This window comes from Microtus oregoni, unplaced genomic scaffold (assembly GCF_018167655.1).
Source record: "Microtus oregoni isolate MIOR12 unplaced genomic scaffold, Mior012 000009F_ref0000495, whole genome shotgun sequence".
NCBI lineage: Eukaryota > Metazoa > Chordata > Mammalia > Rodentia > Cricetidae > Microtus > Microtus oregoni.
The window spans coordinates 27,296,067-27,417,962 of NW_024543068.1; the positions used below are offsets into that span (position 1 = coordinate 27,296,067).

Genomic DNA, 121,896 nt, shown 5'->3' on the forward strand with positions numbered 1-121,896 from the left:
TGAAATATTATCAGTGAACTATAACACTGGCCAAAATAGGCCAGACAGTGGTGGTACAGGCCTTTAATCCCAGCACCCAGGAGGCAGAGGCAGGCGGATCTCTGTGAGTTTGAGATCAGCCTGGTCTACAAAGAGAGTTCCAGAACAGCCAAGGCTGTTACACAGAGAAACCCTGTCTCGAAAAACAAAACCAAACACTGGCCAGAACATGGCAAAGAGAGCACATACATAAAACAAGAAAGCTGTGGGCCAGACCGCTAATGACTGTCAAGACCAACAAGCTGGGTTTTTTCGAAGAATGCAAGTTTAGATGTAATTTTAGAAACCTATTCATGGGTATAGTGGAGTTATAACATCCACCTATGATGGCACCGGTAAGGACAGTCTCCCCGGTCATCTGAATATGGCTTGGACACCCTACACTCCCAAAGTGTAGATCCCCACTCCTCCTCAGCCCATAGGAAGCAAGAGGGGGAGAAGCTGAGCCAGTATCTGCACACCAGGCATCTCTGACTTGTCTCTTGTCTGCTGAACTCTACTCAAGTTTAATCTGTCCTTCGACCGGATAATGAGGCGCTAAAGCCAATCTCGGGTATGCCTCTGTCTACCAGAAACAGTGGAGCACGTAAGTCACTGGGCTGTCAACATTTTCCAAACAGGTTCCACATGCTGTCTGCTGAGACATCCGGGCAGAACGCGTGTGAAGGGTTACGACTCATTATGCCCCTAACTGTGCAGGCTGTGGGCCACTCACCCTGAGCAACCCCCACCCCTTCCCAGACTGACTTCCCAGGCTGAGGATGATTAGAAAGGGGTCCCTTAGAAAGGACATAGACTCCAGGAGTAGCCACGGCCTTTGTTCAGAACCTGATGTACCCAGTATCTTGCCGGTATCCACTTCCAGCTGAAATCTCAATGATGTTCCACACCAGTATCCCCAAAGTGCCTCACAGGGCCTTCCACCATACTTTCATTAAAACATAAAACATTAGCCATGCTTTGGTAGCACACACTTTTAATCCTAGCACTTGGGAGGCAGAGGCAGGCGGATCTCTGCATTCAGAGCTAGCCTGGTCTACAGAGCCAGTTCCAGACAGCCAGGGCTACACAGAGAAACCCTGTATTGAAAACAACAACAAAAACAAAAACTATTGGTGCCATGCCTGTCCTCCATTGAATGTGAGCTATGCTTCCCTATCTGAATCAAATGTCGGACCCAAGAAATCCTTATAACCTTGCAATGCCCCAGGCTGGGCCCCAGGCTTTGCTAACTTGAGAATCTCAAGGCTCACCTGTGAAGCAGTCAGATTGCCAGGAAGGCCCTCTCTTGTGTGGGCAGCCCACACCCTACTATGCAATGCACAAAAACTCCAGACCTCCAAGTGGGCTTCCAGGAGCAGATGCCCAGTTTTCAGGCCTTCCCCCAGTACCACAAGTATGGAAAAGCTTATACTAAGGATTCTTACCACGTACGTCACCAACACAAACACATAAGTGAGAAGAGAAGCCCCACAAATGCTGCCGGGAAGATTACACATCATCTTTCCTCTGTCCTAACAAGCTTAGATGACGTAGGCAGATCCACACCAGATATCAACCACGTAGATCTATGAGATCCACTTCAGACAACACCAAAGGGCTCAGCAGCAGATGCCAGGGTCTGCACAACCACAGGCCAACAGTAAACAGATAGATAATCCCCTTGCTCTTTGCCAAGAGCTTCAAGTGTCTTCCTCACCTTTGGATTCCCCAACCCAGGAGCCTGCTCCCTGTGGCTGGGTCATCTCTAAGGTAAGTAAAGTTTTAAATGAAGGCAGGAAAATAGAAAATGGTGGTAAAGCTCTGAACCCCGTCATAGATTCCTCAAACCCCTAAAAAATGTCTCTACTTTTCTCTTTTGGAGACCACAAACTTCTGCCAATTAGCCACAGGAGAAAATGAAATATGGAGACAGAGGGTTTAGAAATCTCTTGTTCCAGGTCACTCCCATCTATAAACCCTTCAGTGGCTCTTGTCTGCCTGCTCCACAAAACCCATGCCCTCTACTTGTATCTTCCACAGTTTTCAGAGATAGACTGGGTTCAAATCCTGAAGTCACTGCTCCCTGGCAAATGGCCTTGAGACAGGTCTTTGAATATCAGTTTTACCTTCTGGAGAATAAGAACGATTTCAGTGAGATGTGTCACCTGGACCACACTAGATTCTCTCCAGCACTGACTGTCCACGTGACCAGGGTTTCGGCCTCTTCTCACCAGACTTGGATGGAATGTCACACCACAGACATGGCATCAGGCATTATATTGAAGCCACAGAAACCAAGATGAGGGAGCTAATCATCACTGAGGCAACAGTGAGTAGTGGGCAATGGAAGACAGGAGAAAGCCAGGCAGAGACATTGTGCCTTCTCTCCTTCTCATGAATTGCTGAATGGCACTGTTTCCTGCCCATAGCATGGTCTGTGGGGAAACCTCCCAAGTGGCCCATGATCATGGCTTACCTCTTCAGGATTGGCTAAGAAGCGGTGCCCAGCATGGAAACAGGTGGCCTGGCACCGATTCCCATTCTTCTCAACCCAGATTACATTTCCCACTCTCGTACCTTGGCTTTGAACCTCCCCAATAAAACATCAGTATTAGAAAAAAAAAGAAAGAAAATAAATTTATTCATGCTTATTATCTATAGAGAAAGGTCATCTGCATGATCATCTCTAGATTTGCTATGAAAGCATTTGCTATTTGGTATCACTTTTCCATTGAATTTATTTATTTGTGTGTGTCCGTGCATGCAAGCACCCCGGCACACACGTGGAAGTCAGAGGACGACCTGTAAGGGTCAGCTCTCTCCTTCCACCACACAGGCTCCTGAGACCGAACTCAGATCATCAGGGTTGGCCACAAATGTCTATTCCCGCTGAGCCACTTACCGGACCCCGTATCACTTCTTGGAGGAAATCTCTCACTAAAATGTTAAGAAATAGATACTTCCTTAATACGATGTAAATGACCTCTTTCCCAACCCTGAGTACAGAATCTGAGAAAAGAGGGCACGCCGTTTCTGCACTACCTCATAGAGATTTCATGTCTCATGACCTCATTTAGCATTTCCTGTCAGCTGTCTCCAGGCCTGCCTTCTCCATGATCTGGGCTCAGTGTATGACTTCTCCTCAGACAGCTGATGCAAACAGTAAACTCCTCCAAATCCACTTCCTTCTCCTTACCACCTGTTTAGACTGTAAACTTTAGAGGCGGAGAAGCCACCTTCCCAGTTCCTGTTTTGCAAAAGAAGGGTAATAGGACAAAGGGAGAGAGAGACAGAGACAGAGAGAACTAAACCACAGCATAGGCTCGTAGTGAACAATACAAATGCTTATTTGTAACACAAAACAAACAAAAACAAAAATTTTAAAAAGCAAAATACTGATTTGCCTTATTTAAATTTCAAATCAAATGAAGCGTCATCTACAACTTTAACGCCTCCATCATTCCAGGGTCTTTGGTTGTCTGTTGCTTGCTTTGAAGCATGTGATTTCTGTAGCTGCTTTTCTTCTTGGAAGTAGTCGTAAAGGTAGCTTAGGTTTGATCTAGGGAAAAGTGTAGTCAGACTTTCCTTTCCTCCACCAGCCCCAAGTAACAACACGGTGACTTATTATTAACTATAAAAACTTGACCTCAGCTTGGGCTTGACTCAACTGCTCTTATAACTTAAATTAACCCATTTATATTCACCTACGTTCTGTCATGCGGGGTTACCTCTTTCATCTTAGACTTCCTGTTTCCTCTCCATGTCTCCCGCGCCTTCTCTTCCTGTCTCTCCCTCCTGCCTAGCTCTTGGCCATTCAGCTTTTTAATTAGGCCAATCACAGCAAATATATCCTCACACAGTGTACAAATATCCCACAACAGAAAAGTCTCTCTTGCCGTAGGATCAGCTTCCCTTCCCCACCCTCCACTTCCTTCTAGACCCAGGCAATAGGCACCTCAGCAGTCTCACTGGTGATGTTTACTGTTTGCCAGTGTTGCCATGAGAGGGTTTATGTATCACGTCAACACAAAGCCTTGGATAGGGAAATAACTAGTCCGGTCCTGGTGTAACACGGCTTGTCTGGGAGGGGGAATGTTTCTCCCACACTCTTGCTCTACTAGGCTGCTGAATCTCAAACTAGATAAGTGAAAAGAGGGCAAATATGATAGCAAAATATTCCGTGTTATTGATGTACAGTCTGCCGTCCCACTAACATATCTAGAACTATCCTCAATGTTTCTGAAAGCTTGCTAAGACATGCTCTCTATCTCTAGATCACGAGAGAGACAGAGGAGCCTGAGATCATGCATAGGCCCCACATCTTGTCCCTTGGCTAATACTTTTGAGACTGTTCCTCTACGGACATGCCATTAAAGCAAAAACATACCAAAATGCACCAATATTAAACCACCCCCTTTTTTAAATCTTCAGTGTTAGGACTCATCCAGGGTCTAGTCTTTGCTCCTGTGATGGTTTGAATGAGATTTCCACTGAGTCTTTTGAATATTTTGAATTTGAATATTTGGTCTCTGTTTGGTGGCTATTTGAGAAAGAGATGTGGCCTTGCTGGAGTAAGTGTGTCACTGGGGGTGTAGCATGGTAGAGTGCTTGCCCAGCCTGTGTGAGACCTCGGATTTTATCCCTAGCAAACAAACAAACACCTGTATAGTGAATACCTTTGTTGGTGTAGGAGGTCCTTATGTCTATGTGTTGCTTTCGTTGGTTAATAAAGAAACTGCTTTAGGCCTGTTGATAGGTAGGTGGGGGAAATTAAACAGAATGCTGGGAGGAAGAAGGCAGAGTGAGAGAGACGCCATGGATCCACTACCAGAGATAGACATGCTGGACCTCTGCTGGTAGGCCACGTCTTCGTGGTGATACACAGATTAATGGAGATGGGTTAAATTAATATATAAGAGTTAGCCAATAAGAAGTTAGAGCTAATGGGCCAAGCAGTGTTTTAATTAATACAGTTTCTATGTGATTATTTCGGTTGTGGGAGGCTAGGACAAACAAGTAGCTCCTTTCTCCTCCAACACTTTGTGGCCATGCTCTAGAGCCAACTGTGACCCTTTCCTGAAGCCTGTTGTGTTACACTAACCATTCTTCTACCCTCATGTCTCCCTCAGAGTTTTGTACACTTATGGGAAAACCACAGGCATCATGCCCTTGTCCCTAAACAAGTCAGTGTTAATCTATGAAACAGACGTTTATCTTCTGTGGTGCTAGATGAGCAGTATATGAACGAGCATTTAATGATTGCTTATAGCCTTACAGGAATTTTATACTCCATGATACACATAACTTAAGCATTTTTAACAAATGTACCCATGTAAGGCAAATCCCTATCAAAATACAGAACATAATCATTCCCTCCAAACGTTCCCTCTGCTCGTTTCTAGTTAATCCACACATTAATACCCTCTGACATTTCACCACAAATTAGCTTTCCTTATCTGAGATTTCATATAAATGTAAACATAAAATATGTACTCTTGTGTAAAACTTTCTTTGTTAAATTGAACTTGAAATTATCCATGTTGTTTTACATGACAGGGATTTGTTATTTTTCATTGATGATGTGATCTGTTGAAAAAAACAAAACAAAACAAAAACCAACAACAACAACAAAAAAAAAAACAGAACATAGTGTATTTATTGATTCTTTACTGGTGGATACATAGGTTGTTTTCAGATTGGGGCTTAGAAGTAAAGTTTCTGTGAGCATTTTGTAGAAGTGTTTTTGTTAGCATTTCTGCGTCACATGTTGTAATATGAGTGCTGGTCAACTGTTGTGTGCTGTTTGAGCTTGTTGAAAGGAAACTGTAGGAGTGAGGGGGCCCTCCTGCCCCATACTCCAACCTGTTTATACCAAGTGTTCTCTCCAAAATGTTCTCCAAAGCACCTTTTCCTAGGGCGGGCTGTTGCTCCTAACTGCCACAGGGAGCAAAGAGAAGAGCAAAACAACCCAAGAGTGAAAACATTGTGTCCTTGAGAACAGCTAGTCAGGAAACTGTTTCTCACAGACGTTACTACCGTTTGTCCCGTAATATAAATATGCCTGTGGTGGGATGGAGAAGCCTAGGAACCCGTCTTCGGAAGGATGAAGAAGAGAAGACCTTCTGCCTGGAACTCCCAATAAATAACTTTAGCTGAGGACAGGAGAGGTGGCTCAGAAGTAAAGAGCACTGGCCGCTCTTCCAGAGGACCCAGGTTCAAGTCCCAGCACCCACATGGCAACTCAAATCATCTGCAACTCCAATTTTAAGAGATCTGATACCCTCTTCTGGCCTCCACAGGCACCAGGCATGCATACAGTGCACAAACAGATGTGTAGGCAAAACACCAATATACATAAAATAAAAATAAATAAATCTTTTTAAATTTTTATTTTAAAAAAAAATCTTGAGCTGAGTGTGTCAGCTTTTCCAGTCAGTCTCTGCTGCATGTTTGTGGGTCGCCAAGTTGATGAGGTTAAGAAACATTTTCATGTTGTCTCGACTGGACCGTTCCAGTTGTCTGATGGACGCTTTGGGCCCCGATTTGCTGATGTTTTGTTATCTATCTGCAGCTTTTAGCTCCTACTCACTATTCTTTTACTTTCCCTTGTTATATAACATGCCCGCTAAACCAGAACCAAGAATGTGGCCACCGTTATCATTTTCTAGACTTATGAAAGAGTATGCTTCATTTGTGAGAAACTATCAAACTTTTCCCCACAAGTCAGAGGAATTTACATCCCTACCCTTCATATTTGTAGGTTCTGTTGCTCTGTTGTGTCCTTCACTGTTTGTGACTGTAATTTTTTTTGTTTTAGTTTTGGTTATTTTGGTGAGCATGTGAGCAGCTTTATTTTTTTTAATTAAAATATTCTTCATTCTAAAAAATGTCAACGAAAGACAATACATCTACCAAACATGAAAAGCAATCACAAAAGTAAGTACAGAAAGAACAGGGTGCCCGTTTATACAGAAAGCAGAATTCATAGCAGGGCATGGTGGTACGAGCCTATGACCCTTGTGCTTGGGAGGTCAGGCAAGAGGACCATAAGGCCAAGGCCAGCCTGAGCTAGGTAACAAGAGTCTATCTCGAAAACAAAAATAGAACGTATGGCTATTTTTTTAAGTGATAAAAACCACTAAAACAAGTGTAAAACACCATATGTGTATTCCACCAGGTCCTAAATATAATACCCTCAGCAAACACCACTGTTTTGCATATTCAGTTATGTTTTTGGTCCTTCAACATGGCCCTTCATTATCTGTCTTTTAATAACACTTCAAACTTCCTCATTTGCTTGCAAGAATGTATGATATGGGGGGCTGGAGGGATGGCTCAGCGGTTGGGGGCATTGCCTGCTCTTCCAAGGGTCCTGAGTTCGGTTCCCGGCGGCCACATGGTGGCTCACAACCATCTGTAAGAAGGTCTGGTGCCCTCTTCTGACCTGCAGGCATGCACACAGATAGAATATTGTATACATAACAAATAAATAAATATTTGGAAAAAAAAAGAATGTATGATATGCAATGGACACCCATTCAGTATCCAATGCTGTAGGATGACCTCCTCACGAGGATGGCAAGAGCTCACTGGAGCACATACTGAGTGCCAACTGGCAAGCCTACCTTGCCAAGACCATTCCCGTCCCCGGCCTCTACTGAAGAAGGCGTCAGAGTAAGTGTCTTGATTCTCTAGATGCTTTGACGGCTCTCAGAGGTCATACAGCAGGTGCTTTGTTGACTGATGGGGTGCAGTGAATATATACTAGTACTTCTTCCTGCTTTTCTCCACCTTCCAGCTTATCCCTGGAATACACAACAGTCGCATATCCTAGGGCCATATTGCACACACAGAACAAAGGCTTTCAGTGTGTGCGGTGGTTTGAATAGGAATGACCCCTATAGGTTCATATATTTAAATGCTTGGTCATTAGGGAGTGGCCCTACTTGACAAGGATTAGGAGGTGTGGCCTTGTTGGAGTAGGTGTGGCCTCATTGGAGGAAGTGTGTCACTGGGGGTGAGCTTTGGGGTTTTAGAAGCCTAAGCCAGTCCAGTGCCTGTCTCTTTCTCTTTCTGCTGCCTGTGGATCTGGATGTAGACCTCTAAAGCTACTTCTTCAACACCATGTCTGCCTGCACGCCGCCATGCTTTCTGCCAATGGCGACCACAGACTAAACCTCTGGATGGTAAATAAGCCCCAATAAAATGCTTTCAAGAGTTGCCATGGTCATGGTGTCTTCTCACAGCAATAGAACAGTGGCTACCACCATAGGGATGGCAGGATGAAGAGGCTTAAGAGAGAGTCTAGGTTCAGAATGACTTAGACCTGAGTCTCCCCACCATAGAGCATTGTAACCAGCATCTGTGAGGGTCCACAGGGACATAAGCTGTTGCTGCTCACATCTTTATTATCTCCAGCGGTGAATCAGGCCCGACCTGTGTGATAATGGAACGGCACTGAGGTAAATGTGGGTCTTTCTGGTTCTATGAGTCGGGTTCTCATATACCCCAGGCTGCCCTTTAACTTACAGCAATTCTCCTGCCTCAGCCTCCTGAGTTGTGGCATTACAGGGCAGAGCCACCCTACCCTGATGCTGGCTTCAGCTTCTGCTTGGTTTGTCCGACCTGGGGAAAGCAAGCTGCTGTCCTGGGAGGACAGTCAAGCAGCCACGTGAAGAGGCCCCTGTGGAGAGAAACTGAGGCTGCCTGTCAAAAGCAACGTCCACTTGCCAAGCATGAATCTGAGTCACCACGGCAGCGTGTCCTTCAGCCCTGCAAGCCCTCAGATGGCCATAGCTCCAGCGGCAGCCAGCAAACCCGCCAGAAATCCTGGCGTGGACTTGCCTAGCCAAGCTGCCTTGAATTATAGAGCCACAAAGAACATGGAAGGTAAGAAACTATCATTGTTCCATTCATGAAGTTTTGGGGATTAGTTATTATGGAACATTATATAAGAAATATCTTGGATGCAAATTGAGTTCACACAAGTGTTAATTGAGTAGGTTTTGTTTTGTTTTGTTTTGTTTTTACTTGCAGTTAAATATCCTAACTGATAAACTGTCCCTGGAAACTGAAGAGGAAAAGAAAGTCAACTATACAAATTTCCCAGTCTGGCAATGTATCCTGGAAACCTGTATTTGATGAGCTCAACGGCAGAGCGTATGCTTAAGTGCAGGGTCCTGAATTCAGTCCCCCACACCATAAATACGGCACACAAGACTCTATCCAGTTCCATGACTTGTTAAGAAACACAATAGGGAAATAAATCTAAACCCAGCCCAACCCCGTCACTGTTGTAACAATAGGAAGACAGCTCAGAAAAGATCTTGATTTCTCTCCCATGTGATGATGAGGGGACCAGAGTAGACATATTCTATATTGTTCTTTAATGCTTAAGGTCTGATGCTATGCAGCGAAGGAGTTCGCGGGGGGTGTTTCAAGAACTCTGTTAACTAAGGAAAGAAAAACGGCAGTGGTATTTAATCAGCCTTCATGTCTGTCCCAGAGTTCAAGGCCAGCCTGGGCTATGAGGTGAGACCTTGACTCAAAACTTGGGGGAGGAAATAGCCCAATACTAGGACCTGGGTTCAATTCCCAGTACCCATGGGGCAGCTCACAACTGCCTGTGACTCCAGTTCCAGTGGATCTGGCACTGTCACAAAGGCATCAATTCATAAATAAATAAATAAGAGAGAAAGAGAGAGATGGCTCAGAAGTTAAGAGCACTGGCTGCTCTTCCAGAGGACGCCAGTTCAATTCCCAGCACCCACATGTCAGTTTATAATCTGGTGTAATTTTAGATCCAAAGGACTCGGCACCTTCTTCTGACCTCCATAGACACTGTCCACATGTGGTGAACAGGCATACATGAAGGCACAATAAAACACATAATAAAACTCAAAAAAAAATTAACTGGAATTGGGAATATCGTTAGCAGTGATAGAATACTTCCATACTCATGTCAGCACATGGTGCTTACACACACACACACACACACACACACACACACACACACCATACACTCATACACATAATTGGGGGGGGGCGTTGGTTTTTCAAGACAGGATTTCTCTATGTAACAGTCCTGGCTGGCCTGGAACTCACTTTGTAGACCAGGCTGGCCTCGAACTCACTAAGATCCGCCTGCCTCTGCCTCCTAAGTGTTGGAATTAAAGCACACAAGGCAAGGAAAAGGATGAAAACTGTCTCTTAGATACTGAATTAGAATCATCCACTGTATCAAGCCTGAAATCCCAGCTCTTGAGAAGCTAAGGCACAAAAATTGAAAATTCAAGGCTATTCTGGGCTACAAGCCAGACTCCCTTCTCAAGGGGAAAAAAAAGAAGGCCACTGAGCTAAGCAAAGGGTGGATGCCTGTTGAGTACAGTATATGAAGTATAGGGTTTACGAATGAATACGGTGTCTAATGCCATCACCAGAGGCAGCTTTACTGCTGCAAAGAAATAAGATTGCCCAGGGAGCATAAAATGAAAGGTATGTAATTTTGTCTAGAAATTCATATTTTTCTCCAAAATTCAACCCTCAAAACACAATGTTTTCTAGCACCATCTACATACCAGGATATTCTACTGAACGTCATACTGCTGTCTCAAATGTGACTGACTCTAATCGTATTGTAGGTCACACCAGTTGATGTTGGCATGAGCTGTGCCTTAGCCACGTTCATTGGTATTTCACAGCTGTTCATGGTTTCCTCGCCTGCCTGTACATCTGTCTCCGTGTAACCCGGATTGCTAAACAGTAGTTCTCACACCCTTCTTCGTACCTCATTTCCCTTCTCCAAACCCTTCCTCACCGCCCTGTCGTTACAACCAGTCTAACCCCACCCTCCTTTCCGACACTTGACATTGTTCTCCACCTAAAAGGGTTGGGTTCTTTCGTGGCAGCTCTCCTCTCACAGCTAATCTGTGTAGGATAGCCAACAGTTAAGCATTTAACTTCTATGAAAGGAAGTTTCTAGGTGGATATGGAGGCACATACCTGTAATGCCAGCATTAGGGAGGCTAATCCAAGGAAATTGCCAAGAATCCAAGGCTGGCCTAGCTACATAGTATCAGGCAAGCCAAATACTTAACAAAACAAAGCAACATCAAAAAAAGTTTAAAAATCCAAAAAGCAGCCGGGCGGTGGTGGCGCACGCCTTTAATCCCAGCACTCGGGAGGCAGAGACAGGTGGATCTTTGTGAGTTCGAGGCCAGCCTGGACTACAAGAGCTAGTTCCAGGACAAGCTCCAAAGCTACAGAGAAACCCTGTCTCGAAAAACAAAAACAAACAAACAAAAAAAAATCCAAAAAGCACAAAAAAGGTTCTAATTCTTCAACAGCAATATGCTTCGATTGTTATAAGCCTTTTATTTTCCTTTGCTAAAACTAGAAAGGGGGCAGCGCTAAATTCCACATTTTTAGTTGGTTTACCTTGTGTTCTCCCTCTAAAAACAGGTGAGCAACTTAGGAGAACGGAGCACAGTAGAACCGTGTCCTGGTCTAGGCAGACAACCCTCTCCTGCAAGGTAAGCTTCCTCTAAAGCCCAGTGGTCCATCTCGTGATAGCTATGTCCTGCCAAATCCCATCGCAGCCAGTGGGTGGACTTAATTTCCAGATCATATTGGAACTCTGTGATACCACTCCAAGGAACTGCCAGACTTTTTTCCTAGACTGGCTACAACATTTTACAATCCAGATTAGCTACTCCTTATGTGTGGAACGATAACACAAATTATTTAGCCTGAGTTTCCCATCATTTTTCAAATGAGAGGGTTCCTAAAACAAAGATTAGCATTTATTGAGCACTTCCAAACGCCAGCATTGTTCGAGATACTTTGCATGATTTTGTTGATTGGATTCCCTGTGGTAAGCTCTAAGACAACAGAAAACTGCTAAATGTCAATTTCAGATATTTTTTAAGTTAATATAGTAACGTCCCATGCAACTGTTGCCCACTCTCTTGGTATCAGGTGCTGCCATGTTCCAGGACTGAACTGAGGCCCTAGAGCTGCCGCTAATTTCAAGTACTTCAAGCAGTTCTTGCAATAATAAAGAAAAAACACATTGGACTTGATGATGCACACCTTTTCTCCTAGCCGTCAGGAAGAAAAGGCAAGTGGATCCCTGTGAGTTCAAAGCCAGCCTGCTCTACACGGTGAGCTGCAGGGCAACGTGGTGAGAATAGTCGATGGGCCCTGTCTCAAAACAAAGAAACAAAAAACTCAGGAGGACGTAGTACCCACGGGAGTGGTTAATAATAAATTCTCCCCCTCTTCAAGGTCACACCCCTCCTTGGCTTCGGCTTTCTCTCCTCACTCCCAGGGCCATCACCATTAGAACAGAACCATCCATCGCCTGTGATGCTCAGGGTGCTCTATTCATACGCGTCCTGATGTTCTGAGCTCCTAGTTAGGGCAATGGTTGTCCTTGCTGAGTGGCCACAATTCCTGAATCGGAGCTTTAATAAAAGTTTATCTTTAATGAAAGGCTATTTGGACATTTATCTACTGTATCAGAATCTTTAGAGACAGTTTCAGGAAATAGACAATCCCTTTCTAAAGACAGGCCAGGGAATCAGAAGCCCCATCCTCTCTGACTGGACATGTGTTTTCTGATTTTGCTCTTTAAAAACAAACCTTGTGGCTGAAGGGAAGAGTCGGTGGTTAGGAGCACCCGCTGCTGTAGAAGAGGTGTTGCTTCAGTTCCCAGCAGTCATGTGGTGGCTCACTGCTCCCTGAAACTCCAGTTCCAGAGGAGCAGATGCCCTCTCCGGCCTCCACAGGCACCAGGCATGCATGTGGTACACATCCATACATGCAAGCAAAGCATGCAGACACATAAAAATAAAACTAAATAAATTTGATTTTTGCTTTGTTTCGTGTTTTTGAGCTAGAGTTTCACTATGTAGGCTGGCTCCAAACTTAAAAGTGCAGGGAGTAAGGCACATGTCACCACATCTGGCTAAATCTTTTGCCATTATTATTAATAATAAATAAATCCTCAGCCAGACTTTAGTTCCAGTGCTTAGGATATAGAGGCAGGTGGATATCCTTGAGTTCCAGGCCAGCAAAGGCCACACAATGAGACCCTGTCTCAGAAAGAAAAGTATAACTAAATTAAATCTTTTAAGAGTTCTGGATGTAGCTGGGAGAGTAGAATGCAGGTCTAGCCCTGCATAAATTGGGTGCGTATAGCAAAGATTTGTGCAGCACTCAAAGACAGAGCCCGAGAACCAGAAAATCAATGTCGTCCTTAGATATTAGTGAATTTCGGGTCAGCTTGGGCTACAGGAGGCCTTGTCTTTACATAAATAAATAAGTAAATGTAGCTGGGCAGCAATGGTGGCGCACGCCTTTAATCCCAGCACTTGGGAGGCAAAGATCAGACTAGTCTACAAAGTGAGTTCCAGAACAGGCAGGGCTACACAGAGAGACATATATATTAAGTGTGTGTGTACACATTGTTTTTAAAAAGCTGAGTGTGGTGCTACAAAACTGTAGTCCCAGCACAGAAGGAAGCAGCTCAAGACTCGCTTGTCTCAACAACAACAACAAACAAACAAAATATTCCAGGCCAGCTTATACATAGCAAGACTCTGCCTCAAAAAAAAAAAAAAAAAAAAAAGAATGGATAGATTTAATGATCAAGAATATCCACTATGTTATGACTGTCAATTATTAAATGCAACAATGGTAATCCTCTCTTCCAAAAAATTTCTCAAATACATTAGAATGCACTTAAGAGCTGCAGGTATTTTTTAAAAAGATCTTACTGATCCGGGCGGTGGTGGCGCACACCTTTAATCCCAGCACTTGGGAGGCAGAGGCAGGCGGATCTCTGTGAGTTCGAGGCCAGCCTGGTCTACAGAGCTAGTTCCAGGACAGGCTCCAAAGCCACAGAGAAACCCTGTCTCGAAAAACCAAAAAAAAAAAAAAAGAAAAGATCTTACTGACCATAATGGTACTTGTTGACAGTTTGACAGTTTCCAGTTCTAGGGAAGCTAAGGCAAGAAGATCACTTGATTTTATTCAAGGCCTGTAAAAGTTTTCTCTTCTGCCTGCCAGTTCCAGAATAAGCACTCAGATACTATTACTTACAAATGTTTGGCCAATGACTCAGACTTATTACTAACTAGCTCTCACATTTAAATTAACCCATTTCTATTAACCTGTGTGTTGCCACATGACCGTGGTGTTACCTCATTTTTCACATTTCTTGTTTTCTTGGAGGCTGACTGGCATCTCCCAAACTCTGTTCTTCTTCTCCTGTATCTCTGCTTGGATTTTCTGCCTGGCTCTATCCTGCCTTGCAAAAGGTCAAAGCAGCTTTATTTATCAGCCAATGAGAGCAACACATATTCACAGCATACAGAGAGACATCCCACGGCAAAGACCATCCTAAGAAATATTGAGCACCTGCAGCTGGGAAGGCCCTAGATCTAGTGGGGGAAGCTATAGCTGGTATTTGCTAAATGGACTGAATGTGCCCATCAAATCTTCATCTAAATAGTTGTGTTTATGCCCGTAGGTTAGTGCTACCATCAACTTTGGTCAAAGAAGCTCCTTTTGGCAGGGGCAGCAGTCATCTTATAAGGCTCATATTTAATTGAAAACTCAGCCATAAGTGGAAAATCTCCTTCACGCTCCAAGGCTCGGGGAACATGGAACACAGAAGATGGGGTGGCAAGAATGTGAGAGCCGGAGAAAGAAGTGGAGCAAAATGGAAAGATGCCCTCCGCACGCGATGCCCTCCGCACGCGATGCCCTCCGCACGCGATGCCCTCCTCACACGATGCCCTCCTCACGCGATGCCCTCCGCAAGCGATGCCCTGTGCACGTGATGCCCTCCGCAAGCGATGCCTTCCGCACGCGATGCCCTCCTCACGCGATGCCCTCCTCACGTGATGCCCTCCGCACGTGATGCCCTCCGCACGCGATGCCCTCCTCACGCGATGCCCTCCGCACGCGATGCCCTCCTCACGCGATGCCCTCCTCACGTGATGCCCTCCGCACGTGATGCCCTCCGCACGTGATGCCCTCCGCATGTGGCATCTCCATTGCACTCTTGACCTGTGCAAGACTAGGCCTATCAACATGCTGGCACCCAGGACCTACAGCTAGATAAAGGTAGCTGGGGTCATGGCTCATAAGGTACCACCTTTACCTGCACGTCTATAGGCAAAAGAGGGGAGTTGTTTTCTTCAGTGGTGGAGCTCTGGTAAGGAACCTATGCTCCTGTAAATAATCCCTCACCCAGGAGCCAGGAAGCAACCCAAAGGAAACTCACAATAAACAAAGACTTGGAAGTGGAAGAGGACTAGAGAGGGTAGTGGAGGTGAATGTCATAAAAGAGCTTTATATAAACTATGACATTCATAATGCCATGCAATAAAGAAATTTATGAAACGCCATATACTACTGAAATTCATTATTATGTATAATCAACATATACTAATAAAAATTAAAGTTTAAAAAGCAGGTCTTTCACTTCCTACAGTAAGCAATGTGACTTTAAATAATCGCTAAAATGCAGGGAAGTAATCTATGTTTTCTTCTGCACCTCAGTGTTGCATGGGACAGCTACGAGATGACTCAGGGGGTGATTGCTATGCAACCTGAGACCCTGAGTTCAGTCCCCACGTTCACCCACACTTCACACACACAATTAAAAGCATTAGAGGAGCTGGAGAGACTGCTCAGCGGTTAATATCCCGCAGAGGACCCACATTCAGCACCCGTGTGGTGGCTCACAACCGTCTGTAATGCAGTTCCCAGGCATCAGGAGCCCTCTCCTGACTTCCCATAGGCACACACGTGCTGCACAGACTTATACACAGGCAAAGCGCTACGCTCATTAAGACATTTTTTTAAGTTAGACTAGCTGCAGTCTCCCAACCTGCACCCCTGGAAGATCTGCGTGCTTATGACTGAGTGGCCCGTAGAGATTATCCAGCTATTTGTAACCTGGTATATGTTCATTCTTGGAAGGTTGTAAGATCCAGAAGGAGGACCATTCACTTCTTTTTATATCTCCTGAGATAACAGAGAAAAGAGTTCACATATAAAGCTGGCTGTCATGTCAGAGCTCGTTTGGGCCCTGTTTCTTGACCCGACTGCTCTTTCTCCACGTTAAATGACGTTAGCTTGAGCTGTGCAGTGACTCAACTGGCCAAACCAAAGCGCGTAAACCTCTCCCAGGGTTTTCAGGCTCCCCCTTGACACCCCTTTCTTTTAGTCAAAGAACTAGAGGTTACACATTTTGTGTGGTTTGAAGAAGAAACACGACCACACAATACTTCTTTTTCTTTGGGGTGAGGGGTGTGAACACCTAAAGCAGGGGGACTGCCTTGAGTTCAAGGTTACCCTGTGTGTGTGCCTATGGAAGGACTGGGCTACATAGTTCTTACCATACCAACTAGGGCTACATGGCAAGACTCTGTCAAGAAGAAAAGGGAAATGTCACAGTTGGCCCCAAGAGCCTGAGACTTTCTCGCGTAACTGCACCCGTGTTTAGCTTCAGAGGCACAGCTACACGCTCACCTCGACTCACAGGCCTGGTTATCTGCTGGATTTCAGGTTTTTAAAATGCTAGGCATGTACTCAGTGGTAAAGGGCTTGCCTAGTGAGCCGGAGGCCCTGGGTTCAATTCCTGGGTACACACAAGTACATCAAGTTTCAAAATTAAGCCATTATCAGTGTGTTCATTTCAGTTGTGATCTTAGAGTGCCTAAGAAATAATTTACAGCTCAGGGGGAGAAAATACCAGCAGTGTACCAAACAGAAATACGATGTATTAGTAGCTACCAGTGTTCCAGTTTTAACCTGTTAAATGAGTCATCGGTTACTAACCTCAAAAAAAAAAAAAAAAAAAAACTTGCTTGTAAAGCAGCTTAAGAATCACTCTGGGTTACCTACAGCTGGATATACACACAGTCACCCCGGGTTACCTACAGCTGGATATATACACAGTCACTCCGGGTTACCTACAGCTGGATATATACACAGTCACTCCGGGTTACCTACAGCTGGATATACACAGTCACCCCGGGTTACCTACAGCGGGATATACACACAGTCACCCCGGGTTACCTACAGCTGGATATATACACAGTCACCCCGGGTTACCTACAGCGGGATATACACAGTCACTCCGGGTTACCTACAGCTGGATATATACACAGTCACTCCGGGTTACCTACAGCTGGATATATACACAGTCACCCCGGGTTACTTACAGCTGGATATATACACAGAGACACCGATTTATCACTCATTCTGTTAATTACACTTTTTTCAACAGGAAACGTATATTTACTACTTTTAATATTACTGTATCTTTACTAAAAATTTCTTAGGAGAATAAATGAATCCTGGCCTTGGAAGATTTCTAAAACAAAAATGAATTCTGAATCCACTGATAACAGGCAGGTTGTCAGCCGGTTCACAGCTGCTTACTCACTTCCTCAGATGAGTCAACCTGCGGCTGACTGTCATCCCCTCCTCCCAACTGTAACTCGGAAGAGGGGGGTAGACCCGATACCCTCAGGGTTGTTTCTCTGCGTTACCATCTGGTTACCTTGTAAATAAACTAAGTCTTTCTACAAGCCTTTATACAGTTTTGAAACTGAAGTCCTGTTATATAATTCCGCTAAGAATGGGTCAAATTTAGAACACGTTACACAGATTTTTCTAAGAGATATTTTACATTTTTAGGAATTTTTTCAATTCTTAAAAATAACCATTTTTTTTCTTGACACAAAAATGATTTTATTAAAAAGTGTGGTTTTCTTCTAACCTACACAAACCTTTAAAAGTTAAATCTGAACTTTATCTTATTTTTCCCCGTGTATTCTTTACATATTACACACCGTGAATGTTGAGTTCCTTATGAACATGTTCATGAGTATACTTAATGCAAAATCTGATGAAAGAAGAAAGAATGAGCAGATTGGGACGTGACTCGACATGCCCGTGACGGCTGGCCAAACGCACAGCAGAGAAAGGGTACACCTGGCTGCTCTCCAAGCACAGGCAAGACAAAGCCATAAAGGGTTCTGATATCAGGGTGTCAATGCTGCTGTGGAGAACGAGCAACTTCTGGACCCAGAGAGATGGCTCAAGGGATAAAATCGATACTGGCCCAAGGAAGCTAAGAAAAGGCCTTCAGTCCCTGGAACCCATGCAAAAACTAGATGCAGTCGCAAGCCTCTGTAAGGAGAACACTCTTACAGGGAGATGGGCGGCAGAGGTAAGGGAATCTTCTGGGATCTAAAGGGCCAGCCCTCCTGCAGCAGGCAGTGCACAGCAGCAGAAGCAAGGAGCCTGCCTCAGTAAGAGGGAAGGCCAGAACTGCTTTCTGACCTTCACACATGCAACATGACACACATGAACTCCTCATTTATATACACAAATATGCATAAATAAATATTTTTTAAAATGGTATTTTAAACCTGATCAAAAGCCTATTGCTGGGCCCAGGAAGAGGAAACTACCGTGGCTGCTTTGTTGAATGAATGGGCATATCAAACTGTCTTCTGAATGTTTCTGTTCAGACACATAGACCAGTGCTGCTCTCAGACTCGGTTAGGGGAGCCTATTTTCTGTGGGCGGCAGTTAATGCAGACTCATAAGTGGTTAGAATCCTAGAAATAAGTGACTGTTGGGTGCCTGTCTGTAAGTGGGACATTTATATCACATACTCCCTTCAAGGCTCAGGGAAAACTGTAGAAGAGGAACACAGAGAAGACAAGGGCCAGAGAATGGCGAGGGGTGCTGTGAAATGCTGTCTTGTGGCCATGGCATGGCCATGGCAGTCATGAACTCACAGGGGCTATGGTGACTTCCACCAGACCCACGCGAGGTTCAGATAGCTGACATTCCAGCATGAACAAGGGGGTTCGTGAGACTCCACCCTCACCTGCAGAACTATTCACAACTGATGGCTGCTGGGGAGGGGTCATTTTTCTTTGGGGGTGGGACCACCAGTAGATTGCCCCATGCTTCATTTCACGGCCCTACATCCATGAATAAGCAGGTTTCTCTGATTCAGCGGTTATTTAAAAGTTATTTAAAAGAAGAAAAGGACATGAAATTAAGTGGAGGAAATCTTAGGGGAATCTAGGTGGAATGGGAGGGGAGATGATGTGGGAGGTCCTTCTGTCTATGTGTTGCTTTTATTGGCTAATGAATAAAGAAGCTGTTTTGGCCAGTGGCTTAACAGAACAGAGCTAGGTGGGGGAGCTGGGAGAAAGAAGGTGGAGTCAGGAGAAGCCATGTAGCCCCACTGGACATAGATGCCAGAACATAAACCACAGCCATGTGGCAATACACAGATTAATAAAAATGGGCTAAATTAAGATGTAAGAGTTAGCCAATAGAGCTAATGGGCCAAGCAGAGATTTAATTAATACATTTTCTGTGTGGTTATTTCGGGCTGAGCAGCCAGGAACAAGCAAATGGCCTCCTCCTTACAACAGAGAGATTTGGATTTGATGTGATCAAGATACTTTGTACACACATATAAAACTAAAGAATAGAAAAAAAATTAATAAAAGAGAATCTAGTCATGCAAACAAGTCCCTTGATCAATGCTACAGAGAACAGAGCCACTTGCTTTGTTCTCTTGCTCCTCACCATTCCCTACCCTCGACCCTTTTCTCCTCAGCCAGGCTCACAGACACGTGGCTCACAGACACGTGGCTCACAGACACGTGGCTCACTGACATGTGGCTCACTGACACGTGGCTCACAGACACGTGGCTCACAGACACGTGGCTCACAGACACGTGGCTCACAGACACGTGGCTCACAGACACGTGGCTCACTGACACGTGGCTCACAGACACGTGGCTCACAGACACGTGGCTCACTGACACGTGGCTCGCCGACACATAAACAGCAACGTCCGGTAGTAACATCCCCAACTCATGCTTCCCTCACGTACTTCACCTATGTCCCGCCTCTCCACAGCGTCTTCAGGAGCGCACACACATCTGACCATGTGAACTGACAGATCTGATGCACCGCAGCCACGGTATCTTACTAGATTTGCTATTTAAAATCATGCACATACCTGCAGTCTCTGAGACGGCCCCCATTCTAAAGGCTACTGCTTTGGAGCCAACAAGACTCAGGCTGAGTAGACTCTGTCACTTAAGCTGTGTTATCAGGGACAAACAGCTTAAATTTTTGTGCAGTAAGTCCCTCATCTATACAATGGGAGATAACATCTCCTCCTCTGGTCTGTCCGGAAGGTTATATTTAAAGTCCACAGCATACTGGCAAGCACACAGCAATTACTCAACAGCTGCTATTATTTAACTATATGCTCCATTTTTCTGATCCTGTAGATGGGGATGAAATGTTCTCCAATTCAGAACTGAAGTCAACAAAGGGTTAAATCTCAGTTTGCAAATCTTAAGAGAAGCTTCACCAAGGGGCTGGAGAGATGGTGGCTCAGCCGCTCAGCAGCTCAGAGCACTCGTGTGCTGATATTCTTGCAAAGGAGCTGGGTTCAATTCTCAGCACCCACATGGTGGGCTCACAACAACCTGTGACTGCAGTTCTAAGTCCTCAGAAACTCTCTTCTGACTTTCTGTACACCAGACACACGTGCGGTACACATGTATATACGAAGGCAAGACATTCATATGCATAAAATAACTGCAAGATATTTTTTTTTCTAAAAAAAGAGAGGCTTCATATAAAATGTGAAAGAAAGAGGGGTGAATGCAGTAGCACACAACTTTAACTCTATGGTTCTGTTTGGAAGGCAGAGGCAGGAGAGTCTGTGAGTTCCAGCCAACCTAATCTACATACCTAATTCCAGGCAAGCCAGGGCTTCCAAGTGAAACCCTGTCTCAACAAGCAAACATACGTACATGCGTGTGAGCATGCATGTACACACACACACACGATGTTAATTTTTTAATGTAATAACAAATTTACAGAAGGATATAATAAACTTAACTTTGGGCTGAGATGGCTCAGCAGGTACAAGCCCTCCTGATCTGAGTTCAATCCCCAGAATCCAGAGTAGAAGAACCAACTTCTACACATTGCACTGATCTCCATATGTGTTCTGCCATACACACACACACACACACACACACACACTCCATATACATGCAAGGAGAACAGTGTTTTGTTGTTGTTTTTTTGAGACAGGGTTTCTTTGTAGCCTTGGCAGTCCTGGAACTCACTCTGTATACCAGGCTGGCCTCAAACTCACAGGCATGCAAACACCACCTCCCAGCTAGCAGAACATTTTTTTAATTAGTAATTTTATATTAGTTAAGAGATTAAGTTAAACCAGGAGGTGGTAGGGCACACCTCTAATCCCAGCACTCAGGAGGCAGAGTTTGAGGCTAGCCTGGTCTACAGAGCAAGTTTCAGGACAGCCAGGACTACACAGAGAAACCCTGTCTTAGAGAGAGAGACAGACAGAGAGAGAGAGAGAGAGAGAGAGAGAGAGAGAGAGAGTTAATTTGCACACCATGACTGCTTGAATGATAAACATACAGAAAACTGGAGTCCAGTGTTAACAAGTAGCCAGTGCTACGATTTGCTGCGCTAGTCTCAAGCTACCAGCCTGCAACTTATTTTATACAGTTTTGAGAGGAGATATCAGGCTTACATGTATAATTATGGGGCTAGAATTACTTAGGTTTAGGTATGGCCACCATAAACAACTCCAGGAGACCTAAACAATGCAAAAGCAAAAAATAAAAATAAAATAAAATAAAAAACAAGGAATAAAGGCAACATTTTCAAATGGTTTCTTCTCATTTTCCCATACCTCAAGGGAACTGGTTGTGACGAACTCATGTTCCTCATCTCCCGCTCCACCCCAGCTGCCAATCCCTGCAATGCTTGTAAGGAAAGAATTAAAGCCCCTGGTGCACTAGCGTGTCTAACTTTCACCCACATGTCCTCTAACTACCACTTCCTAGCATCTCCAACTTTTTGGAATATTTCTGTTACCCCCCCCCCGTGTTCTCTTTCATTGCAAACTAGTTTCCAGCTGTGTCCCGGAAAGTCCTGCTGACTCTAGTGTCATTTCTGAATGGTTCCCTTGGGACTGGCGAGATCACTCAGCAGGTAAAAGTGCTTGCTGCCAAGTATGATGAACTAACCAAGTTTGACTCCTGGAACCCACATGGTGGAAGGAGAGAACTGACTTCCAGAGGTTGTTCTTTGGCCATGCATGTGCTCTGAACACATACACAAAATAAAATGTAACACAAAATTTTAAAGGAGCCACATATAATGTAGGAATGAACGCCTGCAGGTACATTCTGATAAATTCTTACTTACAAAAGCAAGCAGTGGACATATTTTGCCTCACAGGCCATAATCTGTGGTCTTGAAAATTCATCACACCTTATAAAGGTTTACGAATGGAATTGGAAGCCGGGAGGTGGTGGCACATGCCTTTGATCCCAGCACTCTGTGAGTGTGAGGCCAGCTTGGGGTACAGAGTGAGTTCTAGAACAGCCAGTGCTACAATTACCTTTCTTTCAAAAAGATTATTTAAAACTTTAGTATGTATGTGTGATTCTTCTGAATGTACAGGCATCTGAGTGCAGATGCCCATGGAGCCCAGAAGTGTGGAGTCTCCTGGAGCTGACCTATGGGCAGTTGTAGCCACACAAGATGGCTGCTGGGAACCAAACCCAGGTCCTCTGGAAGAGTATGCTCCTTAACCACTGGGCCATCTCTTAAGTCCAATAAATAATCATCTTATGGAAAGAGCTGTCCTGTATGTCAGCCACTAGCTACCTGAAACTTCTGTGCCAGGGGAATGTGGCTAGTTCATATTGAGACATGCTTTAAATGCAAAATACTACATCTAAATCATGAAGATTTTGTATGAAATACTGTTAATATTTTTTTCTTTGTTATTTATTCATTTATTTCATGGTGCCAGGAATGGAACCCAGGGCCTTATGAATGCTAGGTTAAGAATTCTTCCTCTGAGCTGTCTTGATCCATTTTTTCCTTTACACAAAATTTTCAGGACCCAGATGAGACTCCCTTCCCTAACCACATGGCTTGGTAGCAAGCACTTTTCCCCACTGAGCTATCCACCAGCACTTTTAAATTTTGCTGTTTTTTCCAGCAGACTCTGTGTAGCCCTAACTGTCCTAGAACTAGCTCTGTAGACCAGGCTAGCCTTTAACCCAGAGATCTGCCTATCTCTGCCTCCTGAGCACTGGGATTAAAGGTCTGAGTCATGACAAAGGCTTACCAGCACTTTTATTTATTTCATGAAACAGAGTTGAAACACGATTAGTAAAAACTCAGGGATAGAAATTGGGGTTTAACCTCAAGATCTGAAAAGCAAAGCAGCCAGCCACTAGCTTCTACCTCAACTTAGTCAAAAGTGGAGATCCTGCCTGCAGGAATCTCAGAATGATACTGTGTCTGAAAGCTGTCTCCTTCCCATTTTATAATCCTCTCTAGGGCTGGGATTAAAGGCGTGTACCACTACCGTCTGGTTTCTATGGCAAACCAATGTGTCTACTGGGATTAAAGGTGTGTTTTATTGTTACCTGGTCTATAAGGCTGGCCAGTGTGGCTTTTCTGATCCTCAGGCAAATTTTATTTATTAAAACACAATGGAAATGCCACTACACAGAGTCTTTAGCCTAGGTTGGATTGGAATTTGCAGCAACCCTGGCTTAGACTCTAAAATTTTAGGATTGCAATATATAAGCCACTACATGGGCCTCAGCATTTGATTTTTACAGAAGTCTCGACCAATTAGAAAATTATGGGAAATTATTGAAAGCATTTTTAAACAAAATACTAAAAATAGTAAAATTAATAATCACTGTCATCTAGCCACATTCATAGTAAGGGACAGGCTACCTGAATCTAAATCTCAGCCCTGATATTAACATGACCCTCTCTGTGCCCCAGTTTCTTCAACTATAAAATTGGAGCTTTGTGCCCAAGGCTATTGGGAGGCTATTCAGAATCTATACATATTACATGCTCAGAACAATGCCCAACATGTGCCAGACATTCAGCAAATGCTGATTATTAGAATGCTTACTAATTTCGATCCCTTTAAGTCCAACTGCAACCTAGAATTATTCATAAAACTTTTTCTTAATGGTGGGGATCAAACTCAGGGCCTTGCCCATGCTAGGCAAGTACTCCACTAGGGTGCTGCAGCCCCGGTTGGCTTACCACATTCTAATGAGCTTCAAAGATCCAAATGCCCACTTCTATAACCAAAATATGTCATCTTCTTCCTTAGTCTATTTAGCTCTAATAGAAAACTTTTTGCTCATCAATGAGTTTCACATAGCCTATAAACTACAAGTTTTTCCCTTTTTAAAAGTTCACTTGTGGGACCAGCAAAATATTCATCTAGAAAAGGTCATTACCACTGATGCTGAGGACCTGAGTCTTATCCTTGGGTCCCACACGGTAGGAGAGAACTAATTCGTACAAGCTTTCCCGACGTAGTCCTGGGCACTCATGCACCACACACGTACAGATAATAAATGTGATTTAGAATGCTAAATGCTCGTTTGTAAATGTCCTTCTTGGAACTTCTAGCTGGGTGTGGCAGTATATACCTATAACCCTGCCCTCGGATGGCTGAAGCAGGATTACTGTGGTCAAGGTCAGACCCTCTTTGAAAAACAAAACTAAAACCACCTTACTTCCATAATTCCTCTTAACTATATGATTCAGTTCCCACATCCTGTTATATAGAACAACTTTCCAGGCAAGAGAAAGCCACATGTGGAATCAATTATTTTCCCTGGTTTATACGGAACAGGGTAATACTGGAGGAAACAAAATGTATCAGTTGCCATGTCAATAAAATTTTTCCTCTTGCAAAGTTTCATAATATAAAAAATTGGATTCAGAACTGATTACAGTAATATCACAAAATAAAGGCCACAATTGAATGTTATCTGAACCTATTCCAAATTAATCTAGGTTATCAAAAGGGAAATGCACTTTTAATAGAGAAACACTTTTAAATTCAAATATTAAGCCACCATGAAAGTAAACATCTTAAATAATTCACAAATTTTTCAAGAAATGAAACTGAAAACCTCTGGTTTCACATATTTACACGCAGAAACAAAAAGTCAATAAAGCAAGTCGTGTTGGTGTACACTTGTAATCTCAGCACTTGGGAGGCTGAGAGGACCACTACAAACCTGAGGTCTATCTGGGGTATACAGTAAGAGCCTACATCAAAAAAATCAACCAACCAACCAACCGAACCACAGAAATTCTATGTTAGCCTGTTATCCCAGAAGTCACAAAAAGCCTCTAGGGCTCATTAAAAATATAAATGTGGAAAATTATATAAAAGCCATTGTTTCTCAAACTTTTGATTCAACTAGTCTTAACAATAGTCTTCTCTGAAGACTTCCTATGTGCTTACAGTATTTGAAAACGTTGGCTTTAGATGTGGACTCAGCATTTCCCATAAAGGGCCAGACGGCAGTACCATGAGTTTTCAGGCCATACCCTGTCCGTGTCAGTTTCTTACATTTTCCTCCAAGTGACGTGGATCAAACCCAGAGCTTCGCATATGCTAGGCAAGTGCTCTACCACTGAGCTACACACTTCCCAACCCTACTTTTCTTATAATCTTTAAAACTCCTTTGAAAATATAAAAACTATTCTTAGCATAATCTCTGTAAAAACAGGCTACAACTAGACTTGCCCTTGATCCCGTTTCCCAGTTCTGCTTCTACATTGTATCTTTTTGTTCCAGTACCAACTACACTACTTTCTTCCCTCAAACGTTAGTTCAACATAACCTTGGTGAAGACTTCTCAACATGTCCTTACCTGTCCCCTCTATGTAACATACTGTGCTAGTGTATCACCAATACTCATACTTAACCGTCCAATCTCTGTTCTCTCCCCATCCACCCATGCATGTCCATGAAGGCAGACATTGGTTGCTTTGCACTGCACGGCAACAGTTCCAGGAACATTAGACTCTAAATACATCAATCTACCCTCAAACTCATACAACAGATACCGAAGTGTGTACTTCATGTAATCCAACAGGTTAAAAAAAATGCTCAAAGACAAAACTGACAAGTAATTTAAAGCTGTTCAAGTAGTCATAAGAAAGTTTAAATAAAGGGTGTTAAAAGCTAAAGCATTTTTGCTAGATATGTCTGAAACAGGACTACAAAATCAAAACTAATCTAGACTATATAGTAAAACTCTATCAAAATAAAAAATTTAAGTTCTTTTTACCATCCCACGAAATAAGTTTGGTTCCTAGTCTAATTTTCTTGAAGCATACTATTACTTTAGCTAGTATAATAAACAAATTTCAATTATAATTCCTAAGTGCCTCTACAGATCTACTTTCTTTGATCTTATCCGCAAATGTTCCCTGCCAGTTCAACTAGTTTGGCAGCTTTAAAGTTTGGCAAAGCAAGATGTTACTTTTTTTTCTTAAACCAGCTCCTTCTCACATTATTTCAATATAAACTTCTGAATACTATCACTTCTACCATCCACCATTTGATTAAACAAGCAAAATACTAGACTCCACTGACAGGTAGGCTGCAACTATGTTATGCTCAGTGATTAGTCTGATATGAAAAATATTTAAAATTGCTACATGCTGTCTTGCAAATATAATTATCACATCTAAGAGACAAGACTTATCTGACTACAAGCTGTACACACACACACACACACACACACACAGAGAGAGAGAGAGAGAGAGAGAGAGAGAGAGAGAGAGAGAATGAGTAACCAGAATGTGATAAAGTATCTCTATTCAGACTATAATGTCTCAATTTCTGTCTAAAACATTATAAACCATTGGAAAATATTTTCTACTGTTACCACTGAAAAACTGACCTTGGACATCTCAGTAAGCCACAGTAGTAGATATACTAGAAGTATCATTATGAGCCTTATTGGCTAGTTAGTTACAACAGGGTCTTATATAGACCAGGCTGACCTCAAACTGGTCCTCCTGCCTCCATCTCTCAAGTGCTGGGATTAAAGGCAGGCTAACCTAGCCTTAATGTATAATCTAAATTATACTATGTCTCATCCAGACATTATAGAATCAAACCTACAAAAAAAATTGACATAGTATAGGGAATGCTTACAAGAATATTTAAATGATTCCAAGCTATCCATACACAATTTTACCTTTCACATGGCTATAATTCTGCCCTTATTATCAAACAAGCAACTTTGAACTCTAAAAAGAATTTTTAAATCCAACTATTAAAGATTAAGACAACTAAAAAAAGGAAGCCAATTCCTTACCAACACAATTTTGTACTTTCAAAATGCTAAGACTGTAATTTGAAAAACGAAGAATAGATTCCTGAGGTAGAGATGGTAGCACAGGCTTGTAACCCAACTATTTAGGAGGATGAAGCAAGGATCACAAGTTCAAAGTCCACCTAAGCAACTAAGCAAGTCCCTATCTCAAAATAAAAACTAAGGCAAAAAGGGTCAAGGATGCGCCAGCATGTGATGGAGCACTTGCCTAGTCTCTACAAGGCAGAGGAGAAACCTCAGATCTTCAACTGTTACTCCCCGAAGTTGTCACAAAACACTGGTGAAATTAAAACAGGAAATACCATAAACAGCCACTATTGGGGAGGGGAATCTTTATCATTTATAAAGTCAGGTGAGTCTCAAATTCACATTTTACCATATATCCTTGGAGAGTAACATGGCCCAATATACCAGTACATCCCACTTATCTATTCCAAGTAACATAACGTGAGAAACTGCACTGTGTAATTCCTTTATTTTCTGCATGTTAGTGCTTCAGCAACACTACAACCATAAAGAACAATTCCAAGTACTGCACTTTTTAGCTGGGGGAGGGGGATCACAGTCTACAGACTCATTTACTTATATCAGACAAGATTAACCTCATTCAGAACTTACTGCAAGTTTATAAATTCACACAAATACAAAAATTGATGCAATTAAACAAAATCTTTAGGACCTTATTGTTTTAATTCTTCCATTATAACTTTTTCTGCAGGCTCAATTTCCTGCTTCTTAATCACCAATGGTTATGGTTCAATTTAACTACATCAATTATAAACCTTTTATAGATACTCTTAAAGAAATGTAAGTGAAAATTACAGTTTCTTTCCAAAAGGTTTAAGGTTTTCAAATTTCAAATGTTTCCCCCCTCCCACCTTTTCAGACATGTCAAATAAACTAAAAACAACCCATCTCACCTGCAACATTCAGTAATAGCAATCACTTGTATAAAATTTTAACTATGCCCCCAGTTATTTTAAGACACACAAAAAAATGGCTGTCTACCAATCTGTCTGTCACAAGTTAGAATACTACATTGAAGAATCAACATGAGGGTTTCAAGTTTCCTCCAGTTTAGGCATTTATACCTTTGTGCTTATTTTGTTTCAGGATGTTACTATAGCATTGATATTTGTATAACCGTATTTATGTACCTTAAAATGTAATCATTTAAAACACTAAGAATTACATTTACGGTGGAGCTTTGGGAATTTTAAAAAGCAACTATATGTTCTTAAATATGTGAATCAGCCTCATTTCTAGAGATATTTTTATTAATGTGAAACTGATAACTTTAGGCTTTAGTTGCATCTTGAATTCAAAAATCCCTCTGCACCAATAGGAGCCTACAACATAGCACCTTTTCTCATCTGCTTTAAGTTAGTTTTTCTTACAGCTTGTTTTTGTATAGCCTTCTGTTTCTCATACATCTTTGGTAAAAGCTCCATTATACAATATGGCCAAAACATGAAGGACCAATACTGTGCAACTATACCATGATATCCGGCTTGATTTTAATTTTCAGACACCCTCATGAACAAAACCATTCCAACCTTTTCCTGTATACTGCCCTTGCAGGCTACACTTCTGAAATTCCCTAAGTTTAACTCCTTGATGATCACTACATTAATCCTTAAGGCTACATAAGAACCAGATGCTGCTTCACAATTTTGAATCAACACTAACATTTGGTTCAGAATATTACCATAGTGGTCTCAATCTAGCAACTGGTCCTAACCAGCTCATCTTGTTAAGATCTGGGTTATCACCAGTGAGCACAATGCTTACCCTTAAAGAAAAATAGGTTTACATTCATTGTCATCTGTAGGTTCTTTCTCTCCTTCCTACTTCTCCTTTGTCACCCCTCCAGTCTACACCACTCACTCAGCACATTTCCTTAAGGAGAAACTGTATGACTGAACCAACAGGATATCTATTTGCATGAGTTAATCCTACAATCAAGCAAAACTAAACACCTCTTTTTTTTAAATAAAACATCTTTTCCAGTGTTTTAATTAATGGAGATGTAGATCACTCATTTATAAAGAAAGTCATATATCTTCAGTTTAAACAGTTGCTGTAATGTGACAACAGGAATGTGTCTTTTCCCAGCTAGGTAAAAGGTGCATGTAATTTGACTTTTTCAACGTTTTATTAGTGAACAAAGCAAATGTTTAGTAATTTTAAAGCTACTGGTCTTAAAACATTTGAAACAAGGTAACATACTCTGATTTTGCCCGAAAGTCACTTAAAATATCTACAAATATTTCATCTGTGTGTGGCGTACACCATTATTGCTCCATTTTCTGGAAAGAGTCTATTTTTAAAGGTAAGGAGAGGGAACCAACAAAGTTAACAACTTTGCCGTGAAAAAGATCTGCACCCTCTTACAGGGGAGCTGTTTCAGGCAGCGAAAGTTAGCTACGGTAGGGGAGCTTGAGTTTACCCTACTCATGCACGCTAAGAGCTGACACTTCAAGGGACTTCTCCCATTGCCTGTTTAACACACTCGTGTGCAACTGGAACATTACACTGGTATTACTCATTAGCTTGCCACTGTGGGCTAAATTCACCATACTGGTCTTGGATAGAAAAGGTCACATTTGAAATTGCTAAAGTTAGCGCTAACAAGGAAGGGGGACAAGGCCTTAAATATAAAAGACAAACGGCAGTTTGATTAAGCAATAATTTTCAGTTTACTAGATGAAACAGACTTGCAACATAGTCTGCATGAATGCAAAATAAGCCATCTACAGCAAGTGATAAGAAACGGGGCAAAAAGGAAAAAAGCATACATTGGGGGGGGAAAAGATCCTCTCGAAATAAAAAAATCAAACCATTATTATAAAGGACTTTACCAAGAGCTGCTATTACCCCACCCGGTTTGCTGGAAGTCACAAGAGCATCTAGCACTGTATTCGTGTCAAATATCAGATCAGATCAGATCAGCGCACCCTAACGCAAAGCCAAAAAAAAAAAAAAGAAAAAAGAAAAAGAAAAGGGAACAAAGAAAACCCCAACCCCACTAAACCGTAGAACAGTAACTCCAGAGTTCAGATTCAAAAAAGAAAGTGGCAATTGAAAGAGGTTGATGATGGTGGCGATAATCCTATGAATGGGTTTTTGATTTCTCTCTTTCCGGGGGATGGGTGGAGGATGCTCATTACGATTTGTAGTTAGAGGTTAACCATGTGAGCCCCTCATAGAGTCCGTCCCCGGTGGTGGCACAGGAGGGCTGCACATACCAGTTCCTGTCCCGAATCCGGGTCAGGCCCAGTTTCTCCTGGATCTCATGGGGTTTCATGGCATCGGGCAGGTCCTGCTTGTTGGCGAAGATGAGGATTATGGCGTCCCTCATCTCCCGGTCATTGATAATGCGGTGCAGCTCCTGGCGGGCCTCGTCGATGCGGTCGCGGTCGGCGCAGTCCACCACGAAGATCAGACCCTGGGTCCCGGTGTAGTAATGCCGCCAGAGCGGCCGGATCTTGTCCTGGCCGCCCACGTCCCACACGTTGAACTTGACGTTTTTGTAAGTCACCGTCTCCACGTTGAAGCCCACCGTGGGAATGGTGGTCACCGACTGGCCCAGCTTCAACTTGTACAGGATCGTGGTCTTGCCGGCCGCGTCCAGGCCCAGCATGAGGATCCGCATTTCCTTGTTCCCGAAGATCTTGGATAGCACCTTCCCCATCGTGTCGGAGGAGCCGGGGCCGGGGGCATTCAGGTGTCCCGGGTCCCCTCTGCCTACACCACCGCCGCCGCCGCGAGATCGAAACGGAGCCGCCCCGCCGCGAGGACGCCCAGCGGCCCTGCTTCGAAGCTGCCTGCTAGGGGCAGGGGCCCGGCCTGCGCTCACTCGGGCATCGCCCGCCGCCGGGGCCCTGCGTCTGCGCCGGGAGAGAGAGCCGACGCCCTGCTGAGGCGAGGCGAGGCGAGGCGCGGCCGGCCCGGAACTGCCCTTCCCCCCCGCGGGCGCCGCGCGAGCGCCGCCGACAGCTCCTGCTCCGCCGCGGCTGCCGCCTCGACACGCGGCCGACTCAACCGCGACCCTCCCGCCGGCCCGCGAGCACCGGGCTTCGGTCCCGACCCGGGTCACCCGACGAGGAGCGCGGCTCGGCGCCCCGTCAGGTCATGGATCCTCGCGGGAACTCGCTGCCGCCTGCAGGGACACAGAGAGGGAGAAGGGGAGTTACTGCCGGGACTCCGTGGGTGCGGAGGCCGACGCGGCCCGCCTCCCGGGGATCGGCCCGTGAGGTTACCTCCAGCCGCCGCCCCAAGCGCGGGTTTCCCTCCGGCCTCCACCTCCTCCTCCCAGCTCTGCCGCCGCCGCCGCTGCCGGAAAAGGCGCCGAGGAAACCGCCTCACTTCCCCTCCCGACTGCGCCTGCGCGACTCGGGCCGACCGTTCGGAAGAGCGCGACCTCTGGAAGGAGAGTGGCCCGCGCGCCTGACGTCACGGGCGCCACGCGCCGGGGGGCGGGGCTACGGCGGCTCACAGGGCTCGGGGAGGCGCCTGGCGGAAGCTGCCGGCGCGCGGCTGGCCGCGCGCCCACCTGTCGCTCTCTGAGCGTCTCCCCGGTTTTTCTCCTCCGCTACCCGGAGACCGGGGAGCAAAACCACTTGGGCGTGGGCTTCATCGTCCCTCGAGGCCGACGCCCCCTCCCACGCAGCCGAGGCTTGTTCCCAGACTCCCCGTGCGAGGTCCCTCCGCTCGCCCCAAGCCTTCCTGCGCCCGGGTCTCCTTTTTACCCCGTCGCCTCCCGACTTCCTCCAGTTTTCTGGAAGACACGTGGGATGTCGGCGTTGCACAGAATCCGTCAGTCCAAGTAGCGCGCACTTTTTCTAGTCTCGGGTTTGCTCCTAGACCCTGTTTTTGAACGTTTAAACTCGCTCTCTTTGTAAACCTCGTCAGAACCACCCACATTTCTTAGGAAAAGAGGATCAGGGTCGACGAGATGGCTCTGGTGCCAGGCACCGCGAGTGAGGACCCGCGCTCCATCCCCAGAACCATTATGGTTAAAAGAGAAAAACAACTCCCTTAAATTGCCCTCTGGACTCCACGGATAATAAGAAAATCTAGTTGAGTTTTGGTTTTAAAAACTCTTTCATTTAGTGTGTGCGTGTGCGCAAGAGGTCAGAGGACAACTTGACAGGGTCAATCCTCTTCCACCATGCTGGTCCTAGGTATTAAACTCAAATTAGCAAGCATCACCATCTTGCTAGTCCTGGAAACCTTTTTGTATTAAATGGATAGTGTTAAGGTTAGAATAGGGTGAAACTTTAAATATCAAATAAGGGCAAAAATAAACGCAAGGGGAGAAAAACAGGGAAGTTAAAAGAAGTTGTTACAACAGCGGATGATAATGTACTGCTTCTATTTTATAAGTTAAAAAAAAAATTGGAAGCCACTGGCGAGTCATGGTGGCTCACATCTATCCCAGAACTGATGACGGTGAGGAGGCCAAAAAGTTGCCACAAATTCTAGGTCCGCCTAGGCCTAAGCCTGGTTGACAAGTAATACATCCAATGTTTATTTCAGGCTGGATTCCCAGGCCGGCCCTCATTCACTGTGTAGCTCAGGATGATCTTGAAATTATTCTCCAGCCTCCACCTCCCAGGATACAGGGTAAGGTTACCAGTGTGACCCAATTTATGGAACCCAGGCTTTCCGCGTGGGTGCTGACTGAAGATTCGAGCTCTGGTACTTAACGCTTACAGGTGAAGTGCTTTTTATCCACTGAGCCATCTCCCCAGCCCCAATAATAAAATATTAAAGAATAATTATAATACAAAACCATTAACAATAGCCAGAACATAGTCACTGAGACAGAATCTTAAACTTTGTATACCATGCCACTTTTTAAAAATAGGTCAGTTTGGAGTCTGGCTGAGATGGTTCCGTGGTTAAAGCTTGCCACCACCCCTGACTTGAATTCAATCCTTGAGATCCACATGGTGGAAGGAGACCTAACTCCTACAGGTTGTTCTCTGAACTCCACTAGCACACAGTGGCGCACACACACACACACACACACACACACACCAAATAAAGCATAGTTTTAAAAAATAGAAGGTTTTGCCAGGTGGTGCTAGCACACACCTGTAATCCCAGCACTCAGGAGGCAGAGGCAGGCAGATGTCTGCGAGTTTGACGCCAGCTGGTCCACAAATTAAGTTCCAGTTCAGCCAGAGCTGTAACACAGAGAAACCCTGTCTTGAAAAGCCAATAAATGATAGATAAATAGATTAAAAAATGTAAGATGGTATATTCCTTTGACCCCAGCACTTAGGAGGCATAGGCTGTTGTATATCTGAGGCCAGCCTGGTCTACATATCAAGCTTCAGGGCAGCTAAGGTTACATAGTGGAGTCTTGTTTTGTTGTTGTTTTTTTAAAAGTAATGAATTTTAATATAATCAAAAGACTTCTAAGTGGTAACAATTTAGGCAACTACTAAACCATACCACGGATGAAGCATTTTATTTTCTTGGTTCCTTCTGGGGAATAATTTTTATTTGAATTCTTATTATCTTATTAGTGGTACATAACAGTTGGTCTCATTTTGACATTTTCAAATATGTACATAATACTTTTTTTTTTTTATTTTTTTCGAGACAGGGTTTCTCTGTGGCTTTGGAGCCTGTCCTGGAACTAGCCCTGTAGACTAGGCTGATCTCGAACTCACAGAGATCTGCCTGCCTCTGCCTCCCGAGTGCTGGGATTAAAGGCGTGCGCCACCATTGCCCGGCATGTACATAATACTTTTCAACTGTACTCACCCTCGGTTACCTTTTCTTAATCCCCTTTACACTGATTTCCTTTTCTTAATCCCCTTTACACTGATTTCCTTTTTTCAACTAGGACCTCTTCTGCTTTCTTGCCTTTTTTTAAAAAAAAATTTTGAGACACATTGGGGTTGTTTACAGGAACATGGGCACCTTCCCAGTGGCTATGACCCTGAAAACATGCCTCTCCCTCTCCTTTCAATCATTAACTGCCTATAAACTTGGAAGAGGAGAGATACATGAGCCCTCCCCACCTCCATGAGAGGGTATTTACAGACCCAGTGTCCTGCAGGGAGGTAATCATGGCTGTTGACAGAGCAGTTCAAGAGTGCCAAGAGCCAGGTCACGCCATACCTGGAAGTCTGTCCCATCCTCTCCTTCTCCTTCCCATTTTCTTAGATTCTTCCATGATATCCTCTGAGCTTTGGAGGGGGTAATATAGATGGGCTGTTTATGGCTTGGCACTCCCAGTCATTATGAGTCTCTGCCGTCACTGCTGCCCACTACAGAGAGAAGCTTCTCTGACCAAAGTTGACAACACTACGGGTATAAACAGTTACTTAGAAGGCAACTTGACAGGTACATCAGGTCTATTTAACAAGACAGTAGCTTTCCCCGTGGGGCCCATGACCTCCCAAGCCATATCTTTTTGGCCAGGTTTACAGTATCAGGCACGAATTCCCTCCTGTGGAGCAGGTATAAGTTCCAATCAGAGAGCTGGTTACTCTCCTAACAGGATCACCACGGCTGCAGCAGTGGGCTCATCTTGCCTGGTCAGTCAGTATTGTTGCACGAAGGAGTCTCCGCTGAGTGAGCATGTGGATGACAATTCTCCCTAGTGCCCTCCGAAGCACTCCTAGTACTTGAAGGGCTGGCCAGCAAGGAGGCTGCTTCCTGCCCAGTTTCAGTTTAATTTCCTTATGTACTGTGACGAAGATATGTGGCATTTTCAGCCACTGAGTCTTACCGTCTGCCATCTTACACCATCACAGCAGGGCTTCTTGCTCTTGTCTACAGCATAGTCATTGGGTCAGCCCTTCCCACCCCACCCCCTCCTACTCTCCCGCAATTCCTGGTAATGGCTATTCTCTCCATTTCCATGAATTCAACTTTTTACACATTTACAGGAGTGAGATGAAGTGGTACTTTTTCTTCTGTGTCTGGAACATTGAAAAAAAATGTTTTTAAATTTTATTTGGTTGATTTTTTTATGTGTATTTTTTGGGTTTTGTTATTGTTTTGTTTTGTTTCAAGACAGGGTTTCTCTGTGTAATAGCCCTGGCTCTCCTGGAACTCACTCTGTAGACCAGGCTGGCCTTTAACTCACAGAAATCCACCTGCTTTTGCCTCCCAAGTGCTGGGATCAAAGGTGTGCGCCATCACCACCCGGCTATGGAAACAGTTTTTGAAGTTAAATTTAAAGCCAGGAGTGGTGGCTAAAGCTTGTTATTCCAGTTCTTGGAAAGGCACAGCAGGAGGATCACTGCAAATTCAAAGCCAGTCTAGGTAACAGTGTCCCCAAAACAAAGAAGACTCAACATGATGGTTCATCCCTTCCATCATAGCAGAGACAGAGGAGGCAGATCTATGTGAGTTCAAGGCCAGCTTGGTTTACATACAGAGTTCCAGCCAGGGCTATATAGTGAGACTCTGTCTCAGGAAAAAGAAAAAACAAAATCAAACACATTTTAATTCTGAAAATAACATTTCCATCCAGTTAAATAGTTTATGAACAGACTAGCATTTGCATGTATCTGTTTACTGTTGTTGCCATTTGTATTCTTGCAGGACTGGGGTTTGAACACGTGGCCCTGGACTGTGGTAGAATATGGTAGGCTAGCAGTTTATGCTGCGCTGTAGACTTTCCATAGCTGTCCAGGCCAGCCTTGAACTTACGGCAATCTTTCTGCGTCCTCCTCCCAATAACATTTGTGTTTATGAAACAAAATATTATATTTCTTTACTGGTACTGTTTTATTAATTTATTTTAAGCAGAAACAAATAAAAACAAACTAAAGAAACCTGGAACCTAGAAGCCTATAATCTCAGCACTGAAGAGACTGAGGCAGGAAGGACTGCCCGAGGTGGTGTTGAACTTGCCATCCTCTGCCTTAGTGTAATAGGATTATGATACACCCAACTTAAAAGGCTTTTTAATGAGCAAAAACAGTAAAAATTGAGACTCAACACAGAACTGGACAATGTACCGATGTCCTTTTGGTTTTCTGAGAGCACCATGGTAGTCAGCAAGAACAAATGCCTAATGGAAGGCGGCAAGAAGAAAGAGGTTGATCCATTTTCTAAGACAGAACGGCATGATGGGAGCTTGTCATGATTGGCATATGGCTCCAGTTATATTATTAAAAACATTGGAAAATCCGAAGTCACAAAAACTCAAGGAAGCAACACTGTATCTGATGGCCTCGAGGGCCATGTGTTTAAAGTGAGTTTTGCTGAGCTACAGAATAACAAAGTTGCATTTAGAAAATTGAAGGTAATCACTGAAGATGTTCATGGTAAAAACTGTCTGACTACTTCCATGGCATGGCTCTTACCCTGGACAAAATGCATTCCATGATCAAAAAGTGCAGACCATGACTGAAGCTCATGTTGATATCAGAACCACTGATGGTTACTTGCTTCATTTGTTTTGTGTTGGTTTCACTAAAACCAGAAATAACCAGATGCACAAAAGTCCTACGCGCAGTATCACCAGGTCCACCAGATCTGGAAAAAGATGGAAATCACGCCCTGAGAAGTGCAGACAAATGACTTGAAGAGAGTGGTTAGCAAATTGTTTCCAGACAACGTGGGGAAAGATACAGAAAAGGCTCGCTATTCCATTCATCTGTTTCACACTGTCTGTGTTAGAAAAGGAAAAATGCCCAAGAAACCCAAGTTTGAGTGAGAAGACTCATGGAGCTCCATGGTGAAGGTTCTGGAAAAACTACTGGTGACAAGACTGTTGCGAAAGGTCAATGAGCTGATGTAAAATCCAGGCGTTTAATAGAGACAAATAAAAAGTCCTCTTTGTGAAAAAAAATTAAAATCATTTCATGTGCAAATGTTCTTTGGTACTTTTAATGGATTCTTTTCTGAGGCAGGGTCTCTAGTAACCCAGCCTGACTTTGAACCTCTTACCCTCCTGACTGTACCTCCCAAGTGCTAAGATTAGAGGCATGACACTTAGTCCACATAATTAGATGCTTAAATTCTTGGCTTACATAGAGGATTTTCTCATTATTGATTATCAGTTTCTCTAATCCTGTCAGGGGGGAAAGTCTTTCTTCCATGAGTCAAGCAGTCTGTCTTCTTGAAGAAACTGAGGCACAGAAAAAGGTGAGAAAGTTCTTAAGATTAATAAACGAGCCATGTGGTGATGGCGCACACCGTTATTCCCAGCACTCAGGAGGCAGAGGCAAGTGGGTGAAGGAGGACACTAAGCTGACGAACAAGCAGCCCCCGCTCCCTTACAAGTGGGTCTCTGAGACAGCCTGGTCTACGGAGTAAGTTCCAGCACAGCCAAGGTTACACAGAGAAACTTTGTCTCAGGAAAAAACAAACCAAATCAGTAAATGATGCAGAGCAGATTCAAATTGAGACTTATTTTTATTTATTTTGTTAAGGACTGGTGATAAGACAAGGTCCTGGGTAGTTATCATGCTGGCCCAAACTCATGATATAGACAAAGCCATCTTGAATTCCTCTTATTCTCCATCAAGTGTTGTGGTGACAGGCATACACCATCAGAGATGGCTTTTATTTTATTTTTTAAAATTAGGTCTTACTATGTAGCCCAGACTGACCTCAGAATTAAAATCTTCCTGCCTCAACCTTCCAAGTGCTAAGAAGAGTCCACATCTGACATTCTTTCTCTCTGTGTACTGAATTGTGTTTATGGGTGAACCCCGGAAGCTGGCTGGATCCATGGCTTTTAGCACTGACTGCTCATTTAAATCACCTGAGGAGCTTCGTGATCACATGCCAGACCAATGGAGACAAAATATCTGAGGGCAGGGCTTGGGTTTTTTTTTTTTCCTTTTTCAAACTAATTCTGGTTTTGTTTGTTTTATTGATTAGCCAGTTTTGATTTTCCAGCCTGTCCTGGAACCTCTGCGTAGCGCAGGCTGGCTTCAAACTCATGGCATTCTGTTTGCCCCAACATCCCAACTGCTAGGGTCACAGGCATGTACCACCACTCCTGACTCATCCTTTAGCTGCTTTTGAGCCTCGTGTGCAGCTGAGGTAGAGAACTACTTGCTAAGTTCTCGCATTCAAAATTCTGTGAGTCTTGAATCCCATTTACTATCCCTCATCCCTAATTGATTCACCTACACATACCTTTGCATAGTGTGATCTGAGAATGGGGCCTTTCTCTCCTGTTTGGCCTTATTCCCAAATTAGGAGGAAGGAGAGATGAAGATGAGCGAGTAAATCCTCCACCCTGCCTTGGTGTTCCGCAGGATTCGTGCAAGTTAGTTATGCTCAACCAATTAACTAATCGGCGTGTTGTTCCCTGGTTTGAATTTTTTATTTTTATTTTTTTTATTTTTTTTTCCGGGTTTGAATTTTGAAAGACTGAAAGTTCCAAAGTTTTCACTGAATGTGCATGCCTTTACTCCTAGCACTCCGGAGGCAGAGGCAGATGGACCTCTGTGAGTTTGAGGCTAGCCTGATCTACATAGTGTAGACTACAGTTACAGACCAGCCCGAGCTACATAGTGAAATCCCGTTTCAATCAGAAATTTGACTTTTTAAAATCAGAAGGAGAGTTTTAAGCTATACCAAGATTATTATTTCAGCAGAAACTGACACAGACTTTACACAGCTGATAGTCTTGGGTTATTTTTAAAGAACAGAGAGGCTCAGTCATTCAGGCTGCTTCATTAGCTGAATATTATTCCAAACTTAATAATTAAGTCATAAAGCGGCACTCCATGCAGCATTTGCAGTGGCAATGTTGGGCCTGTACTATCAGCTCCTTGGTTGTACGTCTGATACAGTGATGCCCTGGAGGCATCTTGGTACAGATGGTGCTGTTCAGGAGATACTCAGGGGAAACCAGGCCTCTGATGACTTGTTCTTGTCCTTCAAAGGCCATTGCCATCCAACATTGTCACTTTCAAATGTATTGGACTGCCTTCATAGCCATCCTGGGACAAATGCAGATTGGACAAGCTCTGGAGATTTCAACTATAAAATTTCCCAACATCCAGATTTTTTGCTTTGTTCTGGTTTTACTTGTTTTCTCCTCTAAACACTGACGGATGATGATGATGATGATGATGATGATGATGATGATGATGATGATGATGATCATTATTCAAACACTAATTTCTAGTTGGTGGCATCACCAACTAAATGGTACTAAACAGAGTCGATAAAGTATTTTACAAGTTTACTGTGCTCTGTGTTGCTCTTTTGCCTCTGGATGGAATTCTGCATTTTTTCTGCCTAACTTGATAATTTATAGGTCAATGGTCAATTTTTCAAGTGAGTCCTTCTAGTGACTAACTTGTAGTAACAGTCCACTTTGTCTAGGAGAATATTCCATTCATACGATCCAGAAAAAAAGAGCTAACCTTCCCTATTGCAACAAAGTAATTGGTAAACCAGCAAATTTACTAATTTAGAACTTGGAATAAAGTAACTTTAGTGCCATACAGTGTTGCTTTAAAGAGCGAGTAATCAGAGTAATAAAAAGGAGGGAGGAGGATGAAGGAGGGGGTGAAGATGAGCATTGCAAGGAAGGGAGAGTTTGGAAATGCAGGTCAGGAGAAGGGGAAATGCCATTGAAAACATACCCAGGTAGGTTTGTGTGAGACTTTCTGCTCCATAGCCTTTGGAGGTTTGGCTCTGTGAGCACACATAGTATGTGTACCAAGGACAAACACTGGAGCAGCTTTGATGCTGCTCAGAACCTTTGAACCACCAGTATGTGATTACCTGCAATAGATTCTACCCTGAGATACAGTTCTGAACACCGTGGCAAAGATTTATGAGTGTGGAAATGGTTGTAAAATCCTAGGTAGATGTTACACTGTAACCAATTTAACAACAGCATTTGAGTCCATTTCTATTTTGAGAAAGAAGGATTTCTAAATCTACAGTAGATTTAGAAAGACACCTACTGAATTCTATGTCCACAAATAACAGCCCTGTCACACAAGCTGTGGTGCTGAGGACAGGGTCAGTGGTGTGTGACCCTCACTGGTGGATACTGGACCAGCCCTTTCTGTGCAGCCTTCGCCGTGGGAAGGTCAGTTACCCTGTGCAGTGATTTCAGAGTGCGAGAGTAATGCCACAAAAGGGAAACTCCAGAGGCTCCGGAGCAGTCTTTAAGACTTGATTTCATTTACAAAGTAAGAATTGATCTTTCTTCTGCTTATTATATCTTATTATCACCACAAGAAAAAAAAAGTCCTATGAATTAACATGCTGATTATAGGATGTAACCTTGATTATATAAGAAGATTGAGCTGGAACTTCATAATAGATTTGGCTGAGATTCTAGGAATAAAACACGTCCTGCTTCATGGACACCCAACACTCAAATGCCTTCAGGAATACCACCCCCAATACAGCACACAGAGCAGAGTCCTGATATCCATTTTTCAGGGATCCCTCAACACAGACATCTCTGACCACACCGCCACAGAGAGACAAACTAATCTAATTACCTGCTCTTCCTCCCCACTTCCTTTCCTCCCTCCCTCTCTCCGCTCCCTCTGCTGGGGATTGAACCTGCCTACCAGGATGACCACTGAGTATATCCCCACATTTTGTGTTTTGAGATGCAGTCTCACCAAGTAGCCCAGGCTAGCCTCAAACCTGTGATCTTCCTGCTTTTGCTGCTAAGTACTAAAATCTTAAGTGTGGAGCATGCTTGGCACTAATCAAATAGCAGTAATTTAGAATTAGATACAAGGAAAGATTATGTAATCTGTTTCTTTTCAATACATCTACCTGCTACTAACCAGGATCTGTGTCAAAGTCTATTCTTTGTGTCAGTGGATACCGGGTGATGACGCAAGTTGTCTTTTTCCAGGAGAAAGAAAGGAGCAGATATGTGGAGGGCGCAGACTACTCCTCTATAGTTCCAGGTTCTTCCTTGGCTCTGTATGTCAACTCTTGAGCTTTATGAGACAGATTATATCTTCATATCAAATGACATTTCTTTTGTTAAGGCAAGCTCTAGTCAGCTTCTGTTACATGTAAACAGAAGTCACAGCTTTACAAAACACGGCAAGGGAAAATATGCAGGGAAAATAATTTTAGCATCAAAACAATTGCATCAAGCTGGGCATGGAAATACATGTGTGTCATGTAACACTCAGGAGGATATGACTGAAAGATGTGTTCAAGGCCAACCTGGACCACACAGCGTCACTGCAGGATGGAGTTACAAGGGGACCTGGGCTCCCATTGCCACTTGACAGAACTGATCACTTGACCACTCTTTCCCATTGGGGTGACGAGAGGAGGCCTGGTGGAGAACCAGGATACCATAATGAGACCAGGTCCCTCACCATGCCCTGTGTGACATTGCATATGTAATCTGTATTTGGGTTTTGTCCCCAATTTATAGTTCGGAATTCTCTGAACAATCAGCAGAGTAAAGGAAACATCTTATTACTCATTATAAACCCTTCCAGACACACCCATGTTTATTCTAATGATGTGATTCTAGAGAGGTGGGTATCGCCTGATGAACCAACCATGTGACAAGGGGTTGGAATTTTGAGATATCAGGGGGAAACGGGGGGGGGGGGGATGAGTTAGCCACTATCAGTCAATGCTAGTCAAGCACACACTGTGGAACCTCTACAGCAGCCTAAATGTTCAGAGAGCTTTTGGATTGGTGAATACATCAAGGCCCCAAACAGCCGGCACCCACAGAAAGGCAGGGAAAGTCTGGGTACCTTGTGCCGCCACGCTCTGACCAGACATCTTGTGCCGCCACGCTCTGACCAGACATCTTGTGCCGCCACGCTCTGACCAGACATCTTGCTCCTTTGGCTGTCCCAGTGTTGCACTGTATAAAGCAAGCTGGTGGTAGGAAAGTTCCTGCCTGAGCTCTGTGGGCTACTTCAGCCTATTAGGAACCCACAGGAGGAAGTCATAGTTTTAGGCCGTTGGTCCAAATACAAATTACCACTGTCAGCTCAAAACACAGATCCCAGATCAAAGGGACCAAGAGATGGTTTAGATGAGCCAAAAAACGAGCGACCACGGCCTGCGAAGACAGAGTCGAGTTGCCCCAGACATGTTCCAGTATGGAAACAGTTGCGTGAACTTTTTATATACTCACAGGACAACAACTAGAAAGTTCTAAATGGAGTTATTTTCCAAGTTCATCAGTGGGAACATCAGATAGGCAGATTACAACAGAGTGGAGAAAACTTTGGTTTTCTCGTACGCTATCTGATGACAGTCTCAGCTTCTGAGTTAGTGGAAACTAGTCAGTGGTCTAAGCTAACGCATTTGACCTTATAACCCAAAGGATGTTACACCAGACATAGAGTTCTGCAATAATTGGCTACTAAAGGGACTAAAGGTGGCCTGAGATAATTTGGTTCCAGATCTGCAACATTCCAACTATCTAAAGTCATGACACTCTAATCAATCAGCCTTGCAGAATATCTTATGTTTGTCTTTTTTCTGGAAATGTCAGTTCATACTTGGGACTTGAAACTGATACTCGAAACAGGAACATTCTATGTATGTATGTATGTATGTATGTATGTATATATTCAGGGTCTCATGCCACCCAGCTTGGCTTTGAACTTGCTGTATATCCAAGGATAACCTTAAATTCTTGATCCTCCTGCTTCCACCCCTCAATTGCTGAGATTCTGGGTATGTACCACCAAACTGAGCCCTTAGCCAGCCGGCTCTGCACTGACTCAGGGTAGCTCCTGTCAGAACCGAGTCCAGAGACTTACTAAACTGCTTAATGTGCGGGGAACTTCCACACTTGGTCATCCCAGAAATGTTGGGAGTGAACAGGAAAGTGGTTTTTCTCTTACCCTTCACCCCCAGTATCATCGTCTCCTATGATAAAATGTCAGTGAGAACCAAGTGGATCAGTTATAAAATCGCTGCCTTTCTCAGCTAAAGCGGTTAGACAAGTCTCATGGGGAACCAGTGTCCCCCACATCTGCCCAGGAGCATCTCCACCCCTTACCATGTCAACAGAGCCCAGTAGGAAACCTAGACTATTGATTGCCCTTACCTGGCAGAGGCAAGGTTCCCTTGTTGTTAGGAAGCTAGTAAATATCAGCAGGCTTGGAGGTCTTTAGGGCTCAACAGCACCTTCATGATCCGCAGCTCGTAAAAACCAGAACTGAAACCACACAACTCTGACTACTGGTGTGCAGAATGGGGTCTGAGTCACAGCTGAGCCTGGGTGGAGGCATGGCATTCAAAACTGCCTGCAAGGGCCCCGGTAAACAGTCACCCAAGCTTTGTGAGATGACTATCTATTTGGAGGCTTTGTGGTAAAGAGCAGGAACACACCACAGTTCTCTCCCTCCCGTAAAAGTCTATCCACGTGGGGCTGTCCATCACTTGGGCAGGGCAACACCCCTTGTGAAAAGCTGTCTCTCCTCTGGTGACTTCAGAAAGAGGAAAAATCCTGCCTAAAAAATAGTTCAGGATGGGTGGGGTGTTGGAGAGATGGCCCAGTGGTTAAGAGCACTCACTTGCTTTTCCAGAGTCTCAGCACTGAAATCAGACAGCTCCTAACTCCAGCTCCAGGGAACTGATGCCCTCTTCTGGCCTCCGAGGGTATCTCACACATATTGAACACACATAATGTGAAAAAAACATCAAGAGAACAGCTTAGAGGAGACAAGCAGCAGTATAGAGGATAGGCTGTCTCCAGCAGACTAGATGAGAGCACGCTCTCAGAGGGTGAGAGTGGACAGTAGATCCACTGGCAAGAGATCACTGTGTTTTCAAAGCAGTGTGTGTGCATGTGAGTGTGTGTGCATGTGAGTGTGTGTGTGTTTCCCACAGTGTGGATGTAGAGATCAGAGGACATTCTAAAAGAGTCAGTTCTTTCCTTACACCACCGAGTTCCAGGAATTGAACTCAGGTCTATGGGCTTGGCAGCAAGTGTTCCCCTCCCTCCCTCCCTCCCTTCCTCCCTGCCCCCCTCCCTTCCTCCCTGCCCCCCTCCCTTCCTCTCTGCCCCCCTCCCTTTCTCCCCTCTCTCTTAGACTGGCCTTCAAGCACAACCAAGGCTGGCCTTGAAAGCCTCTACCTCCCACGGGCTCTATTAGAGGCACGCACCACCACACCCAGTGTCTTAGTTAGGGTTTCTATTACTGTGAAGAGACACCATGACCACAGCAACTCTTATAATGGAAAAACATTTAATTAGGGTGGCTTACAATTCAGAAGTTTAGCCCATTATAATCATAGTGCAACAAGGTGGCATGCAGGCAGACATCGTGCTGAAGAAGTAGCTGAGAGTCTTACATCTTGACTTGCAAGCAACAGGAAGTGGTCTGTCTCATTGGGTGTAGCTCAAAGAATACCCCCACAGTGACACAATTCCTCCAACAAGGCCACCCCTATTCCAACAAGGCCACGCCTTCCGTTAGTGCCACTCCCTTTGAGGACCATTTTCTTTCAAACCACCGCATCCAGTTTACAGAATGCTGGGATCAAACACAGGCTTCTTGCCTGCTAAGCACACGCTCTACTGGCTGTGCTACATCCCCAACTCCTCAGCTGATTCTTTTGGGGAGCTGGGAGGTGGGGGTGATCCAGAGCCATTTCAGCAACACTTTCATTGTTGCAGGGGCACTAGAAGAAGCCAGCTAAAAACGGAAGTCTACGTAAAATCTAGAAACTTAATAATGCTCAAAACATCCAACTTGCAACCCAAACCTACTCTTCACAAGAACTCAAAGTGACTTGTTTAAAAAGATAATAAATGACAACCCAAGATGAAAATCGTGTTAGACTATCCAACAAGATCCTAGCGACAGCTAGGATGAAAATGCTGTAGTGAGCAATTGTGAACACACTTCAAAGAGCTGAAAAAAATATAAAATCTTGGCCAAAAAAAAAAAAGTCTCAGCAGAAATAAAAAAGGTAGATGCGGGTGTGGTGACTTATGCCTTTAATCCCAGAAACCCAGCTGGTAGAATGCTTGCCTAACATTCACGATGAGTTCAATCCCCACTACCCCCTAAGTGGGCATCACGGTACTTGTTTTAAGGACAATAATACTTGACCAGATTTCAAGGTCACCACCACAGTTGCAAAGTGATTTCAAGGTAATTTCAAAGCCAGCCTAACCCACATAAAACCCTGCCTTAAGACAAAAAAAAAAAAAAAAAAACAAAAACCAACTCCTGACTGGACGAAGTGGTACACATTCTTTAACCTAGCAGTTGGGAGAAAGAGATAGGCAGGTCTCTATGGGTGAGTTCAAGGCCAGCCTGGTCCACAGAGAGAGCTCCAGACCAGCCAGGGCTGCATAATGAGATTCTGTCTTAAAATAAAAATGCTGGAAATAATTTTTTTCAGTGTTTGCTTACCCGTTTGTTTCTTTAAGACAAGATCCTGCTGTGTAGCCCAGGGCGACATAAAACTGATGTAGCCCAGGTGAGCCTCCAAATTGATTCTCCTGCCTCAGGTTCCTATACACTGGGATTACAGGCATGTTTCTCTACTACATCCAGCTGTCCTGGCAAGATTATTTTTTTTAAGATATAGGAAAGATCATTATAAAGCATGCATGGGAAGCTGAGCCTGAAAGAGCATACATCCCTTTAGTCCCAGAACTCAGAAGTTTGAGGCCAATCTAAGCTGCAGTTCTGGATTAGCTTTGACTGCATAGTAAGACCCTACCTCAAAGATCAAATGAACACCAAGATTCAGCACATCTTTGGTCCCAGCACTCAAGGGGCAGAGAGAATCTCTGTCAGTTGAAGGCCAGCCTGGTCTACAGAGCAAGTTCCAGGACAGCCAAGGCTACACAGAGTATCACAGTTATCATAGTGGGCTTGGAGTTGCATCTTATTGTACTTTTGTTTTTGCTTTTCTTAAAAAATCAGAATTATTTTTCTAGAGTTTTAAAAACACTTCATTTACTTATCTAGAGGTAATGCATGCCACCGCTTGTTCAGTTGGTGGCAGGCGTGAAGCTCCTGCCTGCCCTGGTTTTTTGACCTATGGATGCCTGTATCTCAGGCAGGCCTTGAACTCCAGATGTAGAAAAGCATGGCCTTGAACTCTTGATGGCTAGTCTGCCTCTACCTTTCATTAATGGGATTACAAGCATCTGCCACTTCTCCCAGCTATTAATAAACCTTTCTATCAGAGTAGACAAATTTCTTCTTTCCTAATAACAAATAAAAGCATTAATAATAGTTTTCAAGATAATAAATTATAATTTAGAAAACTATAAGTATATATTATATATACGTGCCCTTCAGTCATATACACATGCAACATTGTTTGTCCGTATATGGCAGTGGCAATAGATTGTCCATTTCTCTTTCTCTTTTTTTAGGCAAGGTCTCAGCTATGTAACACTGGTTGACCTGGGCCTCACTATATAAACCAGGTTGGTCTTGCATCAGACCTCGACTTGCCTACTTGAGTGCTGGGAGTAAAACTGTACATCACAGCGCCTCTTAACAGAATGTAGTTTATCTGTGGTTGGTTTTTCCACTGGGCTCCTCTTTGGGAATAAACTGCAACACAATCACAATCAGAGCTGTGTCATTGTACCGTGGAGTGGGGGAAGAGGTCAGTTGCAGCCTATGCCTTCTGTTCTTTACATGTAAATAAGGTTGCTTGCAGGGGGCATTAGCCCTAAATCCAACCCCTGAGGAAAGACTGTAGTGATTTGTGAGTGTGTGTGTGTGTGTGTTTAGACAAATAAAGCTTGCCTGAAGATCAGAGCCCAGAACTAAGCCACTAGAGGTCAGGTAGTGGTGGCTCACCCCTTTAATCCCAGCACTAGGGAGATGAAGACAGGAGGGATATAGCTGGTTGGTGAAAGGAATATAAGGCAGGAGCAGACGGGAGCTCAGTGCAGTCTGAGGTTTGGTGGAGACAGATGCAAGTCTGAGATGCAGTCTGAGGACAGGACCGCCCCTTTGGTCTAAGCCTTGGGAGAGGTAAAAGAATTCTCTAGTGGCTGGTCACTTGCTTTTCTGATCTTTAGCACTAACCCCTATATTTGATTCTGGGTTTTTATTATTAATAGCAATTAGAATTTGTGCTCTAAAAGATTGAATCCTTGTGGTCATAAAAAGTGGATCAGAGTCCACAGTGTAATGCAACATTCTTAATTACTGACAATGTGAACTAGGTTGTGGTATTTGGGAAGCATCCCTAGCGTGAACCTTGACTCTATGTACTCAATAATGACAACATAAAATTGAAGCAGAATATTAAGTTGACTAACCACACACAGAAAAGCTTAAAATTCCCCGTCCACAATAAAAGAAATGAAAGTGGGTTGCCACTTCAGCCCAGTGAGGCAATTTGCAGTCTCAATATTCTAAGTCAGTTCTTGAGGAGAGGAGGTCTCAAGAAGATGTTACTCCCCTAAAACCTCCACAGAAAGAAAGTCCTTGGATTTTTGTGTTACTCATGGTCAAGGACAAAGGGTTGACAAGATTGTACATATTTTCAGTCCTTACTCAGAAATGATGCCCTTTCTCTGGGATTTAAGGTGTACAGACATGAATTTATACATGGTTAGACTATAACATGTTGAGGAAATTATTCCTTGCTTATAGGGTTTTTGTTTGTTTGTTTGTTTGTTTGGTTTTTTGAGACAGGGTTTCTCTGTAGCTTTAGAGCCTGTCCTGGAACTAGCTCTGTAGACCAGGCTGGTCTCGAACTCACAGAGATCCGCCTGCCTCTGCCTCCCGAGTGCTGGGATTAAAGGCGTGCGCCACCACCGCCTGGCTGGTTTGGGTTTTTTTGAGACAGGTTTTTTTTTTTTTTCTGTAACTTTGGAGCCTGTCCTGGACCTTGCTCTGTAGACCAGGCTGACCTCTAATTCAGATTCCAACGGCCTCAGCCTCCCGAGTGCTGGGATTAAAGGCCCGCGCCACTACCGCCCAGCTTGGTTAAGTAACTTTTAACCGTTGGGAATTAGCCTGAGAGTTAACCTGATTTAAAAAAAAATCATTTTTGGTTTTTTGTTTTTGAGATAGTTCCTCAATTACCTCAAGATGGCAACAGGTCGACTACTTAGTTAAGGCTGACTTTGAACTTTGATCCTGCGACCTCCACCTCGCATCAGGTTTTGGGATGCTGGGGATCTAACCCTGGAATACAGGGTTTGCCGCAAATTGGGCAAGCACTTTGTGAACTACGTTACATTCTCAGCCTAGTTTTTGTTTTGATAAAAAAAAAATTAATGCCATTAAAATGAATTCCTCCAAACAAGGTGCTGCCATTAAGCAAACGTGTGCTGTATTAAAGTGTAATTCTAGTTATTTCGTAAGTATTATTAAATGTAATGAGTCAAGGTCAGATTACAAGATACACATCCCTAAAATGCAAATAAAGTCTGTCCTAATAAATATCCTGTATGCAGTATCAGGTGATCTCATTATGGCGAACCGCAGAAAAGTCTGTCCACCGTGGGGAAGCAAGGGCTCGGTTTGGAGGGCGAAGCCCACAGACGAACAATAGCTAAAAGCGCCAGCCGAGTTCGCGCCTAATAATCTGTTCTCTTCGCGCTCAGCAGGAGCCCTAACCCGCCCCTCCCTGGCCCCGCCCTTCCATTACCAGCTCCGCCCTTCTTTCCGTTGTGGGCCCCGCCCCTCTACTGAGGGCCCTCGAGCCCTGCAAGCTTCGGCTCTGAGTCCCTTGAGTTGGGGCTGGGAACTGAACCCCTGAGCCCGTCCGTGGCAAGCTCGTCTATAACCTCTGAGCTGCCAGCAGCCGTCCTTCCCCAGCGTCCTCTCGGCGTCCAGCTTCCCCCTGGTCCTGTGCGGCTGCCCAAGTGGCTGCTTTTGTCTAATGGCCAAGACCCTGCAGAAAGCTTTTCCATCAGATCCCTCTCTCCTCTAGGTTTGACGTCTTCCTAGGACTAATTTAGAAACATCATGAGTCCTGAGGTGTGCTTCGTAGACAGGTCTACATTCCATTTGCGGCGAGAGTGTTATCTACGACAATGTTCAGCGCCCAGGATTCCCCAGGATAACAGGTTACATGTCATGTCAAAAATCCCGCCCTGCTGTTCCTGTGCAGCAGCAGCAGCTGGATCTCCGTGAGTTCGTGACCTTCATAGGAAGTTCCCGGAGCATAGTGATACCCCATTTCATTAAAAAGTTAATTAATTAATTAATCCGCTTGTCTCTGCCTCCCTACTGTTGGGATTAAAGGTGTGCACCACCACTGCCCGGCTTGTTCTTCACCTTTCTAAATTCTAGTTATCTTGGGTTTTTCTCCTGTGAGTGTCCCTCTATCAGTTATAGCAACAGGGGTCACATATTAGATATCCTGCATATCAGAAATTTACATTTTAACAGTAGCAAAATTACAGTTATGAAATAGCAACATAATACATCGTTGGGGGGGGGGGGCACCAAACATGAGCATTAAAGAAAGGGTTGCAGCATTCAGAAGGTTGAGAACCACTGAGATAGAGAATACTGTGATGATACAGAGGGCCCAAAATATAGTGATTTAAAAGCCGGAGCTGGCCGAGTGACTCAACGTTACTCATATTTAGACCCTGGTTTCTTTCTTCCTAAGGCTGTCCCATGTCCCTCGTCCTGATTTGCAGGCTAGGTTAAAGCTGGGGCACTGCATCTAGTCTTCGTTGGCGCCCTCTAGCGCTGGAGCAAAGCAAATGGACAGAAGGATTGAGAGGCGCCTCAAATTCTGTGTGGCTGAAGACGGCTTTTAACTCTTGACCTTCGAAGTCGCAACTTAGCGCTGGGATTCCAGGAGCGTGCCCACCCTGGAATTTTTATTCTTAAAAATGTTACAAATCACACCACTTTTCATTCATGTGCCACTGGTGAGAACGCGAAATGTTAGGAAATTATGGAATGTTTGGGATATCAAACCAAAATGTATTAATGTAATAATAGGGGCAAGAGATTTTGGGTACAACCAACCTTCAGCAACACCTTCGTTTATATTTAATTTCTTAAGACGAGCTCTTTAGTTTACACTGGGTCTGTTGCTCTCAATCAAAATCACTGCACCTCCTCCTTCAGGTCCCAGCTTTTGTTTTACGTTGGAAAGAGGCGTGAAGGGAATAATTGTTTTAAAGTGAAATCTCAGGGTGGAGTGGGAGAAAGAAGAGAGGGAAGAAGATAGAAACATTTGGTGAAGGAGTTTTTACTGAGTTCAGAGACCACGAAGGGTTTATCTTCCAGGAAGGTCTGAAGCGTAGACTTAGAGGAGGCGGGTAATGGGAAAGGGTTAAAAGACTTCTTCCTTCTAAAAGGCCAAAAAGTGAAGTTATCTGCTGCAAGGATGGGGGTGGGGGGATGGGGGGTGGGGATGGAGAGAATGAGGGGAAACTCAGAAGGGGTCTGCTGCAAGCCCATCTGTGGTCGGAATGCCTTCTTAACCCAAGCGTGTTCTAAAACACATCTGTAAGGAACCCACGCCCACCCCAGTCTACTTACTATCTTTCCTCCAACAGAGAAACCCAAACCAGTGATAAACCTTCCTGCTGAGACCGGGCTAGTCTTGGCACCTTAGCATACCTAACCTCTGCCACTAGAGGTCGTGCTATACACTATTTAGGTGCCTCGCTTGTAAAGAGCATCTCCCAAAAGATGTAGCAGGGACTTCAGGCCTGAGTAGCAACGCGATTCAGAGCAACAGGATTGGGGCTCTCCCTTCCCCTCTTGCGCCGCATACAGCTACAGGCAAGAAAACACAGGGCAATTTTTGAATTAAACACACGATTTGGAACAAAACGCAAGGCTCTAGCGGAAGAAGGCGGGGTTAGGTGACATCACGCGGCCTCAGCCTCTAGACAGCCGGGCGCTGGGCGTGTCTGAACGTTGTGACCAAAGGCTTGGCCATGCCTCCGGTGACGTCACCGCAGGCAAACCTCTAGTATCTTCCCGGCCGCACTGCCGATCGCCGGGCGCGGTGGCGCACGCCTGTAGTCCCAGCTACTCGGGAGGCTGAGACAGGAGGATCGCTTGAGTCCAGGAGTTCTGGGCTGTAGTGCGCTATGCCGATCGGGTGTCCGCACTAAGTTCGGCATCAATATGGTGACCTCCCGGGAGCGGGGGACCACCAGGTTGCCTAAGGAGGGGTGAACCGGCCCAGGTCGGAAACGGAGCAGGTCAAAACTCCCGTGCTGATCAGTAGTGGGATCGCGCCTGTGAATAGCCACTGCACTCCAGCCTGGGCAACATAGCGAGACCCCGTCTCTTTTTAGTGTCTTTTAAACGGCATCTCGCTAAGAAATTTTATTTTTAAGATTTATTTCAAAAGAGTTGCCCAACACGGGGGTTAAAACGTAAGAGGTTTGCTCAAGCTAGTCAGGGACGTGTAGCGCCTCACTACTGACTCCTACCGGAGAATGGTCAAAACATACCACGAAAAAAGATGTTATTATCCAAGGAACCAGCAGGGACTGCTAGTTTCATTAAAAGCCGTTGGAGAAAAACTGCCGTCTCATAAAACGTACTTTCTCAAGTTACTTGTGCCGCTAAGTGGCAACTGATAAATTTAGCTATGTCTATGTTCCCGACTTCAGTCCTTAGCTGGAGATTTTTCTGTCATTTCTGTAATGTCTTTCTAGCTTTTTTTTTTAAATACATACCTCTGTATTCTTTCGTGTTAAGTCTTATTGCAGATGTATACTTTAAAAACTTTGAAGCCACGCCAAGTCCTTATCAAAAGGACAGAAGAAATTTAAGTCATACATATTTACTAGATGGAAACAGCAGAGATGCTAAGTATTTAAAAAACAACAAACTTACCCTCTCCCTACTACAAAAATAGAGACAAAACAATTTTAGTATATCTGATTCCATTTTTCTCTCCTCTTCTAAGTAGATCCCTGAATTTGATCCACAGCAGCTTCGCTGTGCCTGTAAGCACTACATCAGAGTAGCTAGCTACCTTCTTAGCCCTGACATTATAGAACCTATAGAACTTCTCAGCTTTATGGAACCTAACCATGAGAGATGGCATAATTTTTCTCTCCTCGAAAGATGTCAGTATTCCAAATTTGACACTGTAGGGGAAAAAGAAGACTTCAAAGATTCCATTAACTTTGAGGTCATGAGGTAGGTAGGTTATTCCCATGGGCCAAATGTAATCCAAAGGTCCTTATAAAAAGATAAGAGCGCTAGAATTATGGAAGGAGATACAGCCTGGAAGCAGAGAGCAGAACCATTCAGGATCACCGATGAAGGAATATGGCTACTTTGGGAGCTGTGAGGGACAATGCAAGAGATTATCCGGAGACAGCCCCCCACACACAGACACAGACACATACACGTAGAGGAACGCAGCTCTGCAGATCCCTTTATGACTTGTGACCCTCAGAACACTAAGAGAATAAACTTGTCTTATAGGAACAGAGAAAGCCCCCACGTGAATATGTGTTGCTGATATAGGCACAGCCCTGGCAAGGATTCCAAGGATGCCCACTGAGACCCACGAGGAATGGCAAAGCCTTCCCCTTAGGACGAGGTTCAGAGGCATGGCAGTCTTCCTCTGCTCCAAGTTTGGATGTTGACAGTGTGTGCAGAAGTGTCCACCACATCTTTCTCCCCCTGGATGTTTACAGCCTGAAGACAGCTCCTGGACAAAAACTGCTCCTACTGAGATGAGCTAAACCTGTCTCCTTGATCCAGCTGTATACCATAAACTCAGGCTCCCTGTTCAACTGGATGTAGTAACCCTACCTCTCTCTTCAACTCTGAATATAAATAAATAAATAAATAGGTAAACATGCTGAGCTCAAGGCAGGGGCTGCAGTTTCTCCACCTGATGCCAACTTTCTGTCTGGGCGTCTGTCTTCTCCTCATCCACTAGTGCCCTAGTCAGAACCATTTCTGGATGCTGTGCATGCTCATGGCATTGCATTCTTTACATCTCCACACTTGTGGCTGGTGTAGCAGCAACAGAAGCCATTTGCAGAGGAAGTAAAGCTGTGTGGGTGATACAGCAAAATCTAGAGCTGAGCAGATTCGTGTCTGTTGCTCTTCTGCCACATGCCTGTATTTTATTTTAAGTATCTATGTTGGTCACCTTTTATGTCAGTTCTTTCCCCTGCGTCTATACCTCTGCATGTGTTTTGGCTATGCACTTAACCTTCTAGTCGTATTTAGGACAGAAATTACTTTTGTTGTTTTTTCGAGACAGGGTTTCTCTGTGTAGCTTTGGAGCCTGTCCTGGAACTAGCTCTGTAGACCAGGCTGGCCTCGACCTCACAGAGATTCACCTGCCTCTGTCCCCTGAGTGCTGGGATTAAAGGCGTGCGCCACCACTGTCAAGCTCAGAAAAAAAAAAAATTGATGCTCACTACAGAATGCTGTGATAGGGATACAGTTTGAGCGCTGGAATCTTGATGCCCCATGGAGTCGTGTGCAAGTGACAGAAGCTTTAACAGTTGGGGCTTAGATGTTACCAGGTAGGACGTTAGAAAACTAGGAATCCTGTGTCTCAGAATCAGTACTATTCCCGGGAGAAAACAGTTTCACTCCCAGGAGAGAAAACTGTTCAAAGATGCCTGGCCAGGCAGTGGTGCACAGGCCTTTAATCTCAGCACTCAAGAGGCAGAGAGGCAGATCTCTGAGTATGAGGCCAGCCTGGTCTACAGAGTGAGTTCCAGGACAGCCAGGACTACAGAGAAACCCTGTTTCAAAAAAACAAACAAAAGAAGAGGAGGAGGAGAGAGAAGTAGCAGCTTGGCTTCTGGTCCCTGCAGCTCCCTTGTCACCTGTCCCTGTCCTCGCCCTGTCATGATGATGTCACCTGTGACAGCCTTCCTTAAATTTGAAACAGGCAAGACCACTTAGTCTCAGGTTTCCAGCACTCAAAACTGTGGAGTAAGTGAGCTTTATCATCTAACCTTTGGCATTTTGTTCCGGCAACAGAAAACAGATGAAGACATTTGCCAGTGTTAAGGTTTATGATCTGGGCATGGCAGTTTGTACCTTTGATACCCAGGAGACTAGGGACAGAGGGAGGCGGAGGCCACTCTGGGTTATATGGTCTAGAGCGGTCTTGACTATACAACATACTCTGTCTCAAAAAACCCAAAACAGTAATTACAAAAATCCTTTCCTGATTTTGGTGTTTTGTTCAGATGGATTTCATTTGAATGCTTATGACATTTAATTTCTAAGTACATATATCACTAGTGTAAAATTTGTTCACTTTGTTAAGTGTGTTGGTAGTTTCAGTTGAGGCAAAAGAAGAGAGAGTTCTAAGGCAGCCTGGGCTACATAGCAAGAGCCCATCTCAAAAACAACCACACACACACACACACCCTTCCACTGTCCAAAACTAATAATTTTTTATAGATTTGTGTTCTTAGTTTTAACTTTATTACTAATACTAGAACCTTTAAAAAAGAAAAAAAAATAGACTAGCGTATATTTGGACCCGGAATAATTCATGAATCGCAGAATTAGAAGTTCAGAGAAGGCTGGGATGTGGGCGAGGAGTAATTATTCTCGTTCTCCCACGGGAACTCTCGCTTTATTTTTATCTGACATCTTAGCGAAATTCTTGAATATTTGAGGTGCCAGGGATTTATGAAACCCAGGCTGTATGGCACCCACCATATTCAATGAGAATCTAACAGTACGCTGCAGAAGCCTACTTCGGATCCAGCCAACCAAATAGGAGCCCCTTTCTAGGGCTCGTCTGGATGCGGACACGCCAACCGTTCGGTTTTCTCCGGGCTCAAATTCGCGTTCCGAAAGCTCCCATGCTCTTCTACCCGGAGCGCCAGCGCCCTCCTGGGGAAATTCTCGTCAACTCGCTTCAAGATTGTCACTGAGCACCAGGGCCGCTGTGGTGGCCGACATGGATCCAGCCCCAAACGCAAGGAGAAAAGGGGACGGTACTAATCCTATCGGTGTCCAAGGAAGGGACCCAGATTCGAGAAGGTAGTTGGCCCTATTTCGAGTTGTTTGATATAGTGAGAAAAAACCGGAGCTGACCCTGATTTCACAAAATGTTTCAGTTATAGGACGCACTCTCGCTTCAAGGAATAGTGGGTCGTCCGGGCTGCCGTAGCGACGAGCTGAGCGCGCGTGCGCAGGAGCCAAGCGGCCGGGCGTCGGGTCAGCAGCTGAGAGGACTGCGGTAGCGACGCGTCCCGTCGCCATGAAGAGCCGCTTCAGCACCGTTGATCTCCGCGCGGTGCTCGCCGAGCTGAATGCGAGGTATGGTGGTGCGGGTGAGCAGGCTCGCGCCAGGAGGCCGAGCAGCGGGCGGCCGCGAACCGGGCCCAGGATCCCCACGCTCGTCCCGGTGCCCCGGGGATTGGTGGGGCCTGGAGGCCGACCTCGGAGCCGATGCCCTCGGGGTGCCCCCGGGGACGCGTGCCCGCGTGCTGCCGTTCCCGGGCGCTGGTCCGTCGGCGTCCTGCCGGAGCGGCCTGAGTCCCCAAGCGAAGGTTTGGCTTCTCCGGAGCTCCCATCCTTCAATCCCAAGGAGAGGGAGCAGTGCCATTCAGTTGTGGTTCGCAGACCGAGACCTGGATTCTGAGCTTGGCTCTTCCTCAGCTGTGGGAGCTCTGGCGAATTTTCGTGGGGCTCGGCCATTCCCGCCCCTCGTTATAAATCAGTTAGATTCGGTTTTACTGTGTTTCCCCCAAATCCCTGGGCCGGTTCAATTGAAGGAAGCTGTCAGGTGTTTCTGATGCTTAAATGGCTACTGTTAATTGGGGGAGAGGGTAACCTTAATAGGCGGTCCTGATACCCAGTTGAAGAGTTCCCGGTCCTCGACATTAAATGACGGAAAGTTTTGCTTCAAACAAGAGCATGATTTTGTTACCTGTTTCTTTTTCTCTTTACAGCTTGTTAGGAATGAGAGTAAACAACGTTTATGATGTGGATAACAAGACATACCTTATTCGGCTTCAAAAGTAAGGATGTTTTATAGGCTTATTTTTGGTAAATAGATATGACATTGTTGTTGTTTTTTAACCTGCATTTTAGGGTTTTTTTTTCCCCCCAGAAAGTGAACTTTGGCAAATGTCTAAAGAAAAATTTGGTTTTCTCTTGAACAGACCTGATTTTAAAGCTACATTGTTACTTGAATCTGGTATACGTATTCACACAACAGAATTCGAGTGGCCTAAGAACATGATGCCATCTAGTTTTGCCATGAAGGTAAATTTTTAAGTTTGAAGCTAATTTTTAAAACTACATCATTCATTCATTTATTTCATTAATGTGGGAGTGTGTGTATGTAGGTGGAATCAACAGACAGGCACAGTTGGGGCTCTCAAGTGAATGTCAGGACAACCTGTGGGGAGTCAGTTCTCCCGCCATAAGATGAGGGGTAGGGGCTACGATCCAACTCAGATCCTCAGACTTGGTGCATGTACCTTAACGTGCTGGTATAGTTACTCTTTCTCTGTCCTGCCTACCAAATAACCGCACAGAGACTTCGTACTATGAAAGCTTGGCCGATAGCTTAGGCTTGTTCCTAACTAGCTCTTATAACTTAAATTAACCCATATTTTTATTAAATCTGTGTTCTACTACATGGCTTTTACCTCTGTCCCATTTTATGAGGTCCAGTCATTTGACATCTGTCTGGCTTCTACATCTTCCTTCCCAGCATTCTCTCTGCCCTGAAAATCCCGCCTACTTATTGGTTGTTTAGTTTTTATTTAAACCATTCACAGTGACATATCTTCACACAGTGTCAAAGGAATATTCCACAACATTTTGACCTGGAACTTTACTCCTTTTTATTGTTGTTGTCCAGGCAGGGTTTCTCTGTGTAAACCAGATGGTCTCAAACTCAGAGAGCCACCTGCCTCGCCTCCCTTGCCTCCCGAGTGCTGGAACCAAAGGCATGTGGCTCCATTCCCAGCTTGGAATGTGTTATCTAGACCAGACTGACCTCAAATTTGGGATACTCTTTCTTCCTGTGCTAGGATTACAGGAGTTTGCCATCATGTGTCACTCTAACAGAATGCTCGGGTTTGGTAGTTTGAGCTACTGAGTGACATTTGCCTCAAAAAAGAGAAAGCAATAGCAAACTCTTGGCACTCTTATGAGTTAAGTCTATTTGTCTATTTAAATAATAAGGTTTTTTTTTTTTTTTTTTTTTTTGCAGTAGAGCAGAAGGTTTTGTTTTTTTTTTTTTTTTTTAGTTTTTCGAGACAGGGTTTCTCTGTAGCTTTGGAGCCTGTCCTGGCACTAGCTCTTGTAGACCAGGCTGGCCTCGAACTCACAGAGATCCACCTGCCTCTGCCTCTGCCCGGCTCTGCAGAGGTATTTTAAATAAATAAGGAGCTCCTGGTGTATGAAATAAGCAGGGCAGTGCCCAGTACATGGTAAATCAATGGTTTCCCTGGTTCTTATCATTGTTCTAAAACACAGAATACAATACAACTGTTTCAGTTAGAAGTTATTAGAATAAAGGCTTAAGGATTTTCCCACCCACTGGGGACTGTCAGGATGACTCAGTGAACAAAAACTACAAGGCTAATGACCTGAGTTTGATTCCTGGAGTACAGAGAGAACCTATTCATGCAAGTTATTTACAGACCTGCATATGCACACTGTGGCATGCATATGTTACCACTCATACCCCAAATAAATAAATACGTAAAAAAAATTTCTTCTGATTATCATTTGTAAGCTTTTTTTTATGACCATACTGTTTTATTTACCACTTAAATATTCTTGATGACATAACAATTTACATAAACTAGTACCAAGTGGTTAAGAATTTACTTTTATTGCATAAGTGCTTTTTTCTTCTGTTTCTTGCTAGTGTCGAAAACATTTGAAGAGTCGGAGGTTAGTCAGTGCAAAACAACTTGGTGTGGATAGAATTGTGGATTTCCAATTTGGAAGTGACGAAGCTGCTTATCATTTAATCATTGAGCTCTATGATAGGGTAAGTTAAATTGAGAGGAGCAAGAGAATAGAATAATACACCCTATTTGTTTTTCACTTCTTTCATTCAGTGGTATGTTTAAGGTGCTCATCGTGTACAACACTATTGTTTTAATTTGATGATGTTAAGCGTTATTTTAATTCTACATCTTTGCTAATACTTTTCTATCTCTTTTTTTAAGTTTTTTTTCAAGACTGGGTTTCTTTGTGTAGCTCTGACTGTCTTAGAACTCACTCTGTAGACCTGACTGGCTTCGAACTCAAAGAAAACCCAGTTAGTGATGACTTTGGGGTAAATACTAAGAATTTATATGAGAGTGTGCATTTGGACTTTTGTTTGTTTAGTTATTGTGGTATCTGTAAGAGGTAGTTGTTGATACTTTAGAATATATTTAAATAAATATATTTAAATTTTCAAATCTATTTAAATAAATTTAAAATTGCTCTTTCCTTCTGTGTACCAGAATTTGACCTAGCTTTCCTGTCTGAAATTTTGAGGATTGATGCATTTAGGGTTGATTAGACTGTGTGTAAAGAGGATTACTGTAATTCAAGATCAGCTTAAGAAACTGAAAAATACAAATTTACAATAAATTTGGACTAGTGAGATGGCTCAGCAGCTAAAAGTGCTTCTTGCCATGAAGCCTGAAGACCTGAGTTCATTCCCTGGAACCCATAGAAAAGTGGAAGGAGAGAACCAACTCCACAAACCTTTACACACACACTGACACATTCATATGCTACTTCCACCACCACACACACAATACACACACACGCATACGTGCATATATATGTGTATATATGTGTGTATATGCGTACATACACACAGAATAATTAAATTTAAAACTTTTTTAGTTATACCTAGTTTAGTAGGAACAGCTCTGAGAAAAGTAACGTAAGATCAGAAAACAGCATAGCAGGGGAGGGATTATTTAACTAGTGCTTTAAATTTTGTAAAAAAAAGATTTTCATTAGTGGGACAGTGATGGCACACGCCTTTAATCCCAGCACTCAGGAGGCAGAGGCAGGAGGATCTCTGTGAATTGGAGGCCAGCCTGGTCTACAGAGTGAGTTTCAGAACAGGGAGGGCTATACAGAGAAACCCTGTCTTTAAAAAAAAAAGACCCTTTGCCTAGTTGCTGCAGAGGTCAAAAGAAGGCACCAAATTTCTTGGAACTGGAGTTACAAATGGTTGTTAGCCACCATGTGGGTATTGGGAATTGAACCCTAGTCCTCTGGAAGACTAACAAGTTCTCTTAAACTGCTGAGCCATCTCTCTAGCCCCCTAATTTTTTAAAATGGATCTTCTAAAAAGATATTTTTTTCATTTTTAATTGTGTGTATTTGTACATGTGCAAATACATGCATGCATTTGAATGTAAATGCTCACAGAGGGAAAAAAAATCCTCAGATTCCCTTGGAACTGAAGTAAGAGGCCGTGGTAAGTTGCCTGCCATGGGTTCTGGAAACTGAACTCAGGTACTATCCAATAGCAGTGTGTACTCTTAAGCACTGAGCAATTTCCCCAGCTTGTTTTCAATTTATTTGTTTATTTTCAAAAACAGTGCTCCCTATGTATCCTAGACTGGCCTGGAATCTGGAATCTTCCTTCCTCAACCTTCTGAGTGTTGAGATTATAGTTTTGCCCCACTACTGCTGGCTATACTGTTGTCCTTTTTTAGACATAATTCCATGCATTTGCATTTCATGTTCTCTTCACCTGAATATTTTGAAACTTTGAACTTTTGTTGTTGATTTGTGAGACAGACTCACATACTTGAGTCTGAACTCAAATTGCTCTATAGGCAGGAATGACTTTGCACTCATCGATCTACCAATTTCTCAGTGCTGGGATTATAGGCGTGTGCCATAATGCCTAGCTTTGGCACACTTATTAAAGGCACTCAACTGTTAGGTTTTCATAATGAAAACTTCAGTTAACTTTTGCAGTACCCAGACAAAGAACATAAAGTTGCTCTAGGTTAGCTCTAGGTTGCTTCCAACTTGGCGCTCTTAGAATTTATTTCACAGCCTATTGGATCAGTGCAAGGAGCCCTTGTTAGATGTGCCTGCTGCTTTCTGTTTTACAGCTTCATTTCTGTAACTATACATGGGTCTTCTGAGGCATTTTTATCTGTTTTTAAGATGTTTCAAGACTGATTTGGAAAAACATTAAATCATATTTTACTCTATTGCAGGGGAACATTGTTCTCACAGATTATGAGTACCTAATTTTAAATATCCTAAGGTTTCGAACTGACGAAGCAGATGATGTTAAGTTTGCTGTTCGTGAACGCTATCCCATTGATCATGCTAGAGCTGCTGAACCTTTGTTGACTTTAGAAAGGTAAGTGTTTATAAAATCATATATTGTACTAAAAAGTAAGCTAGATTATGTTTCAGAATTAGAAAAATTCAATTAAAAATGTTTAGTTGTATAACTAACACTGGATTGTATAAACATGTATATAAGCAATTTTATTTGTGGATAGCAAATGTCTCCCTCGACCCATTCTCTTCCCTCCCTCTCACTCTTTTTTTTTTTTTAATATTTATTTATTTATTATGTATACAATATTCTGTCTGTGTGTATGTCTGCAGGCCAGAAGAGGGCACCAGATCTCATTACAGATGATTGTGAGCCACCATGTGGTTGCTGGGAATTGAACTCAGGACCTCTGGAAGAGCAGGCAATGCTCTTAACCGCTGAGCCATCTCTCCAGCCCCTCACTCTTTCTTTTTAATGCAAGGTCTTATTGTGCAGCTCTGGCTGGTTTGTAAACCAGGCTGGCCTTGAACTCACAAAGATCCCCCTGCTTTGCCTCCAGATGGCTGGGATTAAGGCATACGCCACCATGCCCAGCCCTCAAGTGTATGTTTTTTATACTACAGTTTGAGTTACTTAATGCTTCTGATTTCTTGGCAAAGTGAGCTGCTGACTTCACTGTTCTGTGAAAAGACAGATACATTAGGCAGGCAGAATACAGCATGGGGTAGACATTCTGGTTTATTTAGGAAAAAACGAAAGGATAAGGTAATGATTAATTAATTATATAACATCTCTAACTATCAGACTTTGCTACCTAGTAGTCTACTTGGTGGTCTTCGAAGCTCAATATTCCTCAGAATTCAGGGTTTGCTGAACTGTAAGCTGCTCCACCTTTACCGTTTCAGTAGAGTCAAGAGGGTGCATTTATTTATAACAGGTTCTCTAGTTTGGGGGCTGCATCAAAACAAACAGAATCCTTAAGAGCTCTTAGTAAATCTTTTTTGTTGTTGTTTTTGTTTTGTTTGTTTATTTTTGATTTTTCAAGACAGGGTTTCTCTGTAGCTTGGAGCCTGTACTGGAACTAGCTCTTGTAGACCAAGCTGGCCTCGAACTCCCAGAGATCCGCCTGCTTCTGCCTCCCAAGTGCTGGGATTAAAGGCGTGCGCCACCACTGCCCGGCTTAAAGTGCTGATTTCTTATAGGAAACCTGGATTTAAGTCTCACGTTACCATTCAAGAACCTTCTAATTGTTGATAAATTATGAGCATGTGTATGTGTGTGTTGATACTGGGTCTGTGTAGCCTAGTCTGGCCTTGAACTCAGGGTGTTCCATCTATCTCCGACTCAAATTTGTAAGCATACATATCGCCACACCCAGCTCTAGCTTTAAAAAAAATTCTTTCAAAATGTGTGTCTGTGTCTATGTGTATCTGTGCCCCAGAGGCTAGAAGAGGGCATTAGATCCACTGGAGCTGGAATTAAGGTGGTTGTGGTCTACCAGTTGTGAGTGCTGGGTACTGAACTCTGGTCCTCTGCAAGAGCAAGTGTTCTTAACCTCTGAGCCATCTCTAGCCCCATGGATAAATTACTTTCTGAACTAGTTTTTCGTATTTACAAGAACAATTTCTGTTACATTTCAGACTCTTGTAAAGATTAAATAAGTTGATATAAAGGTAATATGAATGTGAATGATGCTATAAGGTTTATTAAATATAAGATAAAAAGTCTGCCCATTTTGTTCACAGATTAACTGAAGTAATAACTGGTGCTCCTAAAGGTGAGCTGCTGAAGAGAGTTCTTAATCCATTACTTCGTGAGTACACTCCTGCATTTTATGTAAGATGTTTGTGTATAACGCTTTCATGAATATATTTTAAAAAATTTTCCCCTTTCAAAAAATTGAAGAGGGAGAGGGAGGGGGAGAGGAAATCGGGGATGGAGGAGGGGGAGGAGGTGGAAATTTTTAATAATAATAATAAAAATAAAAAAAAATTGAAGAGGGACTGGAAAGATACTTAAGTTGAGGTCACAGCACCATTCGCAATGGTTCACAGCCCTTGTAACTCCAGCTCCAGGATCTGATGCCCTCTGCTGGCTCTCATGGGTATCATGAGGCATACATTTACACAAGTGTACATATAAATAAAAAGAAAGCATTATGATTATTTTTTGAGCAAGAAGTAAAAAGGGATTTTTTGAGTAAGTATGGTTTTCGCAAAGAAAGATTTTGTTTGTTTGTTTTGTGATGCTGAGCATTGAACCCATGACTTTTTGGTAATGAGCATCTATCTACCACTAAGTCTCATTGTCCTAAAAGATGGGGATTTTTATAGCGCTTAGATCTTATTGAAAAACAGTGCAGATGGAGCTGGGGATATAGCTCAGTTAGTAGGGTGCCTTCTTAGCATTCGCAAAGCCCAGGATTATATAAAAGTGGTCTGGTGGTACACACCACCTGTAATCGCAGTACTCTTGTGAGGCAGGAGGATCAGAAGTATAAGGCCATGCTTTGGCTTTGTAGTCAGCTCAAGGCCAGCTTGGGATAGATGTATGAGCAGCCTTTTCTCAGAAAATAATTGTAGTGCTGCAGAGATGGCTTAGAGGGGATGAGTGCTGGCTGCTCCTGAGGATCTAGTTCAGCTGCAGCACCCACACGTGAGAGTGGGCACACTCATGCCATGGTGCACAGTGGATATTAGCCAGAAGATAACTTGACAGAATTCAATTCTTCCAATGTGTGGGTCCTGGGGATTGAACTCAGGTCGTCAGAATTGGTAGTGGCAACCATTACTTGTTGAGCCATCTCACTGGCCCATGGAATTGTTTTCTTAATTTGACTTTTTGTTAAGAATACAATTGATTTTTTAAAAAGATTTGTTTTTATTTTATATACACACGTGAGTACGTTCATGTATATATGTGTACCCCATGTATGTATGTCTAGTGTCCACACTGGTCAAAAGAGGTAGTCATGTCCTCTGGAACTGGTATCACACTGGTGTGAGCTGTTGTGTTGTTGAACATCTTCTCTAAGATTAGCAAGTTCTCTTAATTACTGAACCATCTCTCTAGTCCCCCAATTGATATGTATATATTTTGATAGTTATATAAACTTGATGTTTTTATCTTTCAGAGCTAATAAAGTCATTTAGTCTAGAAGATTGAGTGCGCTTGTGTGTGTTTTTAGGAATTTGTCCCATATAGGGTCTTATCTCCTCTGAGAATAAAGCTACTTTTTCTGTTTTATAATCTGAATGATTTTGAATAATTATATCTTTTTAAAAATAATTTATGTGTATGGGTATTTCAACTGCATGTGTGTCTGCTAAGATTTATTTATATACTTTATGTATATGAGTGCTTTGTCCACAAACAAGAAAAAGACATCAGATTCCCACTATAAATGGTTGTGAGCTACCATGTACGTGCTGGGAATTGATCTTAAGCTCTCTGAAAGTGTGCTCTTGACTACTGAGCCATCTCTCCAGCCCCAGTTAATTCTATTTTGTTATTCTAGCTGTGATCTCTAGTACAATGCTGAATAGCTATGGTAAAAACGAATAAATAGCCTTATCTTTTACCTCATCTGAGAGAGAATATATTTATTGTTTTATTAGTAAGTATGGTATATTATAGGTTTTTTTTAATTGGTATTCATTGACAGATGGAAATGGTTCCTTTGTTGAGTGTTTTTGTTTGTTTGTCTTTTTTTGTTTTGTTTTTTTAAGACAGGATATCACTGTAGCTTTGGAGCCTGTCCTGGAACTCCCTCTGTAGACCAGGCTGGCCTCAAACTCACAGAGATCCATGTGTGTCTGCCTCCTGAGTGCTGGGATTAAAGGTGTGCACCACCACCGCCTGGCTTATCGAGTGTTTTTCTTTAATAGGAATTGGTGGTGGGCTTTTCTGCATCTCACTAATATATGGTTCTATGAATATGACTGTGTTCTGGGAATATGCTTTATCTTATTGGCCAATTGTTTGTTTTAATTCAATCCCCCCCCCAAGTTGTTTGATATTGATCAAATCTTCCATCTTACACCACGCTATATCCTGGGCTCTTTCTTTTATTTTAATTTTATGCCTCAGTGGGGTGTGTGTGTGTGTGTGTGTGTGTGTGTGTGTGTGTGTGGATGTGAATGAATGTGTGTGCACGCACTTGTACATGCGTGATGCTTATGGAGTCAGAAAAGAGCACCGAATCCCTTGGAAGTAGACTTACAGATGGTTGTAAACTACCCTGTGGGTTCTGGGAACTGTACCTAGGTTCTCCACAAGAACAGTAAGGGCTCTCTTAACCACTGAGCCATCTCTGTTTAGCCTCCCACACACCCGCTTTTAAATTTTTGACGTGCCTCTACTGTGTAACACAGGCTGGATTCTAACTTGGAATGTTGCTGTTTCAGACTTTTGGGATAGCAAGCATATTCCAACATGCCCAACATTTTTTAAAATCTAGTATCTAATAAAAATTGTATGTATTATTAGGGTAACAAGATTTTAGTATACATGTACAGCATTTTTACCTACCTTTAAATATTTGTAATTTCTCTGGAGTAAAAACTTTCTAAATACTTTCTCCTAGCTTTTTCAAATGTACAATACATTAGTGTTATGTTTAGTCACCCTACTGTGCGGTAATGTACCAGAACTTTATACTCTAACACAGTACCCACTGATCAACTTTTCTCTAACCTGTCATGCCTAGTCCCTTGATAACCACTCTAGGTTTCTGAGGTTTACTTTTTTAGATTTTATATACTGTGAAATCATGTGGTTCTTGTGTTTCTATGCCTAGCTTATTTCACTTAACATAATAATGTACCGTTCCATTCTTACTGCAAATGACAACTTGACAGGATTTCGTTCTTTTTAATAGACAAATAGCATTCCATTCAATGTGTGTTTATAAGTACACACACACACACACACACATACACATATACACATATGTATTTGAGACAGTCTCTCTATGTAGTGCTGGTTGTCTTATGTAACTCATTTTATAGGGTGATACTTGATTATTGTTTTGGTGTGCATTTTGTAGAAAATCAGTGATCTTGTACAACTTTATTTTATTTATGTGTGGGTATGTGAATATATGTGCCATTGCCTGTAGAGCTCAGAGGCGTCAGATCCTCCTGGAACAGTTAAGTTCATTTGTGAGTTGCCTGATGTGGGTGCTGGGAATCATACTTGGGCCTTAACTGCTGAACTGTTTCTCCAACCTGTGTAGAACATGTTTTTCATAACTTTTGAACATTTGTGTATCTTTTGAAAAGTGTCTAAGTATTGCACACTTGCTAATTGGAACACTTTAGTCAATTTTTAGAAACAATTCAACCTTGAATTACAGTGATAAATCTCTCCTGGTCATAGTTTATAATTTTCCTTATGATTTCTTTGTGGTATTCAGGATCAAGCCTAGGGTTTTGTTTGTTTGTTTCTTTTGTGTGCTCAGCAAGTACTTTGCCACTGAACTACATTTCTAGTTAATCTTATATATGTGTTTCTTAATGCTGTTAAATACCTGTAACATGCACCAATTCTCTGCTTATTGTAATTTCAGACTCCTTTTCATTACTTCAGGTCTTAATTCTCAAACCATTCGAAAAGAACTAAACTTACTTTCACTGGCTGTTTATATTGAGTAGGTTATTCATACTGAGCTATAAATTTATAGTGTTTTAAATGTGAAGTTTTATAGGAAAGTAGTAACAATACTCTTTGCTTTTATAGCCTATGGACCAGCTCTCATTGAACACTGTCTTATAGAAAATGGGTTCCCTGGTAATGTCAAAGTGGATGAAAAATTTGAAAGCAAAGGTATGTCTGTATGGTTCAGATTTTGTTCAGATTTAATTTGTTTCCTTTTTCCTTTGGTCCTTTTTCTTTGAAGTTTCATTGTGCTGGAAATTGAACCTAAAACCTCATAAGTGCTAGAAAAATGTACTGATAAACATTTTGTTTATTTCCTTTATTTGATTTGATTTTTTTGGAAATAATGTTTCTCTTACCTTGTAGCGCAGGGTCATCTTGCACTCTGTGTCTTCCTGCCCCAGCCTCTTGGATGCTGAGGTTACATGTATGTGCTAGCACACCTAGTCATCCTTCCCTCTTCTATTCTTTCCTTTTTAACATGTATAAGTGTTTTGCTTCCTTGTGTATCTGTTTGTTGCATGCTTGCCTGGTGCCCTAGAAGGCCAGAAGATGTTGTCAGATCTCCTGGGACTGGAGTTACAACCCATGTGAGCCACCATGGTGGATGCTGGGGATTGAACTTGTGTCCTCTGGAAGAATAGCCAGTGCTCTTAACTGCTGAGCCATCTCTCTAGCCTTTGGCCCTTGGTTTTTTGGGGTTTTGTTTTTTTCTAGAAATAATTTAACAGTCTGGACTACATAGTGAGTCCCTGTCTTAAAAAAACAAACGAAAAAACAAAACAGTGAACAAAAATTTGACCAGAGTATCCTGTACTTATGGGTTTTCCTCCATTCTTCCTTCATTGTGAACATTTATCCCTGTTAATAAGCACTTTGGTCTTCGTACCTTTGGACTTTCTAACACTTTTCTTTTCATACCCCTAGTTTTTACTGAGCTTGGGATAGTAGACGTCCTGAATAGCTGGATTACTAGCCTTCTGACTTACAGTACCGGGTGCATCTAGAAATAACATCCAACACACATTTGAATTTCTACAGTTCTGTAGAGTGGCTGCATGATGAAATTAGGTTCTTCTAACTACTTATGGAAGCTCCCTTTTCAGAATAAGATGAGTAAGGAAGGGCCGGTGAGATGGCCCAGTGGAAGGGTACCTGCTCCCAAACTTGATGACCTGAGTTTGATCCCAGGATCACACTGACTCCTGCAAGCTGTCCACTAATCTCCACATGCACACTGAAGCACACACAGAAACACAATAAATCAATAAAAATAATAAATTCTTTAAAGCTGTTATTTAAAAAGTAAAGGAAATGTCAGGAAGATTTGTTCTTGGAAAAACTTTAACTTGTCTAACCTTGTATCATGTTTGAAACATCAGTAGTGTTTGTGTTTGAGGGTTATTGATCATTTCCTAAGGTATTGCAATATTTTTCATTTTAGAAATGAAATGTTATTTGTTTAAAAATACAAAGCAATGCCAGGCAGTGAAGGTGTATGCCTTTAATCCCAACACTCAGGAAGCAGAGGTAGCTGGGTTTCTGTGAGTTCATGGTCAACCTAGTCTACAAAACAAGTTCTAGGACAGCCAGAAATGTTATTCAGAGAAACCCTGTCTCAAAAAACAAACAAAATATTTTCTGAAATAAACTAATGCCATGTATTCTCTTTGTCTTTGGTGACAACATATGGTAGGTTTTTTTTTTTTTTTTTTTTTTTTTTAAATGAACAAGATACTCATGGAACAAAAGCATGGGGAAATGCTTGGGACAACTCTGCTTATTTAATGTTAGATATATAACCTTTCCACAGGTTACAATGTATTGTGAGGCTGTAGTAATTAAATAGTAACTTAGATAAATTTACAAAGAACCCAGAAACAAATATATATGGAAATTAGGTTTATGAATAAAGAATCCTTTTGTAAGAAAGGTGGATGATTTAGAATATGCTGACCAAAATATAATCATAAATATATATAATATACACACATATATGCCCAATCATACAAATTAAACAATGATCTCATTTTATTAAGCATTTACATTATATCATAAATACTTTTCCTTTTTCTTTTCAATTTTTAAAAATTTGTGTGTATGTGTGTGCCTGATATGTGGGGAGGCAAGACACATGCCATAGCTTATGTGTGGAGATTTCAGACCAACTTTGTGGAATCTATTCTCTTTCCACCTTTATTTTGTGTTCTTGAGATTGAATTCATGTCTCTAGGCTTGTGTAGCAAGCACTTTTACTGAACTATCTCACTGGCCTGTTTTTTTGTGAGTTTTTTTTTTTAATTATTATTACATTTAGTGAGTGTGTGTGTGTTCAGAGGACAACTTGTTAGGAGTTGGTCTTCTTTCCACTTCCTGGAGACTTGACAGCATCCTAGTTTTTTTGTCTTTTTGAGATTGGGTCTTACTGTACACACAGGCCAAGCTGGCCTTGAACTCATGATGATTGTCCTGCCTCAGCCTCCCTAGTGCTGGCATTAGAGGCCTGTACTGCCATACTCAGCTACCTTTCTGCTATTTTTTTTAATAAATATATTGAGCCAGGTGTGGTGGCGCTGCATAGTGAGACCCTCCTCAATAAAACAAAAATAAATAAATAATGTACAATTACTTAATAGTGGTTAATCAACTTGATTGGCATTCCTTTTCCCCTTGTTTTATTTCTCCATTAGATATTGAAAAAGTACTGGTTTGTGTGCAGAAGGCAGAAGACTATATGAAAAAAACATCCAACTTCAGTGGAAAGGTAGCAGCAGCATATGAATACTTACTGTGTGTTGTTTACAATGTATCTGTTTACTGGGGAAGGTACCATAGCATTCAGAAGGTTAGACAACCTGCAGGAGGTGACTATTTCTCTTTCCTTTTATTGTGTGGGTCCTAGATCAAACTCAGGCTTGTCAGTCATGGTGACAGACGTCTCATTGATCAGTCTCACCAGCCTTGTATTATTTTGATCTTATTTGGATTTCCAGAAATAAAATATCTTTTATCTGTTTATTGTTCTAACTTATAGTTTTGTTTTGTTTTATGTGAGTCTTGAGCCATACACATTCATACTGTACTATTGGACTATACACCTAGTTCTGGGGTAGTCTCTTTGCTTTTGTATTGCTTCTTGTAAATTTTTTTCTATACTTTATCTTTTATAGGAAATACTGTGTGTGACTCAAACTCAGTTGATAAAAGTCTTAACTAGAGTTTACGTGGCCCTAGGTTTGGTCCCCAGAACTGCATAAATTAGGCACTATTAGGGAGTGCCTATAATCTCAGCCTTTGAGAGGTAGAGGCAGGAGGATCAGAAGTTCAAGGTCATTCTTGTCTGCATAGCAAGTTCAAAGCCAACCAGAGCTAAACAAGACTCCACCTACAAAACAAAGAAACAAAACCCACAAAAGGCAATAAAAGTTGAGGAAATTTTGTAAAAGGAAAAAAAGATTTTTTTAAATTATGTTTATGTGCATATGTGAGTGCATGCCACAGTGTGTGGTACCGCTGGAGCCCAAAAGAAGGTGCCGGTCCCTGCATCGGGAGCCTCCTAATGTGGGTGCATGCCACAGTGTGTGGTACCGCTAGAGACCAAAAGAAGGTGCAGGTCCCTGCAATCGGGAGGCTCCTAATGTGGGTGCGGGGAACCAGACCCGGGTCCTCTCCAAAAGCAACAATCAGTCTTAACTGCTGAACTCTTACTCCAGCCAGTTTTTCTTTCTTTGATACAAGGTCTTGCTATGGAGTCCAGGATGGCCTTAGTACTTAAGATTTTCTACATCAGCCTCCCGAGTGCTGGGTTTATAGGCAGTATCACTATATCTAACTAAAACGTTCCATCTTGAATTGATTTTAGAGAAGCATTTATTTATTTATTTATTTATTTATTATGTGTGCAGCATTCTGCCTCCATGTATGCCTGCACACTAGATCTCATTACAGGTGGTCGTGAGCCACCATGTGGTTGCTGGGAGTTGAACTCAGGACTTCTGGAAGAGCAGCCAGTGCTCTTAACCACTGAGTCATCCCTCCAGTCCCTAGAGAAGCACTCTTTAATTTGCCAGTACTTAGAAGAAGAAGAAGAAAAAAAAAACACAGTGGCTTATCATCTCCTCATAGTTTAACAGTTGGAAAATTACCTCATTTTAATGTTTTTCTTATGTATTCAAAATGTATCTTTAATTAGGAAAAACAATAGTCAATATGTCAATCTCTTCTTAATTATAAATATAGATGAGTCTAATATTAGTTGCTTTTTGTTTTTGTAGGGCTATATAATTCAGAAAAGAGAGGTAAAACCAAGCCTGAATGCAGATAAACCAGCTGAAGACATACTCACGTGAGTTTGTAGCCATGGGTCAGTTTGCTTTGTATGCTAATTAATATTCTTAATTGTGATATAATAAATGTTTTACAGGTATGAAGAATTTCATCCTTTCTTGTTTTCTCAACATTTACAATGTCCATATATAGAATTTGAATCATTTGACAAGGTTGGTTTTCTAGTTCTGTTGTTTTACAAGTTAACATGACAGGAGCTGTAAGAATTGTTTATGCTGTCTTGGGGTTGGGAGTGTAGCCCAATGTGAGTGCATGCACAAAACCCTGGATTTAATCCTCACTGCAAACAAAAATAACAAAAGAAAAGAAACTCAGAACATATTCTTGCCTTGTAGTCAGTGTGAATCTGGGGATTGATTAAAAATCAATACAGTTACACATACAACTATTAGAAACAGTTGTTGCCATTTTTATTTCAAAACAAGACTAAATACCTGACCTTAGTTTTATTCCTGACATTGTTAGCTATATCATTGGAAATGTGGTCAGGTCCGATGAGGACACTATGGTATGACATGGGCTAACGTTGTGTGTGCACAAGGTGAAGTAGAGACCATGCTTTTTTTTTTCCTTACAGCTAATTGTATTTTGTTTTGTTTTGTTTTAATGAGGCCGTGGATGAATTTTATTCCAAGATAGAAGGTCAGAAAATTGATTTAAAAGCTTTACAACAGGTATAGTATAATTTAAAGCATTTATATTAGACTAGCTAGTCAGAGTGATTTGGAAGTAAATGTGCTTTCATTTAAGAATAAATTGCTTTCTAGAAGAATGGGATGTCATATGGGAGTTCTCAGCTCAGACCACTGGAACTGGAGTTAAAGATAGTTATGAACCATTATGTGGATGCCGAGAAAGGAATAGTCCTGGAAGAGCAGTAAGTGCTCTTAACCACTGAGCGTCTCTCTAGCCCAAGTGTTATGTTTTTGAGATAGGAACTCATTTCAATTCTGGCTACTCTTGACACTTGATATTTAGACCAAGTTGGCCTTAAACTTTGAAATCTGGGATTGAAGGTATATGCTACCATGATTTGCCCTTCTCTTAGTTTATGATAAAAGCCCAGAGGAGTCTTATTGAGAAGTATGACCTCATGCCATCCTCCCACTTTTATTCCATATTCAGATCTTTCTAAAGGGAGTGAGATCTAGTGGGAACATTATCCTGTTATATATCCCAGTATGACTTAGTGTATTTAAAGCAACCCAGAGCGTCTCAAACTTGAACATTATGAGACTACATTATAAGGAACATGTTACTTGGGCCAGAGGAACTGCATTTCCTTTACTGTGTCTTTATTGTAAACGTTGTGTTGGTTTTTGTAAGCTGTTTTAAAACTAGGTCCTTGTCTGTTCTGTGTGATGATTCTGCAATGAAAATTTTACATGCACTATTTTTGCTGCATTTGACCATATTTTTAGAGCATGTGCTGTACATCTGTTTCTTTTTCCTTTTCTAATTTTTATCTATTCTTCTCTCATACAATATATCCCAAAGTCACTTTTAATTTGGAAGAGATTTGATTTTTTTTAAAAAAATATTAGCCATAGGGTCTCAGCCCCAGACAAAGAATTAATTATGGGCAGGTATGGAATGCTGAGAATGCTCTCAGGTCTTCCCCAGGAACGGTCCCTGAATTGGTTGTCCAATACCAGGTGGGCAAACTGAAATCGTAAACATACTGGTAGTGTTATGTGGACTGAGCAGGTTGTGTTTTGTATTTGGCATGGTGGTGTAGGGGGAGTGTATGTAACAATGGTTGAAGAAAGGCTGTGAGTTTGGGAAAGAGTCAAGGTACATGGGAGGGGTTGGAAGGAAAGGGGAAATGATATAGTTTCAAAAAATAAAAAGTTGAAGGCCGGGCAGTGGCGCACGCCTTTAATCCCAGCACTCGGGAGGCAGAGGCAGGCGGATCTCTGTGAGTTCGAGGCCAGCCTGGTCTACAGGGCTAGTTCCAGGACAAGAACCAAAAACTACGGAGAAACCCTGTCTCGAAAATCAAAAAAAAAAAAAAGAAAGAAAGAAAGAAAGAAAAAATAAAAGGTTGAGATAGCTCAGAGGTCTTCCAGAGTTCCTAAGTTCAAATTCCAGCAACTATTTGGTGGCTCACAACCATTTATAATGAGATCAGCGCCCTCTTCTGGCCTGCAGGCATATACACAGGCAAAACACTGTATACATAATTAACTAACTAACTAAATCTTTAAAAAAAGAGTTAAGCATAACAAAAGCAGTGCAAAATTTCAAGTTATATGAATGCTTATATTTTATTTTAAAATAGTACAGTTTCCAAGCATGTAGTTAAATAAATTGCACTATGATTTTCACATGATAGAAGCACTTTGGTGAACAGATGTTTAGCAAGAATACTCATTATTAGTATATTTTAAATTTTCTTTGAGACAGAGTCTATATATAACCATGGCTGTCCTGAAACTCACAGAAATCGATCTGTCTTTGCCTCCTAAGTACTGGGATTAAAGGCATGCACAGCGATACTCATTATTCTCTTTATTTAATATTTTTTTAAATTTAGATTATTTTACAAGTATGAATATTTTGCCTGTGTATATGTACATATGTATGCCTAGTCCCACTCCATAGGGTACCAGTGCAATTTTATATGCAGTTATATCAACACAGTGATACCGAAGGGTTTCAGATATTTATATTAGTATACCATAGTGTGTATGCCAGTATTCCAAAATCTAAAACAACTCCAGCATATGAAATACTTCTTGTACCAAACACCTGTTTAAGGATACTCGAACTACACCAATAGCTTTTTGTGGTAATCACTTTTAATAGTCACCATTCTTATAAATTAAATCTTTTAGCTATTTTGTCCAACATTTAAATAATAATTAATTTGACCATGTTATAAAGCATGAAAAAAATATTCCTAAAATCAGTAGTTTTGAAATGTAAGTCAAGCATGGTGGTGTATGTATGCCTGTAATACCTGCTGTTGAGAAGTGGAGGCAAGAAGATCAGGAATTAAGCTAGTGAGTTTGAGACCAGCCTTGTCTGCTACCTATCCCAAAAAAACAAATTCTGAAGCATGAATTATGTCTGATAAAATGTTATATAGGAGGTCAGATTATTATGTGAGTGAAAGATGTGGGAAATACTGGAATATAATGCTGAGGGAACTAAATGTAAATAAGACGATAATGTGTGCCATTCAAAAGTTGATTTTAGAGGGGTAACTGGGTTCTTGCACACGCCTTTAATCCTAGCACTGGGGAGGCAGAGGCAGGCAGATCTCTGTGAGTTCAAGGCCAGCCTGGTCTAGAGAGTGAGTTTCAGGACAGCCAAGGGCTACATAGTAAGACCATGGCTTGAAGAAAGAAAAAAAAGTTGATTTTAAATGTATTTATTTTATGTGTATAAGTGTTTTGCCTACATGTATGTATACTACATGTGTGCCTACTATCCATGAAAGTTAAAAAGAGGGTGTCAAATTCCATGGAACCGGAGTTACAGATGGTTGTGAGTCACCATTAGATTCAGGGAACCAGACCTGGGTCCTCTGCAAGAATAGCAGGTATTCTTAATCACTGAGCCATCTCTCCAGCTCCTAGTTTGTACTTTTAAAGAACTTACTGGGAGGCTAGAGAGATGGCTCAATGAGTAAGAATACATAATGTGCTTCCAGAAGACCCAGGTTGAGTTCCTCGCACCCACGCCAAGGGGCTCACAACTGCCTGTAACTTCAGCGCTAGGGAATTTGAGCCTTTTTCTGAACTTCATAGGATTTGCGCTCACATACAGAAATCCACACATATACACACATAAATGAAAATGAAATCTTTTTTTATTTTATTTATTTTTATGTGCATTGGTGTTTTGCCTGCATGTATGTTTGTGTGAAGGTGTCAGATTTTGGAGTTACAGGCAGTTGTGGGCTGCCGTGTAGGTACTGGAAGTTGAATCTGGGTCTCCTGGATCCTCTGGAAGAGCAGCCAGTACTCTTAACCACTGAGCCATCTCTCCAGCCCTGAAAGTGGAATCTTTAAGTATGTATTTTACACAAGAATTTATGGAGGTGTGGAGAGAGCTCAGCTGCAAAAAGCACACACTATACTTGGAGAAGACACAAATTTAGTTCCTAGGACCTACATTGGGCTGTTCAGAATCACCTCTGACCTCACGACCAGGGGATCCAGTGTCCTCTCTGGTCTCCATGGGCACCCGTAAGCAAGTACACATTCATACACACATAACTAAAACAAATTTTAAAAAATTTTTATTTGGAGCTACTGATGTAATTCAGTGGTAGAGTGCTTTCTTTGTATGTGTGAGACCCTGGGTTTGATCTCTAATGCTGCCTGAGAAAGAAAAACTTATATGCCATAAGAAATCTTTGTTTGTTTGAATAATGTTGAGAGATTGGGGCCACACTTCATATATAATTTACTTGTAACCAAAACACACAGTCTACACAGGGACTGGGAGGTAGAGGTAATATTTCAGCATGACATTTTTAAGAGGGTAAGACTTGAGGGAGTGAACTCTGGGGAGACTTTTTGTCGTTTTGGTTTTTCAAGACACAGTTTCTCTGTGTAGTGTTGGCTGTCCTGGAACTCAGAGATCTGCCTGCCTCTGCTTCCCAAGTGTTGGGATTCAAGCAGATGATGGTGATGTGTGCCACCATCGCCTGACTTGTGGGCAAACTTTTTTTTTTTTAAGAGTTATTTATTTATTATGTATACAACATTCTGCCTTGATGTATGCCCGCACGCCAGAGGAGAGCGCCAGATCTCAGTACAGATGGTTGTGAGCCACCATGTGGTTGCTGGGAATTGAACTCATGACCTCTGGAAGAGCAGCCAGTGCTCTTAACCTCTGAGCCATCTCTCCAGCCCCATGGGCAAACTTTTTAAGCTGCCTAAGTGACACCATTGACAAGCAGAGGAAGCATTACGACAATAAGCTTTAGAAATTGAGAGGTAGAAGTGCTCTGTATTGAAAGAAGCCTAACTTTTGAAAAATCTGTTTTGTTACTGAAAGGAAAAACAAGCGCTGAAGAAACTAGATAATGTTCGAAAGGATCATGAAACCAGATTAGAAGCTCTTCAGCAGGCTCAGGTATTATCCCTAGCTTTTCCAATTCTTTTCAGAATATGATTATCTCAACTGGCATTATAGTAAATATATTTGGTTTGCTTCTTAAGGAAATAGACAAACTGAAAGGAGAGCTCATAGAGATGAACCTACAGATAGTCGACAGAGCCATTCAGGTAGTCCGAAGTGCATTAGCCAACCAGATAGACTGGACGGAAATTGGCCTGATTGTGAAAGAAGCACAAGCTCAAGGAGACCCTGTTGCAAGTGCAATCAAAGAACTAAAACTCCAAACAAACCATGTTTCAATGCTGCTGCGGTAAGTGTGCCCCTTACCACTTAGTGCTTGCTTTTATTTTGTTAATTGTTTATTGTATTCTTGTAAATTGTTTTCTTTGGGAATTCTCAAAAATAGAAAATATATAATTAAATCATTTCTAATTTTATTGAGAAAATTTGAAATGAAAAGTGATGTCATTGACATTAGTGAAATACTATTGAATATTTTTAATAGAAATCCATACTTGTTATCAGAGGAGGAAGATGATGATTGTGATGCCAGTGTTGAGAACAATGATGCTGAACCACCAAAAGGGAAAAAGAAAAAGCAAAAGAACAAGCAGCTTCAGAAGCCTCAGAAAAACAAGCCGCTGCTTGTCGATGTGGATCTCAGCCTGTCAGCCTATGCCAATGCCAAAAAGTAAGTCATTTAACCATTGATTCTTTTACCTTTTACTTCATAGGTATTTTTCTTGCATGTAATAAATATATGCACCAGTGTGCCTGGTGCCTGAGTAAGCCAGAAAAGGGCATCAGGTCCCCTGGAACTGGAGTTACAGATGGTTGTGAGCAGCAGTATGGGTAACAGGAACCAAACCAAGGCTCTCTAGAAGAGTAGCCAGTACTCTTAACTGATGAGTTATATCTTCACTCAAACTATAAATTCTTGGTAAAATATTACCTATATTAAATCAGTAGGATGTTAGTAACAGGTGTCATTTTGCCTGTTGAATGATAGAATGTTTCATCTGGGGAGATGAAACATCACACACACACATGTACTCATATATGTCTGTTCACCCTAGAAAGGGAATCCACTGCAGATCAAATAGTTGCATCAAAGTCTAAGTTGGCAAACCACTGAGTTGTTACTGGAGTTACTAACTGAAGTACGAGTGAGGGCTGACTTATAGGAGCAAGGATAACGCAGAAACAGCTGCATCTCTGAAAAGACCACTTCAGCATGGGTGATGCCTCAGGAAATCTGTTTATCTAGAGCCCTGTGCTCAATCAAGTTAGGAGCACCTCAACAAATCCAAGGGATCTCTTGCAGTCCAGCTGGCCGTCTCCTCAAGCAGTTGTTTATTGCATCTCTAACCCAAAGGGACCCTGATGAAACTTACTGCAGGCTACAGCTTTCTCAGACATGGGAAGTGTGCTTGCTTCCTGGGTCTCCTAGCACCCCCTCCTGGAAGGGAGTGTTTCAATTTGTAGGAAAAGTTTATATACTTCTTTTGGTAAAAATTAATTTTGTGCTCTCTACAACTTGGTACGATATGATCTAGGGGATTGTAAAATTGAAAATAAAAACTAAAGAAAGATTTTACTTAATATTTAAAATAGATTTATTTTTCTAGATATTATGATCATAAGAGGTATGCTGCTAAAAAAACACAGAGGACTGTTGAAGCTGCTGAGAAGGTAACTTGATAAAATGATGTACATTGTTTCTGCAGCTTACTGTTGTTTTCTGTTTAAGTGAGGTTTTCTAGTTTAGAAATCTTTCATTTTTAATTTTGCTTTAAATATGCATATTTCTTGTGTTTACTTTCTTTCCTAAACTTTCTCCTTTTTTCATCATCTCAGCAAATAGCATTTTCATTGTTATCTGCTTAAATGTCAGAGATGTCCAGAATTCTTTTCTCATATCCAAATCTGTCATTTACTGTTGCTAGTATGTATGTACATATACCACAGGAAGCGTGTAGACTGGAGGACAGTTTTGTAGAAATTGCTTCTCCCCTACTTTTATGTGGGCTTCAGAGATCAAACTCAAGTTATCAGACTTTGAATCAAGTGTTTGACTCCATGAGCCATCTTGCCAGTCCCACATTCTTTTTTTTCTCAATTTAATGTATAACCAGAACCTGCTGGATACTGTGTCACTTGGCTGTAATTTTAGGACTTGGTATGTGGACGCAGAATGATGATGAGTTCGAGGTCATCCTAAACTGTATAGTGAGTTTGAGAGCAGCCTTTGTCACATCACATCACACACACACACACACACACACACACACACACACACAAATTATATATATATATATATAATTTGACCATGTTTTGTTATTCATTTGGTTTAGGCCTTGGTTATCTATATTCACATAAGTAAACCTTTTCTCCTACTGCAGACTGTTTTCAATTTAGCAGCCATAGTGATACTTTTAAACCACAAGCAAACTCCATCATTCTTTCACTCAAAAGCATCCAGTTTCGTTCCATCTTAATACAATTCAGAACTACTTTCCTGGCCTACAGAGCCTTGTATGATGTTTGCCTTTTCCCTCATCCCCTGACTTTTTCCTTCTACATACTCTTTCTGGCTGCACTGGAATCCTACCTGTTGCTGAAACCATAGTGCACTATGGATCTTTGCACTTGCTAATCTTCCTACCTGAAATGATCTGCCCTCGGATTTTCAAGGGTTTTTTTCTCTCCATTTGTTAATTTACATATCTGCCCAAGTGAGACATCAGAGACGTCTTTGTTGACCATTTCTACTAAAAATAATGCCACCCTTAATCTACTCTACTTTGCTTTTTTTCTTAATTCCTCAATTGATATAAAATTATTTGATTTAATATTATACAAATATGTCTGTTTATCCTTTAGAATGTAAGTCCATAAAAGTATCATTGTTGCCAGGTGTAGTGGCACACACTTTTAATTCTAGCAATTAGGAGGCAGAGGCAGGTGGATCTCTGTGAGTTCAAAGCCACCCTGGTCTACATAGTGAGTTGTACATGAGGAGTTCCAGGCTAGTCAGAGCTACATACTAAAAATAACACAAAACAAAAATACCACCACCAACAAAAGTTATCATGGCTGTTTTGTTCATTGTTGCATTCTGGCCTCTAAAGATTATCTGGAACAAAGTAGAGGCTTTAATTTCTATTAATGAATAACCTTCTTGATCTAGGCTCTATAATCCAGACTGGCCTCATTCTTGTATATCAGGCCAGCCTCAAATTCAGGATCATTTTGCCTCTGTTTCTCATGTACTGGGGTTATAGGAGTACACTACCATTCCCAGCAACAAGAAAGTTCTTAATTTGTAGGTCTTAAAATTTTGCATGCAGTAAATATTTAATTCATTTTACTTCTTAAGGTAAATACCTTTTGTTTTTTGTTATATATATACTTGTGTGTATAAATCAAGTCACTTATGACAAAATCTTTTTTCTGTTTTATCTTTTGCACATAGCACACATGTAGACTAGAGGACAATTTGTGAGCACAGGGATCAGACTCAGGTCAGCAGACTCGTGAGTCACACAACTGTTTATTAACCTGGGTATGGTGGCATGTTCCTATAGTCCATGAGGCTGAGGCAGAAGGATCTTTGTGAGTTAGAGGCCAGCTGGGCAATATAGTGAAAGCTGTCAAAGCAATTTGTTATGCCATTGTGTACATTGATGTTATGTAACTACATTCTAAAATAACAAAAACAAATTTTTATAAATAGGCATTTAAATCAGCAGAAAAGAAAACAAAACAAACCTTAAAAGAAGTACAAACAGTTACTTCTATCCAGAAGGCAAGAAAAGTGTATTGGTAAGTATTTTGTTCTTTTTTATGTTTAGTTTTTCTTTGTATTGGAATACAGCACTAGCTCTAAAACCAGGAGTCCTATTGTTCTTCATCCTTATCCCATTGCATGCTCTCCCAAGGAAACTACTCTTTAGTTTTAGCTCTTTGTATTTATTTACTTACTCAATTATTTATTGTGTTGTATGTGGGTATATGAATGGGGAAACGTGCCATAGAGCACACGAGGAGGTCAGAGGACGGCTTTCACCATATAGGTGCTGGGAATTGGACTCAAGTTTGACGGCAAGTACATTTACCACTGAGCCATCTTCAGTTGCTACTTTTAGCTCTTCTAGATCAGACTTTTATATACTCTTGCTTTTCTCTGTAATAGCTTGTATTACTACTTCATGGGGGTTTCTTAGGGAGCGGGATTGTGAGGGGAAAGTTGGTGGGTTTTTTTGTTTCTGTTTATTTTTTTGAGACAGGGTCTTTCTCTGTAGTTTTGGCTGTCCTAGAACTTGCTCTGTATGTAGACCAGGCTGATCTTGAACTCACAGAGATCCACCTACCTCTGCCTCCCCAGTACTGGGATTAAAGGTGTGTGCCACCACCGCATGATTCATCTTTTACGTTTTTATGGATTATTCATTTATAGTCACAGTGTTCTGTCTTCTTGTCTTCTTTTTTGCTCAGTTTTTCTGTTGTTGCTGTCTTCCTTCGAGTTAAAAATTATTTAGGGCTGGTGAAATGGCTAAATAGGTTTTTTTTTCCTTTTTGGTTTTTTGAGACAGGGTTTCTCTGTAGCTTTGAAGCCTGTCCTGGAACCGGCTCTGCCCCCTGCGTGCTGGGATTAAAGATGTGCACCACTATACCTGGCCTCTCTGACATACTTTTTGAGACAGGGTCACTCACTGAATCTGGACTTCCACATTTTGACTAGACCAGCAGCCCATCAAGCCTCCAGATCTCTCTTCCTTTACCCTCTCTTCACATTGGTGTTACAGATGTGTGCTGTCTCTCCCAGCTGTTTACGTGGGTACTGGGATCCAAACTAAGGGTCTTTGCAGTACTTTACTGGCTGAGCAGTCTCCTTAAACATGACCTCCTGTCATGTTTTCAAGAGCTAGTTGGTTGGTAGGTTTCTCCAAGTACTTGCTGTAGAAGCTTTGATTTACTTATTACTGTTTGTTGATGAAGAGTCTTATTCTGTAGCATAAGCTTTTGCTTACAGAGGTTTCTGTCCCTCCTGGTCCCATAGCCATTCAGTCCCAAAGAAACACAAAGAGGTCTACATTATTTATAAACTGGTTGGCCTATTAGCTCGGGCTTCTTATTTACTAACTGTTACATCTTACATTAGCCCATAGTTCTTGTCTGTGTTAGCCATGTGGCTTGGTGCCTTTTTTCAGTGAACATTCTCATCTTGCTTCCTCTGTCTGAGTGATGACTGCAGACTGAGCCTTTCCTGTTCTCAGAATTCTCCTGTTCTGGTTGCCCCGGCTATACTTCCTGCCTGACTTCTGGCCAATCAATGTTTTATTAAACTAATACAAGTGACAAATCTTTACAACGTACAAGACAGTTGTCCCACAGTAAGCTTTCTAAAACTCATTAGCTAGACCAGGCTGTACTGTAACTTAGAGACTCTTCCTACCTCCGGTGGGAGTCAATCCCTAACTCTGTGTTACTTTTTTTACCCCTATCAATTATATCTTCTCCAAGTTGTTTTATTTTAGTACTTTAAAGTATACAACATGAAGTTTTCATATATTATAGGCACAGTGAAATGATTATCACATTCAAGTATGTTGTAGGCTAGGTGGTGCATGCTTGTAATCCCAGCAGTTGGGAAACTGAGGCTGGAGATTTGTCATGAGTTCATGAACCAAATTGGACTAAAGAACAGGTACTAGGCCAACCAAGACTTCATAGCAAGATCCTGGCTCAAAACACGGGGACTGGTGAGATGGCTCTGTGGGTGTGAGGGTGCTTGCTGCCAAGCCTGATAATCTGAGCTTAAGCTCCAGGAGCCCTTATACACGGTCCAAGAGGAGAGCTCCTACAAGTTGTCCTCTGACCGTCACTTGTGATCACATATACACACAGAATCAGAGACCAGTTATATTCATGTAATTTTAGAAAAGGTTTAAAAAGCAAATTTCTACCTATCATGTTCCCATGAATACCCATTTTGTCATTGATTGGTCACCAGTGTACAATAAGTTAATTTTTTCTTATCCTTTTTCTAGTCTCTGTCTCTCTGTCTTGATAGGGTCTCTGTACAGCCATGCTATCCTCGAACTCCCTGAGGTCCATCTACCTCTGCCTCCCAGGTGCTAGGATTGAGGATGTGCACCACCACACCTGGCTTTACAATTATAGTTCTCACGTTGTACTGTTGGTCTACGGATTTGTTCAGCCATCATAACTCTGTAACCTTCGAATAATATTTGCCTTATGACCTTGTTTACCTACCTCCTTTTTTCTGGACTCTCCAGCTTTCATAGTAGCGACATTCATTAGAATCTGATGCCCCTTGTTTGTCATTCATATTTCAGAGTAGGATATTAAAGTGCTAATGAGATGTTCTCTCGATGGTTGGACTTGTGACATGATCTGTGTTACCTGTTTTGTGTAGAACTCTTGTCTTTAGTTTTTTTTTCTTTTTATCTAGTCTCATCTTACGAAACTTTTTTCCCCCTGTCCTACTTGTAAAATGAAGGCTTAGCTGTCACAATCTCAGGTCCCAGTGGGAACCATACATGGTAGAGGGTGGTAGCATCCATTATGTTAGACCTCTATTGTTTCTGTTTTATTTCTGTTTAACGTGTGTTATGTGTTGCCTCACCTTCTGTTGGCATGAGAAAAGGGGACTACAAACATATTTAGAACTGGAAAGAAGATAGAAAACTATTTGAACAATTTTTAGCCAGTCCTGTTTTTAACCCCATCTTAAAACTAGTTCTTTGAGTTGCCATCTTTTGTTTGTTTTGAGGCAGGGTTTCTCAGTGTAACCCAGACTAGCCCTGAACTTGTGATCCTTTTGACTCGGCTTTCAAAAATTTGTGCTACCACATCTACTTATGTTGACATTTTGAGTTTTATATTGTAAAAGAAGTGGTTTTCCTGGGTTCTGGTGTCATTTCAGCTTCCTGAGTCTAATATGATTGATTGTTTCCCATTTATCAAGTTTTTGTTGAATTTTTTGGTTTCCTTTTCTTTCGACTCTAGTTTGGTTACATTTGACATCTCTATTGATCAGCTTGACTATAATTTTTATTTTTATACATTGTAGTGATTTTTTTTCTTTTTTTTTTTTAAAAAATTTATTTATTATGTATACAACATTCTGCCTCGATATATGCATGCCAGAGGAAGGCGCCAGGTCTCATTACAGATGGTTGTGAGCCACCATGTGGTTGCTGGGAATTGAACTCAGGACCTTTGGAAGAGCAGCCAGTGCTCTTAACCTCTGAGCCATCTCTCCAGCCCGTGATTTTTTTTCTTGTAGTGTTTTTATCAGGTAGTCATATCATGGTCGTAGTGCCCCAATAAAACAAGCTAGAAATGTTCTTTTTTGAGTTGTCTTTAAATGTGGATCAAATTTACCTATAAAATGGAGTGAATAGTCCTAAAATTTTTCTTATAGGAAAGTGTTTCAAAAGCCTGGTATTGCCAGGCGGTGGTGGCGCACGCCTTTAATCCCAGCACTCGGGAGACAGAGACAAGCGGATCTCTGGGAGTTCGAGGCCAGCCTGGTCTACAAGAGCTAGTTCCAGGACAGGCACCAAAGCTACAGAGAAACCCTATCTCGAAAAACCAAAAAAAAAGCCTGGTATGGTGGTACACACCCTTAATCCCAGCACTCAAGTGGATCTGTGAGTTCAAGCCAGGCCAACATAGAGAAAGAAACCTTGGAGGGGAAGTGAGGAAGTGTTCCATTACAAATTTGAGTCAGTTTATCTTCCTTCCTTCCTTTCTTTTTTCTTCCCTTTTTTCTTTTCTTTTTTAAGACAAAGACAGTCTGTCTTTGGTTGATCTAGAACTCACTGTGTAGGGCAGGCTGGTTGAACTTGCAAATTTCCTGCTACAACCTCCCAAATACTCTAGATTATAGGCCTGCATCACCCCACTATACTTGGCTTGTTTTATGGACAGCCAGGGATGTTACACAAAGAAAGCCTGTCTCGAAAAACAAAAAAGGAAAAGCAAAGAAAGAAACCCTGTCTTAAAAACCAAAAGGAGAATTAAATGGAAATAACTTGGGTTTGTGGGTTGTTGTTTGTTCTGTAGCCTAAACTAGCCTTAATCTGACACGTAGCTGTGGCTAGCCTTGAAAAACTCTTGATTCTCTTCTAAGTGCTAGGAGCATAGGTGAGTCTCACTCACCACACCTAGTGAAATTTAGTTCCTCTTCCTCTTCCCCAACGCTTCCTCATCCACCCCCACCCCAGAGACTGTATCACCTTTACCTCTGCCTCCCCAGTACTGGCATGTGTCACTGTGTCCTGACAGAATTTAGTTTCTTCTAAAACTGCTGTAAATATTACATTACAGGTTTTTGTTTGTTTGTTTTTTAATTTTTAAAAAATTTTTTGCTTGGTTCTTGAAGAGTAATTGTATCATTGATTGTTTTTATCTTATTCTATACAGGCATGACAGCTTCCTGCTTTGTTATTTTTTGTTTTTGTTTTTTTTTCGAGACAGGGTTTCTCTGTTACTTTTTGTTTTAATAAGGGTATGAATTCAGGCAGGTATAAAGAAGAAAATGTTAACTTTGTTTTCTTTCAATTTGATAGGTTTGAGAAATTTCTGTGGTTCATTAGCTCAGAGAACTATCTAATTATAGGTGGTCGAGATCAGCAACAGAATGAGATCATTGTGAAAAGATACTTGACACCCGGTAAGACTGAAATCTATGAAATTTTCTCTTAAATGATTTATTATTTATTTCACCAATAGGCACTGGTTTTCATCTTATACTCTTGTTTGACAGAATTCAGTAGAAATTTAATGCTCTACGTCTTACAATTTGTTAGGAAAGTTTTTACCACTTGTTGCTGAGTGGGTATTGCAAAAGGAGTATTGAAGAGCTATTCTGTGCTGTTGTTGGACTTTTGATCTTCTGCTGTATTTACAGAATAGCTTCCGGTTCTCCAAGTAACAAAAGATCCAAGTTTTTAAAGCTTAGTGTTTAAGTGCTAAAGTCTGAACATTTGTCCAGTTTACAGGCGGGTGTGTAGTGCATGCCTGTAGTTGTAGTTGCTGGAGAGGCTAAATCAAGAGGGCCACTTTTACCCAGAAGTTCCAGATAAACTAAGTAGCCTTAAGAGATCCTGTTTCAAAAAAAGGAAAGAAGCAGACTGGAGAGATTGCTCAGCACTTGCATCCCTTGCAGCTAACCTGAGTTCAGTTCCTAGCAATCACATGGTGGCTCAAAACCACCTGTACCTACAGTTCCAGAGGATCTGATGCCCTTTTCTCCCTTCTGTGGACACCACATGCAGGTAGTTCACTTATATACATGCAGTAGAACAATCGTGAACATAAAATTTTTAAGTAAAGTAAAATTTTAGGAGAAAACAAAACAAAAACAGATAACAAAAAGAACAGGATCTAAAATATCACTTCACATTTGTCTTTCTTTAAGGAGATATTTATGTACATGCTGATCTTCATGGAGCTACCAGCTGTGTGATTAAGAATCCAACAGGTAATATAATGTCATTATCTAGAGTTTTCTTAACATTTAAAAAAAATGTTTAAGTTATGTATGTGTGTGGATGCATGCATGTGAATGTGCACATGTGATCTATGCAGGTGCCCATTGTGTCCAGAGAGAGTATTTAATACCTTGGGGAGAGTCACAGTTACAGAGACATAAGCCAGTTGGGCTCTTGGGGCTGGCCTCAGGTCCTCTGCCAGAGCAGTCTTAACTGCTAAGCCTTCTCTTTGGCCTCCTGAAAACGTTTTTTAATGTTACTGATATACAAGAATTAATATTCAGCTCCCAGTATTACCAACAACAACAAAAAGATAAAGGAAGATTATAATGATATAAGAACGTTGTATGAATATAAAAGTCATACATGTCTGTCAGTTGTGTTCTATAATGCATGAAGGAATATAGTAATGGGGTGGGTAGACACAGGTGCATTCAGTAATATTTAGAAATGTCAGTATTGAAGATGAATAGAATAATGAAGCAGCAGATGAACAAGGGATAGAAGACTTGAGCAGATTGATGACTAACCTAACAGTATCTCCAGAACACTGTCTAACAAGCAGGTATACTGGGGACATTCTCTACATAGATCAGATGATAGAAATAAGAAATTGAAAGAAATTCATAACAAGTAAAGAGATTGAAACACAAAGAAAATTCCAGCTAGTGCCCACCTTTAATTCTGTCAATCAGGAGGCAGAGGCAGGCAGATTTCTGTGAGTTCAAGGCCAGCCTGGTCTACAAAGCTAGTTCCAGGATGACCAAGGCCACACAGAGAAACCTGTGTTGAAAAAACAAATGAGCTGGAGAGATGGCTCTGGTTACACTGTCTGCTCTTCCAGAGGTCCTGAGTTCATTTCCCAGCTATTGTCTGGTGTCTCACAACCATCTGTAATGAGATTTGGTGCCCTCTTCTGGGCAGGTAAACATGCAGACAGAACATTGTATACATAATAAATAAAATCTTTTAAAAAAAGAAAAAAGAAAAAAAATAAAACACAACCAACTAACCAGCCAAACAATAAATCAGAAGAAAATCCTAAACTCAGATATCTTAATTGATGAATTATAGTAATCTTTTATTTAAAAAAACAAAAAACTAGTGCTTCAAAAATTCTTCTTCCCAAATAAGAGGGTAGGGATAGCCCTGGGCTGGTAGCCCTTGTTGCTGTAAGAAAGCAGGCTGAGCAAGCCAATAAACAGAACTCCGTGGCCTCTGCATCATCTTCTGCCTTCAGGTTCCTACCCTGTTTGAGTTCCTGCTTTGGCTTCTCTCAGTGGACTATGACACTGGATATGTAAGCCAAATAAACCCTTTGCTCCCCAAGTTGCTTTTTTTTTTTTTTTTTTTTTTGTCATGGTGTTTTATTATAGTAGTAAAAGTAGAAACCCAAACTAGTACAGCAATAAAATGAAATTTAAAATGCTCAAATTGACAAGAAGTAAAAAAAAATCTCTTGTACCCAGACTATCTTTATAAATATTGTTTGTTTGGTGTATGTGTTTGGTTTTGGTTTTTGGAGACAGGGTCTCTATATATGGAGACTTACTATGTAGACCAGGCTAGCCACAAACTGTCAGATATCCACCTGCCTGTGCCTCCTGAGTGCTTAGAATAAAGGTGTTTGCCTCCAAGCCCACCCTTGTCTTTATATTGAAAAAACAGAGCAAAACAACAACAACAACAAAACCTAAGGAAGTCCCCAGAATGTTCAGAGCTATAATAAACAAAGAACAGTGTTCACACAGCCTGAGATGAGTACAAAACAAGTGGTAGCTAAGCGTGGCGGCACAGGACTGTAACTCCAGCAACTGAAGAAGAGGCAGGAGGACCAGCCTGGGCTATGTGAAACTCTATCAGAAAAGAAAAGAAAAGAAAAGAAAAGATGCTGTATTTATGTGTACTAGTGTCTTAGTAACTTCTCTATATTGTGATTAAAACATCATGGCCAAAGCAACTTATTAAGGAGTTTAATGCAGACTTACATTTCCAGCCACAACCTGAGAGTCAAGTATTCAAATGCCTGAGATTTGTGGGAGAGGAGGCATCTCATTGAAACTACCACAACTAGCAGAGAATAAACTGATAATACAGGCATAATAAAATAAAAAAGAATAAAATAAAGGGTATGGGGATGTAGTCAGTTAGTAGGGTGTTATCCTAACGTCTATTAATCGCCATTACCACATAGGCAGGCATGATGGTGCAGGGCTATAATCCCAGCAGTCAAGAAGCAGAGGTGAAAGGATCAGAAATTCAAAGCAATCCTCAGCTACATAGCAAGTTTGAGGCCTGTCTGGGCTATATAGTACCTTATCTTTGAAAAGAGAAAAAAATAGGAGTTATGGCTCAGTGGTATAGTACTTTTCTCACATGCATGAAGCCCTGGCTTTTAATCCATAATACCATAAAACTGGTAATAACCTTGCAAGATAGAGAAGACTTTAGGGAAAATCTGTAAAATATTGAAAGTAAAGAAAGGCAGGTGTGGCAGTTCATACCTGTAATCACTTGCTACTGGGAACACTGCTGGCTTGATTGGCATTAGCCTCTAACTGATTGAGTTAAAAGGAATCTCTTCTGGGGACCCTGCTTTTGACTCCAGCAGGGTGCCCAGGTGAGAACTTTGCTCTCTGAAGCTAGTTTTAGAGACTCAAGCCTTTTTCCTGTATAAACAGTTAATTTCCTGGGTTATGATCCTATGTTAGTTGAAACCAGAGTAAAGGATAAATATAGAATATTAATAGCCTGTTAAGCCAGAGCAGAAGACCAGTAGATTACATCTTCCTGAGTCTGCTGTTAGAGCAGACGTTACTTCCTGTAGGAGGCTCCTTTCTTATCAGTGACTGCTGTCAATGAAGAAGGTTTGTGGGGAACTATTTTTATGTAAATTTTGCCTGTAAGAACAAGGATTTGGCTGAATCCTTTTCACACCCTGGCTAAATGGTGTAGGGGGAGGTATCTTTTTATTTATAAAGAGGTGGTAGGGGACCAGTCTCAGGAGGGGAACCTAGTTTGGGTGGCCCGAGTCCTTGGTGGGAGACAGACAGATAGATACGCCATGCAGAGAGAGTTTGGATATAGAGTTTATTTAGTGGGTTATGAAAGAGGAAGGGAAGGGGAGAGGGAGAAGAGAGGGAGAAGAGAGAGAGAGGCAGAAGCTGCCTCTCCAGAAGAAGGGCAGACAAAGAGCTTGGGAGAAGGAGAGAGGGAAAGGAGGTTGGAAGTGGGTAGGGCTTGTGTCTTAAAGGGACACGGTACCCAGGTGACAGACAAGGCCAACAGATTACAATAGTTTCCAGTTGCCCTACAGGAAAAGTCAGGTTTATACACTGCTGGGGATACTACAGAAGGAAGAAATGCCATGATTTCACAGGATTTTTGCAGAATTGACAGTGTCTTATCCAAAGGACAGATATTTCCACAGCTCTGCAAAAAAGGGTTCTCCAGGTGGAGTGTATGCATACACTTATCATGGACAGTCTAAGAGATCTGTCAGTTGTACATTTGCTGTATAATACTTGTGGGCTCACCACAGGATGTGATAAAATGTTTTGGAATTCTATAGTGGCTGTAGTTACACTGCATTATCATGCACTCATAAGCACACATACATATACATGCACACACATATGCACAAATAAGTATAAAAAATAAAATACAGGGCTGGAGAGATGGCCCAGCGGTTAAGAGCACTGACTGCTCTTCCAGAGGACCCGGGTTCGATTCCCAGCACCCACATGGCAGCTCACAACTGTCTGAAAAATGCAGTTCCATGAGATCTGACACCTTCACACCAACAAACATAATAAAGTTAAGTAAATAAATAAAAAAGTTTAAAAAAAAAAAATAAAATACAAACTTTTGGTCCCTAACACTAAACAACAGGTAGAAGTAGGTAGAATCTTGACATAAATGTGGTGTAAATATTTAAGATAGAAGATGGTTGACTGTGTACTTAATATAACTTTGACATCTTGCTCTGTAGAAGCCCTGTACTTTGGTATTGAAACATAGCATTGCTGTTGTAGGAGAACCCATCCCTCCACGGACTCTGACTGAGGCGGGCACAATGGCACTTTGCTATAGTGCTGCTTGGGATGCTCGAGTTATCACTAGTGCTTGGTGGGTGTACCATCATCAGGTAATAAGGGCTGTGTGGTCCATTTTCATAATCTCTTAAGGGCTATACCTCATTACAGATGGGTAGGATGTAGAAGGAAGAAAAGTACCTACCTTGATAAAGTTTATGTTTAAGCAGTAGAAAAAAATATATGCAAACCAGATGGTAGGTGCTGTGAAGAAAAAAACAAAATTTCTCCTTTGGGTTTTTGAGACAGGGTCTTCCTGTGTAGCCTTGGCTGGCCTGGAACTTGCTGTGTAGACCAGGCTGGTCACAAAGATGATCCGCCTGCCTCTGCCTCCCAAATGCTGGGGTTAAAGGTATGCAGCACCACATTCGGCTCAATTAGATTTTCTGAATTCTCTTTTGCCTCTCCAGAAACTAAGTGTCAGTTGTGTTTTGTGTATTCACTTGGTTTTAGTAAGTGCCCCTCTATGTTTTCAGTGCTCTTTTGTTTGTTTTTGGATGCCTTTTTGATTTGTTTTTGTCATACTGGAGATTGCACTTAGAGACTAATGCATTCTAAATAGTGCCCTTAGCCTTCTTTATTACTTTATTTTGTGATGAGATCTAAGTTCCTCCAGCTGGCATTGAGCTCACTTTATATCTCACACAGGGCTTGAACTCTCAGCCCTTCTACCTCAGCCATTTAGGTAGCTGGGACTACAGGCCTGTGCCACTAAGCTCAGCTGTTAGTGCTATTTGATATTATCATTTCATATTTGATTTCCCATTGCAAATAGATCCACATTTTCAAGAATTATATTTGACAATGATATATAAATTATACAAGAATCAGAAATTATGTGGTAGGATTAAAAAATACCATCCTTGAGAGTTATTTTATATTTATGTTGTTTGCTATTCTGTGATGTGGTTTTAGGAAATTAATGTACTTGAGAGGTAATACTTTATACATCCACTATTAAATCACTATTGAAGTGGTTTTCTAACTGTTTATAACTAATAAAAAATACCATCAAATCAGAGAATTTACAAGTCTGTAAAATCTTTGGAATGAGCTCTCTCACTTTGTGTTATCAAACTACATTTTGAAAATTCTATTAATTTTTATTTCCTTGTAGGAGAAGCTGTTTTAGGATTCGGGGAGGTGGCTTAGTCAGTAAATACCCTTATCATCAAGCCTGATGACCTGAGTTCAATCTCTGGGACCCACATGGTGGGAGGGGAGAATTAATTCCTTGCAACCTGTCCTCTGATCTCTGCAGTATGTGTGTGTGCCCTCTTGTGTGTGTAGACATTATAAATAAAGAAATCTTTTAAAAAAAATCTTTCAAAGAGAGACATGGTGCATGCCTTTAATTCCAGCAGTCTTGAGTTAGAGGCTAGCAGCCTAGTCTATAGGACAACCAGGGCTACACAGACAAATTCTGTCTTGAAAAATTAAAAACAAAACAAAAAAACCTTTCAGACTATTTTTTTAAGGAAAAGAAAAGCTGTTTTACTTTCAAAAAGAATCCCAGAAAAGGATTTTAGTGACTATAACTTTACCTTCTAGTAAAGTTTTGTGCTAAGCTTATTAAACTTATTCTCTACTCATTATATCCTATGCTAGAAGGAAAAGCTAGGTCCAGTCTAGTCCATGTCATTCTATTGGAATAGTAGGTCTTTTGTTCTTCATTTATGCCATCAAGTATATCTGTTGTTGGAAGGATATATGTGTCTGCAATGTTGAGGATTTTTACTAAATTATAAAGTTTTCAGCACTTAGAGTTGCTCACTTGAATATGATTATTTCCTCCTTGGGTAGAAAACTTTTTAAAAGAAGATCTGAAGAGACTAAAGATGTAACTCAGTTGGGTCGATTTCCTTTCTAGCATGCACAAAGCCCAATGTTTAATCCCAGGGCCACGTAAAGGAGGCGGGGCAGGCACAGTGGTAATCCTAGCATTTAGGCGGTGGAGGGACTGGAAATTCAAGGTCATCCTCAGTAGTAAATTCAAGGCTGACCTATAATAACTGAGAACCTGTCTCATTTTTTTTTCTTTAGATAAGAATATAATGCATTATTGTGTTCTTCAGGTGTCTAAAACAGCACCAACAGGAGAATATTTGACAACAGGAAGCTTCATGATAAGAGGTAACAACTTAACATGAAAAATATCCCTAAATTGAATTATGAAGGCAGGAGCCATTTTACAGATATTCTTGAGTAGAAATGGGTTGCTATAATTGCACATACAAATTTTGTTGAGAAACAAGGAAATTTTTACCTTGCCATGGCAAATTCAGCATTTGTTTTCATACAGTTATTGATGAAAATGTATTTCACATAGTTGGATTATAAGAATAAGAATAATAGCCGGGCGGTGGTGGCGCACGCCTTTAATCCCAGCACTCAGAAACAACATCAGGGAAGGGGAGGCAAAGGCAGGCAGATCTCTGTGAGTTCGAGACCAGCCTGGTCTACAGAGCTAGTTCCAGGACAGGCTTCAAAGCCACAGAGAAACCCTGTCTTGGATAACCAAAAAAAAAAAAAGAGTCTGACCTTTTTAAATAAAAAAGATTATTATGAAGCTGGGTAGTGGTGGCGCACGCCTTTAATCCCAGCACTGGGAGGCAGAGGCAGGTGGATCTCTGTGAATTTGAGGCCAGCCTGGTCTACAAGAGCTAGTTCCAGAACAGGAACCAAAAGCTATGGAGAAACCCTGTCTCAAAAATCAAAAAAAGAAAGAAAGAAAAAAGATTATTATGGTTCTGGCAAACTCAAAAGGTGGGAACAAGCATTCATACTTTTTCTTGATAACTATTCCTATATATAAAACTAAGTATTTTGAATGCTTATGTTCTAGTACAAGGTGAAAGTGGATATAATCAGTGGTATGTATTATTTTCAGACAAGAAAAAGTAGAGAAAATGATTTTTATAATATTAATGTGTATTATCTTTTATAGGAAAAAAGAATTTCCTTCCTCCGTCGTATCTAATGATGGGGTTTAGCTTCCTTTTTAAGGTACTCTTCACTTTCTTTGGGCTTACTTTATACTCTCACTGAAGCTCAGCAGTGAGGAAAAACTCTTTCTCCAGGTAGATGAGTCTTGCGTCTGGAGACATCGAGGTGAACGAAAAGTCAGAACACAGGATGAAGACATGGAAACACTGACAAGCTGCACAAGTGAACTCGTGTCAGAAGAGATGGAGCAACTAGGTAGTTGACATGTTATAATGCATTGGCTTGTGATTTGTTTGTGCTTGTTTATGTGCACATGTGTGTGGGAAGCCAGAGGACACATGGGCACTGTTGACTTTCTCTAGAAGTTGGGTTTCTTTCTGGTCTGGAGCTTGCTCATTAACAAGGCTAACTGGGCAGTGAGCTTACCCCTTATCATGGTTGTTGGGTGCGTGCCACCACGCCTGATTTGCTGTTGGTCCCCTTCCCTGATGTTGTTTCTGCAAATCTAGCTCATGTCCATGTCCTGAAAGGCAAGCACTTTACCAATGAAAATCTTCATCTTCCCAACCAGGCTTGGGGCTTTGTTTTCCTCTTGACAAGAGACTGTTGTGGAGCCTGGCTTGCCTAGAACTTGTCATATGGACCAGGCTGGCACTGAACTTCTATCAGTCCTTCTCTCTTTATCTCCTTGGTGTTAGCATTAAAGGAATTCACTATCATACCCAGCCAAGCCCTGTGATTTTTCATTCTTTAGTTTTATTCCTAAATCTTGAGAAATTGTGCCTCTTCTGTGATGACCAGAATTTCAAAAATAACCCAAAGTACTATTAATTTTCTTGAATTTTATTTCTGGAAATGCTAAATATGCTTTTTTTGTGCTAAGGATTGAAAAAAAAATATTGTAATGATAAAAATAGTTAACTAAATACATAATCAAAATACATTTGGCAAAATTTGCGTTCCTACTGGATATCTTGTAAATATATCTAACAGGTAAACTTGGATATATATGAATTAACATTTCCATTTGGGTTTAGGAGTTAGAAATGATAAGATGAATTTATATCCAGTATAGTTCCTAACATTTTGGTTCGGGCCAGTCTTTTGACTATCATCTTGACTCCGTTTTCAAATGCCAATATTATGGGTATAAGCCAGTATGCCTAACTTTGGTTGATTTTCATAATTGCTTCAAGTAGAGAGACCTACGAACCTTAGGAACATAGAGAAAGGGTACCCTGAACTACTTCTATAGTTATTCTCTCTCCTAGGGTCATTTTTTTTGAAGTCATATTGCATTGCTTAATTTAAAACTACTATGTTGTTAGATTTTGTTGATTGATACCTACCATGTCCCTGTTATAAAGTGCTATATAAATAACAATAATATTTATTATTTAATTTCATGATAATCCTTGCAAGATGGCAATTGGGTCCAGTTATTAATATTTGTATTCTTTCGATTAAGTGTGAAGTTAGTTATATCATGTTTGTTGGTTGTCATTTACAAATTAATAAAACTAGAATTTATACAGCTACTTTTATTATCTTGCCTTCTGGAGGTAGCTGTGACAGGCAACTTAGGTTTGTTACAGAAATATCAGCACTGTCCATCTGTGATAGAGTGATCTTGGAGGTCATGTAAGGACTATCCTTTTGTCAGAATAAGGCATAATACATTGTGGAGATGATCAGGAATTATTTTGTTGACCACTTGGGCAACCTAGGAATTCTTGGAATCAATCACATAGCATCAATGGAAGCTGCATACTGACTTGCCTTATGGAATTTACAGGAGGGGGTGACAGCAGTGAAGACGATAAAGAGGAATTACATGAAACTCCTATAGAAGTAGAACTTGTGACTCAGGTCGATCAAGAGGTTGCTGTTCAGAGTGGCAGAGATGAATTAAGTGAGGAATTAATACAGGAGGAAAGTTCTGAAGATGGGGAATCCAAAGAAGTCACGAAAGACGAAGAACCCATTGGTGAGATGAAGGGTGAGGAGGAAGACATCCTCGATTACCCTGACACCACCATTGACTTGTCCCACCTTCAGTCCCAGAGGTAACGGTGGAAAGAATTGAAGTTTCCTTTATAGACTGGAAATGATGTTGAGGAAACCTTATAAAACAGTAACACTAAGATTAACTTCACACTGTTCCCACCCACTCTTCATGCTGTAGTTATTACTCAGGGTTATTCTAGTCCTTTCACCCCTCCTTTGTGTCTTTATTTTTTCAGCATTTGATTGGTCTTCTGCTAGAAAGTCCCTGGATCAGAGGAGAAAAGTATATAAAGTAGCCAAAGTAGTCAGACTAGAAATAACCAGCCTCAGGACATGTTTGTTGAGTAATAGTGTTTGTTTTGCATGCTTAGAAACCTGGGGTTCAACCAGCATTGCAAAAGCAAATTATGACATTTTCAGAAAAATGGATGATCTGAATAATAAGATATTAAACAAAGTGATCTAAACTCAGAAAGAAAAAAGCTACAATCTCTGCCATATGCAGATCTTAGCCTCTGATGTGTATAGAGATGGGTCTGGTGGGGAGGAGACAAGAGGGACAAATAGATGATGAAGAGACATGGAGTGGGCGGTGCAAAGGACACAGAACGGGAAGGAGGAAAGGGACTGCAGTGAGGGGTAGCTGGGGAACTCAGGAGATGATGGGGATGAAGGCTCTACTAAAGCATTTATTTGAAAATATTGCTGTGAAGGAAGGACTGGGGAGACAACTCAAAAGAAAGTGTATTGCTTTTGTAGGGTACATGAGTTTTTTCCCTAGCGCCCCTGCTGAGCCACTCACAACTGCCTGTAACTCCAGCTCCAGGGAATCCAAGCTGTCTTCTGGCTTTCCTCCACTCGTTTGCACATACCAAAATACAGACACATATACATAATGAAATACAGATATTAAAGCAGAGCATAGTGGCGTGCACTGTTAATCTCAGCAGAGGGAGGCAGTCTGCTCTACAGAATGAGTTCCAGAACACTCAGAGAAACCTGTCTCACAAATCAGTCACTCCTTTTCTCTTCTCTTCTTTTCTCTTTTCTCTTCTCTTCTCTCCTCTCCTCTCCTCTCCTCTCCTCTCCTCTCCTCTCCTCTTCTCTCCCCCTCCCTTCCCCTCTTTTCTCTTCTCTTTTCTTAAGATAGGGTTCCTCTGTGTAGCCCTGGCTGTCCTGGAACTCACCCTGTAGACTAGGCTGGTGTTGAACTCACAGTGATCCTCCTGCCTCTGCCTCCCTCCACAGTGCTGGGACTAAAGGCGTGCACTACCACAGAGGATGATGTTTTGTTGGTTTGTTTTTGTTTAAGAATTGTTATCAGAGGGGCTGGAGAGATGGCTCAGTAGTTAAGAGCATTGCCTGCTCTTCCAAAGGTCCTGAGTTCAGTTCCCAGCAACCACATGGTGGCTCACAACCATCTGTAAAGAGGTCTGGCGCCCTCTTCTGGCCTTCAGGCATACAGACAGAATATTGTATACATAATAAATAAATAAATTAAAAAAAAAAAAAAAAAAAAAAAGAATTGTTATCAGAGTTTTTAAAGCATGGCTTAGAAGTCAGACAGACCGAAATTAAGTCTTAGGGTGTCTCTTTGGGCAAGCTACATTGTGTTAAAGCATGAATTTCTATCTTAGAAAACAGAGTATTCCCTTCACAGGGTTTTGGTGGAGATTTTAGTGCAGAGCTTCTAGCAGCAGCTGACACAGAAAAAGATTTAACACATGTCACACGAGGAATGTATATAAAAGCATGGGAATATGATTTGGATGTATTTTGTTGTATTTGAAGCTTTGTAGGACTATAAGCAGATGGGGAAATTTTAAGACCAACTAAATGGCATTCGTAGGCCAATAAATTCTTTTGTTTTCATAGGCCTCTGCAGAAACTGGCTACAAAAGAAGAATCTTCTAATGCAGTAAGCTATTTTTGAAGTTATTTTTTAAAAATTATGGTTTTTCTGGAATAAGTTCTTTTGTAATTTACTATTTGAAAAAATAATAGTAATAGTTTTATAATTCTTTGTTCTTTTTTAATAGAGTGACAGTAAATCGCAGAGCCGAAGACATTTGTCAGCCAAAGAAAGAAGGTAAAAAGGGGGTTATAAAAAACATTGACAGCTGAATAATGAGATGACTGGAAGGGTAAAACTGCCTGCTGTACAGCATGACAGAGTCACTCCCAGGCCCCGCTGTAGGAGAGAACTGACCTCCACCTGGATAGAGCACACATCATATGTCCAGAAGAATAAATAATAAATTTAAACTTTAAAATAACTTAGCTAACATGTATTTGACTATTTTGAAGATTCCTAATCACCAAAATTCTTTTGTTTCTGGTATTTTTTTGTTTTTGTTTTTCTGTGCAACCCTGACTATCCTGAACTTGCTTCTATAGACCAAGCTGGCCTGGATCTCAGAGATCCACCTGCCTCTGCCTCCTGAGTGCTGGGATTAAAGGTGTGCACCACCACCTTTGGGGGCTGGGGAGATGATGGCTCTGTTCTTCACAACAACCACATGGTGGCTTACAACCACCTATAGTAACTGGTGCCCTTTCTGGCATAAAGGTGTACATGAAGATAGAGCATTCATATACATAAAATAAGTAAATTTTAAAAAAAGAAAAGGCATGCGCCACGTCCACCTGGCCATCACCAAGATCCTTTATGTCCAATTCTAATATGTGTTTTTGTATTTAAGGCTCATTTATGATAGGTGAGATAGATAAGTAGTAAAACAAACCTTTTACTATTATGTAAACATGTATAGTGAATGTACGATATTATGGATATAAAGCACTTGAATTTTTATTTAATTTCTAACTTATTCATTTTTATTTTATGTGCCTTTATGTCTGTGTGAGGGCATCGAATCACTTGGAGCTGGATAATAGACAGTTGGGAGCTGCCATATGGGTGTTGGGAATTGAACCTGGGTCCTCTGGAAGAACAGCCAGTGCTCTTAACTGCTGAGGCATCTCTCCAGCCCCAACACTTGCTTTTTTAAAATTCATTTATAGTATACAAATTAATGAATCTACCATATTTCCATATATTTCTATACCATCCTTTGCTCTTCTTTAAAAATTTTATTTATGTATTTGTTTATTTATTTATTTATTTATTTATTATGTATACAATCTTTTGTCTCTGTGTATGTCTGCAGGCCAGAAGAGGGCACCAGACCTCATTACAGATGGTTGTGAGCCACCAATGTGGTTGCTGGGAACTGAACTCAGGATCTTTGGAAGAGCAGGCAATGCTCTTAACCACTGAGCCATCTCTCCGGCCCCCCTTTGGTCTTTTTTAATAACTTATTTTTTAAACTCTGCATTGGTGTTTTGCCTGCATGCGTGTCTGTGTAAGGGTGTTAGGTCCCCTGGAGCTGGAGTTACAGACAGTTGTAAGCTGCCATGTGGGTGCTGGGAATTGAACCTTGGTCCTCTGGAGAAGCAGTCAGTGCTCTTAACCATCTCTTCAGCTCCCACGCTTTGATCTTATTTCCATTTTCTCTCCTACCCTCTCTTGTTCTTCCCTTTTTTTCTCTTTAATTCTAGAATATTAATAAAGATAAATAGAAAATTTTTTAATTAATTGGGAAAAATTTGTACATGTCAAAAGCCTAGAGACTGGGGAGATGCTCAAGTAAGTAAAGTATTTGTCAGGTACACATAGGACTTGAGTTCCAGTTCCTAGGCCTTGTGTAGAAAGCTGAGCGCAGCAGTGAGCGCCTGTTGTCTCAGCACTATGACAAAGAAACAGGAGGTTTCTTGGGGCTTGGTCAGAAACCAAAAGAACAGGAAAGCTCCCAGTTTAGTGGGAGATCCTACCTCAAGGGGATAAGGCAGAGTTTGATGAAGCAAAACACACATCATCCTCTGGGCTCTACATGCACATACACAAGAAATATACCTTAGGCCAGGCAGTGGTGACTCACGCCTTTAATTTCAGTACTCGGGAGGCAGAGGCAGGCGGATCTCTGTGAGTTCGAGGCCAGCCTGGTCTACAAGAGCTAGTTCCAGGACAGGTTCCAAAGCTACAGAGAAACCCTGTCTTGGGGAAAAAAAAAAAGAAAGAAAAGAAATATACCTTAGATATTTTAACAGATACATGAAGGTGAAAAGAGACTTTAAGGACAATTAGCATTAAAACAAGAAAAGACAGATTGGGAAGTAAAATGTATGTGTGATATTTTGGAAAAATGATAAATAGACTTGAGAGGAAAGAAAAAGGTTTTGTATATGTTATAAAGTCATAGACGGTTAGAGTAGAAGGTAAATTTAGATTAAATATAAGAGAACCTGGAATGACTAAGGACTTGGAGATTTATTTTACAAGTGATATTAGGAGAATATTTTGGAAACTTTTGAGTGGAACTGTGACAAAGGTGAGGAAACAGGGAAGGTTATAAAGACTCAAAGGAGTCTAAGAGGCAGTGAGGACCTGGGCTAAGACAGTAGCACTGGGAATAGAAAGATGCCAAAGCAACAGAATGTACCCTTCTTCCTTAATATGTTTATGTTTGGATACATTATTTATTCTACCAGCCAATCAAGAAATGTCTTGAATGTCCAAGATATGCTAAAGCCATGCTGATAGAATACTGGCAGTCCTGATGTCTGCACATGAGGGTTGTCCGTTCAGTGAATGAATGATAGAATACTGGAAGTCCTGATGTCTGCACATGAGGGTTGTCCGTTCAGTGAATGAGTGTGTGGTTGAGGAGGGGTAAGCAAAAGCAATACTTTTGAGTCTTGATGACAGAATAAGAAATCTTTGAAAGATTTTTCAGGTCTTTTTTACCTGATAATTTGAGTCTCTTTATATACAGTGGTCTAAGTTAAAAAGGCAAACATTGTATATGTTCCCCTTCCCGTATAGACATTTTTAGGACACATTTGACATTTTTATAAACTTTTTTTTTTTTTCGAGACAGGGTTTCTCTGTGGCTTTGGAGCCTGTCCTGACATTTGACATTTTTAAAATGTGATATTACTTGGTTTTTTTCATTTAGAGAAATGAAAAAGAAAAAGCTTCCAAGTGACTCAGGGGATTTAGAAGTGATGGAAGGAAAGGAAAAAGAAAAAGAAAATGCTGTGCACACTGAAGCTAACCAGAACACAGGCAGAAATGTTGCAGCTGGACAGCCAATGAAAAGAGGACAAAAGGTAATAAATATGCTTCTGAATGACCCCTTAGTTCAGTATGGCTCGCAAGTGAAGTCGGGGCGTTCCTCTTGGTCTTGTTTAAACGTTTAAAAGTGAAATAAAAGGGGCTGGTTGCTCTTCCAAAAGACCAGATTCAATTCCAGCATTTACATGGCACTTAACAACTATCTGTCACTCCAGTTCCAGGACATCCAGCACCCTTTTCTGGCCTCTTACAAGTGGTGCACAGATATACATGCAGGCAAAATGCCCATATACATAGAGTAATTTTTAAGTAAAATAGAATATGTACATAAGTTTTTAATTCTCAGGCTGAAAGTTAGCTGGAAAGGTAAGACTGTACCTGATGAAGGTTGTACCGGGAAAGGGCTTCTACCAACACATACAAACTTCCGATGTTAAACATTGCTGAGAGATCATGAGGACTAGCATGGAGGCTGAGATGGTGGGGACACCTTCCTTCAGTGTTGTTGCACTGGGATTTGAAAGTTGGACAAGGCAGCCATTGTGATATAGGTAACATGTTCTCACTGTGGCAGACCATCTGAGGGGCATCATTTGCTTCAGACAGTGGGAAGCAGGAAACAGGAGATCTATATCCTGACAAGAGGGTTGCCAGTGTGTGTAACCACCAACCTGAGTCACCAGTGAAGTCACTTAGAGGAGTCTGCTCAGTCCTGGCCCTCCACTACTCAGGGGTCCACTGTACCTGCTGCACTGTTCCTGCACAGGGGCCCAAGAAGGAAGGCTCACAGACGGCGGGAGAAGGGCAGAGAGCCAGACTTTTAAAGCCACTTTTAATTCAAAATAAGTTGTGTTGATTTACCCTTACTTGTGTATGTGTCTTCTGTTCCACTGTGGCAGATTCCCTGAGGGATGAGGACTATGGCATACTCATCTTCCTATCCTCCGTATTGATCTTTATATTGGTTGGTGCCTTGTTCAAAAGCATATTTGGTAGAATGAAAGAGGCATTTAAAAATTACTGTTTATTGCTTTTTTTTCCTTTCTTTTTTTTTTTTTAAGTTTTTCGAGACAAGGTTTCTCTGTAGCTTTGGAGCCTGTCCTGGCACTAGCTCTTGTAGACCAGGCTGGTCTCGAACTCACAGAGATCCGCCTGCCTCTGCCTCCCAAGTGCTGGGATTAAAGGCATGCGCCACCACCGCCCGACTTATTGCTTTTTTTCAAATCTTTTGATTTCAGAGTAAAATGAAAAAAATGAAGGAAAAATACAAAGACCAGGATGAAGAAGATCGTGAACTTATTATGAAATTGCTAGCGGTGAGTAACATCTTAAATTATTTCTCTTGCTTTACAGTGAGCATCTAGGCTATGATAAACATTAAGAACCTTAACATTGTTCAAGGCCAGCCTGGTCTACAAGAGCTTGTTCCAGAATAGGCTCCAAAGCTACAGAGAAACCCTATCTCAAAAAACAAAAAAAAAAAAAAACAAGAAAATAAAATTTTTACATTATCTGGGCCAGTAAGGCAGCTCAGTGTGTAAAGGCACTTCACTTTCCACCAAGCCTGGCAACCTGAATTCAGTTCCTAGAACCCACATGTTCAAAAGAGAAAACTTTCCTACATGTCATCCTCTGAATTCCAAATGTCTATTATGGCGTGGGCATCCTACACTCATAACGTACACACAATTGTAAGGAAAAACAAAAGCTTAGATTCAAAATGTTAAAGTAAAATTATTTTAAAACCTTTGTATTAATAATAATTACATTGATTCTTTCCCCCTTATGAATTGAAAGTCTGCAGGTTCAAACAAAGAAGAAAAGGGGAAGAAAGGGAAGAAAGGAAAAGCAAAAGACGAGCCTGTGATGAAGCAGCCACAGAAGCCCAGGGGGGGACAGCGGGCTCTCGATGTTGTTAAGAAGGAGCCACCGTCCCTTCAAGTCCTGACTCAGGACATACACGACTTGGCTGTAGATGATCCACATGATGACAAGGTGAGTGTTCCCAAGTGGGGTGACCAGAGCCTGCGTGACGAGAGCCAGGGTTAGTCCCAGATAAGTCGGTCTTCATCATAGAAACAAAGCCTCAAAGATAAAATTAGTTTCACAAAAAAAAATGTGCTGCTGATAAATTGACTAGATGCCTTTGGAAAATTAGTTTGGATCTAGAAAGATGGCCTTTTGTAAAATGCTTGCCATAGGACCTGAGTTCTAGCCCCAGAACTGGTTGTAATTTATATACTTACTTACTTATGATCCCCGCACTGGGGTGGCTGTTGGCTGGGGAGCAGAGCCCACTCAGCAAGCTCCAGGGCCATGAAAAATCTTGTCTTAAAGTAGATGGTATTTCTGATGATATCCAAGATTGCCCTCTGACCTGCACAGGCACATGTACACAGGTACTCATGCACAGAGCACACACAAAGTAACAGTTTTATGGGAGAGGTTTCACATGATTCCAATGGAACTCAGTTAAAATAAGGAAATATTGGGCTTAAGTAGAAAATAAAGTTTTACTGTGTAAACTTTTCTATAGTATTATAAGCTTTCTTGTATTATATAATATTAAAAATAACTATGTTGTCAGAGGTTAGGTCTCAGTTGTAGAAGCAGGAAGAAATATTTTTTCTAGCTAAGGTACTTACTTAATGGTATTATCAAATAAATCATTTAAAAATCACAGTAAGTATATCTTTGTACTGGAGTAGGTAAAATTCTTGAAATACTGAGCTTTTAAAAATAAATCTGTATAAAGTATAGGCTGAAAGTTAACAGGTGTGGTAATCACTGTAATCCTGACTTGGCTGTTCTTACTTGGGCCACACTGTTTTAGTGAAGTGTGAGTTACCCGTTTAGTGAGATGCTTGTAGGAATTTGTCACTATTCTTTTTCCCTCTACTGAGCAGTGTTTTTAATGTTTCTAAATTTTACTTTTGTTCATGAGTTTTTCTATTATTGCCATATGTGTAGTTTTATCTGTAAACTTTAGGCCCAGAAATATCCATATCCATACGAGATATGATGGCATATAGCTAATATTCCAGCACTTCAGAAGCCAAAGCAGAAGGAAGGAGCTAAAGTATGATGGAGTGATATTTCATTTGTATTTTAATAAATGAAGTTTTCCTGAAGACCAGAATGCAAAACAGCCATACTAGTCAGCCATAGAGGCCAGGTGGTGTGGCCTTTCATCCCAGGACTAGAGAGGAGGATAAAGCAGGATGAGACAGGAACTGGCTCTTTCAGTCTGAAGATTTCATAGAGGTAAGAGCTCTCTAGTGACTGGCTGCTTTGCCTTTCTGATCTTCAGGTTGAACACCAATATTTGTCTCTGGGTTTTTATTTATCATGCTACAGTATGAGGCCAGCTTAAGATATGTAGCAAGTCAGGACAAGGGAAAAATTCCCAAGAGGTATTATTAATCTTTCATGGATATGAATTCTGGTCTAAATGCCAGTGTAGTAATATTAAGAGGTTGAGCTTTTAGGAAGTGAAGTTATGCCCTTCTGAGATTAAAGGGACCTCTCAAATGAAAACCTAGCAATCAGATGCCAGTTTTTGTTGTTACTGTTTTAAGAGTCTCATGTACTGGGCGGTGGTGGTTCACGCCTTTTGTCCCAGCACTTGGAAGGCAGAGAGGAGAATCTCAGAGTTCAAGGCCAGCCTGGTCTACAGTGTGAGTTCCAGCTAGGACTACACAGCTGTCTCAGGTAGCAGACTGGTCTTAAACTTGTTGCTGAGTCAGCTCCTCCTGCCTCAACACCTCGGGTGCTGGGATTACAAGTGTGTGCTACTGCACTCTACTAAGGGACCATTTCAAGACAAGTCTTCACAAAACCTACTGTTGCCCTGATCTTGAACTTTCAGCCTCCAGAACCATTAGGTATAAATTTATTATTTAAAAAATTGTGGACTCTGAAGCCTCTTGTTACAGCAGCCTAGTTTGTCTCTGAATAGGTATTGTCCATGTAACTTAAATACACAAAATTAAGTTTATCTCAATATTTAAAGTTTATCTTAACACTGTTGGCAAACTGGGCTGGAGAGATAGCTCAGAGGTTAAGAGCATTGCCTGCTCTTCTAAAGGTCCTGAGTTCAATTCCCAGCAACCACATGGTGGCTCACAACCATCTGTAATGAGGTCTGGTGCCCTCTTCTGGCCTGCAGGCATATACACAGAATATTGTATATATAATAAATAAATAAATATAATAAATATTTTTTTAAAAATTGTTGGCAAACTTTTTTTTGAGGTTCTTTTTGTAGGATTACTTTTCTCTACAAATATTAAACTTGTCATTTCAGGTGTCTCTACAACTTAACATGACTTCATCATATACTTTAAGTAAAAGGTTTTGTCACACAGATTAAAAAAAAACCTTATTTTTTCTTTCAATGGCAGTGCTTTCTAAAGTATTAAATATGTACACACTAATCATTCCACTTTAGAGTTTTAAGGGATCCAAGTTGTATTCTTCAGTTTTCTGTTTTGTGAGTTATAAAACAGCCTTATATCAATTATATCAATTTCTTTCTGCTTAATGCATATTGGTACAAAAGCTGAATTTAATCTTTGTTTGGACCTAGGAAGAACACGATCTGGATCAGCAGGGAAATGAGGTATGATTTGAGTGGGGTTGCTATTCCATCTCACTGTAATCTTTGCCAGAGCATCAGCTACCACTCCAAACTAAGCTAGATGATTGTGCGGATCTCAAATTATTCTACTCAGAATGTAGCCCTGCCTGGCCTGGAACTTGCTATGCATTATTGAAAGGTCTTGAATTCAAGACATCTGTCTGCTTCTGCCTCCTCAGAGCTGGGATTAAAGGTGTACCACCATACCTAGGCCTGAAAATATTCTTTATCCCTCCCCTTCCTTTGTGCCTCAAAATTATTACTATGGGGGATAATAATTTATAGTATTCTGTAAGTTAATTTAAAAGTTCAGCACCAAGCATTTTGCCCTTGTAGATAGTCCACAAATGATAACTAGTTTAAGGAGATCTGAAATTTCTCCTTAAGAACAGAGATGGTGCCGGGCGGTGGTGGCACACGCCTTTAATCCCAGCACTCGGGAGGCAGAGGCAGGCGGATCTCTGTGAGTTCGAGACCAGCCTGGTCTACAAGAGCTAGTTCCAGGACAGGCTCGAAAACCACAGAGAAACCCTGTCTCGAAAAACCAAAAAAAAAAAAAAAAGAGAACAGAGATGGCTCAACAGTTAAATTTAAAGAGCACTTGCTGCCCTCCCAGAGTACCTGAGTTCACTTCCCAGCCTCTACACGGGGCCACTCAGAACCAGCTGTAGCTTTAGGAGATTTGTTGGCCTCTTCTGGTCTCCATGGACACACATGCATGCATGCACATACACACACACAATAAACTTTTTTCTCTGACACATATTTTTAAAAAGGAAAGTAGCCTAGACTTGCTCAACTTTGGCACTGTTAGCATTTTGGAGAGCATGATCCTTTGTTGCCAGGCCTATATAACATAAGTTAACAATACACATGGCCTAAACCATTAGATGCCACTCGTTTTGTTCTGAAAGCCGAAACTATGTCTAGATATTGATGAATCTCCTGTAGCGGGAGCAAAGTCCCTGATTCAAAATCACTGGTCTAGCTGAAGTGTGGTAGCACATACCTGTACTCAGAGACAGGTGGGTAGATCTCTGAGTTTTGTCAGCCTGGTCTACAATAATGAGTTCAGAGACAGCAAGAGCTACACAATGAGACTATTTTGTCTAATGGGATAGCTCAGTCTGTCAAGTGCTTGCCATGCATGCATGAGGACCTGAACTCAATCCCCAGAACCCACATGAAAAATCAGGCAAAGCAGCATAGCATGTACCTTTGTATAATCTTGGCACTAAGGAAGTGGGAAAAAAAGGCGCTCTGGACCTTGCTGACCAATTAGGCTTGCTCAGTTTGTGAGCTGAGTTGAGTAAGAGACTTAAGTAAGTTCAAAAATAGAGGGTTCTACACAAGAAAATCACTGGTCTAGCCCACATTTTAAGTCCTGTTTCCTTGCAACAGACTTAAATTCCTTGCAGTTATTCATGCGCATCTTTTGAATCCACAATAGCTTCCCTGCAGCTTAGTTGCAGAGTCCAACTTGTCTTCCTCACCTCTCTGTCATTAAATGGTGCTTTAAAAACTGTTCCTGTTGTTGAATATTCTAGGCCAAAACTGTAAGTTGTAAAGGAAATATGTTGAAACACTACTTTTAAGTTCTTTGGAACTATAAAGCAGAGTTGAGGCACTGTTGTCGGCTTCTGTTTTTTTCAGAAAAGGCTAAACATGCATTATGTATTCAGATGTTAATTTTTAGATCTTGCCTTTGCCTTTATGATGGTGTGATTTGAACAGAGGGTCTGCATGTTAGGCAAGGGCTCTACTATTCAACACCCCACCTCCTCCAACACCTAATGTTCTTTTTTTTAAAGTTTGGCATAATTTCCTTTTCTAATTGTTTTTATTTTCCTCTTTTAGGAAAATCTATTTGATTCTTTGACAGGGCAGCCACATCCTGAAGATGTACTAATGTTTGCTATTCCAATCTGTGCCCCTTACACCACCATGACAAATTATAAGTAAGCCAGTATTATTTCATTCATAACACAATGCCTTTATGAATCTCTTTGCAATCTCCATGTAATAACTTGTGTAATGTTTTTTGGGTTTGTTTGTTTTAAAGATACAAAGTGAAACTTACTCCTGGAGTTCAGAAAAAGGGAAAAGGTAATTTAGAGTTTTAATTGTGATTTTAAAATAGTTTAAGTGACTGAACCAGAAGTACATTCTTCAGCTCTCTATTTACAGCTGCAAAGACGGCCTTGAATAGTTTCATGCATTCCAAAGAAGCAACAGCAAGAGAAAAAGACTTATTCCGCAGTGTGAAGGTAAAGTTTTCCTTCAGAACTCTGGGGACTGATGGTGTGGTCCAGATATTTTCTGTTGTCTTGATTCAGTGCTGTTTTACTAGGAGCCATAAATAAGTATAATCAGCTCAGCAAAGGTTATAATGCCTTTCTTCTGACAGTAGAATATAGAGGATCATCCTAAACATCATTTACTACATGGGATATTAAGCACTTTTCTTTTTTTTAGGACACAGATTTATCAAGAAACATTCCTGGCAAAGTGAAAGTGTCTGCACCTAATCTTCTTCATGTAAAGAGAAAATAGCTGAAATGAGTCCTGAGACACTGGGAAGAGCCAATTCTATAGCCTTTGGAAGTCACAGATGCAGACGTGTTAATAGGACTTCCACATTTACAAATGAACACATTGCCTTGCTGTATCACCAAAAGGACTTAAGATTTTTTTTCAAGTTTTATATATATATATATAAACTGTTAAATAGTATTTCCTAAAATATTTGTGAGAAGTTAAATGATACACATCTGTAATTGTTCTACATTTTATTGAAATTCTTGAGGTTTCATTTAATGATGTAAAGACCCTGAAGTGGCTCAACTGCATTAACTACTGACCCGGAGGTTTACTGTAGATGACTTCTAATACACATATATTATGGCCAATCATGAGGAGTTTTGTTTGGTTTTGTGTGGGCAATTAAACACTTAGAGTTTGTGTCTTGAAAGTTTTGTCAAATTTTACATCATATGCAAAAAAATAACAGGAAGGTGACATTATTTCTGTGCATCACCCTAATTTCTTCCTTGTAATGTCACTCAGTTGTGTGCCATTTTCTTTTCCATTTCTAGCAGCTATCAAATGTATCTTAATCTCTACTATCAGAAGTACATTTTATAAAAAACATTATACCCATTCTTGGTACAAAAAGCCAATGCAGTGATTTTTCTTTTTTTAACTTTAACAATAGGTACATGTTAAATACATTTATTGTAAACTTTAGACACAAAAATAGGTTCTCTAGGCCATCCACATGCACATAAAACCCAGAAAGCTGCAAACTACAACAATGTATATAATTACACAAAGGATGCCACTCTCTGACAAATACAGGGTTGTCTTCCATGCAAGTAGATCAGAATTATTATCTCTGAAGCCTTATGATCCAGAAGTGTTGTTACTACCAAACCTCTGATTAACACTGTGGAGTAGGTGTTTTGGAAGGCAGTTCCATGAGTTGGCTAGCATTTCTTTAAAGCAAATGACTGCTTCTAAGCTTAGCCTAAAAGTGGACAAGGAAAGAGAAAAATAATTTTACATTAACTTGAATAAAGATTCATTATTACCTTTAAATAACCATATACCTGGTACCAAGTACCTGGCAAGAACTTACCGAACAAGAGATTTTGGTTGAACTGAGAATATAAGCACTTCATTACTGTGTGCCTAGAAGAAAAGAAGCCCAGGTTAAAAGGCAAGTGCTGAAGCAGGCTGGTGCGGTGCCCTCTTGTAACCCTGGCTCTAGGATGCAAGGCAGGAGGACTGCAGCAAGTCTGAGGCCAGCGAGGGCAGCAGCTGGACCCCGAGCTGGGAATATATAGCTCAGTGAGGAAATGCTACCTAGCATTCACAGGCCTTGTGCTCAGTCCTAAGCAATGCATAAAAAGAGGGTCTGGAGAGACGGGGAGATGGCTCAGCTGTCTGCTCTTCCAAAGGACCTGTGTTCAGTTTCTAGTACCAACTTGGGGCTGTTCACAACCAACTGTAACCCCAGCTCTAGAGGGGTCTGATAGCCCTCTTTTGGTTTCCATGAGAACTACAGGCACATGGGGCACAGACATACATGCAGGCAAAACACCTTTTATCCCAGCACCGAGGAGGCAGAAGCAGGTGGGTCTCGAGGTCAAGGCTAACCTCGTCTACAGAGAAGAGTTCCAGAACAGGGCTACACAGAGAAACCCTATCTTGAAAAATCAAAATTAAAATAAAAAGCCCAGCAAGGTCACCTGATAAAGGCTCTTGTCACCATGAGTTAGGTCTAACAACCCAGATAGATTCCCGAGACCCACACAAGTTAACTGCAAATATTGTCCTCATCCCATGGCGCACATGTGCCCGCACACAAAAATATGTTCAATAGCAGTAGAGGTACTTACAGCTCTGTGATGGACCAGCAAATTGTTTGCACAACCACCAAAAACAATGACTTCTCCTTCATCGCTTGCACAAGCTGTATGCCATAACCTGCATGTAAAACAAAAGTGAGTTCAGTAACTCAGAAGTCCAAACTGATCATTTGAACTACGCTGTAGAGCTAGTGATAGAAAGACAGATTTCAAGGTAGTTCATACCAAATATAGTAAAAATCCATTCTCAAGGAAAAGCAGCTTTTTATAAGGCCTGCCTTGGTGTGGAACACAATGAAAGTGGAGGCAGGTGGATCTCCAAGTCTGAGGCCAGTCAGAGCTACAAAATAAGGGATTTTTAACCAAACAATCTAGCTCTTTGTTAGCTAAAAGTCTTATGGGAGCTAAGCAGTGGCAAGGTGAGTTGGCCCCACACACAGCATCTCAGACTAAAGCTCTCCAAACTGGATTAATTCCATGGAAAGGTCATTTCTGCCGAATGTCTTAGCTTGGATGAAAAAAAATGGCTGACATATTTAAATAAACTTTAAATACCAATGCTAAGTATGTGATTGCCTATAGCAATTCCTTTGGAGACTAAAAAGAATATTTCATCAATGTTTAAAAATGAAAAAAAGAACAACTTTAAAATTTAGAGTGTCTCATGTAGCCCAGAGCCCCTATCTCCTGACCCTCCTGCTTCTGGCTCCTATGGGCTGGGATTATGAGTGTGTGTCTCCTCACCTAGCATTTCCCTGCCTTTGAAAACAGTCTTACTTAAATCTTTAATGAATAATGCTACTGCAAACCAATGGACAATTCTTGGTTTGATTTTTTTTCCATGTATATTCTTTGTTTTTTTTTGTTTTTTTTTTTTTTTTGATTTTTCGAGACAAGGTTTCTATGTGGTTTTGGAGCCTGTCCTGGAACTAGCTCTTGTAGACCAGGCTGGTCTCGAACTCACAGAGATCCGCCTGCCTCTGCCTCCCGAGTGCTGGGATTAAAGACGTGCGCCACCACCGCCCGGCTTCCATGTATATTCTTGAAAGTGTAAAAGTATCACCACTGTTCTTCATCTAGATTGGGGAAGTATGATGTTAAACTTTAATATGAGTACCAGATTTTCCTAAGAATGTCGGATAAAATTCAGCCAAAACATCCTCAGTTCTTACCAGTCCTGTATACTAATCTGATTTAGTAATTTAGTAATTTATGAATTATAAGAAATTATACCTTTCAGGTAGTTCATACCTTGGCTTCTCAGTATAAGGATGATTGAACTGAATCCACTCATTTTTACTGATGCAGTAAGTCCAGGCATCACCTAATTAAAGAGAAAAAGCCATGAAGCATGTTCATCCTATTAGTGTTAAACTTAGAAGGCACAGCTTTAGCAAGAAACATATTAAGTCATATCCTGTTCCCTGTTCTCCTTAGTTACAGAAATAACTTGTACAACCTATCAGCAGGGATTTTAAATGCTCCAAGTCATTTTTTTTTAAACAAGGCAGAATGAATTTAGGTCATAATATGTACAATTAAAAGGTGTTACAGGGTCAACATGAAGTCAACCTGCAAGGATGCAGTTAGGACAGAATTTCCTGAGTAGTATACTACAAATGCATAAATATGATATATGATAATATATCTATTTAAAGGACTCACTTAGTGGCTGCTTTTCAGTGGTAAATCCTCCAAAGAGAAAAAGATGATCTGAAGAGACTGGTGTCAGTGAGTGCCAGGATCTGCCAACGGGGCATATGCCTTGTGGAATTCTAAAAATAACAGCTGAGTTATAATATCTGTGGTTAGTCTGGGAGGTCACTCAGTCAATAAAGTGTTTGAGAACCCCAGTTCTATCCTCAGAATCCATACATTATTTAAAGAGGGGGGGACAGGCTTGATGCATGCTTGCAATTCTATTGCTGGGGAGGTGAACCCCTAGAGTATGCTAGCCTATCCTATTAGGAAAATCCCAAGCTAGGGAGAGACCATATCTCAATAGGAAAAAGAGATTCACACTCAGAATCCCAGCACTTGGGAGGCTGATGTAGAAGACTTGCACAAGTTTGAGGATAGCCTAGGCTATGTACTAAGTTCCATGCTAACCTGTACTACAGTGTAATACCCCTTCACAAGAACAAAAAACCACCCCAAAATAGAAAAGGTGGACAGCACTGAGTATACCAAAGACTATACTTAATCTCCACAAGCACACATCATCAACCTTATACACAAAAATCTCTTTAAAGCAAATACCACAGAGGAATGCTAAAAAGGTTTCTTTTAAAATTTACATAGATTATTAGAAAAAGAAAACTTGAAAAGGTTTCCTGAAGTCTCAGGAGATGGCTCAGCAGGGAAATTGCCATAAAAGCATGGGGACCATTCAGATACCCAGCACCTATGTAAGTAACATGGGGACATGGCAGCCCCCCCCCCCCCAAGTGCATGTAGTGGCACTGAGTGGCATTTAGAAGGCCTCAAGGAGATCCTCTAAGCAGGCAGGCTGGCCAGCTCTATTGGCGATCTCTGGGTTTAGCTGAGAGACCCCTTCCTCAATGACCCCTGATGTCAGCTTTGGACCTATACACACCACAACATGCAGCCACACAAACATACATCATGTATGCACATCTTAAATCCAGACACATGCTTAAAAAGAAACTTCTCAGTATATTAACTACATACTTTATACTGAACTATGTTCTTTGAAGGCAGATCAACTTTAGACTTTCTCTTTTCAGCAAACATGCTGTACCAGGCACATAGTTAAGAAGACTGGAAATAAAAATAAAATTCTTTCCTGAAGGAACCCAGTAAGAAACTGAAAGCACGTTCACTACATACGAGTAGGGAGTGGGCATAGGGTCTGAAATGTACCTTGGAAAGCTTTTCTAAATACCTAAAGTAATACCTACAATTCATTCCACTCCCATGTATCCAGATTAAGGCAGTGAAGATCATTCATTCTAGCATCCTAAAAAAGAGTAAGTAAGTAGTTACCATTTGAAGCATCCAAAAGCACACCATTAAAAACTGTTGGTATACTCACTCGGTATCTGCCACCAAACACAAAGCCCTTGTTTCCAACAGTTGCGCAAGCGTGGGCAGCACGAGGTGAAGGAGCTTTACCCTGTCACAAAGGTGTGAAAACAGCTTCATAAATATGTGGACTATAAACAGAGGGAAAATACCATTTTTTCTGAATATCATAGAACAAGAATATGCCAGATACTCAGAAATGCCAAAGTACAAATTTGTTGTTGACAACAGTATTAAAAGCAATATTAATTATTAAAAACAGTATTAAATACCACAGCTGAACATTTTAATATTTCCGAGACTGTTACTGAATGAGTTATGTCAGTATGACTGCTGTAATTAAAAAAAGACTAGCACATTGTATAGTATCTTTAAAAGGAAAGGAATCTAATCTTTAACTTCCAATGTAAAGCTCATTTTAGTTGCTAGCAAATGAAGGTACAACACGGCCTCTATCTATTTGTTAAACTTCTGAGGTTATACTCCTGGAAGAGCAAGAAAGCTACAGATTGCACCTCCAGAAAACAGGAATGAACTGTCAGTTTCAGGCCCTCCCATCTCAGGTACCCTGTTCTCTAAGCACACTTCCTTCTTCAGTAACTCACAGTGGTGATGGGCTGGCTCCAGACAAATGTTTCAGTGTCTAAAATATGTACATGATCGTTCCATCCTCTTGGATGACTTGAATTCTATGGAAAAGCATCTGCATTATTTTACAAATACTGTTTATAAAATTATACAACCCTTGCTTGCCCAATTTATTAACAAGTAAAACAAACAAAACTCTGGTCAAGGACTTCTGGGCTGGTGAGATGACTTGGCCGGTAAAGGCACTTGCTGTCAAGCCTACATTGACTGCCCAGAACCCACATGGTGGAGGGAGAGAACCAATTCCCCCAAATTGTCCTTACTTGGAAACACACTTCACAAAGTCATGTACTAACACACACAAAAATTTTCAAAATGTAATAAAAAGTTCACAAAGTAAAAAAAAAAAAAATAGATATTTTTTTTCAACATACTAAGTAGACCATAGGTAATATGAAACTTCACTTACCCAAAAAGATGTTTCATCAAATTCAAAAGTTCCCAATACTTTATCTTCAGGTAAATATCCATATCCTCCAAAAAATATTAACCTGTTTGATATAAAACCAAACCATAAAAGATTTAAGTATCTGTAAGCTAGGTCATAGTGTTTTTTTAAACGTTGATATATGGAGTGAGTTGGGTATAACAGAATATTTGAAAATACTCAATAATACTTAACATGACAACTAGCTTTTAGGTGCTATGTTAAATGAACTCATGCATTTGCTATGTGATGTGCTCCATGCTTACTTATAATGCTGACTAGGGTACTTACAAGGTAACGACATTCTGTACAAAAGGCCAAACCTACAGTGCGGCTAACGTACTTGTTTTTATACACCCAGACACCAAGTTTGTCCTTTGACGATGGAGGAATTCCTTGGCAATCAATTCTTTCCCACTGTAACACTCTGTCTGCAGACCTTGAATCCAGCATGTAGAACTGTCAGAAGCAATGATTTCAGTTAGTTTTGGGTACAAGAACACTCATATTGACATTTGTTTTTTTGTTTTTTTAGTTTTTCGAGACAGGGTTTCTCTGTGGCTTTGGAGCCTGTCCTGGAACTAGCTCTGTAGACCAGGCTGGTCTCGAACTCACAGAGATCCACCTGCATCTGCCTCCCAAGTGCTGGGATTAAAGGCGTGCGCCACCATCGCCCGGCTTTGACATTTGTTTTGAACTGTATTTTATGATAAAGGTGTCATGTAAGTCAGTGCTAAGTCTGACTGCAGACTGGCAGCCACTTGTCTGGATCAAGATTCTGAATTTACAAAAGAATATAAAGTTTTTTTTTCAATTTTATTTATTTATATTTTATGTATGACCACTCTGCATGTATACCTGCATATGCCAAAAGAGGGCATCAGATCCTATAAAAGATGTTGTGAACTATCATATGGTTGCTGGGAAGTGAACTCGGGACCTCTGGAAGAGCAGCCAGTGTTCTTAACCGCTGAGCCCCCCAGAATGTAAATTTCTTAAATCACTAACACTTTAAAAATGTTCAGCTACGGCCGGGCAGTGGTGGCACACCATGTTACAAACACACACAAAAACACACACAAAAACAAAACCCTAGCTCTTCAAATTCAACTGAACACGTCTTCCTGCCTAATTACTTCTAAGGGCTAAAGACCAGTCCATACTTAAGACTACCGGGTCTAATATCCTCTTCTGGCCTCCACAGGCACCAGGCACACACATGGTACAAAGATATACACATAGGCAAGACACTCGTGCACATGAAAATAAACCCTGAAAAATAAGGAAGGTTAAATACTGGTCTGAGGACTCGAGTTCAGGTAACAGATCACACATCCCTCCCTTTCTGAAACACCTAAGTTTCCTTCTGGTCAAAGGTGACCTCTGAACTCTAGCCGTGTTAGTAACTATTAGTCATCCTTACCCACTCCCCAGAAACCAGATTTACTCCCTCCTAAGCCTTTTCAGGTCGTATCCACTTATTTTCCTGCCATATCTGCATTTGTTTATGTAAGGAAAGAAGGGATGGACTGGAGCCTAAGTGACACCACAGTGTTCCTCCCAAAATCACGAAGCCACCTGACATTTTCTTGAATAAAACAGACCTGCAAGTCTCCACGTTGTGACTTCTCACTGTTCAACTGAAGCACTGCCTGCTGCGTAAGCACTTGTTCCATTCCACCCTTCAAGCCCAGCAGAGCTGTTACTGTGCACCAGGCTCTGCATGGCGCCACCGAATGGCTACACGGCAGTCATTTAGTCACTCCTTTAGGTGTCTCTTCCAGAAGGTGAGCTGTCCAACGTTGTACTCTGAGTATAAATGAGTAATAGGAGTCTGCCTATAAACCATGTGCCTTTCTGGAACTTCATCTGTCTTTAACTGGCCTAAAAACAACTGAATTATTTTTGCCTGCTTGGAAAAAAAAAAATCAAAGCAGCAGCATGTGTCCTAGGGCATCATTAGGTTATTGGTTTTTCAAGACAAGTCCTGGCTGTCCTGGAACTCTATCTGTAGACCAGGCTGGCCTCACGTTCACAGAGGTCCACCTGCTTCTGCCTCCCGAGTAACTGGAATTATAGGTGTGCGCCTCCATCACCAGCTACTTTCTTTTCTGAGTATTAATTTATCCCTATGACTTTGAGTTCACTTTTACCACTTTTGTCTATAATTGACTTTGAAAATGCTTTCTAGCTAACATTCCTCTACCCCTCAGAGTTGTCAAGAGAATGTGTAACTGAGAGCACCAAGCAGAAGTCACTAGGAAGTGACGACACACAGGCTGGCTGCTAACACTGACTTTATACAGGCCTCATACAAACTGTAGAGAAACTCTTACCATACACAATCATACCACAATCAAGTACATGCTTAACTAGAGTGCAGAAGAATAAGCTGAACTTTAGAAATCTGAGATTCAAAATGAGAAAGGAGAAACTGTTCCAAACCATAATCTTCGCAGACACTAACCTTATTTGTATTGCCTCTGGAATGGTGTCCTCCAAACAAGTACAGCACCCTGTCCACACACACAGCACAGCTCCCAGACATGGAAGGAGGAACGTCACCTTCAGTGTTGATTTTTTTCCTAAAAGGAAGATGGTTCAATAAGTTTCCCGTTTATTAATTTATATCCCACAATAAGAGAAAAGATGGCTGACAATATCTAGGGTGTCTAGCTTCAAGATAACCCAAGGGATCAGCTTCCCGGGTTTAAACCTATCCAGACAGTGGAAAACGGTCTTACATGAGAATGGAAGGCTCTGAAAGCTTCTGATGTTCCACAAACCATCTCTCAAACTGTTGGTTTTTTATTTAAATGGTCTTAACCAACTGGGAGGTCTTTGCTTTACACTGATTTGTCACAGCATACATAGCAGGTCTGCACATGGCAGGTGCAGAAGCTTGTCTCCCTCCATGTAGACTCTGGGTCATCTGGCTTGATGGCAATCACCTTTACCTGCTGAGCCATCACCATGGCGCTTGTTTGTGTTTAAGTAGGCCAAGGATCCAAAAGGAAAATGTCAACATTCCCAGTGCTGACAGATTAATTTAACAGATTTCTTTCATTTTTATTAAGTCACCTTTTAGTGATTTAAATAAGTCCCTATGTTGTGTAGCCCTGGCTAGCCAGCCAGAAATCTGCCTCCTCCTTCCTCCCTTAAATTAAGAGCTAGAATTAAATGAATGTGCCACCATGCCCAGCTGTACAGAGTCACTAAATTAATCATTTACCTCAGGTCTCCTGACTACATCATCAGTCATTATCACTTTATCTTTGCTTAGCTTGAAGTAAGCTTATTGAAATTCTTAATCTTAAGAAATATGAATTCCAGGGAGCTGGAGAGATGGCTCAGTGGTTAAGAGCACTGCCTGCTCTTCCAAAGGTCCTGAGTTCAATTCCCAGCAACCACATGGTGGCTCACAACCATCTGTAATGAGGTCTGGTGTCCTCTTCTGGCCTGCAGACATACACACAGACAGAATATTGTATACATAATAAATAAATAAATATTTAAAAAAAAAAAAGAAATATGAATTCCAGAACTGGAGAGATGGCTCCGCAATGAAGAGCACTGGCTGCTCTTCTAAAGTACCTGGGTTCAACTCCCAACACCCACATGGTGGCTCATAACTGCCTATAACTCCAGTTTCTGGTGATCTGACACCTTCACACAGAAATATACATGCAGGCAAATGGATGCACATGAAATAAAATTAATTAAAAAATTTTGAATTCCTTTTGGGAAGTTTCTAGTCCTATAAAAAAAGATCAGCAAATAGCCCATATAAACTCACTATTGCAAAAATAACTGTGACCTGTCTTAAACCAAATAGGACTACCATTCTCACTTCAAGATTGACAATAATATAGTAAAGAACAAAAGTCTTTTAAAGCATAAAGTTTCCATGAAACAAACTATGGGGAAACACCTTTATAAAGCCCCAAAAGGCTACCCCAGTATTCTGAGAAACCCATCTAGTCTACTAACACATCCTTGACTCATATTGCTATCGACAGGCAGAAGACCCTCAGATAGCTCTGGTTAATTTTTGTTTTGTTTTTTGAGACAGGATCTCCTTATGTAGCCCTGACTGTTCTGGAGGTGTGCGCCATAAGACCAACCTAATTTTTAATTTTTACTTTTTTTTTCTTGTTTTTTCGAAACAGGGTTTCTCTGTATCTTTTAGAGCCTGTCCTGGAACAAGTTCTTGTAGACCAGGCTGGCCTCAAACTCACAGAGATCCACCTGTCTCTGCCTCCCGAGTGCTGGGATTAAAGGTGTGCGCCACCACTGCCAGGCTTAACTTTTATTTTTTTTTTATTTATTTTTTTTATTTTTTTATTTTTTTTTTGGTTTTTCGAGACAGGGTTTCTCTGTGGTTTTGGAGCCTGTCCTGGAATTAACTTTTATTTTTAAACAGATCTTCTTCCTTTTTTTTCTCCAATTGATTTCGTGCTGGATAGGCAAGCACTTTGCTACTCAACTATTAATGCAACCCAGAAAATAGTACTCTTAAGAAATTTTCTCAAAATTTTTGAGCTGATAAAATTATAAACCATACAAAACCTAACAATTATAGCAAACTAAAAACCTTTTTTTCAAAATACCAAGTCAAACTTGTAGCATCTTCCCAGTCCAGTTTCTATATGACCTTCCTCTTGGTACTTTGACCAAGGCTTGATTAGAAGCTTCTAAGCGTTGACAGTATCTGGTATGTACTAAGATCAGTAGCTAATCTAAACTAGACTAGAGCGAGCTTAGCATCCTTAATTATAATATTCTCATTGATTAGAATGGGTTTTCAGGGGGCATTGTGCTATATGCCTTTAATCCCAGAAGGCAGAAGCAAGGGGATCTCTGTTGAGTCCTAGGTCAGTCTGGACTACACAGTAAGTTCTAGGACAGTTGGAGCTATGTAGAAAGACCCTGTCTCAGAAAAGAAACTTCCCCCTGGCCCAACAGAATAGGTTTTCAACTTCCTTTGCAACCTTATTTAAAGTTTCTAAGTACTCCCACCACCTGCCCTAATACCCAGTTACCATCTTCCAGTCTCCATATTATAGATCCAAAGTTCTTCTCTGGGCAGATAAAAATCATATAATCCTCTCACTTGATTGCTCTGTGAAGAATAAGAAAGAATGCAGAGATAAATAACTTGCCATTTTATTTTTAACTTAAAACTAGGGTGTATGTGATGTGGGTCAGCACACGTGCCTCAGTGCTGATGCGGAGCTCAGAGGAACTCAGAGGACAACCGAGTCAGTTCTCTCCTTCCACCTTTACATGGGGTCTGGGGAGTGAACTCAGATCATCAGGCTTGCGCAGTGAGTTTTTTACCCACTGAGCCATCTCCCTGCCCCAGTACCTCATATTTCAAAGAGGCGTTTTATGGTTTGGTTTTTAAAATGTATCTTATCTAAGATACTATTTATGATATTGATGATATAAAATTAAGTTTTGTATTCTAATTAATATAAAATGCAGTCTTCCAGAACCCAGCTACATACAGTAATGCTTAGTACAGACAGACCTACAGACCTTCAGTCAAACTTTTGATACAACACTTGCAAATAGTACAAGAGCTCCCAGGGAGTCCCTAGGCAGTGGTTCTAACCGGTCCTAATGCTGCGACCCTTCAATACAGTTCCTCATGTTGTGGTGACCCCAACCATAAAATTACTTTTGTTGCCTCTTCATAACTGTAATTGGGCTACTGTTCTGAACTGTAATGTAAATCTCTTAGGTGAGCCAAGAGTCGTTTGACCCCCAAAGCAATAGAGACCCACAGGTTGAGAACTGCTGTATCCGAACAGATCAGACCACGCACCTGATCTCATTTGCCTGCCTATAGGTGACTTACATGCCCTGCCCATGTTAATATGGTGTTCTAGTCAAGCTTTCCTTTCGCCCACTCATTCTGAGGGCAAAACTGCACGCAAATATTGAGTCTTCAGTGGCAACTGTAATTTCCTTGTTTGTTCAGTGAAGGGTATTAACTAACAAAGATCAAGTTTACATGTCCTCAAATTGCTTTATTTAACCAAACAAAAAAAAGTTATTACAAAGTTTTAAAGTATAAATAATTTGCCTAGGGTTATTTAGCAAGCAGTGGTGAGACCAGAACCCTTCCTTTTCCATGAGGACTGCCTTATTGCATTCCTGGATCCTCCCTGGCCACTTTCTGATCCTGACCAAACACAAGAGAAACTGCGCTTCCCTGAAAATGTGTCAGGGACCAATGCACTTGAGTATTATCTTGTGATGGAGCAGCCGGCCGTGAACTCTTCTTCTCTTACTGGAGTGGGAAGAGAAGAGAAGGTCAGGCCTAGAAAGCAGACAGTGGGCTGACCGGCCTGAAGTGGGGGCACTAGGAAGAGGCCAGATCATCTATCATCATCTCATATCTCATCCATCATCTCCAGGGCCTCCTGTGCCTCTTCTCGGGGTTCCAACCAAAGACATGTACAAGTTGCCAAGAGTGATGACAGCACACACCTTAAATCCCAGGACTGAAGGCAGAAGCAGAGGGATTTCTGGGTGTTTTGAGGCCAGCCTGGTCCACATAGCAATTTTCAAGCCAGTCAGAGATACCGAGACCCTGTCTTTGTTTGAAGTGGAGGATTGCAGGTGCTGTATCACCAGCTTCATGGACAGTGACTGCTCCCTCTCCTAACGTCAAGGCACTGAGGACCTTAGAAACCATCAGGAAGTTTCCACTCTGGCAATTTCCCAACACTATAGAAGAGTCTCATTCCCATGTCCACAAGGCTCAAATTATGAATAACATAATTTAGACTGAAGTGTGATTGATCAATAGGTCTACCTTCCTCAAAGAGAATTTACATTTTTAAAGAGTTTTGCCTGCATGACTGTCTGTACACTCCCTGGGTGCAGTTCCCAAAATGGCCATAGGAGGGTGTCAGATCCCAGGACTGAAGTTACAGACAGTTGTGAGCTGCTATATGGGTGGTAAGACTCCAACTCAGAAATATGGCCAGTGCTCTTGACCACTGAGCTACCTTTCCACCCCCAGAATTTACATTTTAATAATGGTCACCACACATCTGCTTCCTACTCTGAAGTTCTGATCAATAATCTCTAAAAACTTAGTCCCTGGAAGCGGGGAACAACATGATGCATTCATTAGGACTAGCAAAATAACTAATGGTTGAACCAAATCGGGAAAGTTCTCTCAAAAAAAATAGCCAACTATGATCAGGTCGCCAGTACCATAAGCTAAAGTGTTACCAGAACTAGAGTCCCTAAGCAAACACTCCCAGTATGGGAGCAGAGAAGTGAATTTCAAGCCAATACCAAGGGGGAGATCCTTTTAATATTAAAACAGTATGCATAGTTTTGTGGTTCAAATGGATCAAACAAGTGGGAACCAAATGAAATCCAGGAATTGAAGCGTATCGTGGAGTTCTAAAACCAGTACTATAGAACCAGTTAGCACCGTTTGAAATGGGGGACAACAGCAGTATGCCCAGCCCGGGGTAGAACGCGCCGTGCAAACGACTCCAAACAGACACTTGGTCACAAAGGCCAAAGAACTGCACTCCAATTACATATGCTGCCGGGATCCACTGCTGACTGGTGGAATCGTTTTCCTTTGATTTTCGTAGTAGGGCCTTCTGAGGAGCAAACCCTCCTCAGCTGAAACCAGTTAGGGAAAATGGCCCTGCATTCATACAATAGGTAGATGAGCATCAGCACACGCTGACGGCACGGGTACCCCCTCGGAAGGTTGAGTGCGCGATTCCTATGGCCCTGGTCCATAGAGTGGGCAAATACTATCTGTCGGCTAACTGGCCCAACTCGGGATGCGAGGCCTTCGTGGGTGACCTGGGCCAAAGGTGTGGATGGATGACTGTCGCACAACCTCGCCTCCACCCTTCTCCTTATCCTAGGCCATAGTCACCCGCTACTCAACCCACAGAACAGAGCCTGGCTCCGAGCGCTCCAAAGACAACAACGCGTCGGGCGGGGGGTGGGGGCAGGGTGACTCATAAGTCCCAGAGAGCGGTGACAGCAGCCCAGGAGCCTGGAGTCCACCGAGGCGGGAAGGAAGATGCTCTCCTGCACGGACAGGAGCCACGGGGGTCGCCCACCGCCCACGGAGCCCGCCCCGCCCCCGCTGACCTTGTAGCCGCCCCAGACGAACATGTGGCGCCCATCGCTGACGGCGACGTGGCCGCTGCGTTCGGCCGGACAGGCCAGCTCCATGGCCTCGTAGCCCTCGAAGGCCGGACCCGGCAGGTCGTCCGCTCGAGCATCCTCGTTGCCATCAGCCATCTTGAGGCTGCAGGGCTGTGCACCAGGACCGCTCCGGCCCCGCAGGCAGGAGACAAAGGAAAGCGGAGCGGTGGACAGCGGCGCGCGGCCAGCCCCGGCGACCCGCCTCTCCCGCGCTGCGCCTCCGCCTCCCGGCCGAGCGCTGAGGCGTGCGCGGGCAGCGCCTGCGGAGCTCGCAGGGACCGCGGGGCCACCGGACCCTGGCTCTGAGCGGGAGAGCGGCCGACGCGGCTCGCACTCGCAGCCCGCCCCGCCTCCAGGCGCTAGGGCCTTGTTTACGCCTCCGCCGGAAGTCGCCACAGCCGACCCTGCCCGAGCGCTCCGGAAGCGCGATCGTGCCCCCTCCCACCTCGCCCGTTGGGCTTCCAGTGGTCGGTCCCGCCCGCCTCCCGACGCTCCAGGCCTAGAAGGTTCCTAGCCACGGACAGACCACCCCTGGGGAAGAGGGCGAATCCCAGACTCACAATTGGGGCTTCTAATGAGACCAAATGAAAATTACGAATTATTTAAACCTAAGTCCTCGCCTATAAAATAAGGTTGGATTGGAAAACACTTCAGGTCCCTCATCTAAATGGTGTCTCTCAGTGCTGCTCAGCCTTTTCTTTCCTCTCTTCATTTGGGAACTGCCATGAAGAGCAATATATGCCAGAAAAAAATCAACAAAAAAGCATTTTTCATTGACGTTCCTACAGGCGCCGCGGAATGTGTTTGCTGAAACTCAGTTAAGGGCCTGGAGTGGTTCCTGAATGACTGTTATTCCCACTCTTGGGAAACAGGCAGGAAGAGCCAGAGTTCAAGATCTTTCTCAGAAAGTTTGAGAGACAGCTTGAGCTACAGGAGACCCTATCTAAAACAAAACACCAGCAGCTGGAAGGGATGGTGCAGGCCCTTTAATCCCAGCCGAGGCTGACCTCTTTGAGATCAAGGCCAGCCAGATCTACGTGTTTGACTGGCTCTCACTTGAGGGACCCTCGTTTTCATTCAAAATGACTGTCACATATAAAGCTCATTTATCATGTACCCAATGCCCTAATCAATGTTCGTCTGTTTTTTTGTTTTCTGAGACTCTATATCGCTGCCTTTATCTTCGAAGCTTGGGATTTCCAATATGTCCTATCATACCTGGCTTAAATGTCCATCCTTAGAGGTTTACATCCTTACAACACAGCAAACACTTTTTGTTGCTTAACAACAGCCGTTATTTCTACCCTCTCCAACG

General features: G+C 41.8%; 3 protein-coding genes and 1 pseudogene across 4 annotated transcripts; 2 read left to right on the forward strand and 2 right to left on the reverse strand.

The window, feature by feature from the left end:
* Positions 1-27,788: 27,788 nt before the first annotated feature.
* Positions 27,789-31,741, reverse strand: Arf6 (ADP ribosylation factor 6). Its single transcript, XM_041658318.1, has 2 exons — positions 31,595-31,741; positions 27,789-31,494 (listed from the first exon to the last, which is right to left on the reverse strand). Exon 2 carries the CDS (start codon positions 31,024-31,026, stop codon positions 30,499-30,501), a length of 528 nt encoding a protein of 175 aa, XP_041514252.1. The 5' UTR covers positions 31,027-31,494; positions 31,595-31,741; the 3' UTR covers positions 27,789-30,498.
* A 4,613-nt stretch (positions 31,742-36,354) lies between these two features.
* Positions 36,355-37,154, forward strand: LOC121452502 (annotated as a pseudogene).
* An 18,210-nt stretch (positions 37,155-55,364) lies between these two features.
* Nemf (nuclear export mediator factor) lies at positions 55,365-106,516 on the forward strand. 2 transcript variants are annotated; one of them, XM_041658628.1, is made up of 33 exons: positions 55,365-55,495; positions 56,131-56,199; positions 56,344-56,446; positions 58,068-58,193; positions 60,391-60,539; positions 62,207-62,274; positions 66,201-66,287; positions 68,810-68,883; positions 70,394-70,464; positions 70,543-70,618; positions 71,078-71,140; positions 75,480-75,557; positions 75,644-75,852; positions 76,048-76,233; positions 77,171-77,234; positions 79,279-79,367; positions 84,146-84,249; positions 84,997-85,059; positions 89,104-89,216; positions 91,239-91,296; positions 92,111-92,169; positions 92,244-92,364; positions 93,905-94,175; positions 95,992-96,034; positions 96,156-96,205; positions 99,132-99,285; positions 100,489-100,566; positions 101,048-101,245; positions 103,839-103,871; positions 105,747-105,847; positions 105,952-105,995; positions 106,077-106,156; positions 106,365-106,516. In XM_041658628.1, the coding sequence occupies exons 1-33, from the start codon at positions 55,437-55,439 to the stop codon at positions 106,440-106,442; spliced, it is 3,219 nt and encodes a 1,072-aa protein (XP_041514562.1). In that variant the 5' UTR covers positions 55,365-55,436; the 3' UTR covers positions 106,443-106,516. The 2 variants fall into 2 exon arrangements, with proteins under 2 accessions (XP_041514562.1, XP_041514563.1); XM_041658629.1 differs by lacking the exons at positions 55,365-55,495; positions 56,131-56,199; positions 56,344-56,446 and having other exon boundaries at positions 58,098-58,193; positions 60,441-60,539.
* A 588-nt stretch (positions 106,517-107,104) lies between these two features.
* On the reverse strand, positions 107,105-120,975 carry Klhdc2 (kelch domain containing 2). The gene is made up of 13 exons (XM_041658630.1): positions 120,525-120,975; positions 117,422-117,501; positions 114,847-114,964; positions 112,723-112,838; positions 112,362-112,443; positions 111,910-111,993; positions 111,315-111,395; positions 111,181-111,239; positions 109,925-110,034; positions 109,511-109,583; positions 108,290-108,377; positions 107,527-107,579; positions 107,105-107,415 (listed from the first exon to the last, which is right to left on the reverse strand). Exons 1-13 carry the CDS (start codon positions 120,675-120,677, stop codon positions 107,292-107,294), a joined length of 1,221 nt encoding a protein of 406 aa, XP_041514564.1. The 5' UTR covers positions 120,678-120,975; the 3' UTR covers positions 107,105-107,291.
* Positions 120,976-121,896: the final 921 nt, after the last annotated feature.

Coding starts and splice junctions, on each gene's coding strand:
- Arf6 (XM_041658318.1), bottom strand. CDS start 31,026: ATGGGGAAGGTGCTATCCAAGATCTTCGGGAACAAGGAAATGCGGATC.
- Nemf (XM_041658628.1), top strand. CDS start 55,437: ATGAAGAGCCGCTTCAGCACCGTTGATCTCCGCGCGGTGCTCGCCGAG. Junction 70,465..70,542: donor CCAGCTGAAGACATACTCAC/GTGAGTTTGTAG, acceptor AATGTTTTACAG/GTATGAAGAATTTCATCCTT. Junction 79,368..84,145: donor AAGGCAAGAAAAGTGTATTG/GTAAGTATTTTG, acceptor TCAATTTGATAG/GTTTGAGAAATTTCTGTGGT.
- Klhdc2 (XM_041658630.1), bottom strand. CDS start 120,677: ATGGCTGATGGCAACGAGGATGCTCGAGCGGACGACCTGCCGGGTCCG. Junction 111,994..112,361: donor TTGATGAAACATCTTTTTGG/GTAAGTGAAGTT, acceptor GCTTTTCCATAG/AATTCAAGTCATCCAAGAGG. Junction 109,584..109,924: donor CACTGAAAAGCAGCCACTAA/GTGAGTCCTTTA, acceptor CTCTTTAATTAG/GTGATGCCTGGACTTACTGC.